Raw genomic sequence first — 144179 nt, 5'->3', positions numbered from 1 at the left:
CAATGAGAAAGGGAAATGAGAAAGCACAATTGAATACATGGTACTGGTACAGAAATTGCCATTAATAATTTAGCTAAAATAATGTCATTTCAATCAAGATGTTTCATGTAAATTTCCTATCCTATTACAGGGCTGTCGCAGGGATGTCATTATTGTTCTTGCCAAATGTTAGCCACACTCAATGGATCCTCAATTTTAGTCCTCAGTATTTTATTACACTTAACTCCAATGTGTGCTGGAATGAAGCAACGAGACTGGCATATTCTCCCCTTATATTTGCTTGTAATGAGTAGATAGAGTCACAGAGCCAAAGGGAAATACAGCACAGAAACAGGCCCTTTGGCCCACTGGTCCACACCAAACACCAACAACCCATTTACGCAAATCTTACATTGATCCCATTTGTTTTTACTCTCCCCACATTCTCATTAACTCCCCCGACCACTCACTTTTCCACTAGGGGCAATTTATAGTGGCCAATTATTCTACCAACCTATTCGTCTTTGGGACATGGGAGAAAACCAGAGCACCCAAAAGAAACCCACACAGGGGGAAAATGCAAACTCCACAAAGATAGCACTGAAGTCGGGATTGAACCTAGCTCTCTAGCATTTCATGGCAGCGGCTCTACTAGCTGTGTCATTGTGCTGCCCATGAATGGGATGGCACAAACTGGATAGAATGCAGATATTTTGCCAGTGCTTTCAATTACAACATATCTAAAGGTATTCCTTAGCTAAGGTTCTTAATATTTACAATTGGCACAGGAAATTTGTTCCTGTTAAAGTTCATTTAAAAGTTAAATAACTACACTTGTATTTGCTAATATTAACATTGATGGTGATTTGAATGGCTCATCTTTTAACAAATTTATGTATCTTGTAGGAACTGACTGCCTCACACAACAAAGGTCAATACTTTACAAACCAGTTCCCTAAAGATCTTAGCAGAAAACATCATGGAAGTTATTAGAAGATAGTGTCCTACTGTGAGCCAAAAAATAACTAGAGCTACACATGCATACATCAAAATCTTCAGTTGACAACACTGGTAAAGGAACAACCATTTCCAGTTTTAGACAGTAAACAATTTTCTGATCAAGCAACATACTCCTCCAGGCCTTTTGGAGAAAGCATCCAATAAAACAAGGCCCAGGCTATTAAAGAAAATGGGTTTTGGATGTTTAGAACTAAAACCACATTAGAGTTTTTGGAGTTTTTGGTATTGAGAGAGAGAACAAACACATTTTTGATTTAAACTTTGATGCCTTGGCCTATAAATCCCTTTTCAAAATATGTAATGGCCCAAACTTTTTGCTTCACAGGCTAAAGTTAGCATTACATTTACATTATTCGAGGGAAAAAAAATGGATTCACACAAATAAATGGGGAGGGGTCAATTATCAAATCTAAGGAATCCAATATTAAAGTTTTCAATAAAACTTCAATATGATGCTTTGTAAAATCAATTTGGTGAAATATTGTAGTTGAAAATAATATAGTGGTATAGGATTTCAGAAATGGGATTCTTCTGCTAAGTTTGACTAGAAATATTTGAATGAAGTCTAGAGCAGGAAACATTGCTGTATGTTGTAATTAAGCATTCAAATAAAGGAACCAGAAGTCCAAATTATTGTTGTTTGGAATCCATTCACAAATTAAACTTTGCAAAGAATCAAATTACAGGAACATGAACTGACTATAAAGAGGACTTAAATACTACTTTGCTGGATTGTTTTATTTTCGTGTTGAGGTGCAATTGAATGGAAGATATTTTAATGCATTCAAGAAATAGAACTTTTGTTCAAAGGTATTAAAATCACTTTTCCACATTCAAACTAGTTAATGGAAAATGCAAGGTAATATTATACATCATTTGAAAGCATTCTACACCTTCCTTCTGCTGTTCTGTAGAACAAACATTCCTTGCTCCAGACGTTGATGATTATTTTTATGTTCTACCCTTACAAATGGTCTCAGAGAAATCTCTACCCTATCCTGGTAAATATATTCCAAAATATTGCCTTCTCCCCCACCCCCACCAACCCCACACCCCCACCACTGCTCCATTTAACGTATTGATAAGGTGAAATGAAATGATTAATAAATGTTGGATAGTTTTTATTTCTTCTGGTTTCACTAAAGCAGACATTAGCAAGCTATAAATCAATGAATAGAAGATCAAAACCCGAAGGTTGAACAAAAAGCCATTTCTGTGAGCCACAGCCAGTGAGTAGTTATTTAACTAAGTGTAAAATTTTGTTTTCATTTTACTTAGTTTAGACAAATCTTATATTCCTAAAATGGTAGCTTAAGGTTGTTTCAGAGATTAAAACATAAAATCACCAAAGGTAACTTCAATTGATCACTTCTAATTTCAACAACAGTGAGACAAAGGTCAAGCAACAGATCTGTTCAAGTTAACAGAGCCAGTTATTTAAATATTAAGATGCAGGAGGTGGTCCCATTACAACAATTAATGCATTATCATCCATGGGCAATCAGGTTTCCCAGGTCTGAGGAAATTCAGCATCTGAAAGACTCCAAGGACTGAATCAATGCAGTGAGTGCTGCTTACAGCATCAACTGGACAATGATTATTTCTTTCAAGCCCAACAAGCTATACAGTAAACATGCTTCTCCTCCTCCCTCTGCATTCTGTTTGCTTTCATCCCACCTCCCAGTCTTCACTCCTCCTTCCACTCCACCAACACCAACCCCCATCACTGGGTATCGGATCATTCATCTCGTTCACCTCGCCAAGAAGCTAAGTCATTTCTGAAGGCTTCAGCCATCACATGCAAATGCACAAACATGTGCAAAGTTCTTCAACCCCTCCACTTTTTGCAAATACAGACATATTTCAGTGCAAGAAGATTTTTTATGCAGAGCAAGGTCAATTTATGTATATGAAAATTCATTAATTTAAATTTGTCTTTCTTCTAAACACTCATATCCCAAACTTAATAAAACTTGAATGTAAAGTTATATACCCTATAGTGGTATAATGCTTATGGAACTGGACTAACAAAACAGAGGACAAATTTACGCTTCCAGTTTATCATTGCAGCAGTTCCACTCACCCTGCATTACCATCATGTGAGGGCTATTAGAACTTAGGATGTCTCATCAGAAGCCAGAGATCAAAGCAACACACGTCTAAAGTTGCATGGTGGTTGTTATTGGATTAACAGCCAAAGTTCCGGACCACTGATCCAGAGACGCTAGTTCAAATCCCAGTAAGGAGTTTAAAATCAAGTAACCAAATAAAACAGAAATTTAATTCTAAAGATAGGTGATTTCAGTAACACTCAGCACAAATGTATTGGATTATATTAAAAACCCATCTGGAAATCTGCCTTCTTTACTTGCTCTTGCTTCTAAGTGTCTCCAGATCCACCATGTGGCTGATTCTTGGGGCTAATTAGGGACAGACAATAAATGCTGGCATTGGCAGCAGCATCCACATCCTGATTACGAATAAATAAATATCCCGCCATTCTGTTTTCTCCCCCAAATCATTTTCTTCTCCACTTCAAAAAAATCACATTTCTGGCCAATACAAAGAAAAATGATGAAGAGCATTGCCCATGATTTCTCTGGATGAACTCTAGATTGGAATTTGTCCATAATCGTAGCACAAGAGCTCTGCCCTATGTATGCAGGTCCATCAATACCACCACCCCATCACCACAACCTGTACACAATGCTACATGGTACGCACATATTGTGTACTATTTTCCATTCTGTGAAGTAATTGAACTTTATCTAATGAGTGCTACCTTGCTCATTGTTGATCATTTATACAGGGTTTAATTTATTTAGCCCACAAGTCGCTGCTGAAATTTTATCATTCAATTATCTGAAAAAAATAAGCTTGGATACCTTGTGGTTTTGCCGTTTAGTCAGTTTTCTACATTCTGCTCCTCTGTAAATCTATAGATATGTATCCTGATATTTTACATTCTGCTGAAGGAAATCATAACATTCTGAACAGCTTACCAGGATATATTGTTCTTTCAGGGAAGTCAGAATTTCCTTTAATGTTTCTCAAGTGTTCCTTTCCTGATTTATGATTATTAGATTTCTATCTAAGCAGCAGTTAATGTGGTCTAGTTGCAGAATCTGCCCTACAACCTGCTGGAAGATTGCAGGGAGTAGATAGGCAAAGTGGAATTGATCAATCCTCTAAGGATACCAATTGTCAGTTATTATCTCAATTTATTAACCAACTCCTAAGTCTGTGACAAGTACAACATAATAAAAATCTGTCAGTTGTGTGAACAAGTCTCATGAATTGAATAGGGATTTTTTTGTTTCAACATACCCTTTAAATATTTTGCACCTAAGTTAATTAGAACAAAGTTTTCATTAGCTGCCAAATGCTCTGCACATGTGATGTTATCCAGATACCAGAGCCAGGCTTGGAAAAACTGAGTTTTGTCCTTTATAACAATAACAATTTTGCAATTTGCTTAAACATTCTGGCTGTACTGCCTCTTCTCCAGGCTCAGTCAGCACTAGTTTTACATGCTAGCTTTATTATAAAATAATTTTGCATGTTATCTAGAAATGTTACATAGGATTCTTTCTATGGCATGGCCTTCATTCACCCACTTTTCTAATACAGACCTCACTTTATTCATTTTGGTAAAAATGACCCATCAATCCCTTGTACTTTGTCAATAATCTCAAGTGTGAAATTAATTTAATGAGTTCATTTTTGTATTCTGGCCTCTCACTGCTGTTTTGATAATTCAAAAATCTATGGTCTGGTTATCAACAAAGCACTCTCAAATCATTAAAAACATACCTTAATTGAACGATCCTCCCTTGGCTCTAAATGCTTGGAATATCTTCCAATTTACACTACAATCCTGGTACCTGTTCCTATGACAACTACACAGAGTGTCAAATTATTTAAATCTTGTCCTCAGCAGCAATTTGCCATTCATTGAGGATCACTAACAATGAGTACACAGCCCAAAGGTATGCACCAAACTTACAGTTCATGCTCCAGTGTATGTACTAACATGAACCAACTGTGCAGAAGAACCAATTAAACACTGATGTCATTGTTGGCTTTTACAATGCCTCTGTTTCTACAGTCAGCATGCATTCACTAAATAGAACCTTGCTATGGAATTACAGGAATTATACTTCAAAATGATTTCAGTTTGCCTCAGATGCTCACTGACTTTCCCATTACAAATTTGGCTATCAAACCACACATTGCCTGAATAAGTGCTACTTTATAATAAACAAAAAAAAGGGTGTAAAGTGGCTATTTAAAATAGATGTTATCCTAAAAAAAAGGGATTTCCTTTGTTGTTAAGGCAGACACTTGTTAAAACAACAAAATTCATTTCAATGCTTTGGGTCAGCTAAAAATGTACCTGCTGAATGGGTGTAATGCCAGTGCAACATGACTGATTCATAGTAAATATATGAAAATTACAAGATATTCAGTGTTACCAGTTTTGTGAAGTTACAAGAGATTTAGTTATTATTAGGTCTTTTTCCTATCTCATGTAAAACTTTCAGTCTAATGAAAACAAAATGCTGAAAACACTAGGAGTGCTCAGGTCAGGCAGCATCAGTGCAAAAAGAAACAGTTTCAAGAAGATGACCTTTCACTCGGACTTTATTTCAGATTTGTAGCATTTGTGGAATTTTGATGTTGCATTCGGAAATGGATTTCAGCAGATATGTGGTGACCCACAGGAGTCTCGGACTTACTGTCAGATTTGGGAGGGCTGAGTCTGTCAGTTGGTCCAAAAACAAGGCCCAGTCTTGCTGGGATTCCCTAGCCACTCAGATCTTGCACTTGTCAGACCTGGCACAGGATCTGAGGTTCCCTTAATTTCAATATGGGGTCGAAGGACACAGATTTAGGAGGCAAAGAAGATAAGTAACGTTTCTTTAAAAAGGGAAATGTTTTTAAAAAGTTTTTTTATTTTAATTTTTTACAACAGTTTACTTCAATTTTAACAATTTTTTTCTTGATATCAGGGACATCTGTGACAGAGGACAGAGTTCCACATTCCATCAAAGACAGTGAAACACATATCTCGAACACTGCCCAAGGCCCCAATGGTCTCTATATCCAGTTCAGGTATATGCTGATTGTAGAAGCCACAGGCTGCAATTTCAGGCAGCAGGCTCATTCCAGCATGATCCAGTCCATTAGTAAATACTGTTCAGATGTAGTAGATAAATGAATGTTACAAATGCAGAATTAAATCAGTTTTAACATGGGAATCAATATTAATACTATTCCAATAGATCTGTATGAGTGGTATACAAGACAAGTTTTTCACTGTACCTCAGTACATCTGACAATAATAAACCAATTCCAATTCACTGAGTTAATTTATTGATATTTACCTGGAAATGTAACCATAATGTTCCACAATCTTGCCACTGTCCAACAACCAGTTCTTGATAGGTCAGGGTTTCCTCAGAGTAATGTCTGGAAAGTCCAAAACCATTGCCTATGGTCCCTCGACAAAACCCATTCCCTCACCAGTGGTTTATTCCTTTCTCTGGACACTGATGCAACTTGTTCAAAACCCCTTGGTACATTGGTGGTGCAGCAAGTGCCCAGATGAACAGTCCAGATGTATTATTTCAGCTCTCATCATTGTACTACTTTAAAACAAAACCACTTCAGTAATTGGAACTACCATAAACACTGCTGTCCTTATCTGATCTATATGAGACCCTGGACCCACAGTAATATGATTGAGCGTTGACCACTCTTCAAAGACCTAACAAGCCATTCAGATGCATCAAATCGCCATGTTAAAGTAGGAGAATTGTGGTTTAGTACCACTTTCTCAAGGATAATTGGGGATGACAATAAGTGTTCATCTTTCTATTAATGCCCGTTGATCCTGATAGATAACAAGTAATGGAAAATATGATGATTACTTAAACGTATATAGAACATGACATAGTCAGAGGCCTGGGGTTAGGTATGATCCAAGAGCAAGGTTTTTTTTGAAAGGAGGCATTATATGTAGCATTCTAATTCCAGATTTCTTTTGGTTTTATTATTTCTGCAGTTCCTGAAAATTCACATTATGGATTCCTGCCTTCTCAGGTATAGAACTGAGAGCAGCTGAAAGAAAAGAAATGAAACTGGAGATCTCCATTGTTTTCATTAAGTACAACATGTAACCCTTTTTGCAATGAATTCAGTAATTGTTGAATGCACTTAATCCTAACAGTATTTCCTTCCAACGGTGATAAAGCAAGACTGAAATTTTGTTCAATCAAGCAAATTTTGTTTTGAGGGAGTAAATTATATTTTTAGAAGAAATATGGAATTGATACCCTTAAAGCAGAATTTTATTGTCTGGCTTTTTCTATCTTCTCCACGGAATAAGCTGTCACGTTAGGCTATAATAATACCTTTGCACAATGGTAGGAAAGAATAAATATCTAATTGGTATTGTGATTTGGGTTTTCTACAGTAATTGATTATGGCATTGAATGTGCAGTCCCAATGTGTTCATTCTATTCACACATCATGGCCCATACTGGACATCCAGAAGGCAGCACAGAAGATGAAAAATATGATCTTTTAATTAACATATTAAAATGTTAAAATTTATGACAAATTGTTAATCTGTTTTGATTGACAGCTTAAACTTTATATTTCAGCTCTAATCTCATTTCCGGGATCCTGAATATAGTTGCAAGAATTGAGCAGCAAATTTTATTACCGTGCCTGATCCTATTTCTAATTTTCTCTTCATCTACATTTTCCTAATTCTCACGGTTTCTCAATTTTTAGACCACATAATCAAACCATTGGGCAATATCGGTACCTGATCTGAACCAGTGGGACCAGCATTGCAAAGTTTATGGAAACATTCTTTATGAAGTGAATTACAGTGACAGTTCCAGACTTTTCTTTAAAAAAATCAACAATCAACGCCATCATTCAAGGAATAACAATTTGTTTAACTGTCTTGGCTCACAGTCCATTAACTTTCGAATGAGGAACCAGGATGCTATAAAAGGCCTGAAAGATAAGCAAGATACGAAGGAAGCAAGACAGCAAGTGAGCATGTGTGTTTTGTTGATACGGAGCAAACACTTGTTGCTTAATGAGTTGTATCATTCCAAGCAGAAAAAGCATGGTTACAGCTAGAAATTTAACACTCAGTGCTCCACACAGCCAAGCAGAAACTCACAGGATAGAATTGATGAATACTATAAACAGACAGATGGCAAATCTAAACATTGTTCCCTTAAATAAACAAGAACACAGTGGTGATGCTTGAACAATGGGTTAATTATTATGCAGTGAAAATACAAATACTTCCCTAGATTGTTTTTTTGTCCAATTTATCTGCCACAATTTTCAGATAATTTTATGCAAGGTTGCACTTTGATTCACAGGAGATGGGCTCATTTATGGGAATGGTTCTTGGCAGTGAGCATGAGAAAAGAATCAGCCTAGAAATTCAAGCGGCTGGAGTTAATCCCTGCACTAGAATGGCAAGGCACACTCAATGTTGGGGCCATTATCATGGAATAGATGAACTGTGGTCAGCCTCGGGCATTCTCATGTAGTTTGTCAGCAAAGACAAATTGAAGATTGGGTCACGGAAAAGCCAGCTGAAAAGCCAACAGGTGTAGGAAGATGAGCTGATCCCTTCTCCACCCCCCACCACCCCCCAAACCCAAGGGGCACCAATTCACCTTTGGCGTTGCTTCTGCCCTTCAACGAGGTTTAACTACAGAGAAAGATTCCAGGCCTGCTCAAGTCAGCTACTGATTGTATATACCTAATGAATAACTGAGGTGGATTATATTCAGACTCAACTACTAGGAGGTGTGAGATAGAAACATTGAGAACTTCAATGAGATTGAGATTTTTGAGACTGAGAAACATTGAGATTTTCTCTACACTCTATTTCAACTACATCCAAACTTTATTTGTCATGAAGCACATTCAAATCACGACTAGCTTTGAGAAAACTTCCACAGGTCAGATCTAGCACTGCTGTGAACAGGTTCAATTATTCATAAAATCAAACAAAACTACAAGGCGGACAGTCAACACTTCAGATGGAGGCCTTTCATCTGGACTGAAACATAAGGGGAGACGGCCAGTATAAAGAGGTGAGGGGAAGGGGTGAAACAAGAGCCGGCAAGCATTAGGTGGATCCAGCTGAGGAGGGGTGAGAGGGAGATGTAGAAGGGAAGAGTGGAAATAGCGACACAGGCTGTGTGGTGATAGGTGGAGACAACAAAGGGCTACTGATGACAGAATCTGATAGCAAAGGAAGGTGAACCAAATCAGGGAGGTGGAGTGGGTAGATGACATGAGGGGGAGGGGACCATATTTAAAGGATATCGTGACAAAATGAAAGGGTCAAAATAGACAAAAATGGAGGGGTTGATTACCCCATTTTGTACCCATAGATTTTAACTTGTTTTTGTTTCTACTTTACTGAATACTTCCCATGTACCAAAACACACAAAACAGCCTGTAGGGAAAACAAATGTTTACTCTGCAGATTACTCAAGGCTAAGGCTAACATTCCCTGGGAGGGCTGAAGTCTTGCCTTATCAGCTTCACTCATCATTATACCAAGCCCCAAATTTGCTTAAAATTCCATTTCAGTTAGATTCAATTATAGCTGCACTTGCTGCTACAGTTCACTTACTAATATTTAACCTTTTTACATGAATGAGATTTACATTGACAACCCTTCATATAGCATTGGGGAAACATAGCTTTACATCCCTTCATTCAAGGTAAGAATTACTTCACTTTTATTTATCTTGGAAATGCCCCTTCACATAGGAGACATTTCAAGGATGCATAGCTCATTGCTCCATCTGGCTGATTATCCGGTCTGGTCACAGTGCTGGCAGATTACCACATTGCATGCAAGGGCACAGAAAACTGATCTGTATAACTGTGAGGTCAATTCTTTTTAATAATAATCATATGCACCCTGCACAGATGTCTTGATGTGCAGGAAATGTGCTACATACTGCAGCAAATACAGTGAATGAGTGTATAACAGTCTGCATCAGGGCTCAATGTAGGAATGCTGGAAAAGTGATAATAGAAGCATTTGTGTTTCCCAAATATACAGTCACATTAATGGGTGCAAAATACATGATCTGTGTAGAGGACTACGAATGTAGTCATAGATTCATAGAGTCCAAGAGTTTTACCACGCATAAACAGGCCCTTCAGCCCAACTTGTCCAGGCCAATCAAGGTGCCTTCCTGAGCTATTTGCATTTGCCTGCATTTGGCCCATGTCCCGCTCAACTTTTCCTACCCATGAACCGGTCCAAATGTATTTTAAATGTTGTAATTGAACCTGCCTCTACCACTTCCTCTTGCAGCTCCTTCCAATATACCCACTACTCTCTGTAAGTGTGAAAAACTTACCCCTCAGGTCCTCTTTAAATCTTTCCCCTCTCACCTCTGCCCTCTGGTTTTAGAATCCCTCCAATCCTGGTAACATCCTTTGTGAATCTTTTCTACATTTAATCACATCTTTCTTATGGCAATCAGAACAGCACACAATATTCCAGGTGCAGTTTCACCAGCATCTTGTACAGCTGTAGCATGACATTCCCACTCTCTTACTCATTGCCCCATGAAGGTAAGCATGCCATATGACTTCTTCACCCCACTGTCCGCCTGTGTCACCACTTTCAGAGAACTCTGCACTTGTACCCCAAGGTCTTTCTGTTCTACAACACTACCCAGAGCCCTGTTATTTACTGTGGAACTCCTGCCCTGACTTAACTTCCCAAAATGCATCTCTTCACACTTGTCTAAGTTAAATTACATCTGCAACTCCTTTGCACACTTTCCCAGTTGATCTAGATCCTTTTGTAACCTTGGACAACTTTCTTTACTGTCCACTACACTACCAATTCTAAAGTTATCCACAAACTTAATCAGAAAGCCATCTACCTTCTCATCCAAATAAATAATGTATATATGAACTACTATAGTGTAACCACAATCTGCTTACCCTTAAAAGGTGATCCTGCAGCGAAAGCCAACAAATCTCAATTTGTTACAGCTTTACTGAACGAGAACCAGAATTCAGACCATTTCAGGCATCCTTTCAGCTCTGACACATGTGCCCACATGCCCACGTTGCTGCAGGGCAAACCTTGTTCCTGAAATATATTTGTACTGATGACAATAAACCTAACCCATTCAAAGAAAACAGAACATAGAACATTACAGCACAGTACAGGCCCTTCAGCCCACAATGTTGTGCCAACATTTTATCCTGCCCTAACCCTTCTCTCCCACAGAGCCCTCCAGTTTTATATCGTTCATGTGGCTAAAATAACAGAAATTTCATGGGATATGTTGATGGACTCACTGGGCTTATATTTTTTTTCCACCATCTCAGATGGGCTTTGCACCTGTTCTTGAAGACATTCAGAATAGTTATAGCCAAAATCAAGAATTACATCGGAATAGCATTCTTTTCACATTAAAATATGACATTTTCTATAAAAATATTCTTCAGATATTTGACTTTAGTTTAGAGATTTTAATTGATTATTCAAACATATGCCCAATTAACTTGTTTGCTGCCAAGCTATTGATAATTTTATGTAAACAGTGTGATATTTAGTGTCTTGACATGGCCCGTTTCAATTTTACTGCAATTACAGACCTATGCTTTCCTGTTAATCTTGTTGAATACACTGCGCAAGTCAAAGCATAAACATGGGTTTCATGGAAACACAAAAAAACTGCAGATGCTCGGATCTGAAGCAAAAACAAACTGCTGAAGCAACTCAGTGGGTCAGGCAGCATCTGTAGAGGTAAACCATAGAACCATAGAACAATACAGCACAATACAGGCTCTTCAGCCCACCATGTTGTGCCGACCTTCAAACCACACCTAAGACTATCGAACTCCTTCCTCCCACATATCCCTCTATCTTAAATTCCTCCATATGCCTACCTAACAATCTCTTGAACTTGACCAACGTATTAGCCTCCACCACCACCCCAGGCAGCGCATTCCATGCACCAACCACTCTCAAGGTGAAAAACCTCCCTCTGACATCTCCCTTGAACTTCCCACCCATTACCTTAAAGCCATGCCCTCTTGTATTGAGCATTGGTGCCCTGGGAAAGAGGCGCTGGCTGTCCACTCTATCTATTCCTCTTAATATTTTGTACACCTCTGTCATGTCTCCTCTCATACTCCTTCTCTCCAATGAGTAAAGCCCTAGCTCCTTTAGTCTCTCCTCATAATCCATACTCTCTAATCCAAGCAGCATCCTGGTAAATCTCCTCTGCACCCTTTCCAATGCCTCCACATCCTTCCAATAATGAGGCGACCAGAACTGGACACAGTACTCTGAGTGTGGCCTAACCAGAGTTTTGTAAAACTGCATCATTACTTCATGGCTCTTAAACTCGATCTCACGACTTATAAAAGCTAACATCCCATAAGCTTTCTTAACTACCCTAGCCACCTGTGAGGCAACTTTCAGTGAACTGTGGATATGAACCCCCAGATCCCTCTGCTCCTCTACACTGCCCAGAATCCTACCATTTACCTTGTACTCCGCCTTGGAGTTTGTCCTTCCAAAGTGTACTACCTCACATTTCTCCGGATTGAACTCCATCTGCCACTTGTCAGCCCAGCTCAGTGCCCTATCAATATCCCTCTGTACACTTCGACAGCCCTCCACACTATCCACAACACCACCAATCTTTGTGTCATCTGCAAACTTGCTAATCCATCCTTCTACCCCGTCATCTAAGTCATTAATAAATATCACAAAAAGTAGAGGTCCCAGAACCAATCCCTGTGGGACACCACTAGTCACAGCCCTCCAATCTGAATGCACTCCCTCCACCACAACCCTCTGCTTTCTACAGGTAAGCCAATTCTGAATCCACACGGCCAAGCCTCCCTGGATGCCATACCCTCTGACCTTCTGAAGAAGCCTATCATGCGGAACCTTGTCAAATGCCTTACTAAAATCCATGTAGACCACATCTACTGCACTACCCTCATCAATCTTCCTGGTCACCTCCTCAAAGAACCCTATCAGGCTTGTGAGGCAAAATCTTCCCTTCACAAATCCATGCTGGCTCTCCCTAATCAGTCCATGATTCTCGAAATGCTCATAGATCCTATCTCTTAGAATCCTTTCTAACAGCTTACCCACCACAGATGTAAGGCTCACTGGTCTGTAATTCCCTGGACTATCCCTACCACCTTTTTTGAATAAGAGGACAACATTCGCCACCCTCCAATCCTCCGGTGCCATTCCCGTGGACAACTAGGACTCAAAGATCCTAGCCAACGGTTCAGCAATCTCCTCCCTCGCCTCACGAAGCAGCCTGGGGAATATTCCGTCAGGCCCCGGGGACTTATCTGTCCTAATATTTTCTAACAACTCCAACACATCCTCCCTCTTGATATCTACATACTCTAGAACATTACCCTTACCAATACTGTCCTCAGCGTCATCAAGACCCCTCTCCTTGGTGAATGCTGAAGAGAAGTATTCATTGAGAACCTCACCCACTTCCACAGCTTCCAGGCACATCCTCCCACCTTTGTCTCTAATCGGTCCTACCTTTACTCTATCCATCCTTCTGCTCTTCGCATACGAGAAAAAAGCCTTGGGATTCTCCTTAACCCTACTCACCAAAGCCTTTTCACGTCCCCTTCTTGCTCTCCTCAGCCCCTTCTTAAGTTCCTTCCTTGCTACTGTGTATTCCTCACAAGCCCTGTCTGATCCCTGCTGCTTACACCTTATGTATGCTGCCTTCTTCTTCCTAACTAGTTGTTCCACCTCTCGTCACCCATGGTTCCTTCACCCTGCCATTCCTTCTCTGCCTCACCGGGACAAATTTATCCCTAACATCCTGCAAGAGATCCCTGAACATCAACCACATCTCCATAGTATATTTCCCTTCAAAAATGTCTTCCCAATTTACACTCTCAAGTTCTTGCCTTATAGCCTCATAATTCACCTTCCCCCAATTAAATATCTTCCCGTCCTCTTTGCTCCTATCCCTGTCCATGACAATGCTAAAGGTTAGGGAGCAGTGGTCGCTGTCCCCCAAATGCTCACCCACCGATAGATCTGTCACCTGACCCGGTTCATTACCTAAAACTAGATCTAATATGGCATCCCCTCTAGTTGGCCTGTCAACATACTGTGACAGGAATCCGTCCTGGACACATTTCAAAAACTCCACCCCGTCTAATCCTCTGGCACTGAGCAGGTGCCAATCAATATCTGGGAAGTTGAAGTCTCCCACGATAATAACCCTGTTATTTTTGCATCTTTCCAAAATCTGTATCCCAATCTGCTCTTCAGTATCCCTACTGCTACCGGGGGGCCGATAGAATACTCCCAGTCCAGTAACTGCTCCTTTCTTGTTCCTAACTTCCACCTATATTGACTCTAGAGAGGATCTTTCTACATTATCCACCCTTCCTGCAGCTGCAATAGTGTCCCCGACCAGTATCGCCACCCCTCCTCCTCTTGTCCCCCACTCCCTATCCCTTTTAAAACACTGAAAACCAGGAATATTCAATACCCATTCCTGCCCCGATGTCAGCCATGTCTCTGTAATAACCACAATATCATAGTCCCATGTACTTATCCAAGCTCTCAGTTCATCTCCCTTATTCCTGATTCTTCTTGCATTTAGGTAAATGCACTTTAGCCCATCCACCTTACTACTTTTATAGCCTGTACTCTGATTTTCCTTCCTCAAAGTCTCTCTACCTGTTAGATCTGACTTTTCCCCATCCCCTTCTTCCTCTGACCTAGTCCTCTGGTTCCCATCCCCCTCACAAACTAGTTTAAACCCTCCCGAACCACCCTAGCAAACCTGGCTGCAAGGACATTGGCCCCCCTTGGGTTCAGGTATAACCCGTCCTCTCTGTACAGGTCCTACCTTCCCCAGAAGAGATCCCAATGATCCAAAAATCTAAAACCTTCCCTCCTGCACCAACTTCTCAGCCACGCCTTTATTTGCCATCTCCTCCTATTCCTACCTTCACTATCACGTGGCACTAGCAGCAATCCTGAGATTGCTACCCTTGAGGTCTTGTTCTTCTGCCCAGCTCCCTAAACTCACTTTTCAGGACCTCATCCCTCTTCCAACCTATGTCGTTGGTACCAACATGAACCATGACTTCTGGCTGTTCTCCTTCCTGCTCAAGAATCCTGTGGACCCGATCAGAGACATCCTGGACCCTGGCACCTGGGAGGCAACGTACCATCTGGGATTCATGCTCACTGCCACAGAACCTCCTATCTGTTTCCCTGGCTATCGAGTCCGCTATCAGTACCACCTTCCTCTTCTCCTCCCTTCCCTTCTGAGCAACAGGACTGGTCCCAGTGCCAGAGACCTGGCTACTGCTGCTTGATCCCTGCAAGTCATCCCCCTTAACAGCCTCCAAAGCGGAAAACCTGTTATTGAGGGGAACGGCTTCCCGGATCCTCTGCACTACCTGCCTGTTCCTTTCTTTTTCCTTTTCTCTCCCCTGACAGTCACCCTTCTATCTACTTCCTGGACCCCAGAAGTACCTGGTCTAAGGGGGGTGACTGTCTCCTGATGTACAGTATCTACATAACTCTCTCCCTCCCTGATGCGCCGCAGTGTTTGAAGCTGCAACTCCAGCTCATCAATTTTGAGATAGATGTTTTGAAAGAGATAGTCGACACTTCAGGTCAAAATCCTGCATCAGAATCCTGTAACACTTGTTTCAGATTTTCCAAATCAAGGTGTGTGATATAAATAAACTTTTCGCTAAACAGAAGCTGAGGATGTTGTGTAAACCTTCTATCCAATTACCAAGAGGAACCTGATTGCTGCCCTCCAACTTCTCAGTCTCCTGTGTGCTCTTCATCTTTTGTGTGGCAGCCAATTCCAACCATTTCTTCATCTGGTTGTACAAGTGAGTCCCTTTCACAAGAAATGTCAAGATTTAGACTCATTTATTATGCCTTTTCACCAAAATGACTGTGCATATTTGCTTGTGGGCATGCTTTCATGTACAAGAGTAGAAAATCTGTAGTTCTTATGGTCAAACAGTTGAGAAAATGTGACTTGGAACACTGGAATGGTAGGAGTGGTGATGTACGTGAGAAGGTAAATGTGTTCTTATTTTGTCTGAAAATGGCCATATTCATTCCTTTGTCTACAGTGTGATCCTGGACAGAATGGAAGTGAATCACAGTTCTAACACAAGTCTTAAGAGTCTGCTAGGGTTCTTGTGTCTTCAGTTACCTTGACCAGTTTGGTGAAGGTGGTAAAATATTTGTAATGTCTACAGGGCTGTAGATATAGAGTTCCCTCCATCTGTTGTATGCATCTATTTTCTGGAAGATAAATGCTGATTGCCAAATACCCTTTGTGCTTAAAAACTGAAACGATGCAATAAACCATTGGGGTTCACAGTAGACCAAAGAAAATTTGTTTCAGGACCTGTCACTGGGAGCTTCATTAGCACATGAGCCCAAAGGCGCTGTGCATTACTGAACATGTCTTATGTTGGGGGATCGTGGAGGCTGCAAGAGAAATCAGATGTCAAGAACCTGCTTATTCAGGGGTAGCTAGAGGGACTGGCAGAAAAGTAGGGTATGAGTTGACTGGCCAGTGGTTGTGAAATTGGAAAGGAAGTGAAAATTGCTACTGGGGTGGGGATTCCACAAGAGAGAGTCAGATAATTATATTACTTGCTTCCAGGGAACCCAATGTAATGCGTTCATGATTTCAAGGAGATACAAAATACACATATACTCCTGCAGCAGACTGAATGTCTGTGAAATTGATACATTGTTGAAAAGTAAGCACGTGATTCTGCTGTCCAACAGGAGTACAACATGAACAACATACAGGCACAAAGAAGGCAGTGATGCCCTGTGCTTAAAGCTACATTACAGCCAACCCAAGGTAGATTTACAGCATTGTTGCTCATGGTTGGGATCCGTTTATTTGGGTCTCCTTTAACTAACGCTGAAATAAACCTCTGAAGGCTTGCTTCAGCACAAGTGCCCCACACTTGGTGTGTGAATGGATGAAAATCCCAGCAAATGGCACCTAGGTAGGATGTTGCACACCACTGGATGCCAACAAGCAGGAACAGATTCATTTATGTATCAGCACATCAAACACATGGAGGACCATAGTGGAGCATCATGGATTTCATGCAACTCACAACCAGTCACCAAATCTTCATTCTTGTTTACCTTTGAAATTGTGTAGTGCTTAGAAAGTGGTGCTATGCAATCCAATTTCTAGCCATTTGTCTTTTGTCCTGTATTCCTATTATCATTATTTGTAAAATTTCTGTGATGTTGACTCATTGATCATTACAAACTTCCAATTTTTATGTCTTGCACTGTACTGTTGCCACAGAACAACAAATTTCATGATATATGTCAGTGATAATAAACCTGATTCCGATCCTGATTCTGAAATGGATACAAAGTTAAAAGAGCAATGGAGTGATGACGAGAAACAGATGGAAGTAAGATGGGCGGTGAGGCCATGAGGTTTCAAGATTATCACAACTGCTGCAGGCATCTCTGATATTCCCTTCTTCCAGCAAGGGAAGAAGCATCCTGCTTCAGGAGCATCCCAGGTTGCGATTTTTAACAGAATTTCATTTGGCACCTCCAACCCCAAACAGCCCAAGGCAAGTGTGGTCAGAAATCAGGGGGAATTGATGGTTGGAATTTTGCACTTTACGTAAAGGGAATTCAGCAGTTATCCTATAAGACCTTTCATCAGACAAGACTTTCAATTTGTATTCACCTTAAATTTTCAAATAATTTTTCATCAAAATCACTGGAGTTATCATAATTAGCCCTGAAGAATTTCAGACAGAATACCTTTTTCAAGCAATACTAACCAAAAAGATATTTTCATGTTACTCATGAGGAGGAATTTGCCACGTTAGTAAATTTTGTTTTACGAAGTAGATCAGCGGGAGATAGAGTCCAGATTTTAAAACATGGTGAATTTTTCTGATTGGATGTTTTCAATGTATGATTTTCAGGGCTTTCCATCTCTTTTGCACTCTGCAAAGCCCAAGAGAGTTACCAAGTAAATGGACAGTATAGAGCAGTAATGATTTCTGGTAAGTTTGTCTATCTCTCATACAGCAAGAGTGGGAATTTAAAATTGCCACAGGAATCCCAGAGAGGAGGGGAAGGAGAGCAAGTCAGACTGGCCTCTCAGTATTATTGTTTAGTCTCGTTCTTTCAGAAGTGTGCCTGTGTGAACGTTGGATGAATGAATAGACCACGTGGTCATGAAATAATCTGCCGAGTTTTGCTTGTGAAGAGTGATTTATTGTGTACGGCTGTCACAGATCACCACTATGGTAGAAAAGGAAGGGGAAATGAAAGAAGATGTACACATGTGCAATTTCTTTACATATGTTTGAATAAAACATGTAGCGTGAAGTGGAATTTTCCTCAATCTCCCTCCTCAAAAAATACATGCTACAGATCCAAAGTGACCTATCATAGTCCCAACACAAGTACCTTAGCTATGGCTTTTCACAGAATTGTCCTGCGCAAGAGCTTCCTGGTGAAAAATCCATCTTTGGCTTCCATTGATCGTTCTAGATAGGCTTGTGATAGGCAAAGGAATCAGGATGGATAGATGGTGAAAGCAGAGCCAATTATTACTTCAAAAGGGAACTGGATAAATACTTGAATGAGTAAAATTTTCAGTGCTAGGGGAGGGAAAGAAAAAGCTGTAGAGTGGACAATTTAAATGGCTCTTTCAAAGAACTACCACAGGCACAATGGGACAAAAAGACTCCTTCTATGTTGAATCACTATGAAAAAGTAGGCCCGTATTTCACAATGGTTTTCATGTTTCAGTGATATTTAAAAACAAGCATATGAAAATCCCCAGAGGTTTAATCCTTTGTTAACCTTTAGCTAAAAGAAGAGTATGAATGTTATTTAAAGTCATTGAGCTACTTTGCAAGTCTTAATAAAAACAAGATGTATTCTTTTCATTAGCCTTAGGGCACTGTCTGTACAGATAACAACCCAAGACATCAAAATCATCTATAAATAATTAGCTACAGTAAGACCCAAATGCCACAAATCTTCATGACAACTTAAACCATAGAACATTATGCTGAACAAATACAAAGAGTGGAGTCAAAAACTGATATGCTGCATTACATAGTCAAGGAAGGGGTGGGACACTATCTTGTTCCCCAGGGTATTATATTAGCATTACGAAGTCTATTCAAGACTTTGTAGTGCACACCTACACGGTTGACAGATGAACTGTGTGCTGTCCAACCAGAGATTGAAGGTCTAATTTCAACGCAATTCTTGTACATTTAAAAGCATCAGTCATTGTATATACTGTATGCTTTTCTTACTGTATTGAATATAGTGTATGCTGCAAGGAATTTGGCATGTCTGGATTTTTAGAACAAAAGAAAGACTTGCACTGACAAAGTGTATTCCTTTCATGACATCCTAATGAGCTTTAGGGTGAATGGAGCAGTAGGTATAGTAACTGTTGAACCATGCCAAATGCAGCAATCAAGTAATGGACAACAACAACATTTTAGTAATAATTTTTGAGGGAAAAAGAATGGCTAGAGCCCCAAGAGTAACTTCAGTTCTTCAAAGGAATTTCTGTTGAATATTCTTGCATTGTATAGTCAGAGGATTATTGCTGGATTCCTGCCCTCACCTGGGAAAACAGTTGGGCCTTAACTTATCATCTCAGCCAGGAAACAGCATCACTGCAGTACAGCACTTGATCAGTACCACACTGAAGGATCAGTGTAGATCTTTGCTTTCAAGTCTGCAGTCATACTTAAACCTACAATCTGACAACACAAAGACAATGGTGTTCCCAACTGAGCCACAGGAACAGAAATCATCCGTGTATGCTTTGAAGGGTACCGATTTCCAGAATCTTCTCCAAGTAACATCTCATGATAGACCTAATACTGAATTTAACCCCTTTAATAATTCAGTTAAAATTCTACCTCATATCACCTTCACCACCAGCCTACCTAGTTAACCATTCAACACCAGTCTGTGTCTCCTTCATGTACAAGGTACAAAACTGTAAACTGTACACCAAGTATGGTGAGACCACACTTAAGTCCTATATAAATGCAGAAGAATTCACTTACCCTGACATTGCAGCATATTGCAGTCAGAGTTAACATAAAATTTGCTTTCTTAATTCCGTACCTGCATGTTAACTTCTGAATACCAATTTTAAAAAGATACTAGTTTTTCCACTTTTCTTCTCAAAGAGAATAATTTTACACTTCTCTATATTACATTCCATCTAATACCTTCTTTCCCACTAAACCAAGCTATATCCTTTACCAAGACTTACAGCTTAACTTTCCCACCTCGTTTTGTACTAATGGAAAAATGGTACATAAATTGTTTTTATACTGCGTCTCCTTATCCAAATCACTGGTATAGACTTTCAATAGTTCAGATTCAAACACTAATCCTCATGGTTGCCATTCCAAAAAATATTAACTTAATCCTACTCTCTTTGCATTCATTAACTAACCCTTCGATCCTGCTAATATATTCCCTCCATTTGTCTTTATTTTAGGACTAAGCTAGGAGTTGCTTCTAACTATGTGATCTACGGTGACAAGGGAGAAAGCTCTGGAGGATGCTGTAAATACTGGTGGAGCAAAGGATTTGGCACATCAGTTTCTGTTGCTCCTCAAACCTCTTGCTTAAAACCACAACACTGATAACCTCACATGGTGCAGCAACGAAGCCAACAAACACAGATTGCAGAAAGACATTCTCTTTTGTCGCCAGTGTATAATTAAATGACATCGCATTTCTTCTTTGAACATGCTTAAAATCATACTGCATTGTAGCAGAGAAAGCAGAAAACTTGGAAGAGTGATGCCTATTACCACCTGCAGCAACACACACAAAATGCTGGAGGAAATCCACAGGTTAGGCAGCATCTCTGGAGGAAAATAAACAGTCGACGTTTCAGGCCGAGACCCTTCATCAGGACCCCTGTGTGTGCCTATCATCACCTTCCTGTCCCAATGTTGCACCTGCTCCTATCAAGTCCACTCCTCTTAAGACCAGTCTGGTCTCCTTTACTTCTCTTTCCCACTCGTTTCACAGTTGGCCTTCCAAACTCAAAGAGTTTGCAAATTTATGTCAACTTACCTCCTACTTTCTAAAGCTTATTTTCTCTTCAGACTAACGATAGGAAATCCTCTCAGTAAAAGCAGAACAATTTATCCAGAAAAATACAAAGAGTGAAGGATAGTTATATCAAAAATGCAGAAAATTAATCTCAGGCAGTTATCACAGTGTCACAAAGTCTAATTGACATGGGGAATCACCCAATCATTGCCACTTTGCCTGGCTGCAGCATTGTCACAGAACCCAGTCTCTACTCTTCAACTGCTCTTTTAGCTCATTTCCCTAATCCTTCATAATCTTAAAATAATTGTCCCATTCTTTCTCGCAAAACAACTGCCAGATTTTTTCTTTCCTACTCGTGATCATTTTCTTCTCTTAGTAAAGTGCTTGGGGATAACCTTTCAAAATGAAAAAGCTATGGGCAACAGATAAAAGGACACAAACATAAGCTGTAAATTACTGAATAAATACAATCATTTTCATCACATCCTAATGCAATTTCATTCACAGTACGTCAGGTTAGATTCATCAATTCAATTATGATGAAGATATTGATACAAAGAAGCTGAAGCTCAATTTCCAATTGATGGCAAATGCCAAAACTTGAATACCTCTGACTAATCTTAAATTCTCATCCAGGAACTAAAACAGCATTGTACAGTACTCATTGCTTGAGTACCCAGTTAGTCTATAAATAAACCAATATTCTTTGTTATACACAGACTTTGGACACAAGGTGTATGAATGTGGTGTAGAATCTCATTAAAAGCCAACTTCATCCAGGTCACACTCAAACAAATTCATGCTTAGAAACATTCTTTCAATATATGCGATTATTCATGCCATTGCATGTCACATATTGCTGAAGAATTTTGATGCCACTGTTGACATTTCCAAATTTGATTTTCTTTGAAATGCATTTCTGACTTAAGGGCGGCACGGTAGCATAGCGGTTAGCACAACGCTATTAAAGCGCCAGCGATCGGGGTTTGATTCCTATTGCTGTTTGTAAGGAGTTTGTACATTCTCCCGTGTCTGCGTGGGTTTCCTCCGGGTGCTCCGGTTTCCTCCCACATTCCAAAGACATACAGGTAGATTAATATGGATTTAAAATGGGCAGCGCGGACTTGTTGGGCCAGAAGGGCCTGTTACCACGTTGTAAGTAAAATTTTAAAAAATTTAAATTTAAATTTAAGAGTATTTGTTGATGGTAGGAATCCACAATTCATAAAAAAAAACAGAGCACTGGTATTTATCTTCATGAAATTAACTTAATGCCAATTTTATTTCTAAATACTTTTTCAGTGATGATTAAACAAAAGTAAGTGTGGAGGGAATCAAACTTTTTAAGTGCAGCAGTACAAGTCAAATCATAGGCAGTTCTAAATAATGCTGGGAACCAATGGGTATATGAGAACTCTGTGAAGTGCTTTTATTAAAGAATGTAGAACGTTTTTTTTAAATATTACTGCTACTAAAACAGTGGAGACATAAGGATATTGATGTCCCTGAAGCTGAGACTGGATCTCAATTACTACCCACAGCACAGATTCAATAACTCGAGATTTCATCAGCAACTAAAGTCACAAAAAGTGGTTAAAAACCTAAGAGCTACTCAGCATACTGTTAAAGTAAAGGGTAGGACTGCTTTCAGGCAAGATTGCAGTGTAGTCATAGTTATGGCACAATTGAGCCCCGTTGCAAAGGTAGATCCTGATTTGCTGCATCACAAAGCCAGGGGGAACATTATGAAGATGGGTCAACGGCTTGCAGTCATCTGCAAGGAGGAGCATTAATGTCAATTGTGATCAAAAGAATCCCTCTGATCGACTGCCAGTTAGTGATTTGTTTGCTGCCCTCTTAATATCCATGATGACATCCTTGGGGTCTGGAGAGTGAGTTGGCAGCTGATCCAGTGAGCTTTGAAAAATCTACATGCATAAAAATACAACAAAAGCATACATGAAATTGAAGGAAAAATTGCCATTTGGTCCCTCGTGTGAATTTCTTGGTAGCTTATATTTGCCCTTACATGTGGTGACAGATTTCTGCATGTGTCTTAAACCCCATTAGTTAAAAAGGAATCATGAAATTGAACAAAGGTACAGTTTCAGATCTGCCATGAATTTAATGTCAATGGGCTCTGCCATATGTAGATCCTATTACTCCTGTGCTCTGGAGTTACCTCATGCTCCATAATGTTTACTTATAAGATAGAGTAACCTAGGGAATTTAACAGTAAGGATATCTCACTCTATATCCTTCACATATGCCTTTCTACAATCATCCAGCAGCAGAGCTGATACATACCTAGGTGAAATAAGGTCAATGTAAAATCAAGAAGCTGGCTTACTTCTTAGGATAGAGCAAGATAGTATTTCCAGAATTTGTAAAAACACTTCCATGACATAACTACTTTTGAATGACAGGGTAGAAGGTTTGTTGTTTTTGCCTTTCTGGCCAGTCTCCAAATGCAAAGAACTGACCCACTTTACTTCAGCTTCTAGCTCAGTGTAAAAAAAACCAAGTGGCACATTCTTTGATGAAGAGACTGCCAATGCATTTTATTTTTCCAAGCACAGTAAGTGGGGCTTGGTTCCTGTTCACTGCCCCTACTCTAGGCTTGTTAATCAGAACTGCCAAATCAAGTCCAATAGCCTGCTCAGGAAGAGCAGATTTTCAACATGCTGCCTAGGCAACTGACTCTCCCAAATAGAGTCATCTCAACAATCCTGGTGTGGATATTTACTGAAGGATTTGACTTGAGATAACAACTGCCGCTATTGTCCCATCTGTAAGAAATCTAGGTCCAATTGTTTTGGCTTAATTACAATTTCTTTAGTCTTTAGAGGCAAGCTAGACTTTAACCCTTTAACATAATCATTTCAATTCAACTTATTTTTCAGTTCTTTCCATATAGAAAAATAGTCAAACACTTTTGTATGATAGATACCAATCACAGATTTTCTGCACCCAAGGCATTCTTCACATCCTTAGTTCATGAAGCAATTGTTCATCCGATGCTCTCTGTACCAGAGGCAACTTAAAAATCAAATAGGGTTCTGTGACTGTGGTTCTTTTCCTGTCATTTTCAAGAGACTTGGGATGAAAAATGCTGAAGAGATATTGATAGGCTTGGAGGCACCTGGATTTGTGTTCTGACGAGAAGTGAAATAACCCCTTTTAGCTAAGTGTTTTTTGAAATTATGCATGGTAAGATCCCACTCACAAGAAACACTGAATTCTTCTCTTTGCTTTAGTTTTTGCAACAGAATTAAAACAGGGAAATAGAGAAGTGTTTCAGATAGAAGATCAGACATTGGGCTTTTATTACAATGCGATTGCAATCTCTGTATACATTTATGCATAACCTGTTCATCACTGCAACAACTGTAACCAGTTAAATATTTTTAATCTGCAGGAGACCTTCTCAGGACTTAATTAATAGAAACAAGCTTGATACTTGTAAGTTGGAAATGTATTTCCATAATGACATAACCAGTAATGAATCATGTATGATCACACTCTAAGTCACCAATTGTTCACAAATTTGCAAGATATAAAGAAAGAGACCATTGAGACAAGAAATATTATTTCCTCTCTTCCTTTATACCACAGGATCCAGTTAAGAATAACTTTCTCATTGAAAAAATATCCTAATTATCTGTACTGATTGTCTAATAAAGAGCTGGTATTTCAGGTTCCACTCGTACAAGTGAATAACTCAAACGACGCATTGTCTTCAATTGCATCAGAAAACAGCCCCACAAGAAAATCACTATTGAAAACAGTCATGAACTCAGTAAGGCAGATTAAGGGAACATTGACTGAACCCTCCTTTGTTACAGACTTCACAATAAATATCCAGACTGGTCCTGGATCCAATTTTCAACATTCACTATGGCACAACTTTCTGATGCAGTGGTAACTTATTTTACCAAAGAACTTCTTGGATGAAAGAACTTAGTAGTCACTGACCTCCAAGGTGAAGGACAATGTCAAAGGTTTTGACATCTTCTGCAGATGGATAGATTTCTACTCGTACTTTAAAATAGTGAGAAAACTTGTCTTGTATAACTCTACCTCTTTATTCAACCAAATAATTTAATTTTAAATCCATTTTCATGATTGTATCACCAGCCAGCTTAAAAAATGTCTGCCACACTTGGGTAATTTATCCTAAAAATTGAATCGTATGATGCTGAAGTACCATCCAATCCACTATCAATTTTACTCTGAGTAAATTGCATTAATGATGATTTCCAGGGGAAAATGCACCAATTGTGAAACTGGATTGGTCACTTGTGGTCAAGATCCAAGTTGGCATACCTGATCTTTTCCTATGATCAGCTACACATCCAATGACATAATTGATTACACTATCCATGGTGTCATAAATTGAGTTCAAAGCAGTCTCAGAAGACCAGTACTTTGAGAGATGAGCAAAACAGTTTTGAAGTGTGTCATGGAGAGATACACCAGGCAGTAGTGGACTGCTGCCTGGAACGAGGTGTAAGAAATTTTGCTCATCTCTGAAAACATACTGGTCTCTGAGGTGGTACTATGAGGGCTCAGGCATAATAACACACTGTGTGTATCATCATCATCATCTCCTCCTGCCCAATCATTCTCCTTTTGTGCTTCTCCATCTCTCCCCATGCTCCTTGTCCAATTCATGCTGCTCTGGTGATAGTGAAAATAGTGGAACTTTCCTTACATTTGGCAAAGGCAAAACAAGGTGATTTACCTGATAAGGTGCACTCCAAACACCTTTGTAGTTAACACATAGTAATGAAGATATTTACCACAGATTATTCCAAAGGGAATGCTGTAATCACCATGAAACACTGGGCTTGATTGTGTTTGGCAAAAAATATGCCTCCTGATTGCTCCTGCACAATCCCTATTGCTAAATTATCCTTCCACAGCCCAGTGTGTCCAACTGAGTTGCAGGCATTACAGCCACAGCCATCCCAGGAAGCAAGTGGTCTTTGAGCAGCACCTAGCTCAGCTGGTGTTGCTTGAGACCCAACCCTGGGCAACCCTGATTGTCTGTTGACAGCTCCTGCTTTTCAACTGTTCCCAACATTTAAAAACAGCTGAAACACATTCAAATAATTTTAGCAGTTACTAAAATAATTTAAAAATTACCAATACATTTATGAAAAACATTTGACTGATATAAAATACTTAAAACAATAATATTGATCAATATAAAGAGAATACCAAACCACTTCCCTCTCCATCCCAGTTGGTGACCACATTCGTGTGAGTGCATTGGATTCTCCAGCTATGGCTGACATAAAGCTGAGGGACCAGAGATGAGGAACACCTAGTTCCTCAGCTCAGCATAACCAAGCTCTGCCCTGGACTCAGTGCTGAGTCCAGTAATGAAGCAGATCTGATGTAGCTACATCTGACTGCCAACATGTTCTGTCCTTCTGCACAGCACAGAAGTCATGAGTGTGCAGTACAAAGCTGCATAGTTAACCAGTGGTTCTCTCCAGAATACATGGTAGATATCAAACTGCATCTGCTCATGAGGTCATTTGCACTTCTGTGGCGCAAGTGCCTCCGAGGAGAAGGATGGTCTCTCCAGTTAGTGAGACACTGGACCTAAGAGGGGCTCCTTTTGTTTTGGCAGCCTGCTTCCTAATACTTTATGCTTGCCTTAAATGGAGAAAATCGATGGACATTAAGTGATTGTTTCCTTACCTGACCTTAGGACCCTTGAAATCTGACTGGGGAATGGAGGGGGCAGAATGTCAGTGGTGGATTGGGATGAGCATTGTATAGGAGAGGAAGGGTTGCAGACTGAGTATAGAGTTGTGTGATTAACAGTTGGTGCAAGGGTGAGTATGTCTGTATTTACCATGTTATTAAGCTCATCTTATCTTGCAAGATTATAATTTTTTTTGGCATCAGTCAATTTTCCAGGAAGTTTTGCTCATTTTGTACATAACAATGACCCTTGTGTAAATCTGGGATCTTTCCCCTTCTCCCCTGGAGTCATTCTCTCCTCCACGTTGGCCAACAGGTCTGTTGCTGTTTTGTACTGCCTTGGGAGCATGCATTTAAGGACCGGCACCCTTCTCGGTTTGCTGCACAGCAAATAGGCAGCAGCTGCGCTGAATTGAATGCGGTCCTGTTAAAACCACACAGGCCCTGTTTTAACATTTCTTTCTGGGTGTAAAACATCCTAATGTTGTTGCAAGCTTCAGGATTTTCTTGAGGAGGAACATGCTTACATGCAAGCACTAAACAAGTGAATGGGATCACACCAGAAATAGGTGCAATCCAATATCTAGGCTTATTGTACCTCAAGTTCACAAGCCAAAGCTAATACGAGATTTCAGCTAAAATTTTAAGCATTGGGTGGCACTCGGCCGGAAGTACAATTCAGCTTGTTCCAAATTGGCTAATTACACCAGTGTTCGTATTATGCAAGACTTCAAGCAGCATGACTCACATTAGGAATTGTCAGGACAATGTTTTTATACTTAGTTGAAGCATAACTCTGATTAAAACAACTTTTGTTCCATTTATTTAAGCTATTCATCATGAATATTTAATCTGCACAGTCCTTATTAATTCATTTTACCCAAGGATAATTGGTGTGACAACCAATTTTAGACAGAAAGAATGCTGCCTTGATTAAATTTTGTAATCATTTTAAACCAGGGCTGCCTAATATGTACTGTTTGTGAGCTGAAGCCCTAACCCTAGGAACCACTGGGATATGGAACCTTTCATGCAGAATCCTGATGTTGTGGTTTCCTGGTCCCTTGGGGAAAGCACAAACCAGAAATAAAGTTTGAGAGAGGGGAAGGGAGTGGAGTACAGATGGCATTAAAATTCAAGATTGGATTATGACTCACATAAATTTCAGGATTTTTTTTCGATTGCTAGGTGAATTGAAGACAGGTTATGATCTCAGGATGAGGACAAGAAACATAAAAGAAGAGATTAGAAAATTTATATTTTGCAGGGTTATTGAAATGTGAAATGCCTGGCCAAAAGTCATTGATAGATACTGAATTAATTACAGCATTCATTAAAGTGCTTTAAGAAGAACATAAAAGAAAGACAAGAAAGCTTCTATCTGCACAAAATCAAACCACAGATGAACCCAAATGCCATTTGTAGTATATTTGCATTCTATTTACACTGTACAATGGAATATTATATAACTCACTTGGGCCTGGAGAATCAAGGGGAACATGTCTATTTATTGCAGTCAATGTTCAACAGAACTTAGAGTATGGTAAATGCAATGTTGTAATAGTTGACCATGTGATACAACCAATATTTAAACTTCACACTCATATACATGTACCTTACGTTCAGGTAAAACAGAAGGATTGTCATAGGTGGGTAATGCCAACATCTACAGTCGCCTTCCTTTGTGCCAGTTTTGCCTTCAGCAGTGGAGAGTTCCCCCCACCCTATTCCCAATGACTTCAGTTTCACTGGGCCACCCTGATACTACACTTGACAAACACTGTCTTGATGTTTAGGGCGTTCAATTCCAACTTGCCTCTGAAATTCAATCCACGCTTGGACCAGGCAGAAATGAGGTCTGGACCCAAGTGCTTCTGGTGAAATGTCAGCAAAACATTGCTAAGCAAATTATTGTGAGTTTTATTAAGTGCTGTTTGGTCACTGCAATGACTCTTTCTGTCACTTCACTGAAGTGTGCCAATAAACTGAAGGATGATTGGGATATGGCTGGTTTGAACTGGTTCTACTTTTTTTTTGGACAGGACATACTTGAGCCAATTTACGCATTGGTGAGGAGAGGTTAGTTGTGTCCAGGCACTGCTTAATTTGGAGTGTAGCTAGCCCTAGAGCACTGTCCTTCAGCAATCACAGGACCAATGTTTCTAGCTTCCTTGGGCTTTGCCATATCGAATGTACACAGTCATTTTTTTTAAATGGCACATGAAGCAAACCAAATTGGTTGAATACTGGCATCTATGATGATGGAGACCTCAAGGGGAGACAGAGGAGTCATCCTCTTGGAGTGTGGGCAGACACGGTAGTGTAGCGGTTAGCGTAACGCTATTACTGTGCCAGCGACCCGGGTTCAATTCTGGCCGCTGTCTGTAAGGAGATTGTACGTTCTCCCTGTGTCTGCGTGGGTTTCTTCCGGGTGCTCTGGTTACCTCCCACATTCCAAAGACAAACGGGTTAGGAAATTGTGCGCCATGCTATGTTGGCGCCGGAAGCATGGCGACAATTGCAGGCTGCCCCCCAGAACAATCTACGCAAAAGATGCATTTCACTATGTGTTTCAATGTATGTGTAACTAATAAAGATCTCTTAAAAAATGATGGTGCTTGGCCTGGCACTTATAACTGGCTCTGCCATCATTGAAGGTGGGGATGTTTATGGATCCTCCTCCTCTTATTAACTGCTTAATTATCTACCACTGTTATAGAGTCAGATAGCATGGAAACGGCCATTCAGCCCAGCTCATCCATGCCGACCAGTGGGCACTGTTCAATATTTATCCCATCACCCAGCACTTTGTCCCCAGTCCTCTGTGCCTAAGCAATTCAAGTGCTCATCTAGACACTTCTTAAATGTTGTTAGATCCCAGCTTGGCAACTTTGTTTATTAAAATCAGAAACTGTACCATAGTTTGCTCTGTCCAAAATGCTATACTGTTTTGCAGTAATTTCTTGAATGTTATTCTACTGTCCTGTGTTACAATCTAGTATCGATAAAAATGTTTCACATTACAATGAGCATGAAAGAACATAAGATTAAAACTTAAAAGCTCACAAAATGTGAGCATAGACTTAAATAATTGATTGTTATTGGATGAACTTATTATTTTTACACATGATTAAGCTTAGTTTCCAAAATTCCTTAAAAAAATAACAAAATCAAAGATTGTTTTTTGCAAAGTAAACATTTGAGGAGTATAACTTCATATTTTTGGAAGTGTGTGTAGCAGGCAAATTAAGATCTTCAAAATAGCAGAAAATCATTATTTCTTGCAAAGAGCAAATGGTCAGTTGACTTCTCTGAAATTCAAGTGCAGCATTGTGCAATTTAATTTTGAATAGAGGCTGTATTTATACAAAGCTTATAAATAAAACAAAACTGTTCCATTTGCAATAATTAATTCATCTGATAAATCTAATCTTTGGGAAAAATGAATCATAATTCAGTGGAGATGTCAAATTAGATTAAATGCACAAGCTGCAAATTCATTTAAAAAGGGGGATTAAAAAAGTAAACAGTTAAACTGTTAAGTTTTCATGTTTAGGTGTGACAGAGGCTGCAAAGAAAACTACTGAAATAACAGAATAGATTGCCAATGTACAAAATCATGATTAACATAATTGCTTATGCATTTGTCTATTTAAAAAAGATTTGGATACCAACAGCATGGAAACTATTTTCAGTATTTCTCAAACAAAAAATCTTCCCATTAAGTTACCAAGAGTTAATCAAATTTCATTATTTCTCTTAGCATTGTCTTTGGATTTTAATCTGAACATTTCATAAAAAGCATTAAACATTTCATGGGATCGAAATCAGCATCAGTTTCTAGAATGTTACCACATTATGTTACCACATTCAGAATACCCTTGTATCTAAAATAAGAGCTACTCAACAGAATTAGTCCAACAAACACCAGTCATGGGACATCATGGGATTGCTATTAATTTACAAAATAACTTTTCAGTGTCCCATACAGAGACCTTTTTAAATTTAAACTCATTCCAAAAAGGAGTTTAACTGGATATTTGCAGCTGATTTTCTGGATGTTTTAACACTCTTCTCAAGGAAATGTCAATGCATGTAAGAATACATTTCAACATATGAAATCTTAAACTCACAAATACCTCAGCACCTCACTTGAGTGGTTATGGCCTACCTTTTCCAAAACAAATCTGTGCAAAATCAGACGCCATAGAGGCAGTCTAAAAAAATAATATGGCAGAGTCATCTCCAACAATACCCTGCTGCAAAAAGTGGCTACTCCAGTTCTCCTTTTATGACTGTCTGACCCTGCCATAACTTGGCTTTACGATCCTGAGTTTACCCTGATGTATACATTAAAAGTGGAGACAACTATTTTGTAATTTTGTGTTTGATTGGATATGTCTGCCCCAGTTAATACTGACTCTATTAAAGGGACAACCTTGGCACTTGTACAAAGATCCAAAGGTGGCAAGATTTTGTGAAGGCCAACGTTCACCAAAAACAACAGGATTGACTTTCTGTTTATGGTACTATTGGCAGCCTGGGTGGAAATTGCACTAGTTTTCCAAAGCGAAGTTATGGTTCAGGTTTCTACTCAAACTCAATTACAAACATAACATTTTCCATGATCCACAAGAATTGGTCAGCTTTTTAGAAGGTAACTGTGTGTATCTATTCCTTTTACATTTAAAGGATATTGCTTGATGCATTTAGAAGACTAATCAGGTTCAGTTATGTTAATATAATTGAAAATGGGTTTAATAAAAAGATATGTTTAAACGTGCAGCCACTCACTTCTGATTAACCAATTGTGCCTATGTCAGCTTGTAAGTACAACAATCCAACAGGTCCTCAAAGTCTCTCTTTCCTTATAGCACACCATTTTTTTCCCTGCAAATACTTAACTGTTACTTTTCTTAACTAATAAATCTGCTTCCATCATTTTTGTTTCAAGCAGGACATTCCAGATCACAATAACTTGCTATCTTTTCCCAAATTATCTCAAATCTATGTCCCTTGGTCACCAATGATCTGGTGCTGGAAATAGTTTTTCCTTGCTTACTCAACCAAAACTATTTATGACCTCGAACACCTCTATCAAATCTCAACCTTTTCATCACTAAGGAGTAGAGCATCTGCTTTTCATGTCTCCATTACCCTTGGTCCACTTCTAGTAAATCTCTTCTGCACCTTGATATTCTACCTAAACTGTGGTGCCCAGAAATGAACAGTTCAAAAAGGTTCTGTATAAATTCCCAGCTTTTAATTTTATGCTTACCTTAAGAAAAACTAGTACACACGTTTTTAAAATGTCATAACACTTTCGAGTATTTGTATACAAACACAGACACATGCACAGGTTTGTTTGTTATGTATCACCTTTAAAATTTTATTATTTAGTTTACATTACTTCTCCTTATTCCTTGTACCAAGATATATTACTAGCCATTTGTTTGCTAGTTGCACCACAGTGCCCCTGTGTTCCTGAATCCTCTCACTATCCACCCTTTTTTAATACAATTATGAATTTTGTATCATCTGCAGATTTTAACGTGTTGTCCTGGATGACAAAGTTCAGATCACAAAATGTATTAACGAGAGCAGATCATGGAAGTTAGATCTGTTCTTAGTATAATGTGAACCTAAAATGTTTTGGCCTTAGGCAATGATTTAACTGATTTTGAATGAATTTACAAATTTTGCCCCAATCAGAAATCACCGTCTATGTGGTCAGAACTACTGAGTTGTTAAAAATAAAGAGAGCTGGTGATACTTGCAAATAAAATTCAGCGCATGCATTCCTCAGAGCATAGAAAACCCTTCAGTGGGGTATTTCAATTCAACGATGCTTCCAACACTTCCACCAAGTTTACTCAGTTTTCAGGCTCCATGCAATTCCAATAGCGAGGAATGGCCACTGGCCTGTTTTACATATGTCATAGTGAGAACTCTTGTCATGGCAGTTACGTGTGACCTGGATTTGTAATGCTTTCTAAGTTACAGGCTGACATTTATGAGGAGCAGTTGCTATTTGATACAGAGGGAAATGAAGAGTTCCTGACACTGAATAATCCAGACATTTTTCAATGCAGATTTTTGCTGACCTGAAAGATTTTAATTTAAACTGGCGTTTTTCCCATTCTACCTAACCTGGTAGATTTTTAACTTGTAACTATGGTTTAAATTGATTTTGTAGACTGGAGAAATATCTTGGTATTTTTTGTACTGTAAGTCTGTCTATCCTTGACACTGTTAGAAAACCTTCTTCTCTCCCATTTTCAAAGAAAGGGACATTATCTCAATCAATAAAATATATCACTACATGACAACTCATCAGATCATTGACTGCTATGACTACATGCTTATTGCAGCCAAGACTGCAAATACATTCAGGAATTTAGAGCATGACCAGATTTAGTAACTGATCACGGTGAAGGTCAGTAAAAGTCTTTCAGTCAAAATGTCAACCAGCTTGACAACAGAAATAACATTTGGGAAAGGAGGATGTGAGAGTACAAAAGATTCATACAAGCAGAGTGGAGCAAAGTGGTCTGGCTCTCTGGGCTATGTGGCTACTTGCTGAATTTGGGAATAGATCTAAAAGCAGGTCATTCACTGAAGACTAAGAACTAAAATGATGACTAAGTCCCTGGAACGTGCTGCCAGGGGTGTGGTGGAAGCAGAGATGATAGTGACGTCTAAGAGGCATTTAGATAGGCACACGAACGTGCAGGGAATGGAGGGATACGGATCGCATGCAGGCAGATGGGATTAGCTATTTTGGCATCATGGTCGGCACAGATATTATGGACTGAAGGGCCTTTTCCTGTGCTGTACTGTTCTATGTTTCATGTTTAAGAAACGATCCAATGGATCTTCATTAAAAAACCTAAAAAATGAGGTTTATTTGAAAAGCTATTCTAAAACTTACTGAAATGGAATTTTTAATGGGTATCCAGCAGACAAATCTTGGAACATATTTGAATGGTGAGCCTCTGAGTGATCTGTCCAGGGGAAATCAGCAAGTAGATTCCTGATTTCCATCTTTGGCCATGCATCTGAGGAGGCCAGAATTTACTCTTCCAATTCACTCCATGTTGGTGACCCTTCACACATGCACTATTATTCCCACCACAAAACTGTATGCTTTGGTTGGACTAAGTTGTAGCTGAATATTATGAAAAAGTGCCAGAAATGCTCAGGTCAGGCACCACCTGTGGAGAGAGAAATAAATTTAACGTATCATGTCAATGATCTTTCACCATTTCAACGTGAAACATTAACTCTGTTTATTATCCCACAATGCTGCTTGATCTACTGAGTGTTTCAGCACTTTTGTTTTTATTTCAGATATCCAGCCTCTGTTGATTTGACTTCCTCCGTAAAAGCACAGTGATCAGATATGCATGTGTAAACCAAGTGGCCGATAGCATCTGAATCCTAACACATGTATTAAAGAGCACAAATCTCCTAAATAAATGTCAAGATTTAAGAAAATGAACAATGTAGCTGCAGGGTTTTATTCTTTGGCTGTGGGACTTACTATTATGTCATTTTTTTAACCTCTACTTTCAGCTCCCAAATGCCAGAGCCAGTTTCAATAATTGCACAATAATCCACAGTCATTAGTTCTTCGCTTATAGTTTTTCAGAGAATATTGGTAGAAATACTGAAAATGGAATAGAATCCACATAAAATGATTGTAAAAGGTATGAATGCAAACTGATTATTTATCTCCAATTTGATATTCAGGAACTTCATAAATTTCCTGTCATAGTTAAAAAGTATATTTAATGGGAATTAAAACATTTCCAGCCAATGATGAGGAATTTCCTCTGTAAGTTTGTATAGAAACACCCTTGCTTCTCTAATATTGAGTCTGTTAATAATTTTAGGTTATAACCTCCAGTCACTGTTCTTCTGAGAATGTATGACTTCACCAGGATAATTCTCAAGTAGCAGTGCTTGCCCAAAGTGGCTGGCTTTTGAGGCATGTGCCTCATTTCCACAGTGATCAGGTTGAGCTACAAATACTAAGTGTACTTAGCAGTTTACCATTTGGTTGTCGGGGGGAGGTGGGGGTGGAAATTGGTGAGGTTTCTGCGACTGAATGGCAGTCTGCACCTCTTCAGGAGTTGGTGTCTTTGGTCAGTGGTGAATATCAGAGCAGCCACTATGGCAAGGAAAACATTTGACACTCTGCTACTCCCCCATGTCACCTTTTCTTTCATATGTTGTTGTGGAGTGTGACCCAGTAGGAGCGACGTCATCCCTGGCTCATAGAATGCCCTGCTGGGTAACAATGGGCAGGAGTATGTGCATGTCTCTGGCTGAGGGCAGAGAGTGGATAGGTCTGATGCCAATGTAAGAAGAAATTCAATGACTTGAGTAGAATGGCTAAGTTAAGACTTTCATTCATATCATTCTTACAACCTGAGTAGCCGTGCAAGTTTACTAGTTAACAGTGACATACTAACTTTCCATCTCTCTTTGGAAGTCACAGAAAAACAACATTAATGTATTTCCCTTCCTCTTTCACTCTGATCTAATTGAATGGCGGAACAGACTTGAGGGCTGTGTGGTTTATTCTATTGCAGTAGTCACACAAGTTAGACACAAGAAATTCTGCAGATTCTGGAATCTGGAGCAATACACAATAAGTGCTGAAGGAACTCAGCAGGTCAGGCAGCATCTATGGAAGGAAATAAACAGTTGATGTTTTGGGATGAGACCCTTCACCAGGACTGGAAAGGAAGAGGGCAGAAACCAGAATAAGAAGATGGGGGGAGGGGGAGAAGACACGCAGGCAGGTGATAGGTGAGTCCAGGTGATAGGTGAGTCCAGGTGAAAGGGGGTTGGTAGGTGGGTGGGAGAGCGGGAGAAGATGTAATAAGCCGAGAGGTGATAGGTAGAAGAGGCAAAGGGCTGAAAAAGAAGGAGTCTGGTCGGAGAGGGTAGTGGACCATGGAATAAAGGATGGGGGAGGGGAGGAGAAGAGATGGGCCGGTCATCAAGGTGGGGGAAAGGGAGCCACAGGAATAAGGGAAGTCAAAGGACTGGGGGGGGGGGGGGAGGAAACGAAAGGGTAAAAGGAATAGTTAGAATTATTTCTCTTGGACATATTTTCAAATCCTTTTTCTGCAAATAGAAGATCAAACAGGTCTCACCACAAACTGATGAAACACACCACTGTCTTCATTTAAATAATGCCTCAAATTCTTTATATATGTTTCAGTCCTATAAATACAAAACTCATACCTCAATTATTCATCTTTGTTTCCTGCTCTACGTTCAACAAATTAAGCTCTTGCTACCAACACCAACAATGTTTTTCTTTCACTTCTCATGCAAACTGCATGCTTCACTCGAGATGGTTAAAAACGTAGATGAAGCATTTTGAGCAGCAGGTGAAAGAGAGCAGTTTTGCCAGCATGAAACCAATCTTTCACTGATTTGGCTTTTAAAGAACCAGACTAACTTTTTTGTGCAGTAGATCTACAGCAAATTCACAGTATGTTTCTCATTGAAGATTTTTACATCAAATAAACATCAATCTAATAAAAAATTCTTTCCTACTGACTCTGTATCTTGGAATATATAAGAAATAACTAACCATTCTTCTTGCTTTGGCATAAAATTAGATTATTTTCAGAACAGGCATTTGGATCCTTTTTTAATGTTGCTCTTTGTAAAGGAAAAGCAGACTTAGTAAATCTTAATGAACAGCCTTGTTTTCACGCACTAAAACCCCACACAGATGGTATTAATAAACCATTTCCTATGGGTTTACCTGTAAATGTCTGCACTGGACTACATCCCAGTGCTCCCTTGGAGAAAAGCCCAGGGGAAAGCACAGTAAATTGTGAATAAGCTGGCAATGTAATTCGTGATTAAATTTGAACAACAGCGTATTTAAATCTGTGATCGAATGGAGTAGGTCACTGAAGGTGGGACGCCTGGATGAATCACAGCTAACCATAGCAAGTATTTGTCTCTTATAAGCATCCTGCAGGGATCAAAGAGGAAAGCACCTGGTGACTGTTAGTATTTTATTTCTCTCACTTTATTGCCCAAAATGTAATTTCAATGATACATTCAGTTGTCAGTTGTACACCAATCTCTGAATTGACTGAGTACTGAGAACATAGGCAAAGACATTTAATTAAAGTGCAAGAATTGATTATTGTTGAGGTACTCCAGACAAAGTGAAGTCACCAGCATTACAATAGTTTTAGTAAGCATGTTAAATCCTTCCTAATTTTATATTTTGATCATTTTTCATTTGGTTTATTTTCTTCTGAATTATTTTTATTAATTTTGCAATGTTTAAAAATTAAGGATAGTCTCCTTAAAGGCATTTTTTGTTTCATTTGAGTTCTGTTTTTATTTTCTCTATCCTCTTATGAGAAAATACACTGCTGCTATGCACAAAAAATGGTGAGTTTAATCAAATCCTTTATTAAAATCCAAGCCAATAAGGGGACCTGCTGTACCCCTCTGAAAGAGGAGGTATAATAAAACATGAATGGTGGTTTTGGCAAGTGGAGAGTTCTACACCCTCAGTGTCGGGGAGGCCGACAGAGCATTTGATTCTTCTACCATGGCAGGTATGACCACTCATTCACAGAGTATCCTTCCTTGACTCAGGCATTGCAGGGTTCTTTGACCAGCTGTAACATAGATAATTAACATCATTCAGCTGAGGTCTTCTCGTGCCTTGCAACAGGTAATCGCCATTTCTCCCATCAGTGACCATGCATCCACCTCAATCACAGTGTAAAAAGGAATTAAGTCTAACAAGTGTTATTACACCATTAGCAAGCTCCACGGGACAATTAGAATCCTTGAGGGTTCCACTGATAATGTATCAGGCACTAAACTTGCAAATTTTCAAATAAAGGAAAGCACTTTAGCCAAATTTTGATCAATTAGCACCCTATTTGAATGCCCAAATCTAACCAAAATACAATAAAATGTGGATTACAATCTATTAGTGATCATGAAGTTGACCCATACACACCTAATAAAGAAAGTACGCCAGATTGATTCCTGGGATAGTGTGTTTGTTGTAAGAGTAGAGATTAAGCAGACTGCACCTGTAGTCTCTGGAGTTTAGAAAGATGAGAGGTAATCTCATAGACACATATGAAATTCTTACAAGGCTTGACAGTGTAGGTGCAAGCATAATGTTTTGTCTGGCTGGGGTGTTTAGAATCAAGGCAAAACAGACTCAAAATAAAGGGTCAGCCATTCAAGACGGAAATGAGACAAGAAATTTCACGCAGAGGGTGGTGAGTCTTTCGAATTCTCCACTCAAAGGAGTTGGGGGCTGTTACGAAGTCTGTTCAAGGCAGGGATCAGTAGATTTTTAGATATTAAAGGAATCAAGGGACATGGGGTTAGAGCAGGAAGGTGGCATTGAGGTGAGGAGAGAATGACTGCATTTGATCTTGATATCAAAGCATCATAAGACCAAGCGTGGCACCAAGGAACCCTGGTAAAATTGAAGTCAATGGGTATCAAGATAATGGTTGGAATCATACCCCACGCAAAGGTAAAGGGTTGTGGTTGTTGGAGTCTGTCACGCCAACACAAGACGTCACTGCAGGAATTTCTCAGGGCAGAGTCCTGTCATCTTCAGCTGCTTCATCAATGACCTTCCTCCCATCGTAAAGTCAGAAGTGGAGATGTTCACTGGTGATTGTGAAATATTCAAATCTATTCACATAAGTGAACCAGACCACACATCTATTCATTGATACACAGACAACATTCACACATAGGATGGTAGGTGACAAGCAGCATGTAACAAAAGTTCCAGGTAATGTGCATATCAACAAGTGATAGTCTAACCACCTGCCCATGATATTCAATGGCAGGTGGTCACCTTGACCAGAAACTCAGTTGAACCAGCCAGAAAAGTACTGTGGCTGTTAGAGCAGATCAGAGGCTGGATATCCTGGACCAAATAACACCTCACATCCAGAGCCTTTTCACCATCTACAAGACACAAGTAAGAAATACTTTTCACTTGCCTAGATGAGCCCCAACAATTCTCAGGAATCTTGGTGCCATCCAGGAACAACTACCCCATTTCATTGGTGCCCAGTCTATCATCTTAAACATTAATTTACTCCATGGCTGGTGCATGGTGGCTGGAGAGTGACCATCTAAATATTGCACTGCAGTTACTCCCTTTGGCTACTTTGACAGCACCTCCTAAACAATGACCTCTACCACCAAGACAGACAATGAAAGTGGGTACATTGGAACAGCACCACCTGCAGGTTGCCCTCCAAGTCAGACATCATCCTGACTTGGAAACATATTGCTGTTCATTCATCACTGCGGGGTCCAAATCCTGGAACTCCCTCCCCAACAGCATTGTGAGAGCACCTTTATGAGAAAGACTGCAGCAGTTCAAGATGGTGGTTCATCATTGCCTTTACAAGTGCATTTAGGCAATGGCAATAAATTCTGGCCTTCCTGGTAATGCCCATAAACCAAAAAATGAATAAACTAAAAGGTTACCATTCACTTCCCTGGCTCCTCATAGCAACGTGTAAAAGATCAGCTATAATCTTATTGATTGGCACAGCACAGGAAGAATTGAATTACTACTCTTGCTCCTGTTTCTTTGAACCTGTGCTAGGCATGGTAGTGTAGCGGTTAGCGTAACGCTTTACAGCGCCAGTGACCTGGGTTGAATTCCCGCTTCTGTCTGTAAGGAGTTTGTACATTCTCCCCGTGTCTGCGTGGGTTTCCTCCGGGTTCTCCGGTTTCCTCCCACATTCCAAAGACATATGGGTTAAGAAGTTGTGGGCATGCTATATTGGCACTGGAAGTGTGGCGGCACTTGTGGGCTGCCCCCAGAACACTCTACGCAAAAGATACATTTCACTGTGTGTTTTGATGTACATGTGACTAATAAAGATACTTTATCTTATCTTATCTTATCTGTGTTCTAATCACATCACCATTCACACAAACCTCATTTCCACTTTTACTGGATAGATTTGTGTTTGGTGCAACCTGCAGCTTTCACTGAATTGTCAGTGCATTGCTCTAACTTGTTGCTCTTCTCATAACTTACAGGGACACTCTGCTGACAGTGGCAGACGTGTGGGCAGCAACAGAAGTATCTGTATACTTCAGCATGTACCTGAGTAGTGTCCTGTTCAGCAGGTGCCTGAGCAGGACACTACTCAGGTACCCGCTGAAGTATACAGATATGCTACAACTACCAGGGTGTGTTCTTACAGCATTTATCCCCTATAATTTTCATTCAATGGGCACCTCAGTGACACAACTGGCAGCCATCCGCTGCTGAAGGCTTCATTATGGCTGGGGCCGACCATGCAGAAAAGGTGAGTAACCTCAGGCTAGGAAGTACTGACACACTTATGTGCAAAGAAGCTTCTCTGACGAAGTCTTCAGAGATATCACATCCCACTTGGACTTCTAATGAAAAATGGTTTTGTAAGCCTTGGTTTTCTGGGGTTGAGATATGTGAAGTGCTCTTGGAAGTTCACCAGCTAAGCTTTCATTCCTGGACTACTCTCTCTGTGGAAATCCAGGTTGACTCTCTACTTCCTACCAAAGGATCTTTCCAAGTGCCACATCTCCCAATGTACTGTTCCCAGGCATTGTATGTAAAAATAAATTATTTTGTATATTTTCAGTGACCACCAGGTGACATCTCAAGCACTAGCAGTTGCCAACTTTGTTGCCTTTCTATGAGCACAGACAGCCCCTGATTGCACTCATCTCCCAGCAGGGGCTCTGGACTTTTCCTCAACAGCAAGTTTCAATATTCAAATTGTTCTGGGTCTTCAGAAGAACATCCTGATCGTCAATGCTGTGTTTCCAGACAGCACCACTAATGATGCCTTATCTCCTGGGGAAAAAGGTTACCATTAACTTCCCTGGCTCCTCACATCAACGTGAAAACCAGAGGTCACCTCTTATGTACACAGCACTCATGCTTTGCTTCAGTCTCTGTCCTGGGATGGAGGAATGGTGTCATCACCAGTGACTGGACAGTTACCTCTGGTCTCCAATCAGCCATATTGCATGTTATTCTGACTATGCAGTGAAGAAATTGTGGATTACCTAAGAATAATTAAATCTTAGGAGCTTTGTGTGTACTTTGTCTTGAGATACAAAGCAAGGAGGTTGGTTTCATTCACAGATTCAGTAAATTAAACCATATTCAGTTGATGAAACTCATAACACAATCAAAGAGCACTGATGTAACCCCATTCATGGCATCAACAATAGTTTGCTTTGGGAGGAATTTAGCTAATTGAAAAAACTTGTTTGTCATTGATCTCGGTCTCTTTCTCCCTATGTTCCTCCCAACCCTTTCTCTCCCATGGCATTTGCAGGCACGCTGATTGACTAATATGCTGAAGTTCACTGGAATTCACTAAGAAATCTCAAGATGTGGAAACAGTTAGTTCTGTTTTCACCTTTAGACACCCTGACCAAGATGTTCCCTGGCAAAAAGGGGCTGCAGGTGAAGTTCCAATTTGCACATTTTACTTCATAAGTGTAGCCTTCTCAGAGATGTATCAGAACAAAATACAAATAAAACTTTAGTCTGTGAGGATGTGCTCCCAAATATTATGCTCACTGGAGAGACAAGGGAATGCAGATGCTGGAATATGGAACAACACACAGACCCCCAGAGGAACTCAAAGGGTCAGACAGCATCTGTGGAGGGAAATGGACCAGATGAAGGGTCTCGACCTGAAACGTCGACTGTCCATTTTCCTCCATGGATGCTGCCTGATCCACCGAGATCCTCCGGAGCTTTGTGTGTTACTTCCATTTTTCTTCCAAGTTGTTATTCTCCTCAAAGCACAGGAGCAATGGAATTTTTTTTGATATTACACGGTGGAATAATCAATTGTTCAGTAAAAGCAGAAAGTGTGAAAGCAACGAGGAGAAACAAAGGAGTGTGAGAAACAGGACGAGAACAGCAGAGCACAGGAACAGGCCCTTTGGTCCACAATGTCTGCACTGAGCATCATGCTGAATTAAACTAATTCTCTTCTGTCTGTACATGATCCATATCCCTCCATTTCCTGCATAGTCATGTGTCTAACAACCTCTTAAGTGCCATGATTATATCAAGGTGAGTTTCTAAGGGAGTGCGTGAAGCAGAGCCCCAGTTAGTTTAAAGGGAGTGCAGGAACAGGGGTCCCAGTGTGCAAAGTGTGCGCCAGAACCCTAACCTGGTGTGTTAAAGGGACCAGGGGAATCAGAAACTAGCAAGCCAGATGATGAACTAATGGGATTTTTGAAGAGTCAGACTGTGAATTACTGCAGTATGTAAGTATATTTAGCTATCCCACAACCTCTTCAAGTTTAAAAGTGACCTTTCTGTTAGCAGTGCAGTCTCTTACTTTCTCTGGCTTACCAGTCAATGGCAAATTCATTGATCTGCTGACAGTCTCATAAGAAGGGTGTGCCTTCCGCTGTTTCACAACATAGGGAAATGCATCTTGATGTGCTCTAAGTGCCAGTACTGGTTCCACAGCTTGTCTTAATTACACTTTGGTGTACAGGGCACAATTTCTGAATTTGTCATTTACACAAAGCTTGGAAGGATAGTGGGTTGTGAAGAGGACAATGATGGACTTCAGAAGGGAAAAGTCAAACTAGTGGTTTGAGTGGACTTGTGGCAGATGATATTTAACGCAGAAAGTACAGAGTCATATATTTTGGTAGAGGGAAGAGCAAAGGCAATATAAATAGAAGGACACAATTCTTACAACTGTCATGGGAACGGAGATCATATAGGTAATTCATTGTAACCCTGATTAGAGAGACAGGCTGTGAAACAGGTTGAGGAAGCTTTAGAAATAGAGGCATTTTCCCTGAACTTCCACCTCTCCAGGTTTCCAGGCTGACTATTGCAAAGGCCTTTGAGGAGGTGCAGAGAAGACTGAAAAGCAAAAAAAAAGGAAATCAGAAATAAAACAGAAAATGCTTGAACCAACTTTCATCAACCTGAAACATTAACTTTGTTTTTCTCTCCCAATGCTACCACTGGGAATTTCTACCTTTTACTGCTTTCAGTGCTGAGGAGATTTACTGGAAGAGTACCAGACTGAGTCTTGTGCTCACCACTCATCAGTCTGATTTCAGAGCTGGAGGCTGACACAATGGTCGAAGCATGTCTATCACTCTGTGCTCCTTTGTTCAAACTCGGTCAAACACTTAGTTACAGCCATTCCACTGCTGCTCTGTGACCTCTCTTGGACATTGTTCACCAGCTTCATCTGAAAGTTGCACAAAGAGCAGGACGTGCATTTGTTGCATATGAGTACTGAGCTGCATTATTTGCACGAGTATGTACAAACTCTGCCCACATCATCTCACTGAACTTCTTGTTTAAGTGGCGCTTGGGGTGGTCAAATTCCCAGTGATCACTGTGACCATTTTCTTCCAGACTTTGCAGCTTCTGTTGCAAGGAATTATTTTTATAAATTCCCTGCTGAAACTCCGATTAAAGACATAATAGCATACAAATACAGGAATACAAATGAAAAATAGTAGTCACAAAACTGATAACACTTTCCTGAGTTGCAACATGAGCAAGCAGAAGAAGAGCAAGCAAGTGGAAATAATTCACATAGTAATGAATTTCAACATCAAGTTTTGGATGCTGTGCCTTTAAGGCTGATGTTATCAGTGTGCCAGTGAAACCAGTGTATCGCAGGATTCACCAAAGCAATGGACTGCTGAACTCCATCGGAGGTTAAGCAAGGTCTGTGAGGGTTCTTCCAATGGTGTATGAAGCAGACATAACTGCAGGAAAAAAAGCCAGCAGGTGAAGAGTTGGGAGATCTGGCCCAATGGATTTATGCCAAAAGATAAATATTTCTCACTTTGGTAGCCCACCATGCATCTGAACACTCTTCTTCTTAAAGGAAACTGATGGCATCGATATGTGACCACTTCACCAATAGTGAGTTGAATACTTCCTTGGGACACGCAGACTGGAGTCTGCCCAACTTTCTGTAAAGAACGATCTGCCAGATAAATCAACCGCTGGTAAAACTGCTCACTAAGGTACAACTTTTGCACACAACTAGTGATGATAGTGGGAAGCTAACTTTGGATCTGGGTCAGGAGAAAGATCTGCCATCTGCTGCTGGACATCTGGTCCTACCTCATAAACAGGATTGACAACTCTATGAGTTTTTATCAGCCTCCATCTCTTTGCAGTTATGTTGTAATGTTAACCGATAGAAATCATTCATTGAGGGCAACTCTTCTTGTAATCATCTGATGGAACGCTATCCCCATTTCAACAAATATTATGCAAAGACTAAGGTGTTGAGATGCAACTCCACTTTGCTGAGGAATCATGATTATGTACTGAATTTCAATTCCATTTGGTACATTTACTTCTTACTGCTCTTAATATGGGTTTCTGAAACGTCATCTGTTTATTTCCCTCCAGAGATGCTGCCTGACTTGCTGAGTTCCTCCAGCACTTTTTGTGTATTGCTCCAGATTCCAGCATCTGCAGAATTTCTTGTGTCATGAGTTTCTGAAAGGTTGCTTAGTCAGTGAGCCTTTCTAAAGGCTTTTATTTTTCTATCATTCTGCCACTTTGCTTTAACTTTTCCCATTTCCTTCAGCCACAATTGTACACAATGTGCCAACTCTTGTTCTCTATTCATACGTCCAAATTTGTACTCGAAGCAATAATAATGAGTAACCTCTGAAAACTGAATATAAGCGCTTCCATTTAAGACTATCACAAACTGTTCTTAGGTAATTTATTCTTAGAAGCTAGACTTCCTAATTGCAGTGATGTTGTGATAATATGATATTCTTTTCTTGTCAGTGACCTGGATCTGATGGTTTATGTTTTCTGATATTTTATTAACAAAGATAACCCATTGATGGCTTTCTGCCAAGTGTAAAAATAAAGCTGGTCAAAACATCTACTTTGGAATGCCCAAACACATTTTGCTCAGACTCTGTGCAATCCACCAAAGAGCCCGTCGATGTTGCATAGAACAACTCCAGATGTTGGTGAGATAACGATGTGCTACAGCACCATCCCAGAGAAGCAGCTCAGATAGAAGTTGGTTGGACTCCACGTAAAGCTCACACATTGGATTGGCTCCATTCTTGTTGCATTGAATTTGTTCATTATGGAGAATTAAGCAGCCAAATTTAGTAACAAAACGCTGTATAAACAGCATGCAATTGGTTAACAAAAAAACCCACTTTGAAATGAAAACAAGAATTTGTCTTTCAAAATTCAAGCAGTTTTCCATAGAGGTAATAAAAGATGAATAAATACAAGGCTGAAAGCATGTTAAGTGGGTGCAGTGCACCAACAATAGCTCTGAGTAATTAAGTTTGCGGAATACTTTGAATAACCTGCCCAAGATTTATGAGCAGAAACTAGACACAGCTTTTAAGTCTGCAAAGGAAATTTCCTTCTATGACTGTGACATGGTAAAACTAACCATTTATAGAGAACCGAAGGCGCACACAAGCATTCAGTGGACATTACTATAATTCATCAAGGGATGATATTAACAAAATAGTATTAAAGCCTACTATTGAAACCGGCAACATCCAATACATACTTCACAATTTGTGACACCTTTACAATAAATAACCATCCAGCTGTCAGTATTTTATCTTCTCGCTCATATGGATGCTGATACTTCTGTCAAGACTTGCTGTTCATCTGATGTAAGAATTTCTTTACCCTGCCATGCAAGCCATCAAGAAGGAACTGAGCAGAGGGAAGCTACTGTAAATATAGCAACAGAGAAACCAGAAGTTACATTATCTCTTTGTGATCTACATGGACTGAAGACAGTGGTTGCTCAACTTTCTCTTGAAACTTTTTTATACACCTCATGCAATGCCACTGATGATTCGCGACTTTCAGTTGGTGGCAATTATAAGGGAGTAAAGCATTGGAATATTTTAACTGTGATTTTGTTACTGCGGCTGCAGTAAAAATAAGATTCCAACTTTATTTCACTTTACCTATGGTTTTGAAAAGCTGCAAATCTGAAAGGGGTACGTTATAAAATACCAGGCAGAGGAAGCAACAAAAATGTAAAACAAGTGGCTCCTAAACTGTGTCGAGTGGACTGGGACGTGGTGGATATTGCTTCACATGAAATATGCACCTAGTTTATTAGGTCCAAAAGTCAACACTACTGTGCAATCTCTTATGGGGGTAAAGGGAGAGGGGAATCAGTTAATGACAGCTGTTGATTGAGAACTTAGCAAACTTTTTTTTAATTAATTGACAGAATATGGAATGCCAGCATTTATGGTACATCTGTAATTTCCCCTGACTAAGAAGGCAGTTATGAGTAAACCACTTCAGTAGGTCTGGGTAAGTATGACGGATTTCCTTCCCTGAAGGGCATGAGTGAACTAGATGGATTCTCATGGCAATCAAATGGTTTCATAATTACTGTTCCTCAAAGAAATTTATCTTAAAGGTCCAGATTGATTTAATTCCTTTAATGTAAAATCTCCAGTTGCCATGGTAGGATTCAGGTTTCTGGATCTATGTGGCAAAACTCTAGCTGCTAATCCACCAACATAGCCACTATACCACCCCAATGCATTGTGCAATGGCCATTTTAGTGCTCATGTCCAATCCAATTAACACTGGGGAGCAGCCAGTGATACCAACACAGTTCATGGCAGCTTTTTGAGTAGGGAAGCAGGGAAGCAGGAAATCAGATGTCATAGATATAATTTAAAGTCACTGCGCCACACGAAGGAATGGTACAGGTTAGCTTTAGTGCATTGCTCTGAAGGTGCTGATAGGGCATGGAGATCCTTTTTTCAAGAAGAGGCAAAAACCTTTCCAGTCAAACTTCCAGGCACCAGCACCATAAGAGAAGGTGGAGGAAACAAATATGATAGCAATGTTTAAGAGGCATTTAGACAGGGACATGAACAGGCAGAGGTCTGAGGGACATAGACCATGTGCAGGCAGATGTACAGTTTAAATTGGCATCATAGTCAGCACAGACAATGTGGGCTGAAGAGCCTGTTCCTGTGCTGTATGTTCTAAGGTCAATGGAAGATTTGTTGCTGGCTGGCTGCAAAACAGAGTGTAGTTCAATGATCTCACAAGGACTCCTAAGGTTGGAATCCTAAAATTCCAAATGTGTATCTCTTATTATTCTGTGCATAACCCTTCATTGCTTGTAGTCCTGCTGCAGGTTGTCTCAACTGCCCACTGTGAATGATCAGCTTCCCTGCAGGAATCACTGGGGAACCACCTTACAAAACCATTAGGAGAGCTAACTTAGCAAAGAAACCAGGCTCAAGGGGTTGCACAGGACTTACTTTAGGATGGCACGGTAGCATAGCAGTTAGCGTAATGCTATTATGGTGCCAGCGACCTGGGTTCAATTCCGACCGCTGCCTGTAAGAAGTTTGTACGTTCTCCCATGTCTGCGTGGGTATCCTCCGGGTGCTCCGGTTTCCTCCCACATTCCAAAGATGTGGGTGTTTCAATGTACATGTGACTAATAAATAAATATCTTATCTTAGTTCCATCTGCAATGCAAGTCAAAAGAAGGATGATGAAGTGTTTTGGAGAGCAAATCTTTTGTTTGAATTGATATTCAGCTTAACATTCCTCACAAAATAAGTGCTGCATGCAAATGATATACCACATGCCTAATGATGAAAGGTTATTTTTTTACCCCACCTATTGACAAACAGCACACTCACATTAATAGACCTTCAATAAAAGCATGACTATCAAATATGGTTCCATTCTACAGTCTCTCTATTGGCCATAGCTTCTATGTTTCTCTCTTCCTCCTCTCAATGTGGTTTTATTTGCTTTTTTCTAGCAGGTTCCACCAATATTATCATTGTGAAACATGCAAAGCACCTTCACTGGCCTTAAAATCCTTTCTGGAAATATTTTGCTCGGGCTCTCCTGCAACCCTAAAGCAAATTAGGCGATTGAGACATTGTTTCAAGACCATAAAAATCTACTAAGACCCTTAATAGTCATATATGTCTTTGTTTGAAGGACACAAAGTTACCAGTTTCTGAGGCTAGTTTCCAATCAATTCTCTCCTTGAGAAAGTTGAGGCATAAATATCTTTTCAAAGATTGCCAGGAAAGCATCAGCTTGATTTTGCAGTGTTTTCCCACAGCATACACGCAGTTATAAATTGGATGATCTTTCTTTGTGTTAATGTTCAAATAACAATTCATGCACAGTTCATTGCAACTTGAACTGAGTCATAAAGAGGAGCAGAACAGAAACAGGCCCTTCGGCCCAGCAAGTCTGCATTGACCGTCAAGCACCCATTTTGACACTAATCCTACCCTAACCGATTTTATTTTCTCCATATTCCCATTAATTCTCCTCACATTCTACCAATCATCTACACACTAGGGGAAATTTACAGTGGCCAAATAACCTACCAACCTACAAGTTTTGAGGATATGGGAGAAAATCAGAGCACCTGGAGGAAACTAACCTGGTCACAGGGAGAGCTTGCAAACTCTACACAGACAGCACTGGAGGTCAGGAATCGAACACAAGTTACTGGAGCTGGGAGGCAGCAGCTCTACTAGTTGCACCACTGTGCTGCCTACATTGCAGATGTCACCAAAACCATGAACATGAATACTGTATTTGGGTGAAAGAAGTTTCAAAGAGAGCACCTGCAACCTTCCTAATGCAAAGTCTGACAGTAAACCAGTTGTTACCCAGCATCCTACGTGGGTATCCAGAAAGATGCAGACACATGAGCAGAATGCAATGGTTGTCCAGCTACAATGACAATGCCTCTGAATCAAAGGAACTATAGGATATGATGTACATAATCTAGAGATTAGGTTGGAGGTGTTCTCCTTTAGATATGATGTTGGACCAAAACTCTTATGTCCAGCCCTCAATAGTGTTCTACCATATCATGTAACACCAAGGCTTCTATGTCCTATACCTCCTTGTCAGTGGAAATGCTGAATGTTAACTAACCATTTAATGAGCCATTTAAAATTCAACTCTGTATAAAGGATTTAATAAAGATCAATACCAAAGTGAAAAAGAAACCAGTTTCTATAAAAGTGCCCTGAGCAATGAAGCTGAAATATGTACCATGGTATTAAACCATAAAAATTTATGGACTACAGCTGCCTCTAAATTTCCATGAGCATAAGAATATTAACTGTCTTCACCTCACTCAATATGTTTACAGGGTCAGAACTTTAAATTCAACATCGAACATTCCAGAGTATTAAATTCAGTTTCCTGTCAGCAAGAATGAAAAGAAACAAATGAAATGCATTTTCTCATTAAGGTACAGACCAGAACTTGCCTTTATACTTAACTATTTTGGGTAACTTCAGGCAAAACTTGACTGCAAACACCTATTCCAATTGAAAGCAGCCTGAATGCTTTAGCTGAATTGGAGGGTGATGTGTGAACTGAGTAGACCTTTGCGCCACCTCTCAGTAAAAATCACCTTTTGGAAAATTAGTCAAATGCACTGAGTTGTTTAAAAACTGAAGTAATAAGTTAGTGCCCTGAGACACTCATATTGAAAAAAAAATAGGTCAAAGGAATAAAATCTCTTCACACTGAACACAGTAACTGACTTCTTGATGGAAGGAGAAAGTTAAAGCAATACAGATTGAAATCAAAATGTCAAAATTCCTGGCATAAGCATAATAGCTTCCAATTATGCAAGCTTAATCCAAACTGTTTTCACGGAGTGAAAGGAAATCATTAATAGAGAATGGCATGGAATCCATTGCACAAAATAATTAACAGAGGACCCTGCAAGTAGCAGTAGGAAGGCAGTTTGGAGGTCATACATTTAAGTTCAAGAGTTGGGAATGCTTGAATTCATCAACGTCACTTGAGGTTAGTTTTGCCAATTAAAGTCTTAAGCTATGAGGACTCCTAGTTCAATTGGAGCATTCCATTTCTTCAGCCGGGGGAGGGGGGGAGGTGGTGTGATTGTACTTTGTTCAATGACCCACTGTCGTAACACCTCTAGTTGACCAGTCATTGATCAGGCAATGGTTTAAAAAGTAGAGAATCTACAAAATGGTCTTAGCTGCTCTACAAATCACAGGAAGGCCAAGAAAAATAAGATCTCCGAAGCCAAAGGATACTGCATATGCTGGAATCTAGAAGAAAAACAGAATGCTGGAAGAACTCAGCAGGGAGGGCAAATTGGAAGAACAACATCTGATATTCTGCTTGGGTAGTTTATAACACAGTGGTGTGAATGTTGGGTTTTCCAATTTCGGGTAACCCCCACACACTCATCTGTGCACCTAGTTATTTTCTTCCTTTGTACATTGCTATTTCCTCTTTGCCACTGGATTCTATTTGCTCATCATACCCTCCCCATATCACCCACCAGCCTCTGTTCCACCCCCTCTCTCCCCCCACTTGGTCCCTTCTACCCATCATCCCCTCCCTATTTGGTTCCAATACCCAATGGCAACTATCCCACCTCCTCCCCCACTTTGTTTCATCTGTGCATCAATTCCTTCCCATTTAGTTCCACCTATCACCTATCAGTTTCAATCCCACACACCACCACCGCACCCCCCCCCCCCCCCCCCCCACCACCACCACGTACTCCAATATACTGATAATCTTTCCTGGTTCCCTTTCTGTCCTGATGCAGGTTCTCTATTCCAAAAAGTTGATTTACATCTTTTGCCTTCACAGATGCTGCTTGATCTGTTGACTTCATCCAGCATTCTGTCTTTGTTGTAGAAGAACTCTGTGGTTGATAATGCCTCATTAAATTGGAGACTTAGGCATGCTACAAATAGGGCTTACCAATTTCAGGACAAGTCAGGCACACTGAAGATATGTTATCAGGTCTTCAGTCTTAGATATGTATTTACTGCTATTCTGTTTCTTATCATAAGGTTAGGACATTTTGAAAGATGTCTGCCTTTCAGAGATAGCCTCAGTTCAGCACATTTGTCAATCAGCTGTCACTATTAAACTAGCAAGTGTGGGTACCTAGTTGTCCTGCAACCAGTAGAAGAATATGAAATTTAAATTTTGGTAAGAAACTTTATTTTTCATTAGGAAAGAACTTTGCTTGTCATTTTACAGTATTACATTACTGCTCTAGGCCAGCGTGGTATGTTCTAATATAGGTATTTAAAATGATCTGCATTGCCAAGAAACACTCTTCAAAAACAAACACTACTCTCAATTGAGGGTGTTTCCAACAAATTGCTGTAAATAATCACCATCATAAAACATTATATTATTGATTGCCAACTATGAGTACTGGCAATGACACTGAATTTGATGCATAAAACAAAAGAAGCAAGCACAAAGTAATACCATAAACTTCTTAAATAATTTAATTGCAAAAGTGTTTTTTAAAAATATTTCTACAAATGCAAGAATGCATCATTTTTCACCATTAAATACATCTCAATATTTTAAAAAGTTTGCAAAATACTATACAGGTATGTTTCCAAAGTGACTGGAAGACAGCCATTAGATCTTTCTACAAAAGATTAGCCACTGTAAGGCTATTACAGAAGTACTAAGGGGAAAGATTACTCAAGAGGAAATGGTGGGCAATGGTTATTAAATCTTGAACCAAATTCACAGCAACAATAACTGAATGTTTTACCTTGATCACAGATGTCCCACAGACACTGTGAACTACTATGAATAACCTATCACAACATTTTTTTTACAACATAGTGTTATTTTATAGTACAAGTTGGGGTTAAGGGTCAAATTTTGTGATTTAGGATCGCAGAACATTCAAATTTTAACTGTTGCATTCTGCACATTTTTGCCTTGTCTATATACAATACAGGCATGTCCCATCTAGAGTGGCAAAATATACAGTCTGTATTTACTGTTTGAAGCCCACACATTAACAAAGGAAAATATCTGATAGTATGTACAAATGTACAGTCTCCTCTGCCACATTTTCTAAGTAAGAGAAGTTTTGCAGATGAACTAAGGATGATTTACTGCAACATTAGCTAAATTAAAAATGCTTATTGCCTTTCCATATTTTTGTTTCTCTATTACAGACTCTTCACTCAGTCGTTTACAAAGGTTTTATCTGTCTTTAGAAAAAATAAAGTTTCCTGTCTTTTGGCAATGACAACAAAATTTAACAGCACTTGATTAAACAGATGGCCATGAAGTTTTTCAGTCATGTACAGTCTCTCACTTTGCTTGACAGCTCTCACGGTTAAAGGTTCTAAATCATTTTGGCGGCTTAGGGTCTGCTTGCACAGTTCAAAAAGATCTGTTCCATTCTTCTCTCACAGGTGACGATTTCATAAATTCAGGTGGAAGTCAAGGAAATCCCAATAATAAAGTCCAGAAGAAAGACTCTGCCCTACATTACAGCAGTTCTGAATCAATCATGATCGCTTCATTGTTGAGGTTCTTGTTATCCATCTTTGCCCAGACATTTCTGACTGATCTTTGTCAGAGCTGTTTCTTGGCACAGTATATCCTTCACTTGCCACTGCACAGGTAGACCCAATACATCGAGTAATCTGTTTACTTAGAGTAACCATAAATTATAAGAACACCTGGGAAAACCAAGTGAAATCTTATATGCATAATAGCTGGGCATGTGTACTTTCATTTCCTCTTAAGGTATAATTATCTTGATGCCAGTATTCAATGTTCAAGTGCCACACAAGTTGTGAAGGAAGGTCATTTTGGACCAAAAGGTGCGAGCACACCTTGAAGGCATTCATAGTTAGCTATTCCAATCTGGCTTTATTGCAAATTGAGAATTAGGGATTAGCTCAGGATTTAGCTATAAGGTTGCCACGCTATATACAGCATTGTTCAATTTCTTTATTATTTTCTCACAGGTGGTACTTTGAAGGAAAGCAACGCACAAGCTGAATATCAAATCTGTGATCCAATATTCCATGTGGCATCTTTACACATCAATTTAAATAAGACATCTTCAATATGAAGACTTAATAGGTACTAGCTTCTGGGCAGAACCTGCCTCCCTTGGCAATGCACAATAGTCTTTGATAATGTCACAGGTTTGATGCAATAGGAGTAAAATTCCATGAAACAAACCAACTGCCCAAAAAAACATAACTATTTTCAGACTGCATTCCTTTTTGGAGCCCTTTCAGACATTTTTCAATTCATGCTACAATTATCCTTGAACTGAGGGTTGACTTGAAACAATAGTTTTAGGTGCTCCACACAGGAAAAACTGGAAACCAGGCACTGCACGCAATTATTCTATTTGACTTCAAACTTAATCAGTTCCAGAGTTCCTTGCTGTCAGACCTGCACTGGAAGTGTCTGGTTCATCTGTAACCTCATGTCCTGAATGCTGCCGAGAATCTTCTTCTGGTGCCCGGCCAATGTGACTCCTATCCTCAGCAAGTCCCTGCAACAGAATGTACATTAGTTACATTTTCTTTGGCAAGATACTTTGGCTCTGATCCAATAAAAGAAAACAAAGAATGTTTAATAATTCAATGCTGATGTCCTCAAAATGTTCTTTTTTGTCTCCAAAGCCATTCGTAAAGTACAGTTTTCAAAATTTATGAGGAATGTAAAAGCAACATTTCACAAATGTCCTTCATGCATGAAATTGCTGACTTTGGTTTACTAAACCATATTTGTTTTGTGCCACGTAGCTCCATTATCCAAAATTACTCTCATTGAACATAAACGGATGACTTTTGTATTATTTGTTTAATGAAAAGAATATGGCCAGGATTGCACTATGAAGCCTTTAAATACATTGGATCCAACTGATTTAACATGTCTAAAGAATACTGGAAGCTATGTTTAGTTTGGAAAAGGCACCTAGCTGATCTTCTCAATATTTCTCAATACCAATTGCCCATTTATAGACATTATGTGTTAAATTCCTGCTCTACAAGTTAATTTTGAGGTGCAGGGGTTGGAAAATACTGATCATTATTTAGTACTTTAAAACTCAAGTATGAAGCCAGAGGCTTCCACCTGGTATGCTTGGGACAGTCTACATTTTGGGATAAAGGCATATCCTGACTGAAATAGCTTCTCCAGTTGTACTGATTTTGCCTCAGCCAAAGTTCATAACGAATTCCATGAACTGGCTGATGAAAGTGAGGAGGGTTAATACTTACTCTGCTGTCATCTGAGCAACCAAGTCGAAAGAGGTGAACCCAGCATTAATAAAATTCTCCTTGTACCGACCCATTTTAATTGCATCTAGCCAGTCTCCCACTGTGGTGAATGTGGTGTAGTCAGGAACAGTACGATCCAAAAGAGGCTGGGAAGGGCTGTGGAGAAGATAAGACAAAATCAGTCCACATCTTAAGCCCTGCTTACATCAGTATCCAGAGTGAGTCTGGAACAAGTCACTTCAGGTACTGAGGATGATAAGGATCACAGAAGCCCCACTTAGACGACTTAAAGCAGTTCAGGTCTGATCCTTGATAGCTGACTGAGCATATCTGTACTGCTTTAAGATGTAATGCTGATGAAAGGGTGACAACAGCTACCACTGATGCTTCCTGTGTGCCTTCTACATTGCTATGTAACCATGCAGTAAATGTGCCAAAGCTTTTGTTGTCAGTGTCCTCACTCTGAATCAGTGATCACAATATATTTACATTAATCACTTCTTGACCAAAGAGGCTTTTTTTATTTATGTTGCTCATCTATGTCGACCATCATGCCTATCTATACTTTTCCCACTTGCCTGATTTAATTCCACATCCTTTCAGCCCTGTTCACGCAAGTACCTGACTGGATTCCTCTTACATGTTGTTACTGTTCCTGCCTCCACCACCTCCTCTGGCAGCTCATTTCAGATACCAGCTACTCTTTGCGTGAAAAAATCTACCCCTCAGATCCCCTTGAAACCTCCTTCTCCCTCTCACCTTGAACTTATGCCCTCTAGTTTTAGACACTCCTATCATGGGAAATAGACAATCGGTATCTACCCCATCTACACCTCTCATAATTTTATATATCTCTATTATGTCACCCCTAAACCTCCTTTGCTTGAGGGAAAACGGACCTCGTCTTGAGCCATAGAGTTATACAGCACAGAAACAGGGCCTTTGACCCATCTCATCCATGCCAAACAAGTTGCCGACCTGAGCTGCACCCATTTGCCTGCATTTGGATCACAGCCCTCTAAACCTTTCCCATCCATGTACCTGTCTAGATGCCTTTTAAACATTGTAATCCTATCTCTCCTGATAACTCAAGCCCTCCAATCCTTGTGAATATTTTCTACACCTCTCCAGCTTACTTATGTCCTTCCTATAGTGCGGTGACCGGAACTGCACACAATACTCCAGGTCCGGCTTAACCAGAATTGTGTACAACCATAACATGACATCCCAACTCCTCTACTCAATGCTTCGGCCAATGACGGCAGGCATACCATGCACCTTACACTACCCTGTCAAACTGTATTCGCATTTTCAGGGAATTATGTACTTGTACCCCAAGGTTTCTCTGTTCATCAGCACTCCCCAGGGCCTGTCACTCACTGTGTATGCCCTGCTCTGGTTTAACTTCCTAAAATGCATCACATCGCACTTGTCTGAGTTAAATTCCAACAGCCATTCCCTTGCCCACTTTCCACATTGATCTACATCCTGTTGTAACCTTAGGCAACCTTCTTCACTGTCCACTATATCATCAAGTTTAGTGTCATCTGAAGATTTACAAATCATGCCACCTACATTTTCATCCAAATCACTAATAAGTACGACAACCAACCTGTGGCACGCCACTGGTCACAGGCCTCAATCTGACAAACAACCCTCCACTACCACCCTCTGCCTCCTACCACCAAGCCAATTTTGTATCTAATTTTCTGACTCACCCTGTGTTCTAACCTTCCAGACCAATCTACCATGAGGGACCTTGTCTAAGCCCTTGCTAAAGTCCACGTAGACAAGATATGCTACATTGCCCTCATCAATTCTCTTGGTCACCTCTTCAGAAAACTCAATCAAATTCATGAGACATGATTTCCCATGCAAAAAGCCATGCTGAGTATCCTTAATTGGTCCTTGCCCTTCGAAATGCAAATAAATCCTGTCCCTTAGAATCCCTTCCAATAACTTTCCCAGCACTGTTGTGAAATAAAAAGGAACAAAACAATCCTCGAGTACCAATGTAAAGTCAATAAGAAACGTGAAGTAGTCATAGGCTATAAGGCTCCACCATTTAAGAAGATCATGGCTGATCCATACATTAAATCCACATTACCATCTGACTTCTGATTCCCTTAATCAATTCCAAAAAAATGATGACCTCATTGAGCATGCACCACTCTCTGAGCTGCAGATTAAGATTCATAACCTTTTGAGTAAATAAATCTCTCCTCATCTCAGTCTTAAATGCCTAACCCTTAATCTTGAAACTTTTGTTCTTAACTCTTCAGCTCTAGAAAACAAAACTGCCACTATTTTATGTCAATACCTCACAGAATCTTCTGTGTCTCAATGAGATCAACCCTCATTTCTCCAAACATAGGCGATATAGTCCCACTTTATCCAATCTCTCCTGAAGGAAAAACAGCCTCTCCATCTCAGGAATCAATCTTCCATCAACTCCAAGGCAAAAACTTTCTCTCTTAGGAACAGGGAGCAAGACAACATGTAGAACCCCAGGTGTGGTCTCACCAATGCCTCCACATCTACAACAAGACTTCTTTCTCCAATTCCCTTGCAACCAAGGCCAATATCCCATTTGATTTCATGTGTTTGCCATACCTACATGTTCAATCATGTACCAGCACTCCCAAACTTTCAGTGAACTAACATCTACTAGTATCTTTTTATTCTTCCTCACCATGTGAATAATCTCAAATCTCCTCACATTTCACATTGCCATTGTCATACCCACCCACTTAACCTTTCCATGTACCTTGGTGGATTCTTCGTATCCTTCTCACAGCTCACTTTCCCAACTATATTTGTGACTAAGTCAATGGAGGAAGAAAATTAGTATTTTATTTTGTTCAAGACTGAAAGCATTTCAGTCCTGACCAGTTGGCAAGTGAAATTTTCCAGCTCTATGTTTATGTTATAACCTGCACCCAGGGAGTAGAGTTTCTGTCTTGGCTGACTGTGTGTGCAGTCTGGCTTGGTTAATTCTGGAAATGAGTCTGGGCTGGAGAGACAATGTTACTCAATTCTAAATAAATATTGGTCACTAGCATTTTGAACTCCCTAAAAAATTACTATTTTAAAATAGTTTTGGTTGTTCAGTTTCACCACAAGATAATTTAGTTTTATTCTTTACTCTTTGACTAATTATCTACAGAAGAGACCAAAGTCACCTTATGAAAAACAATAAAATAATGGGCAGCTGTACTGTATTAAAACACTAGGATATAAAATTCAGTAGCTAAAAAGAAAATATATTAAAACGTAGATATAACATTTTTGCCAATGGGCATGAAACTAAACTAGACTATATTGCTGATATTTATGACATACACTGAAAAATGTAGAAGATAAAATAATTAAAGATTTTCAGTTGAATTGTGTGAGAACAATTGGTGATGAGGACATCAGGAAAGAATTTGATACACAGTATCATTGAACATTATACAAAGGTTAGTTTGCTTTGGACACACAAAGTGTTTTATGAGTGAAAATTGCCAAAATATTCCAACCAAGGCGTCCATAGGAAAGAATCAAAGATAATGTAAAACAGACTGCAGAGGAAAAGGATGAGAGTTCTTGAGGAAACAAATCATGTCATGATTAGAAATCTTTGCTTCATAAATCAACCTGCCACATAGGCCAAGATTGAAATTAGTCTGTTAATTAATGATGCCACTCATAATACACATGTGATAAAAAGCAAAAAAATTAATAAGGCCCTTTGGATATTTGGGAATGCAGGCCATATCACTACCAGCTGAACACTTAGAGCCAGGAAAAGGATATGGAACAAATCAAGGTTGTAGCAGATGTACTGTTACTTAAAAAAAAACTTGAGGATTTGTTTCTCTGCACATCCTTGCAGGGGCTAGAAACATTTTCTCATGGGCAACATCTCTTCTGCCTTGGTTAAAGGAACAAACAAAAAGGCCCCATCTCTTCCAGACCACTAATCCTCTTAAGTTGCCATTTCATTTCTCCCCGTTAATCTTTTACAGTGAGGGAAGTAATGCCTGTCTGACATTTTACAGATCAGTCCACAGCATATGCTAAAGCTGACATGGTCATTCAGGGCATGTGTTTCATTTATTTCCACCTCCAGCAGTGTTTGTATCAAAATTAGGCTTGTATGAATTTAACTCGTTACATCTTTTCTACTTACACATGAGGGTAGAGGGAAAAGAGCAGATGTCTTTGATCTTTCAGTGAACAAGTACTGAACAGAAATAAAGAATCATCATTTCCATTCCATCTACCAGTACTTCCTATCGTTCTAACAATGTTGTAGTTTCATGGGCATTTGCAAGCTCTGTTCTCCAACTCTGCTCCCCCTCCCCCCCTTCACCCCATTCCCCTACCCCTGCCCATTGCAGAGGTAGCTAGTATTCAAGTGTGAACCTAATACGTTCCAGCAGGCAATTCAATGATGGAGAATCACACCAAATCCACAATTCCCACACACCTGCGAACAGAAGCGCATGAACTTTTCAGCATGGTGAAGACATCACGAACACAAGCTGCTCTTTGTACTTCTGTACTTCAAAAACAACCGACTCACCGAGGATTCATGGTTAGACACGAGGACCCTTTGGAATTGAGCTACACTCAGTTTTGGATACACAGTGAAAATATTTTGTACTGCCTCATATCCTAATAGCACTAAAGAAATTCTCTGGTGGTCAGCCTTTGTTGGTGTTCAGAGAGGGTGGCGTGAGAGGCATACTTTGGAAAGAGATCTGACCAGCATTAGGATTGGGAGTGACAGGGACAGGGCAGTTTGGTTTAGCTGTGATAGTGATGAAGTGGGCTTGAGGGGAATGGTACTTTATAGAGTCTGAGTTGTCAATGAGTTCTTTCAATGTGGAGCTCATGGTTGTCCCACAGCTTCCCTACAGCCAACCCACAAAGAAACTGGCTGATTCGGGGCAAACCATCCTTGAAGGTAGGACCCTTAAAATGGTGTTAGCCCCCTTACTTACTCATGTAAAGGGCTTAACACCATGGTATAAATTATCAGTTGAGTGACCTAAACCTTGTACATGAATTTAAAAAAACAAATGAAGCCAGTAAGAACTCACCATCAATGAGAGCAAAAATGTGCTAAGCTCCTAGCTCTCTTCCCACAATAAAGGAGAGCACAGGAATGGGTATGAAGTCCTATTGTCTCCCCTCACACCATACAGTCAGCGTACACTTCTCAGTAGAGACATATGCACATCCACCCGTCCATATTGGTACCTTAGTAATCTCAGTCACACAGAGAGAACAGACCATGGCTGCATGGACCACCTCCCAAACTAATATCATTGCCTCCAACTTTGCATTCACCAGCTGAGTCATCTACTGTGCTCTAAGTTCAACTTATTAAACTTAAATACCTCATGCATTAAATTTTCCAAGATATACATTTTAAAAATGTGTACTTATACTTAATGAAAATGCAGAGAAATGTGAAATAATTAATTATGGCAGGAAGAATGAAGTGAGGAAATATAAACTATGTGGTGCAGTTTTATAGGGGGTGCAGGAAAACAGGGAATTGTGGATATATGCATGTAAATATTTCAAGATGGTGGGACAAGCTGAATAGGCTACTAGAAAGGCATCCAAGACCTTTAGCTTCCGTACACAGAGCAAAAGGAGTATAAAAGCATAAAACTTTCACAAAATCCTGGTTAGGCACAGCTGGAGTGCTGTGGTAAATTTCAGGCATCATATTTTGGGATGGATGCTAAGTTCTTGGAATGCAGAGGAGATTTCCAGGAATCGTATCAGAAATGATATTTCAGTTGTGTGGAGAGACTTAGACTGTTCTTTTTTAAGCAAAGAACATTTTGGGGAAGATTTGATCAAGATGTTCAAAATTATATATATTTTTTAGAAGTAGTATCTGTTTCCATTGGCAAAAGGATCATTAACCAGAAATCACAGATTGAAAATAATTGGTAAAAGGACTGGAGGTAACCTGAGGCAAAATAGTTTCTCCATCAAGTTGTTGTGGTTGGAAAGGGTGATGGATTTCTTTATTCAATAATAAGGAAATTGGATGAATATCTGAAGAAAAAATTGCAGTGTTATGGCAAAAGAGACTAATCTCATTAAATCTATCCAAAGAGCTGATACTGGGTCAATGGGCCAATGTATGCCTTCTGTACTATTCGGTCATTCTGTGATAATAGGAGTGACAATCCTATGTGGTGACAAAGAGCATTCCCCCATTGCAAGATGCTGCAATGACACTAATGAACTTCATCTTCCTTGTCTGCTCAATTTTATCTTATGCCAGTAAATGCTAGCAAGTCAAAAACAAGCTGCTGGAGGAACACAGTGGGTCAAGGTAGCATCTGAAAGCAAAGGGATAGTCAATGTTTTGGGCTGAGACCCTGTATCAGGACAATGCTGTAAAGTGCTGCTGTTTGTGCCCAAGCTGAAGATTCAGTCTCAAAGAATAGCCCATTAATGTTATCTATGGACCTGATATCAATCCTGTCATCAAAGTTCCTCTTGTGTCTTTCCTAAGCTTCCTCCTTCCTGCTATGCGTGGTGAAGGGATCTTCTTTTAAAAAAAACCTCACTGCTTCAATGATCGTTAAATTAATTACCTCAAATTTCTTTGGATTCCTTAATCATTCTGCCATGAAAGTTTAATTTGAGTTTTGACATGTGATTCAGGTAAGATTAGCAGATGGTTTCAGTTGAAGGATTCATATTACTTGAAGGAGACTTAATCTAAAATTATTTACTTTTATATTTATTTAAAATGTGCCACCCAAACTTTCTGACAGTTCATTGTTTATTCCCAGTAGCATTTTTTTTTCAATTTTGTGTCTCCACTGAGCTAATCAGTGCACCTTGTTTGTATCCCTCTTTCATTCTTCAGCTGGGTCTCTCATCTTTCTTATCAACTAAGGGTCACCTGACCTTTTAACCTTTAGTTCAAAACAAAAAGGTCACATTATTATTGCTTCCTGTCTTTCACTCATCAGGAAGGAACTGGATGCATAGGCAGAAAGAAAGGCTCCAAATCAGTATCTCTCCATTTACTGAAGAGAACATTTTGTTTTCTGTGGTCCCACAGGTTGACTTACATGACTGACATTTATACCAAGGCCCATAAGATAAGCAGGGTCATGACCTGTACAGACTCCCTGCTTGAACAGCAGGCGCCAAAGATCAAGATATTAAAGTTGGTCACTTAACATGAAAGTATTTCTGTATGCTTGTGAATGAAATGCCTCTTGATCAAATTAAGTTCCTTTCAATGGCATCTTTAAAATGAATAAACAATGATTATATTATCTATTAAAGGTGATTAAAAGCTGGGAAATTTGTCAATATCCAAAGTTGCATAATGTGGTCTTCGACCTTGCAATAAGACTTACCCTGGATTTGCAACAGAGACAATCTTCAGGCTAGCTGCATTCCTAATGAGCTTATCCAGTGTGTTTACAATCTGGGCAAACTTGGGCCTGTTGTTACGATCTTTCACCCAGCAGTCCAACATCAACTGATGGAGAGCAGTTGGACAGTCCATCGGAGGGGGCAAACGGTAGTCTTGTTCCACGGCATTGATAACCTGCAAGGGAATGCAGAGCATATATGATATTGGCTGTCGGGGCTAGGTTGGGGAATGTGCACACACAAAATAACACCCTTCTTGTGTCAGTGAACACCAGCAGCTCACCAGTGGGTCTATTCTATTGCTAGGAATAATTTTTGTAAACTGAGTGCTCTTCTGGATTTTCCTGGGCACACAGTTACTCATTGGGAGACTGTGAAGTAAAATATATAGCTGAGTCTGTAATATAGGGTCAGTGATTTTTACTGATAACTTCACTCAGAATTAAATTCCTGCTGGATTTAATTTGGTGTCAACATGGTAATCAGTATTTGGATTTGGATATTAAAATATACATTCAAACTAATATTGAGCCAAAATGGGGTGGAGGGGTGTGTGTGGAATCCCTTTACTGAAACGATTGCCCAAGCCAGTCCAAATCCGAGATGCCAGAATGAACGCAAAGTAATCCAATCTGGATTGAGGAAAATGTGAACAATAACATTAGAAAATGCTGGAAAACTCAGCAGGTCAGGCAGCGTCTGTGGAAAGAGAACTGATGAAGGGTCTCCAACCTGCAATGGGATCAGCTTCTCTTAACTTGCTGAATGGTTTCAGCAATTTCTGTTTGATTTCAGATTTACAGTGACTGCAGTTTTTTTTTTAATTTTCAAGCCTATAACAATTTTTGTCTAATATTACAAGTGAATTTGTCACAGAATATATGTTTACCTGCTTGTCAACTCAAATACTTACATCTTGGTTGGACATGTCCCAGTAGGGTCTCTCCCCATATGACATTACTTCCCACATGACAATTCCATAACTCCACACATCACTAGCTGAGGTGAATTTGCGATACGCTATTGCTTCAGGGGCCGTCCATCTGATTGGGATTTTTCCACCCTGGTAAGAGTGTAGAGAGCTCTGTTGATCCTCTGTGCACTTTTAACATATTAATATCAAGCTCAATGCAACATTAAATAAATGACCCCTCCAAGTGAGGAGCAAGCCTTTTCAGCACAATCCGCCACCTTATTGCATCCCGTTACCATGTATCAGAAGATGTCAGGGTGTGAGTATGATTCCCATTCACAAAGAAAAACTGAGTCAGTTCTAAGTCAATAGCTGCAAAACAGGAGATTATCAGAGGAAAAATGAATGGGTATTTTGGACATCCCTATGATAAAGGCCTCTCATATTCAATTCTCAGACAGACCATTAAATGGATTTCCAGCAAGCAGGGCCTAAAGTACCCAGGAAGCTATTTCAATAGGTCTGATATTTTCACATAAAAATGTATGAAACATGTGCTGTTCACACCTGCTGTCACAGGTCCAAAGACAGTTTGAAGAAACACAGGAGCAGTCCTAATCCTGCATGTCCTAAAAAAATTCTCCTCAAAATCTTCCCAAGCTGTTCTCAGTGTCTTCCCACCTCCCTCCAATTAAATCTGCTGCATTCAGCACAAGTCTGCATGTCACCTGTCTGGCGGAAATTGTGTTGGGAAGTGCAGCTCATGCAGGGAAGAAATGGTTGTTACTGCTTCTCACTCCAACAACCAACATGCACTTCTAATCATGTGGGTCAGAAAAAAACTGATCCAAATTTCTTTCAAGTTCCATAGAAATACAACACAAGAAGCAACAGCACACAGCAGCTTTAACAGTAGATTGGAATGCTTCCAAAGTGTGCCAGTAATTAAAAAAATAAATTTAAATGGTACTTGAACTGAAAGTTAAAATACAGGATACAATAAATAGTTCTATCACTTGAATTTTTTAATGATTCACATCCAACCAATATAAAGTTTACAACATAACTATCTCATTTCACTGAAATTTCTCAAGTATTTTCAAAACTTGACAAAGAAATGCACACAACTTAACCCAATCTGGCCCTCACCAGTGAACTTGTGTAGGTTGGATCAGCTGCATCATCCTCCAGGAACCTTGACAAGCCAAAATCAGACACTTTACACACAAGGTTACTGTTGACAAGAATGTTCCTGGCTGCCAGATCTCTGTGCACATAGTTCATTTCTGACAAATACTTCATCCCAGCTGCAATCCCTCTCAACATGCCAACCAGCTGGATTACTGTGAACTGTCCATCATTCATCTGCAAAGCAAGCAAAACAACAACCGAGGTCAGAAATTCAACAAATAAAACATATTAGAGATTCTGTTTCCATAAAAGCAGCAGAAAAGAAGCTCAAATTTCCTGGGAAATTCCTGAGGTAACCTTGATGAAAAAAAAATGAAATTCCTTGAAGCAGGTGACCATGCAGAGCACACCTGCAGAGTATCACACAAAGAAATGTGACAAATATGATACATTAAACCCCAACAGGACATTCCACTTCAGTTTGGCACATCTATGCCAATTAATAGTATATATTGCTGTGTCATATTTAGCCTAACGTTAGAATGAAGTTGCTAGCTAAAAAAAATCATCATACATGATCATAGAGCCAACTAAAAACAGAGAATGCTGAAAACACTCAGCAGATCAAGCAGCATGCATGGAGAGAGAAACAGCATTCGTGCTTCAGGGCAAAAACCTTTCATGTGAACCATTTCGTGGGGACAATGTTCAACAGTGAATTGTGCATAAGTGTGTTGTCATGTACTGGTGCTTATTAGCTACCTTGTCTAATTATGTTCAACAACTGCAAAGAAACAGAAAGCATTAAGCTACTTACCCTGAGGAAGGAGTCCAAGGCACCATTCTCCATAAACTCAGTAACAATCATGACAGGGCGGCTTTTAGTGACCACTCCCTCCAAGTGGATGATATTTGGATGATCAAATTGTCCCATAATACTGGCTTCGCTGAGGAAATCTCTTCGTTGCCTTTCTGTGTAGCCAGCTTTAAGTGTCTTTATTGCTACAAAAATTTCCCTACGTCCTGGAAGTTTAAGGCGCCCTCTGCATACTTCCCCAAATTCACCTGCATTAAAAAATACACAAATTAAATTTCAGATTAAGCACTAAGTAAAAATTGATTAATGTAAGTATATTTTAGTATAAGAGAATGTCAATGCCTTTTAGTCTACCTGCTCCAATCACTTCTTCAATTTTTACACAGGATACGTCGATTTCCTTCGCAAATTCTCTGACAGCTTCATTTGGATCTTCATAGGTGAAAGGATCAATATACACCTTCATTCCTGGTGTGACTGTGAGTGTATAAAGAAAAGTGGTAAACATCATTGACAGGATAACACATTTATATTTTCTAGATTAATGATCAGCTCAAATATGTTAATGTGCCAGAAATTGGACCTAGTTGTGTCTTGTTTTACAGACATTAAACATAAGTAAAGAAAGCTAATTTTGGTGACACATTTGGCCAATAAAACATGTGGAAATGAGGGCCCTTATATTTGTTTCTAGGCTGTTGGGGTGAATTGAAATGTGGGGAGAGCAAGTTCATCCTGCTACAATTATAATTCTTCAGAATACACTGCTGCCACTGTTGTTTTGAAAAATGACTAACATAAAATTGCTGTTGTGGAACTAAGAGTAGCAGAGATACACTAATGCTTCTTCTTCCCAACAAGTTATACCCTTCCTTCAGCACCTAGCAGAGGGCATGACTATTGAGGTAAACACCCTGAAATTTAAAACACACTGCCTGTGGATGTACAACAGATCAGGCAAATTTACTGAAATCAGTGCTGAAACTAATTTTGGCTTGGTCTAAAGCCTTTTAATGACACCTGCACAGCACTGATTTGGACTAATTTCTACCCCAATGTACTTCTCATGGAAAGATTTAAAGAAGGAACTTACTGTGACCAGTGCTATATTGCTGGAGTTTCTCTGTGTACTCGGATTCTGAACCACCTCCACGTTTTCTTAATACAAAGCAAAAAAAAATGAAGCTTTATTGTGGTTCTCAAACAAATTACACACAATAAGAATTTTTTATGCATGATTTTTTATGAATAAATTAAAATATTATGTTACCTGATACAAACAAAAGCAACGACCAGCACAGCTACAATGAAAACCAGGCCTGCAGTAGCAGAACCTACAATCAAGGGGAGTTGTTCCTGGATGCTTTTACTATTCTCATCTAAATAGGAAAAAATATAGGTTTTAATCAGAGCCCAACCAGTGGTTTCACAAACACTATGACAATTAATGAAATGCAGAGCCTTTAACAATTTGTGTATTATTTCATATCTACAATCCTCTTCAACAAAGGTTTAATCATCTCAAACACCCTCCCATGGTTCTGCACCACTCAAGAATTTATTATGTTAATATTTATGTATTTATGTAATATGTATATTTATTGACAAATATCACCAATGAAGAATAAATATGTAAAAATATAAGAGACTTTGATTATTCTCACTTTTGCAAAAATGATCATTTACTTTTAATAATGTTATAATTCATAGCAACTAATTTCATTTCACATCTGGAAATACTTTTGTTGAGTACTATTGGCCAAGCTCTAAATAAAATGGACGTACTTTCCGTCAGTGTCTGGAAGTCAACAGTTTCACTGTACTTCCCATATCCAGCCACAGTCCTGGCTCGCACCTGAACTCCATAAAAAGCAGTTGGTTTTAACCCATCAATACGAATAGTGTTTTTCTGACTTGTAATAGTCGATGCTGTTGACTCATCTTGATCCTGGAATGAAACAGATGTATCGAGGAAGGTAAATGTTAGTTTGGGAACCCTGGAGACTTTCCATCCCACAACACAATATCCACTTAATATGGAAATGTGACTTTGTGATGGAGTTCATTTTTGTGAAGAAAATGTTTGATGCATTATTGAACAGGCAATGCAAAATGCTTTGGGTATTATTCTACACCTAATCTTTGAAAAATGTTCATTTTCTTTTTAAAAAACTAGTACAAAAATACATTGCTGTTTGCAAAATTTAAACAATTCTACAATCAGTTTTTTCTCCCTGGCAATCAACTAGACTGCACTCGATGCATTTAAAAGAATTATTGGCAAGACAATGCTCCAGCAGTCCAGGATTGGCAAAACCAAAATGACATCATGCCAAAGCAAGGCTCTGACAATTATCCATGGAGTAACTGTACCTTTTCACGATATTTCAGCTCATAGTCCAGAATTATACCATTAGGTTTTTCAGGAGCAAGCCACGAGAGAGTCATGCTATCTGAAGTGGCACTCAGCAAATGCACCATAAGAACAGGAGAAGGAGCTGCAAAGAAAACATCAACATTAAACATTCCCAACCTTTTGTTTTGAATTCATGTCACCAAGCACTGGAAAGATTGCAGTTCAGAAAAAGCTTTTTACCCCAATGTTTCTGTATTGTCTTTTTACTATATCTATTCAAAACAAATTCCACTGTACTGCTCTGTCTCCATGACATTCTTACTTTCTCTGTTTCAATTGTGAGGCAAATTTTCCAGTCTGAAGATACACTGGACACTGGCTCAATCATAGCAAAACATTCACAACTCCAATAATTTTAAATTTAGAAAAAAATCTCTAATCGATCACCTCACTCTATTAATTGTCATTTTACCTAGGAAATCTGTCGACTTCTCCACCAGAAGAATTAGTTTCTTGCTGTGTAAATCTTTCATAAATTTAAAAACCTCTATTAAGTCCCTTAAACTCTACTCCTTAAACATATTTCCTCGGTGAAAAATAATTAGACAGCATTTTAAATGCTTCCTAACTATTCCACTTTAAAGTGCAGATCCTGTTCTCTGTTTAAAACCACAATTCTAAGAAGCATTACATTTGTTCAATCATAGGGAGAGACACTCATTCAAAAGTATGTCCGGAGCAGCTGCGTATTTTCATGAGTGAATGATGAAAATGATGTAGTCTATCATGAGGTATGTTCTGTCTCGTGAGTGTAGTTATTCATCACATCTCATTGCACTCACAGCATATTCTATTTATAACACAAGCATTTTGCTCACAACTAAAAAAAGTTCTTGTTTTGCACCCGTAATATATATAAAAGATATTAATTATATTCTGAACACCATAAAAAATAAAGAAATTAATTAATCTTTCTTTAATTTGCAATGGAATAGTTAGGAAGCATTTAAAATGCTGGCTAACTATTTTTCACTGAGGAAATATGTTTAAGTAGTGAGTTGACTTGCTTTTTGATTTATTGATTTGATACTGTAATCCACTTTAAGTGATAAAACTTCATGTTTCTTTACGAGGTTTTAAGTGGAACTGTGAGCACACAGAGCAGGTTCCATCATCCTGTTTAAACCCAAGCTATTTTAAAGTTTTCACCCTAGGAAAAGAAGACTTGAGAGATTTCCTCCTGCTGCCCAATTCCTCTAATCCAGTCACACAACAATAGAAGCTAATACCATCAATTAAACACCAATCAAAGGACAAATTACATACATACTGCCGAGAGCTAAGATTCCCCTAAAGGCCTAGCCCAGAACACAGCCATCTCCCAGGGCATAATTACAGCTACGCCATCCAGCACCTGGACTGCCAGTGTGAATTCCTGAATGACAAAGCCTGATGGCATCCCACCAGCTGCTTCAGGCGGCGACTTAGCAAGTCCCCTAACACCGTTTCATTGTGTCCGACTTATAATATTAAAAAGTGCCAAATGAATGAATATTCAGGCACTAATCACTGGACGATAAGCTACAATACAAAAGGGGGGCTTAACGTGAAAGGCAGGCAAGCCCTAACCCTAAGGATGGCCACCCTCAAATAAATCCTCTCTTCTCAAGGGTTGAGAACTTCCAATAATTGGAGTCAGAGTTTAAGAATCTCCGGCAGTGTTGCCCTTGCAACATATACCCTTTCTGTAGTGGCAGACTCAAAAAATATAGCATGACCCAATATATAATGTCTGTGTGTGTCTGTGTTGGTGTGTGTGGTGTGCATGTGTGTGAAAAAAGACAAAAACTAAGACTTTACAGATATTATAAACTTATCAAAAATAAAAGTTCTTCGTTATTAGTATGCAGACCAGTGTCAATGTTTTTTTTCTGAATTTGCATGTTTTCTTTGTAGAATATTTCAGTATACTTTCTTTTTTAACAATTTAATGTAATTATATTTCAGGTCATATTGCAACAAATGATGGCATGGTAATGGCACCTGTAGGAGTAGAATTTAACTCCCCTTTCCTGCATTAGCTTCAGAAAATATAACAGTGTGCTTCTAAGGTGGAGTGTAAGGAGAAATTAGAATAGAACAGAGACAGGGGAGAATCCACTTTCAAATATTTGTGCTTGTGAGTTCTGATGTAGACAAGATCACTTCAGAGATCTCCAGGTGCAACACCTTGACTTTCACCATGCTAGAAACCATTCATGTTTTGAACATGAACTGCTTCCGAGGAAGAAAAACACAAATTCATTATCATATTCTTTTGAGATTAAAAAAAGTTCATCAAACATTTAAGTGGGTTAGGAGCGACTCAGCATTCAAGACAATCTTTCCAGTGCTTTACCCAAAAGGTTTACTGAGCTGGCTGGGAGCGATTTCTAACACATGCAAATTAAGTTTTAACACCAGCTCTTCAGCACACACAAGTTATTTTAGAGTTTGACTTTAGTCAGCATAATTTTGTTTCAAAGGCAAGAAAAATGACCTGAATAGATAAAACACAGTGGTTTAAAAAGTAAAGATTAGTTTGTGAAAGAGGTACTTGGTGCCAATTGTCTTTTCTTTCAGAAAGAAAATAGGAGGGGTGATTTTGCCTTTACCACCTGGTTGGTGGGATGGCAGAGTGTATTGTCAGCCTACTGGAGACTTTGGCTGTGCATCACTGCAGCACAGCGGGAGAGAAGGATCATGGAATTCTGATGATGTTGACTTCTCACTGAACAAAATAGATGCCCCATTTATTTTGGCAGAATCAAGCTCTACTACTTCCCTTTGGATAAATATCTCTTGTCTCTAAACGTGAGGTATGTATTGAAACTGAAGTTAATTAAGGAAATTGTTTAGTCTCAACTAGCCAGTGACTATATGTCTCAGGCAATGATTCTAACTCCCTCTTCTTCTTAATAATCTTCCCATCCAGCTCATTCCCCTCTGGTTAATCTTTCTAATCATTCTATTGTTCTTCTACTGGGGCTCCTCAGTGACACATTAAAGTCCAGCCAGCTGTGCAATGTCCTGCCCTATCAATCACTCCCTTATGAACAAGATGCCACAAAACCAGAATCTCTTTGTGGAACTGGCTGCAATTTGGCTCTTGAATCGTGATTCTCCTTTCCTTACGAAGCTATTCAATTCAGCTACATATTCTTCCACATTCTCATATCCAAAAACAGCAAGTGGTTATGGAGCAGCATGACCAAATCCTTTCTAAACTTAACCCTAATCCTTGGATCTTTTCCAAGGCCATTCATATCATCCTCCTCCATCACTGTGGACTCTCCTTTCAAATCCTTGTCACTCATACCTTCTCATGTCAGGATGACTTTTCTTATTGCCAGAATCTTCTTTCTAAGCCATAATGTCTTATTTGCCTTTTTCACAACATTTTGAATAAAGCATTTCCTTTCCTGCTCTCCAATCTCTTCCACATCAACATGGGATGGAGTCCAGCCCTCTCCTCTTCCTAACTTCTTCCTACAGCTGCAGAAATGTACTAGAAAAATATCAAATGTAGGAATCATGGACCTTACACCTTCCAACTATTGCTGCTTGTCCATGAACAATTAGTTCAGTGTACCATGGACTGTACCTTAAACCTTGCTAGCCTACTGCTCTGCAGACCATATGGACGTATTCTATGGATTAATCCTTTAATATTTGGTGAGCTGAAGTCCAGGAATGTTTATGTTTTATACACACATCACCTGAAATGTTAAAATGTCTCTCTACTTACCAGCCTGATTTGTAGTGATGTTAACAGCTGTAAATTGGGGAGGATGTGGACTCTTGCTGGAAACACCATTTACTGCTTGGATTTCAAATGTATAACGTGTGTGAGCCAAAAGGTTGCTGATAAACACCCGCCTTTCCGTAAGACCCAGCTGCCGTGGAACAAACTCAACGTTGTCATCGCATCTGGAGCAGATTTTGCCCTCAACACTGCACTTCTTGCAGATGATGTTATAGAGCTGATCATCCCGACCACCAGTATCCCGTGGCTCACTCCACTCCAAGCTCAGAGAGGTCTCATTCACACTCGAAATAACATTACGTACAGCTGAAGGCACACCTTAATGAAAATCAAATTGAAAAGGGAAGTTTGAATATATGTTGAACACCCAATACACATATTACTAACTTGTAAATACTGAATCGAGACACATAAAAATCTGCTTACATTAAATTTTACAGCTATCAATCTTTTCAAATGATTAATCCAACAAATTCAAATAAGCTAACAGGTTGCATACCACTACGTTCACCTGTCTTTTTTATTGTTCGATAAGAATAGATATTTTAGAATTGCTGCCTCACAGCCATAGAGACCCAGGTTCAATTCTGAGCTCCAGTGGTGTCTGCGTGAAGTTTGCACATTCTTCCTGTGATTGGATATGGTTTCCTCCCACATCCCAAATACATGCAATTAATTGGCAATTGTAAATCGCCCCAGTCAGTAGGTGAGTGGTAGAATCTGGAGGGAATTGATAAAAACGTAGAGAGAATAAAAATGGTATCAGTGTGGATTAGTGCAAATTATGGGTTGATGGTCGGTGTGGACTTGCTGGGCCAAGGGCCCGTTTCCATGCTGTATGTCTCTGTGACTATATTATCATTTTGAGACACCTCGGGTATTGTGCACAGCATGTAGAAAAGATGCAGCATTTATCATCTTTTAAAAATAGTCCACAAAGGTCACTGGAAAAGCAAATTATCTTTTAAAAAGTTATAAAATGAAATTAAAGTTTGTTCAAAGACATGGCACCTGGGGTCGGGGTTCTGCTTTTACTGATAAGCAGCCACGAAACATCTGAGATCCTAATTTTCTAGAAGAAAAAGAGAGCAACTTCAGATGCACCTTTAACAACCAGTCTGTTGCCTGCAATGTGCTGATAAAAGAAATAGAAGGCATTGGAGATAAGTGACAATCCCTTAAATACCAGGTGGAAGTTGTAAAGTGCTTTTTTTTTCCACCTGATGCATTTGTGGGAAACTATTTGTAGAAAACCTTTTTCTAAGAAAGATAACATGCAGTCTGAAACAGAAGAGAAGTAAAACAAATTGTCTTTCTATTTATTCAACTCTAAGGTCACTATCAAACAGTGATGACACATAGAGATGCTACAGAAGAGAAACCTAAATTGTAATCCAAACCAGATTTTCCTGCTTTGTTTTCCTATCACCTTAGTTTGTTCTCATTTATTTGATCTCAAGCATCTACAAATAACGAACACTTAAAGGAGCAACACAGATTAATATGACAATCCAAGGATGAATTTCTGGGTATTTGCATCTAAGTTTATCATTACCTTAGCTAGTTTCTAAACTTCTTTTAAAATACCACTCCAACCTTTCATCATAACACACACCCTTGGTGAGAGCAACCAGAATCAGGGCCTTATCTGCACTATTACCATGTTTGAATCTCTCATTTGTCACTTGTTGACAGAAATGGGTGCAATATTCAAGCAGTGCTATGGCCAATGCACTGGTTAGTTTTAATGTTGCTCTTCATTAACTGAATATTTTTACTGTTAGGAATCTTTCAGATACATTTTTAGTTACTTCAATACCAGTTATTATGTGTGTCAACTACTTTTCATTTCTCCATACCATACTTTATAATTGATTTTGCATAGATATAATTTTATATGTACCTTGATCTCCCATTAATCTACCTATACACACACGATGTCTGATGCAATATAATTCCTAAAATGCCATTTTCAATAGCATAATTGCTTGTGTGATATTATCTGCCTCGTTAACTATTTTATTTTTGATGACTGAATCTCGACCTTTATAAATGAGGAACAGTAGTGGTCCCAACAGCTTGTCCAATGGCTCCTCAAACAGTTCTACACCCAGTTGAAGATTCCAATAATCACCCAGAGATGAAATGTTGTATCTCATCACCTGACAACAGCAGTCCCAGTTGATTTTGGTCCCATCACTGGCAACCTTGCAACGTCTTCCCTGACCACAAACCGTGATTTGAGTCTGTACATTGGATGTTGATAAAAAATTTGATCTGTTTCTCATATGAAATTTAAATATTTATTTTAAACATTTATTATTGCATAGCTATTGGGACCTGGCCTTATTTTCCATTATAACTCATGAATCTTAATAACCTATTACTGCCTTGGCAGAGTGAAATCAGCAAATTTGAGGTCTTCTTTCTATAACTTAGTCACTTAATGCAAGACAGTGATCTGCCAAAAGAATTCATTTCCTCAAAACTCTTATTGAGATACATCAAAGAATGCCCAATTTATGACAATGGACATGTAATTTAGTACAGTAATGAACATCATTCAACCTTGAAGTGTAACTTTGAAAATATTGAACAGACATTAACTCAAAGATTGACAGTAACTACTTCAAAAATATAAATAGGAGTTGGCCATTCAGTTCATCACACGTCCTCCATCACTCAAGAAGATCATTGCTGATCTTTTACCTCAGTAGCATTTTCCTTCCTAACCCCATATCCCTTGGTTTCCTTAATATCCAAATATCTATCAATCTTTGTCTTGAATATACGCAGTGACTGAACTTCTGCAAGCTGCTTCGGTAGAGAATTCCAAAGATTCACGGCTCAAATAGAACAAATTTCTTCTCATCTCAGTCCTGCATGGCCAATACCTTATTTTAAAACCATGATTCTTTGTGCTAGATGTGCCAACATCAAGCCCTGCAACAATTTTGTACAATTTAATGAGATCACCTCTCATTCTTCTAAATTCAAGAGAGTATTGGCCCAGTCTACTTAATCTCTCCTTATAGGACTATACCCCCATCACAGGAATCATTCTGGTAAGCTTTCATTGCACTTCTCTCTTGTATGTCTATGTTTCCTTAGGTAGGTAGACTTGACTTGTCTGTAATATTCCATTTTTACTCTCATTGATTCTTGCTAGAACTTCATTAAGACTCTGTATTCAAATCTACTTGCAATAAAGACCAAAATACCGCTTGCCTTCTGGATTACTTGTTATGAGTGATGTAGGGATAGAAATTCATCTTCAGTCACTGGCATCAAGCGCACAACATGATAATGGCTCTGAAGTCAATGGAACAAAATTGAGATATGGTGTGGTATTATGGTTAGGTTACCGGACTAAGAGCCAAAGTTCTGGGCATTGAGATCTCACCATTGTCAGCTGGGAATTTACACTGCATTAATTAGATTAATATGGAATTTAAAATTAAAAGCTATTCTCAGTGATGGTCACAATGAATCCATTGGATTGTCATAAAAATTCATCTGGTTCACTAATGTCCTTCAGAGAAGGGATCTGCCATCCTTAGCCTGTTCAGCTTATTCATGACTCCAAACCCACCAATGTGGCTGACGATTAAAGATGAACATTAATCTTAGCATTGCTAGTGACATCCACATACCGTGAATGAATAAACAAAAAATAAGTTCAGAGCAAGGACAAGTGGACAAATTTCAAACAATCAATACCTATAAATTCAGCTCTCGTCAAGATTGCTGAGCATGCTGAAGTGAATGGAATTGTACAAGTTACTAAAGCTGCTATATTGTGTTATCAGCAGGGATAAATTTCTAGGTAAATGTTTCAATTTGATTGTTTAACAACATTTTTAATCTCACAAGAGATTTTGGAAGATAACCGTCTTTGAAAGTTTAATTTTTTTGTTCAGTATTTGCAACCAGGTAGATGAATTAACGGCATTTTTTTAAAAATGGCTTCGATTTAATGGTCATTACAGATGTATGGTTGCAAAGTGACCAAGATTAACATTCACAAGAGATAGGCAGAATGGAAAAGAAGAAGGGATAGCCTTGATAATAAAAAGTAGGATAATAGCAGTAAGAGAAAGGATTTCAGTTTGGAACTAATGTGCTTAGACCTTAGAAACTACATGGGACAGAAAACATTGTTGGTAGTTGTTCGTAGGTCCCTGTAGATTTGTGGTAATATCAGGCATGGTATAGTCAGGAAATTAGGGGCATATGTATCAGGAATAACAAATAATCATGTTGGACTTTAATCTACATATAGACTGCACAAGTCAACAGTAGTGGTGTGGAAGGTGAATTCATGGAGCATATTCATGGAGATTTTTTCTTCTTTCAATACATTGAGGAACCAACAAGGGACCAGGCTATTTTATATCTAATACTGGAGAACGAGAAAGGGTTAATTAATAATTTGGTAATTAAGGGGCTTTCAACAAAGAGTGATTATAATATGATGGAATTTTACAGGAACGTTAAAAGTGAGTTAATTCAATTGAAACCAAGTTCCTAAATATCAAAAAATAGTAAGATATAAAACATGAGCCTGGGAAACCACACTAAGATTATAACAGTACATGAACAAAGGTTAACATTTCAAGAATTAATATATAATTTACAGCAAATATATCTCTTTTTTATGGCACAAAACCCATCAGGAATACTGATCCAGCTGTGTCTAACAAGACAAGTTACAGGTAATATTACATCAAAGGAAATAGCTTTTAATGTTGCAAAAAAAATCCTAAAGTTTAGGATGATTTCTGAATTCGATAAATGAAGGACCAAGACACTCATAAGAGAAAGCAGTATATAAGAGTAATCCAACAGGAAACAAAAACATACTGTGAAAGCTTTTATAAAGTTATAAAAAGGAAAAGATTAGAAAAAAGTTACGGTGAGATCCTACAGATGGAGACAGGAGTAATTATATTGGGGTTTGTGGAAGCAGCAGAGAAATCAACAAATACTTTGTGTCTGTCTCCATAAAAGATACAGAAAACCACCCAGAAAAAGTGAAGAACAAAAGGTCCAAAGTAAACAAGAAACTGAAAGACATCAGATTTAATAAAAATAGAAAAATTACTGGGGCTGAAAACCGATGAATCTCAGGACCTGATCCCAGATTTTGAAAGAGGTACCTATGAAGATAGTGGATGCAAAGTTCCTACAAACTGAAGGTAGCAAACGTATTCCCACTTGTTAAAAATTTCAGTCTTGCAGGTCACTGTATGTGTACTTAAGTATTTACTTCAATAAATATAGCTCTCAACTAGATAAAGAATAGGTGCAGAAGGATACACTTCAGAAAAGGTGATTGAGCACCCAGTGCCATGCTAAGATAGTGTATTCAAAAAATCCTCAGTTTTTGGCTGAAAGATTACATATAGGCACTAAAGCTCAAAACATGGACAAAGTACACATATCCACGCTTTGAATAGTGCTCAGGTTTACAATTAGTGTTGAGTAGCTACACACAGACGTGGTTGCTTAAGATTTACAGACTAGCAGCATGGCCATTAATGTGTCGGAGGTGCTTTTACTATTCTAGATAATTAAACTGCAAATATCCCAATGGCACTATAAAAATATCTGTCCCAGACATGTTCCCTCTACTGCCATAAAAAGCAGAAACTAATGGGTTTGGGATCACAGAGAAAACAGAAAGAAGATTATAAAAGCCTTGGAAGTGATTTAAAAACGGCTGTCTTTGTTCTTGTAAGTCATTGTCTGCCTTAAAGTCCTTCTCTTGACAAACTGTTACTTAGGACTACAAACTGTTCAAAGCAAGAAAGATTATGCCCCATATTAGGCAGCTAACATTTGCAGTTACAGTAAGCATGCTATGAAAACTGGACTTGATTAATGCTTTAAAAAATGTGGAAGTTGGTTGTAGCTAGCATAATTTTATTCAGTTGTCCCAAGTTAATGGTCCAGTCCATTTGGCTGAGTTTCTGGCTTGATGCTTAATGTCGATGGAATGAAAATTTGTTGCTAAAAGTTGTTCAATTTACAGAAAAATAATGGCAGAGAAAGGCTGCTTTTCATCATTGTTACCTTCAGTATTTGGACCGACTTTGATAAAGATCATCAATTTTTGTCTTTTTTTAATGGACTGATAGTTCACGACTGATTGATAGTGAGAAACTCAAAGGATCCACACTCATTTTCATATAAGTAGAGAAGTAAACACAGAAGTGACTGAAATTAAGTTAAAATATGATTAATGCATTGAACAAGGTTAAAATTGACCACAATATCAGAAGTGTTGTCTATGTGAAATGGTAACTTTGTATTACATTCTGCAGATGCTGCCTGATCTGCTGAGTGATTCCAACATTTTCTAGTTTTGTCTCAGATTTCCAGCATCTGCAGCTTATTCATTTCCATTTTATTGATCACAATGAGATCTGCGTAATTTAGCAGTGGATGGAGTACGTGCAGCTTCACATGGTCAAACTCTGGTCTGACTTCCATTATCATAACATTTATAATAGTGGAAAAATGAATTTATACATAATAATCAAATGGAAAAATAAACTCTATTGGAATAAAAAGTTAAATCTGAATATCATTTCTGGGCATCATTAATGTTGGCAAAGGATTTGGCAATGATAAGTTGCTAAGTCATTTTTTAACAGCATAACTGGAGTTCTAACAGTAGAGAAAACAAAAGATGTCCACAGTACTCTGGGATGTTATAACACATCCATGGATATTAGAACCATATACTGAGACCAGAGTCAATTCTGGGGAGACATCATCTTTGGTTTGAAAACCGCAAAACTTGATACACATGGCATGCTGTCCTAAAAAAGTGCTACATTGACTTTTAATAAGTAAGAGCCAGTGACTAACTTGTGCATCCCATCTCAGGCTGATCACTGTCTGCTCGATAGAATCCAGTTTTACAGGGACAGATGGTGGCTCCTTCTGAGCTGATCCGGCTGTTCGATGGGCAAAGAGAGCAGGGTTCCTCCCCCTGCCGGGATTTGAATGTTCCTTGCTGACAAGCTAAAAACCAAGAAAAAAGAGCAATTAGGAACACATTTTTAGCATATTTAGATATTGCAAGTAAGTCAATTATAATAAAAAATAAATGATTTGGAGAAGAAATTTTTCTTCAGAGACAAAACCACATTTGGAAAGAACATCAATACATTATACTTGGGAAGGAAGTGACTGCGCCAAGGATGAACCTAAAAATGTCCGATCGTCAAGCACCAGCAACAGTAGAAGTGGTTACTGTTCCAATCAAACAATGTGAGAAAGACATGCCCAGAAATTTGTCCTTGTGGGCAGCACTAAAACTATTATACACAGTAGCTACGTGTTCTGAAATTTGGTTTCATTGACTTCAACAAGGAGAAAGGAGAAGTATGAAAACCATTTTAAAATTTGAAATTTGCCATTTTTTTAAATTGCCTGAAACGTTCAAAACCTGAGGGTATGTAATCCACAGATGCAATTGTGTCAGAGAGGTTGACTGACAATAAATAATATTATCATGTTGTTAAAATGATACTTATATTACCAACTACAAGCCCCAAATATCTGTTGTGAGTTTTGTTCTTTCTTTGCATGCACATGCAGTAACTTTAAGGCATTCAAGTCATGGCATTGGTCAGGCAATGCCATTTCTGTGAAGCCAAATGCAGGACAGCGTGACTCAGACAGCAACTTTTGCATATTCATATTTAACTGCACATCTGTCCCTTGTGATATAATTTACTCATAAATAATGACGAATGCCATACATGTCACAGCGGTTCTGAGATCAAATTTTGGCTCATTCATTTTAACATGAAATTAAAAGGATCTGCTCACTGTATCTATTTTTACAATTTTTCCTCTTCATTTTCTGTATAAGACGAAATTCAACTTGAAAGGATTCTGTTCCTCACAATATCACTGAGACTGCTTAAAGCCAATGCAAAGTAATGGAGAAGTACAATTCTCAACTATAAGAATAAGGATATAGACAAGGGACAACAAGTATGGGCACAGGCTACTTGGCTGTGCTTTGTAAGGCTGCTTTTCATCATTGTGACTTTCACTGTTTGGACCAACTTTGAGTTTTTTGTAAGTTTCCTACAAAGAATAAGAGGTATTGGAGACACATGCTCATTTCTACTGTGTTACTTTAAGGACACACCTGCATGTCCCTTCAAAAGCCAGAAAGCTGCTTGCGCCTGCTGTAAAGAATGGAAAACACAAGTCTGTCAAAGATCCCCTGCACACAAAGCACTTTCTGCCAATTTGGACGAAGTAATTTTCTGGCAATGTACTGGTGACAAAAGCACTTAGCTGGCTGCTGGCATGTATTGGAAAATCACAGTTAGCACTGCCACAATTTTTCGATGCTCTCTGGCAACAGACATAATCTCCTCTTGCCAGGGTTTCCTGAAAAATTATTACTCATATTTTAAATTTCATAAGGTTAATCTCAGGACACAGGTTGAACAAGTTGACCCAGAGGATCAAATGCCATTTTTGGAGGAGCGCTTTCTTTTTATTGAACCTGAAATATACTGAAAGCCTTTTAAAAGCTCTACTCCTGACCTGATTCCAATTAGTCTTCCATCTCTGACTGCAACTCAACCCAGGCCCTGTTTCAACTAACAACATTCTTTCCCCCACTTCTAAATCCAAATATGCTTTGACTCCCGTAAAAACAGTTGAGGTTCCAGAATAATCAGAAATGAATGCAGCCTTACATTAAATCAAAATATAAGTTTGAAGCAAAACTATTTTCCACTTAAAAGAATTGAATGCTTCTTCCACAATGCAGCCAATTTTCCATGGTTTCGCTATCAACTCAGAGCCATGCATACAGCGAGAGGAAATTGTAAAATTGTGCCCGTGTGCCCAGGGCACCGCAGCTACGTTTGTGGCAAAGAAATCTGGGAATGTTCCAGAGGCTGCACTTCTGCCAAACATATGCTACATTACAGGCTGTGAGCACAACTTATATAGACCCACTACATTTCCTTGGCTGCGTCCCGCCAGCCTCCAGCACTCCACTCACCTTATAAAATGAGTACATAACTAACTATTTGCTCCAGCCTACTGAAGTTGGATTAAAGTAACAAAAACAAACGGATTAGGCAAAGCCTCGCTGATTTTTTTTTCCAGTTTCTGATGCAGCAGTGTGCCACTTTTAGCAATTTTGCATTACTTTTCTCCAGCTTTATTGCCTTGCTACTACAATTCATCAAAAAAGCGTTGAAGGGAGTGGACGTTTTCTGCTTCCAGCAGCACTGTGTCATCTAAATGAGGACAACAAATTCAGCAAATTTAACAGTTAATGAACTGGCCAAAAGAGTAATTTCTGCTCTTCTCAAAGGAGGCCAGGCTTATTACCTCTGCTTCACTGGGGGCCACCATAGTTGAGGCCAACTCGCAGACAACCTATGCAATAACTTTTTCTGTGTGTTAAATTTTTATGGCACCGATTACTATATATATTGAATTGATTAGTTTTCTGGCCACAGATTCCTCACGAGTTACCAAGCCTTGCTGTAAAAGGCCAATGCTTTCACGATTTTCCATGTGAAGAGGAACTAGCAGCTTACTAAGGCACAATGATATTCCCAGAATTTAGAGTTCCCAGGAGTCCTAGATATAGTGAACAATACCCTTGAATGGTACAAACTAGACCTTACTCAACATCGTCTGAGATACAGTGCTGCCTTTTACAAAGTGTGGCCTTCAGTGCTAAGCTCGACACCACTCACACGTGTGCAAATGCTTGCTCACTATTAATCATGGGAAACTTAGATGCTGCATCAATTTGCTTAAAGGTTCCTGACAAGAAACTGGTTTCATGTTGAAAATGTGGCACTGAATGTGCAGCATATCTGCAGTACTTGACTAAAGCTCGAGACCTGGGATCTGCTGGAATTTGGGCCTTGGTGATCATCTATGAAACAGGGAAAGCAACAAATTGCAACAGCAGATCCTTATGCAATATGCGGTCTGGGAGTCTAACTCTGATAGAAAATCTGCCACAGGTAAGTCCATCAAGTCCAGTGTGTTTTTAACACTGAGGTAAAGAAGAAGTGTGCCTGTTATTCAGTGACCCTGGAATACTTCCTTTAAATTCCACTGATCAACCTACTGTAGGTTCAAAAATCCTAAGCAGATCATGCTCTATTTTTGTTAAATGTGAAAAATTCCTAAAATAGGCAATAGTTTATTCAAAAGGGCTTTTTTTTAGGCAGGTACCCCTGATGTTTAAAAGATGCTTGGCACTACTTTGTCAACCAATGCCTTGAAGGAGATGCTGGGCACTAGAGATGGCACCCAGGATCTGGTGACCTCAACTTGTTTTAGGCTAGAAATTGAGTACAATGGATACCAATTCCTCTCCCTCCTTTTGGTGCCTCATTTTGTGTTTTTTTTCACTTCATATCTTCTTGGCTCTTTTGTTCTCAGTCCCCCCTACAATCCTGTAAAAACGACTAATAATTTAAAATAGTTTTACAGCTTCATGAATGCGTGGCTGTTTTTATGTGGCATAACCCTTTATACTTTAGCAGGGTCCTGATGCAGGGTTTTGTCCCGAACCGTCGACAATTCCTTCCCCCCCACAGATGCTGGTTGATCCGCTGAGTTCCTCCAGCAGTTTGTTTGTTGCTTTAAACTTTAGATGTTGGTCATATCTTGTATGTTCCCCTTTTAGATTACCTGCTAGTCAAAGCTTTGTTGGCAATAGCTCAACTGATCCAACCCCGCAAAGCGAGGTGGAGCAACAGAGAGCATTGTGAGATATTAAAATTAGATATTTATTTATTAGTCACATGTACATCGAAACACACAGTGAAATGCATTTTTTGCGTTACTGAGAATGTGCTGTATTCAGTGATAATATTTTTATTATCCATGTTTTACTTAGACAGTGAAAGCTTAATGAGTGCTTTGCTATGATATCAGACAGACTTTGACTATCATCACAGCAATGAAAATAGAAACTATCTACAAAGGGTATCTTAGCAAGCAGGACCCAACAGGAAACTCATTCCTTTCTAATCTGACTAATGTCAACACTGATCTTTTGCAGCAAACTGCTTGCAGACTCCTCCAAGGCACCAAAGGGACTGTATGTCAAGGTACTTTAACCAACATCTTCAGCTGTATGGCCAAAAGGCTGCCTGCCTTTGGTTACCGAGTGAATTTACTATATCTGAGGTTAAAAACACTTTTAGACAATGAGTATTTATGTGGTTTTTAAAATAATAAGGCAAAAGGGAATGTGGAGAAAGCATAATACCACTTATCTATTAAACCTTGGGAGATGATCAATTGTTGAGTTTAATAAAATAGATTGCTTCTAAGTTAAGCTGAGATCTCCCAGAGAATGCTTCAAAGGAACAATATTCTTCTGCAACAAGAAATTATACTTCTATCATTTGGTTTAATGCAAGACAATGACAATATCTGGAACATTTACAAGACAATCACATCTGAGGTTTTTGGAATTGTACATGTCATCATTGGTGGGCATTTATAAACGTAAGCTACTTTGCTGGGGTAAAATAACCTCCCTTACCAAAGGGAGACCATGGATAAGTTTACCATATGTTTCATTACACAATTCACAGATAAAATAAAAGCAGAAAATGCTGAAGACACTCAACAGGTCAGGCAGCATCTGTTGAAAGAGAAACAGTTAACATTTCAGGTCCAGGATCCTTTGTCAGCACAGATGAAACCTCTCCATAGGAATACAACCCATAGTTTTGAAGAGAGACTTGAGATATTTTGAGTATCTTTGTGGATGCACAAATGTGTGAGATGGTATTTGATAGAAGTGTTTAAAATTAGAAAAGATTTTGACAAAGTGGATAGGGACCAATTATTTCCCTCAGGTTACAGTCAACCCGCTGAGTTCCTCAGAAAAAAAGGGTGCAGAATTTCACGAAAAGAACACCTCTCCAACTGTTAAGCACAGGGGTGGATCGATCATGCTTTGGGCTTGTGTTGCAGCCAGTGGCACGGGGAACACCTTTCACTGGTAGAGAGAAGAACGAATTCAATTAAATACCAGCAAATTCTGGAAGCAAACATCACACCGTCTGCAAAAAAGCTGAAGATGAAAAGAGGATGGCTTCTACAACAGGATAACAATCCTAAACACACCTCAAAATCCACAATGGACTACTTCAAGAGGCACAAGCTGAAGGTTTTTCCATGGCCCTCAACAGTTGCCTGACCTAAACATCATCGAAAATCTGTGGATAGATCTCAAAAGAGCAGCGCATGCAAGATGGCCCAAGAATCTCACAGGACTAGAAGCCTTTTGCAAGGAACAATGGGTGAAAATCCCTCAAACAAGAATTGAAAGACTCTTAGCTGGCTACAGAGAGCATTTACAAGCTGTGATACTTGCCAAAGGGGGTGTTACTAAGTACTGACCATGCAGGGTGCCCAAACTTTTGCTTCAGACCCTTTTCCTTTTTTATTTTGAAACTGTAAAAGATGGAAATAAAAAAGTAATCTTGCTTAAAATATTAAAGAAATGTGTCATTTTTAACTTTATGCCTTTTGGAAATCAGGTTATCTTTTACTCGCTTAGCTATTCACAGTAACAGAAATTTTGACCAGGTGTGCCCAAACTTTTGCATGCCACTGTATGTTCCTACCTGTCACATTGAAACCAATTATGAAATCCCAGGTACACATCACCTTGAATGGTGCAGTTGCCTGATTGCTGAGTTCACACCACAGTGTAAGAACATAATCTAATGATATTCCCAACATGTAGTCCAATGCCCATTTGGACAGCAAGTAGAAGTTTGTCTACCAGCAATCAGTCAAAAACATGCTGACTGCCCTTTGAACATGTGTATCATTTTGAGGGACGGGGCAGTGGGACAGGTGATGTGAGAACGGAATTAGTTCAATGTCAAGACTTGCATGGTCTTCAAATGGGTCTACCTGCTGAATGAATAGATGAGCGGTCTTCTAATCCAGAGCAGGTACCTCCTCATGTTCCGTGCAATTATGGATCTGGTGATGTATTAGGTAATAACTCGACTCCTGAGAGAGAGCTCCATCATTCAGTAGCCTCAACAAACCTAAGAGAATTGTTAATCCAGTAAACTGAATGGCCTTCTGTGAGCTGGGCTGCACATTAGCACTGGTGAAGAGCAGATGTGGACATGATAGTAGATCAGCATCATTTGTCTATTTGAACCAGAAACTAACCTGTGAAGAATTTCAATGCGAATGGACAACTGATAAAGTGGTGAATGTGTAAGAAAGTTTAATCAAGGCCCCTTCATCTTCCTTACAGAAACTCACAGAAATTCTATGACAGAAAGATAGCCATGGTAATATATCCAGTCCACAGAATGTTATGAGCCTTCTTATGGAGCTTTGTGGCATTTTATGTATTTGTTTCAGACACCTTAATTTAATTATTCACAGTAGACATTAAAGGCATTAGAAGACAAGTATTTCTTTCACCTACTTTATGCCTCATGTTTGCAATATTACAATATCTTGGTCCACTGACTCCCTTCAGTGAGTATGTATATTTATACTAAGCAGTGAACGTATCTCAACAGAAGCTGGCTGGCTCCTGGGACCTGCTTGAGGCTGAGGTTACTCCTCATGCAGAGATGCATAGCTCAGGTTAGAAGCTGTAATCTCCATACCTCCATGTAAAATGGGCACACAGTGAGCAATAAAAAGCACTGAAAAGTTACGTGTTTGCTTTGTATGCAGAAAAAGCAATGGTATGTCCAAATTGAGAAGTTACTCTTCACTATTTGCATATTTAGGACACAAAGCTAATGTCTGATACCCTTGAATCAGTCTATCTTGACAGCTCACTCCGAGTGTTAGATACTGGCAAACCTCTGACACCAGCTGTTGCTCTTTTTCTAAGGTGAGCAACAATGCTGCCATCTAGAAAGGTTGGGCCAAAGTGCCCAAAACTGATAGGCTTCATTGCAAACATTTCATGGAAAAACACCTTCATTTTCTGGACTGGGATCTTGCAGTATTTCACAAATTGCTCCAAGATTTCCTTTGTGAATACAAAGCTGTTCATCTAAAAGGTCAGTTCTCCTAAATGGCTATGTAACCCCTTCAACCAGAATTGCAGTGTAAGTGTACGTTATCACATTATACCTGATACATCACGTAGCCTTTTTCTGTGAAATTGGACTTACATCTTTAATATGTCTGTCTCAAACAAGCCAAAAAATGCATTGTACAATATCACAGGTGCACTTTACCTACACTTAAACTCTTGAATGATTAAGCAGGCCTTTCTGTACTTAAATATATTTCCAAATTTGTAAAAATTCAGACAGAACTTCGACTTATGGAGTAATATCTATTTTTGTCTTTGCATAAAGGATGCTAAGGAATGATAAATATCTCGTCAATATGTTTCACTGAAAGATGTTCCTGGACATAACCTGTCCACCCTGCAGTTTAATAAGGACATATAGTTGTTTTAATAAATAGCAGATGTTTTTGAAATATGCCCAAAAGCATAGCATTTGAATACTGCACTGTAATAAAAATATCTCAACAGCTCCCATGGTCTTTTTAATACAAATAAAGGTAATAAAATGATTTAATGAATATATGTACGGCACATTGAGAATAAATTGCCTTAGGCAGTGCATCTTGTTGTAATGAATTTGTGGTCTACACTCATAAGTTGAATTAACAAAAAACAGAGGGACTGTAGACGTTATCAACTATTTTAAATCAGCAGGAAATTAATTCATCAACAAACCTTAAATTAAACATAAAACAGTAATAAATTGTCAAACTTCTGAAATGAACCATGGGTTTATTTATGTGGCTTCATTTTGAAGCTGTTTTTATCAATGCTATGTAGCTAAGAATGCAGAGCTGGTAAAGTGGCATCATGCATGTGACATCTTATTAACTGAAAACTCTACTCCCCAAGTTATATTCACACTAACCAAGCCTGTCCCTTAACTGTTAATTGCAACATTCTCTACAAAAATTGTAAATTAGCAGTTCCTTTAATGATTTCACTTTTGTGAAAGATATTATTAAACATTTCACATAGGATTCCTCATTTTCTGTATAGTTACATTTTGACATAACTTTTAAATAGACTTGCTCACAACATGGAAAATCAAAGTATGTTACATTCAACACACGTAAAAATTCCCTTTCTTTGGCTAGACAGATCATATATTGTCTATTATTAAATATCTAATTCAATGGCATACAAAGTAAGTTCTTTGGACCTAAAAATGTCCATGAGTATTTGTCAGATTTCTTTAAGATGTTGACTTCCTTCCATTATGGCCCTGATATTTGCAGGGAAGTAGAGCAGATGAGGCTAAGAATCAGGTCAAGATCAAAAAGCTCCAGCCCAAGAGTACAACTCTTTAACATTTTGTTGGTCTATCTCACACAAAAATGCTTGGAAAATCATCTACTTGGATAGCCAGTGTGGTGCTTTGGCTTTGTGTTAATCATCCTGTGCTACTCGTTCTGATAAATTAAACAGCAAGAGATCCTTAATTTTACTTAAATGTGAAAGTAATTCCAAATAGAAAGTAAAAATCTTGATTCAACCCAACACACTCAGTGGAAGACCAACCAGCTTTACACTACCCAACTTTCCTTTTCATTCACTTCAAAGGCGAGTATATGAAGGTAAGACAATCACATCCTGTCCCTTTCCTGTTGTGCAGTTTAGGTCAAAATTAATCCCAGCTGCAAATGTACCTGATTTCTGAAACACAGAAGTCTAAACAGTGGGTTTGTGCTTTAAGATCTGGTGCAGGAGGGGTTAAATTTTACAACTACAAGGTCTGGTAGAGGAGGGGTTAAACTTTACAGCTCCAAGCCTCTACTAAAGAGCACTGAGATTAAAGAACAAGAAGTGTAATGGGAAGGCACAAAAAAGGGATCATGTAACGCTCCTTTTTTTTTAACATTCTATTTCTTTCCTGGATTGTGTCCCAGTTTTAATTAGCTTTATTTGAAAAGGATTATGGTATGTTTCTGCTGTTTTATACCAGTATGTGTTTTTAAGTGCAGTATGAAGGAGCACTTTATCCCACTGATTCACCGGTTCTGCCTACTCTATTCAGCAAGAATTCTTTGACCAATTCCTTTCATTTAACTTGTTGTATTATTCAGTAAATGAGCCCCAGGCTTTGCAGATATTTAACCTGATGACCAGTACTCCTGCAACATATAAAGTCCTGCCAGTACAATGTTTAGCTAACTGCTGTGCTTTTCCTATATTAGGTTAGTAAGTTGCAAGCAGCAGTATAGCTACTTAGTGCTAACGTAAGAATACATTGCAAAGTGCCTCATATATTTAGTGTTGGAAAGCAATTAGATGGCAAAATACTCATACTAACATATGTTACCAGTAGTAACCGCAAAATAAAAGATTTAGTGCAATCTTTAAGTTCCTCCAGGACATGACAAGCCTCCAGCAGGTGAACAGCAGAACATTTCAGTGATCCAATTGGGCCCGGTTTTCTCTGATATCCACAACCACACAAGATAATTGGGTGGTATGGGGTTGGTTGGGGTGGGGTGGGGTGGGGTGGGGAATGTGGGTAGAGGTAGTACTGGCGTAGGTGCCTAGCAAGGGGCACTTCCAATGTCAGGAATCTCCATCTTCTAAGTTTATTTGAGTTCTGGATTCTGCTAGATCCTAGTTTTCCACAAGCAATGAGACGTAACAGCATTCAGCTCACAGCACTTGGAACAACAGACAATATGCTGGAAAAATCCAGTGGTTCATTAAATATATTTAAAACACAGTTAGATAGATTTTTGCATAGTAGGAGAATTAAGGGTTATGGGGAAAAGGCAGGTAGGTGGATCTGAGTCCACGGCCAGATCAGCCATGATCTTATTGAGTGGCGGAGCAGACTCGATGGGCCAGATGGCCTATTCCTGCTCCTATTTCTTGTGTTCTTATGATGTTCATGTGTGATCTGTGTGAGGAAAGAAAATGTCGACGTTTCAGCTCAAAACACTGCATCAGGACTGAGAATGGAGAGGCAAGATGGCCAGCATAGAGAGAAGGAGGGGAGTGGCGAGAAACAATTCTGAGGCAGCTGGTGGACTGAGGAGGGTGGGAGTTGGACCCAGGAAGAGTGGCCAATTAAGAAAAAACTTGCTGAACTGGGGTCATGGAGGTCATGCTCAGGTGAGGCCAAACCATTCTTGACCTCCAAAGCCAGATATTCCTGTTCTGTGCCATGCGCCAGAGATGTCTCCTCATGCACATTTGGTGCCTTCCTATTGAGCCTGCAATTCTGGTGGGTTCACCATTGGAGGGCAAAGGCAACGTAATCCCTCCTTAACCACTATGTTGTGGGATCTACTTGAAGACTTGATCTAAGGTTGTAAACAAGGCAAATAGAGGACATTGGAAGAAGCAAAATAAATTGAAAATATAAAGTGCAAAGCAGGAAACCAGAGATCATATAAACAGCAAGCTGGAGTGTAGTTTCTATTGTCCACATTTTAGAAATGAGTTGCATGGACAAGGATCACATGTTAGAAGTGGGCGTGAAATGCGAAGGCAGTTACAATTTTCAGGCCATAAGTGGATGGAAAATTGTGAGGGATATGAAAATGAAACTCCAATGTGTGTGTATACAGTGTGGAGGGCTGTACCAAGTGCCCTGCAGATGAAAATTTATGAGCTGGTTAATACTGTTATAAGGATATGAGATTATCTGGTAGTTACATTAATAATGTCTTGAATTATAGAAGGAGCTTCCAAAAGTATTTTAGACCATTGTCTTACATTAGGGATCCTCTCAATGCTGCACTGAATATGTAATCCCAATCTATGACTATACTAATTCTTAGGGTTGGCAAACTTTACCAATGACTTAAAAATGAATTTAAAAATGAGCATCTACTTCAAAATACTAATGTTTTTATTTAGTACTCTGAAGACGAGTCCACTTAATTTCCATTCATTATCATGCTTAAGTGAAAGGGTGAGGATATAAATTGATTCTTCCATGTCTGTAAACCAATTCATTTAATGACTCAATTTCAAAAGAAATTAATTGCCTGTAGAGTGCTTTCAGATATACGAGGATGTGAAAAATGGCATATTAATGCAAGTTCTTTGTATTTTTGGAGGGAATTTTGAGATCCATTGAGCAACTGCCACTTTCTAGGTCAGCTTTCAATTGTTGACCAAATATTATGCTTAAGAATGATGGCAAATTAATGTTGTTCTGAGTAATATGCGGATAATCCATTTAATTTTCAGGAGTTTCATTTATGTGAGGGAACTCGGGTATAATCTGACTATAATCTTTTTTGGACACTTAACCAATCATGTACCAGAATGAGGAATTACCTTCAGGACAGCTCGCATTTTGAAAAGATGAATTTGGCATCATTTGTCTCATTGGCATGTGTGGTTGCTGTCTTAGGCAACTGCCAAAGACACCTGTAAAATCACTGACCATGCTTCAGGCTGGACATTGTTTTAAACATCCTTGATCTTTGAAAGAAACTCTCAATGCATCCATTCAAAATCTATAAAACCAATGTAAAGCAGTCCAATTCCTACTCCAAAACTAGTTCAGAAGAGTAAAATTCATGACCAATTTGTTAAAATTGATTGTATGAATCCTTTGTGTTTGATATCCTATTTCTTGCATAAATGCATGTTTCTTGAAAACTTTGCTGGCCCATAAAAAATGACATTGCTTGTTTTGAAGTTCTGAACTTACAGCCTGGCACAACACATAGTTAATTTGGGCACAGCAGGTCAGCAACAACAACAAATCTTCACAAGGGGGCAAGGAAAAAAATGATCTATGTTCTGCTTAATTTAGATTTCCAGAGGAGGTTGGTAACATTCATTTACAAAATAAAATGTTATGATCATTGCAGAAATGATTTAGGCACTTTGACTTCATGACTTACTGAGTTATCCAGCATATAATTGACAATGGCACCATGTAGGATACCAATGTGAATCTTACGTCACTCCCTTTTCAATAGGAATCTTTTCATCCATGATCAACAACAGATGCTGATGGAAAATTGATTGCAATACTTTGTGATCAAGGGAACCTATTTCACTACCTGTTTTCCTTCGCTAATGACGTACCCATTCTCAAGATGATGTTTGACCTTTGCAGAAATTCTTGATTATTCTGAAGAAGCTTTAAATATGGTATTTGATTCTGGCTAAGAGCACCCATTCATAGTTCCATGATACTCTACAATATTCAGTTACATATAATTTAGATTAGGCACTCTAAACTTATTGTTGAAACATAAGATATATTTATAACACGACAAAAGATTTCAGAGGCAGGAATAATGGGCATAATCATTTATGTGCTTTAGAGTTTAGAAGAATGAAAAGTGATCTCACTGAAACATAAAATTCTTACAGGGATTGAAAGAGTAGATGCAGGAATGATATTTTCCCTGGTTGGGATGTCTGGAACCAGGGGTCACAGTCTCAGAATAATGGGTCAGCCGGTCAGGACTAAGAGGAGGAAACATTTTTTCCCCCCAGAGGTATCTAATCTTTGAAATTCTCCTCAGGGCTGTGGAGGCTCATTTACAGGGCATATTCAAGACAGAAAACAGCAGATATTTGAATATTAAGGGAATCAAGGGGTATGGGGTCCATTCATCCGTAAAACAGATGTAATGTGCTGATAATGCAATCATAAAACTTTTTCAAAGAAGGAAAAATTGTCTACCAATTTATTAAAAAAAACTGTTGCATGAGTTCAATGCAAGTAGCACAGAGGTAAATGATCAGCCATGATCTGACTGAATGGTAAAGCAGGCACAAGAAGCTAAATTGTCCACTCCTGCTTCTACTTCTTGTGTTCTAATGAAATTTCTTTCCTAAAGAGATCAATCATTAAAGCCAAAAGCCCTGGAATTGGTTACTGGCTGTGGTAGCCAGGTTTATTGAAACGCCTTCAGTGTGAAGTGATCATAATTTGAAAACATTTAGTCACCAATAAAAGAGTTCGATTAACAAAGATAATTATTAAATAAGACTTTTTCCTTCTTTAGTATTCCATTTCTGTATAAAGCAGCTAGTGAAGTGGTACCCATATTGCAGAGCATGCCATCGACGATATTGCTTAACCATTCAGGTTAAGTACCAAGAATCAGGTGGATCATCTGAAAATATTAAATGCTTCGTGTTAGAAGTAATTCTTTGAATGGGCAGTTTGTAAGTCAATCTTTTATCAAAATTGGTGGAATGAACTGTGCAGAAAGGTGGTGGGTTAAAATGAAGAACATTTTAAAATTAAATTTATTCTGACTGGAAGGAAGCATTTTACAGGTTCAGTTGCTTGTGATGAATGCCCCTGAAATTAATGTGGAGGATAACCTTCCAAATGTCACTTCCTTTGACTTTGTGCCACCTTTAACACAAAGCACTATGCTTTATCCCTCTCATATTTGATCACTTTATGCAATCTTTCGGAGTGAACATCCTATTTTATTGATGTCTATTTCCAGCAGACTTCTATACCTCAGCAATGACTTGAGAAACTCCACCACAGCTACTTTTGGTCAAAGCAACAAGACACTGAAAGGGCCCTGTACAAACAAAAGTTAATTTCTTATTCAACCTGAGCTCTTAATCATTTCTTCTTTGGAAAGAACTCAATCTTAAAACTAATGATTAAAATGTTGCATGGAATATGTTTTTAATCATCACTTCCTGAGCAAGAAAGGGACAGTCTATGATCAATACTGCACCATTATTTGTGTGATTTATGCTGCTCATTTCTATACCAGGATTTTAAAATATCCTCTTAATAACAGCCTGGAAGAATTTAATTTTGATTGAACCAAATCAATATTGCCTTGCTAAAAAAAACAAGATGATTAATCTGACCAGATGATAAGTCTGAGCAAGGCAATAAAACATGATTTTGAATATAGCTGGTTGAAGGACAAACCTGAAAGCTAAGACACTGCATGTATTTGGACCCTAATCTAATTTCTGGCCTCTCTACATACATTTGTAGGAGTGACTCAAATTCAGCTGGTATAAGTATTAGTGTCACAAATTCATAGTACATGTCAGGAAAATTATACTTTGATACAAACGTGAGGTACCCTTAAATCAGTGATAACACTATCATCTTGGTAGATAGTGATTTCATATCCCACTTTGGAGAACTGAAGAGAAATAAGATAATAGAGGTTGTAACCTCAATGCAAAACCATGGCAGTGTTGCACTTCCTGGTTTCAGATGAAGCCCCCCCTCCTTCCCCCCACACACACCCTCCTCCCCTGTTATCCCAGATGTACAACGAAAGATCACATGGAACAAATGAATAAGAAATGTCCTCCTAGTGCCGTGGTCAACATTAGCTTCCAACCAAGACCTAGTAACTGTGACAGCACTTCAGTAAGTATTCACTGTAAATCACAATTAGGATGCAGTGCATTTACTGCATTCATTTCAAAGAGCTCATGACTTTTGCAGCCACTAATATTTAAAAAAAACAATAGTCATTTAATTTCAAAAGGAAACTCGCTACATTCATTAAGTAGAATGATTTTTTCCACGTTAAATTCCATTCACAATTTTGCTATTATTGAATATAGAAGCTAGCCTGCTTTGTGCCTCTAGTTTAAAATCCACTTTCAGTTTTGCGTTTCTGTTCAATGCCAGGCTAATGTAATAATAACGGCACTGGGAGAACATTCCTTACTCAATAGCGCCTTGTCATCTTTCATAGTGCATCTGAGATGATAGGGGGTAATTCATCTGAAATTAGAACATCTACAGTGCAACGCTGCCACTGTTTTGCGGGATAGTCCAGTCCGATCCATCTCAGTGTGCTGTCAGGGCTCCCCACTCCCCAACCTGCACTCACCTGCAGCAGCTAAAATTGGTCGTCAAAATGGAGTCCCAGCAAGGTTGTCCCACCAGCATCACTCCCAGAAATGCTCTCACAGACAGTTAAGTTATGCCCCAAGGCTTAACTACTGTCAGAAGGTTTTAAGTGCCTGCAAATGTTTTTGACCACCTCCTTCCTCATTTAATTAAAAAATAATTAAAGAGTTGGAGGAGCTTTTTTTTTCATTCAAGGGGTATTAAAAGTCTGGACTCACTGCCTGAGAAGATGGTAGAGGCAGAAACCCACAAAACATTTAAAGAGTACCTGTGTGAACACTGAAATGCCTGAACCTACAAGGCTGCAGACCACAAGTTGGGAATTCTTATAAGCCTAAGTAGCTCTCTTGGGCCAGCACAGACACGTTGGGATGAACAGCCTCTTTCTGTTCTGTGCAATTCTATACATGATAATCCATTAGCAATATCACTCTCTTAAAAATTGCCATACACCTTTACCTGTATGACTGATGATTCTGTACACTGCAGCAAACTGATTGGAAAATTCTCTTCCTGGACTCTCCCCACCCTACTTAGGAAATCTTCCTCAGCCATCTGCATCCTCAGCTCTTCTAACTTTGGATTACTCCTCGATCTCTGTCCTTTCTGCTCCACCACTGAAGACTGATTCCTTCTCCCCAGTCCTGCAGGGCATCTCTTCTAGAATCATTTCCCCTTGTTACCACACCCTCTGCTTTGCAAAGGCATCAAACAACCTGACCTTCAGTTTTGCCTTCTGTAACCACCTCATTTTCTGCTCAGCATCCATCTCTCTTCTGTCGTGAGAATCTCTCTTACATGAAAAGTGCTTTACAAAGGTGCTTTACAAATGTAAAATGTTAGGTCAAATTTTGAATACTGATATACTAAACATTAAAGCTGCTCAAAATCACTTGCTACCTTTTTCCCAATTAAAATAGAATGGGAAAAGAATGTCAAAACTTCCTGCAATTAATAGACGGAAATTTCTTTATTCCTTTCATTCCTCACTTTCCTATTCAAGTCTCTTGCTGTGTTACGGTTGTATCATTTGTTAGCTTTAGCTTGCTTCCTAATTTGTCAGGAACAATTCTTCTGTTATCCCTTACAATGCTGACACCTGCAAGAATTCCCTAGTAACAGATGATTGCAATTAGTCACAAGTTACTGTTGATGTGGAAAGGATTCTTCTGCCTGAAGTAGTTTGCGTGAGAAATAGCCATCTGTGCCACGTCTTCACCACAGGCTGCTATAGTTATTGAATAAATGTGTTGTCCAAAGTCCGAGGACATTCAGCTGAGTGTTACCTTCTTGGTATGAAATGCCATCAAAGATACAAAACCAACAGGCTGCTGAAGACTTCAGAAAAAACCAGTTCCCATGCCTAAGTGACTCGAGCTTTACAAATTATTTACGGCTGATGATGGAGTCTCAGCATGGTTCTTGCTAGACCACATCACACAGGCTGTTGCCAAAGGCATAAGGCTCAATGGTCAGGTCTAGCACATGTATGTAATTCTAACACACTTCCAAAACTACTGGAACCTTGTACAAATGTGATTCTGCATCAAATGGTGGAGGATATCATATTTGATATACTTTAAAGGGTAGAGCGTCAACCTAAAGGGACTGTAGCTTTATAAAGGAAAGGCCATACTGGGAGAAAAATATCCTTTTCAGTTCTGATGAAGGGACTTCAACCTGAAATGCTAACTCTGTTTCTCTTCCCACAGATGTGGCCTGACCTGCTGACCTCTTCCAGGATTTTCAGTTTTTGTTTTCGATTTCCATCATCTGCAGTTTTTCTTTGATTTAATAATTAAAAAACCACTGCAATCTTTAAAAGATGCCTGGACGGCAGAAAATGATAGGCAATACCAAAAAAAACTATGCAGCAGAGTGATGATGTAATATTGTTCCTACTTGATGATGACTGGGAATCAAGGAGTGTATCTGCAAGTTGGGCACATGGAGGGCTTTTTATGAGGAGAGCTGCGTCATGGAGACCTGGATGCATGGAGGGCTGCATGTGTGAGGGCTGTGTGGAGAGACCTGGATGTATGGGGAGCTGGGTGCACAAAGGGCTGGGTGAAGTGCGCTGGATGCACAGAAGGTTGAATACATTAGGGACCAGGCTGGATTCATAGTGGGTAGGGTACATGGACACCTGGATTTGTTTAAAAGTAGTTTAATAACTAAAGTGTGACTTCCCTCCATTTAATAACAAAATATCATGTTTTAAAAATAATGAATTATTGTATTTTAAAATTATCATATTCCATCCTCCACCTCTATACCATGTTTATACCCTAGACTTTAATCTATTCTTTTGTAAAATGACTAAAAATATAATTAAAACCAACATTCTTCCTGTTAGTAGGTTGTCAGATTTATTCAATCTGATTGGCTGCTCAATGACAATGCAGTGTGGAGGATCAGAGGGATCTTGGGGTCCGAGTGCATAGGACGCTCAAAGCGGCTGTGCAGGTTGACTCTGCGGTTAAGAAGGTATATGGTGTATTGTCCTTCATCAATCGGGGAATTGAATTTAGGAGCCGTGAGGTATTGTTGCAGCTATATAGGTCCCTGGTCAGACCCCACTTGGAGTATTGTGCTCAGTTCTGGTCACCTCACTACAGGAAAGATGTGGAGGCCATAGAGAGGGTGCAGAGGAGATTTACAAGGATGCTGCCTGGAATGCGGAGCATGCCTTATGAAAGCAGGTTGAGGGAACTCGGCCTTTTCTCCTTGGAGAGACGGAGGATGAGGGGGGACCTGATTGAGGTGTATAAGATGATGAGAGGTATTGATAGGGTAGATAGTCAGAGGCTTTTCCCCAGGGCTGAATTGGTGGCCACAAGAGGACATAGGTTTAAGGTGCTGGGGCGTAGATATAGAGGAGATGTCAGAGGTAAGTTTTTTACTCAGAGAGTGGTGAGTGCGTGGAATGGGCTGCCAGAAACGGTGGTGGAGGCTGATACGATAGGGTCTTTAGAGAGGCTGTTAGATAGGTACATGGAGCTGAGTAAAATAGAGAGCTACGGGTAAGCCTAGTAATTTCTAGGGTAGGGACATGTTAGGCACAGCTTTGTGGGCCGAAGGGCCTGAATTGTGCTATAATTGTTCTATGTTCTATGTTCTAATATTCCTGTATGCCACACATTCCCTGCAGATGGTGCAGGCTCAAAGTCATGTCATAATTGGGGAAAGCAAAGTCACGAAGTCTGTTAAATCTTTGTGGACAGTTTTCTTCAAGGTCAATGGTCCCTCTGCTGCTGACTGCAAAATCTGAGCCATTATATTTTCATTGCTTGCCACTGACAAACTTTGACAGAATCTTACAACTATTTCATTGCACCTCATGCATATCAATACCATAGCAGGACACACTTCAGCATGTGAATTACAATGAGAACATCTTCTGCTGTTATCCTACCCCGCCAATACTATTCTGCACTAACCACAAATTATGAGCTGAAAATTGCCAGCAGGTAAAATGGAAAGAGCTGCAAACAATAAGTTCAAAGTCTTATTGCAGAATATGGCAAAATCCAGGCAGTCATCTTTACAGTACTTTGGCTTAAGTGGAATAGGGCTATGAAATGAGAAACAAAAATGAAATGAAACCAAAATGTCGGCATAAGTCTGGAGAGAAGTGACAATAGCCCCAATTTACCCCCTTTTGGATGACTACTGAAGGGCACAACATGACTCTATGACTTGAAGGGAAATTAGGTGGGTTTAAGCCCTCAGTACTCATTGGTGCTGTCACACTATACTGCATGTTCTTACAGCACATGAGACATAAGTCTGATCCATATCCTCTGCTCAGCCAGAACCTGTGAAGTACCCAGAGATATGGTTGGTGGCGCTTCAGTGGAACTAGTCAGTCAGGCTATGGCCATTGCTTTTTCTCGTATTCCTTTCATCTAGTCCCACTTTATGCATTGTATCCTGTGATTAGGCTGCTTCTGCAGAGGTGTCCTACTCATAATGGTTAGCAAGGACTTCACATATCTCTGAAAAAGTCATAGAGGAAGACAGCACGGAAATAGGCCCTTGGCCCAACTCATCCATGCCAACCAAGTTGCCTATCTGAATTTGACCCATATCCCTCTAAACCTTTCCTATCCATGTACCAGTCCAAATGTCTTTTAAACATTGTAGTTGTACCCACCTCTGGCAGATTGTTCCATGTACCCACCACCCTCTGTGTGAAAAAGCTGCCCTCAGGTCCCCTTTAGTCTGTGCCCTCTAGTTTTAGACTCCCTTATCCTGGGAAAAAGACTATGACCATTCACCTTCTCTATGTTCCTCATGATTTTCTATACCTTTGTAAGGTCACCCCTCAGCCTCCTATGCTCCAGGGAAAAAAGCCACAGCTTATCCAATCTCTCCTTATAACTCAAGCCCTCCAGTCCCAGTAACATCCTTGTGAATCTTTTCTGCACCATTTCCAGCTTAATGGCATCCTTCCTATGGCTGAGCAACCAAAACTCTACACAGTACTTCAAGTATGGTCTCACCAATGTCTTATATAGTTGCAACATGACATCCTGATTCTTGTGTTATGGACTCAGTGAAAGTCCCTTTAAGATAGAGAGTGTGTGTGTATGTGTGTGTGGGGCGTGCTTACGTCAATAGAAGATAAAGGACGTAATGACGTGGTTGAAGAAGTTAGAAGGAGAGAGAGAGAGAGAGAAGGGAGAGAGACACCAGCCTGCTTGTTTTCTCTATCGATGGATGAGAAACAATAACTGTGTTTGCCACTGAAATCCATGTATGGAAGTTGGAAGTAATCCGGTGGAGTTCACTTTGTTGCTGACCTGTAGAAGGAAACAGGTATTTGTGTGTGGACGACCACGATTCGGATGCTTTTCGGGGTGAGGAAGTCACTACCGAGTAAACACTGAAGTGTCGTTTGGGTTCCATCATGGAACATTTGGATTTTGTATGTACTCTCTCTATGTTTTTCTACATCTACGTCTTATCTTCAGACAACAGTGGTTGTTGAAGAAGCCCTTGCTCATGTTTCACCTTATGGCTTGCAGAACTGAACTTTAAGAACCATTCCGGAACTGGGAGTTTTGGACTTTGTCACACACACACACGACGAGTTTAGTTTTGAGGTTAACGTTCAAGGTTTAACATTTTTGAATTCTAACATACTAACATTTTTACTTTTATTTTACGTATTATCATAAGTAGTGATTAATAAAATAGTTTTTAACACTAAATCATGCTCAGTGTGTTTCTTTTGTTGCTGGTTTGTGGACACTTGTATTCAATGGCCTGACCAATGAAGGCAAGCATGCCCAAATGCCTTCTTCACCTGTGTCGCCACTTTCAGAAAATTATGTACTTGTACCCAAAGGTCTCTCTGCTCTACAACACTCTCCAGGGCCCTGCCATTTACTGTGTAAGTCCCACCCTGGTTTAACTCACCAAAATGCAACGCTTTGCACATGTCCAAGTTAAATTGCATCTGCCATTCCTTGATCCACTTTCCCAGATGATCTAGATGCTGTGGTAATCTTCGATAACTTTCTTCACTGTCCACTATACCCCCAATTTTGGTGTCACCTGCAAACTTACTAGCCATGCCAACTACGTTTTCATCCAAATCATTGATTTCAATGAAAAATAACAGAGAACCCAGCATTGATCCTGTGGCATATGATGGTCATAGGCCTCTAATCTGAATAAACAACCAGAGACACAATGCACACATCAGATTTGTCCAGTCTACAGCTTGGTCAAAAAAATAAAAGTATGTATCTAACTTTGTGCTTTCATGGTAGTGCAAAGGGCAGAGTAGGGCTGAGATCATTTCATTCCACCTTCACAGCAATGATGCAGATTATAAAAGAACACAGATATCAATTCCACTTCATCATAAGCCTAACCAGACTGCATTTCCTCCACATCTGACCTGTCTGCTGAGGATTCACTTTCTACTCTGGGAGGAAGGGGGCAAAGCTCACCTCTGCTCTAATGCTTGTGGGAGTTGTAATGATAAAACAGCCCAAAAATAATAGCCAGGGGGCCTCAGCCCCTCCCTAATCCCAGTACAACTCCTAAAAACCAAAAGCATTTACCCCGTTTCTGGCCTTCATATGAGACTTGCCAACTCCCAGTTCTCTGATCTGAATGGGGTGGGGGGGGGGGGGGGGGTGCAGGTCTTGAGTGCCCCTCCAAATGAGCACCACTTGCCACTTTCTAAACCAAATGAATGCAGAAGTTTTTCTGCTAAATATGCATAGGATTTCCATACCTGCACTGGCATTGGTGCCTGCATTCAGGCTCCCTCTGGGGACCAGCCTCTCCCTGCCCTGATGACTTCTAGGTGTTTCCATGCAATATGCAACATCTGTATATTGCATGGTAGTACCTAGAAGGCATCAGAATACAAAATCAGATTGGAAAAGACCTATGGTGCAGGCTGCCTTCAAAGCCTGATGTAAGAAGAGATTATACAATTTACATTCCTTCTACTTCTGCTCTGCTGTTTGGGACCACAAGTTACAAAATGATGATTCCCAACAGAGTCACCAAAAAGACATCCTCTTTATTGAAAACCAGTTTAATGAGTAAGTAAGTGACAAGCAATGCAGTATCTTTCTCTATCCAACGTTCCACCTTGCCCGACCCTGAATAAAAACCTTCATTCTCCAGCTGCGAAGGACTTTAAGCTGTTACCTTCCTCACTCCTTGCCTCTCCATTCTCAGAACTAACTCTGGCTTCTTTTCACTTACCTAGAAGTAACCGTTGCTTTTCTTTCTTCATGGGTAGAAAAATCTCCCTTGAGTAAAGGCTTCCCTACTTTCACTGGGAAAGAATTGGGCCCAATATCCACTGCATTAATAAGAGAACTGACCTTCGAATTCTTTCCCTTCCCACCATCACTCCACCACCACCACCCCCCCCACTAACTCCACTGAGAAGAAAACCAATGTAGTTTTCTAACCACCCTCCCACCCCCACCAAACCCCACAATGATACAACCAGATACGCCTGGGTAGGTAAAACCCCTTCACCCACATTATTAGAAAATTAACTCAGTTTCAATGCGCACTCCCACACTCAGAAATTAACCATTGCTTCCCCTGCTGCAACCTTTGACCCATGTCCTATTACCATCATCTTTCTTCTTCTTTTCGCTCCTCTCTTCCCCCGCTTGAAGTCTCTATCGCCACCCACTATGAAGGATGGCCATTGTACAATACCGCCAACTATTGGGGGTAGTGATGTCCCCCCAACATCACTACCCCCATTATCCCAAATTTTCTCCTTTGCTTTCACCCTTTCTCTGCCTGATTATCTCCCTTATCCGTTCCACTTTCCTCATTTTCTCTCTCCATCTACGTTCTTATGTCTGGGTCTCATAATCTCCACTGCCTTTTGATGCCGCTTGGCCCAATGCTAAAACTAGTGGCAGGTTTCATTGTGCTTTGCTGCAGTGTGTAATCACAAAAGGTCACATCTGTACATTACCCAGTTAATCCAATGTTACTGCTGTGATAAAGTGGTGGTTCTATCTTGTACCAGAGTTTACATTTTAGCATACTATCCTGGATCGATAATTATATGACAGCAGCATTTTGTCTCTAATGCACCCAACTCAGACTTAGCAGAGTGCAGGCAGCAGTAATTAATTTCTTTTGCAGTCCAGTAAACAATTCATCAGTCTCTGTGGGTGATCAAAGTTATGTTCAGCCAAACAAGAACTCAGTCAATATTTTATCAATGAGAATGTGGAGAGACTGTTATCTATCAAGGCAACAGGGGGCATAAAACTGCTTTGCTATAGAGCATGCTTGTTATATGTAATTAGGTAGTGGGATGTCCAACGCACCCACAGGACCAGTAAGATCAATATTCGGGCAAAACAGTGTCCATTATGGGACATTGCTTCTGCTGCAATTAAGCGTATTCCACCATTGGGAGAGGATGATATATGACTAAAGCCAGATGTTGATGCCATAAGGGTTACAGCAGCCGCCTAACAAAACATAAGGTGATTTTTTTCCAACAGCTATATTTATCATAGTGTATTCCTTCAAGATAAAAAGGTGCAAATTTACATAAAAAGAAATTGTTTTAAATAGAATAGCAGGGCAGTAAGTGGGGCAACATTACACACAGAAAATCATTCACAGGGCAGGCTTAGTGATGCATATTGGAGTGACTCCTTTAAGTATATATCTGGCCTTGTGTTATGGAATAAGAGTGAATGACAAAAACAATGAATCTTATAAAGTCAATGAAATGCTCTGGTTTCGTATTCAGATAAAATAAGGAAACCTGGCTGTATGACAAATAAACTTTTCAAAGTCAACCATTGAGTAATCATCGCAATAGTTTGAATTGTTTATTAGCCTTGAATTCAGCAGCTGGAAAAAAAAACACAAACTTGGTCAAGTGAGCAAGACATTTCAACTGATTTTCGAACATAGTTGATCTCTCATGACATTTTACAAGTGGTTGAACGTTTGTCCTATGATAAAACAAAGCTTCTGTTTTTATGTTTTCACAATATCCATTTTAAAAGGCATTGTCAATGAAGTAAATCCTGCTGTGTTTTAACGTCATTTGCATTGTGCAGCAGAAACTGAGCCAAGAAAGCATGTGATTCATATTTCGATACCTTCATCTGCATGAACCAGTGGCTTTGGTTGGCAAAATGTAGAATTATATACAATTTAAATGAGGACATTAAGTTCATTGGGGTCTTTTGTGTGGCAAAGCAAATAGAAATCCACCAATGCTGTTAATAGACAAATAGAAATGCATTGTATAATTCCACACAAAAAAGCTGGTGTGACAGGTAGGATCCTGAGAAAGATTTCCTGTTATTGTTCCTTGGTTGGAACTGTCTTGCCAAGAAGTTTTTTTTTCAAAGCAACATAAAATATGCAGATTGACATCTGTGGCAACCTGTCAAAATTTATTACGCAATGCAGCAAACTATTTTCTTATATTTTCTTTCCCTGCAACATGCCAAAGACAGTGTACTTGTGCCGACTATTCCCCGTCAAAGACACACAAGATCAGACCGTATTCACTCTCTCATGAAACACTTCCTGCCCTTCCAGCCTCTCACAACTACAGTTGTGGTCTTGGTAATTCTGCTGAGTGGTGCTCCTGGGCTATTTTGCTTTCACCACTGAACGGACAGGGGTTCTGTGATGGTGTGGTCACAGTGAATGGTACTTTATGGTGCTTGTCTGGCTTCATTTCATCCAAGTCAATGGAATGAAAATTGTTTCTCTATGAAATCATCGGGATAATTTTTTGGTGAAAATTGGATGTGTCCTCACCTAAATGAGAGAGGGGTGAAATGCCAGCACAATGTGGTTTAGCACAAACATCCTGTGTCACATATCTGCGTAGGTTGCCCCACATGAGAAGGACTTTAAAATGCACGCCTGGCCGATCACTCCTTGTAACTGCCTGCACTTGCTGAAAGCCTCCAGCACAGTCTGATTGTTTTACTTATTCCATTATCTAACAAGACGCACTTGCAAAGATGGTCTGTGAAATTAAATGTCGGTTGTGCAAATCATATTCGCCTAGGCAAAACAGTCTCCCTCAAAAATTGGATTTTGTGCAAATATTTAAAGCACCAAAGAAAAATTCTTTAAAAGTTATTCAAGTAAATGTTTGGATATTAGTTGCAGATTCAGATGTACTGGAAGTAATCTTACAAATGTCTGTTGTAAAGAAATTAGCTGCTGTTTTTCTATTGCTTAACTACCTTGCATATCCAAAAGTTTTATGCATAAAACAATTAGTTATATGCTCTAGGAATTTAATCAGCTATTTGATTATATGATTTGATGCCCGCTCAGTGACTGCCAGAAGTTATTCTTTCTTTTTAGTGGACTATTAATGAAATTCTACATTCTACATTCGAGAATAATAACATTAATATGTAGAAGGAAACAAATGTGAGGGTCAAAACTTCCTCAGAGACCCATTCTGAGAAGAGTAACTTTGTCAAAAACGCATTACAAAACTATCTCTATGCATAGATAGTGTTTCTACTGTACTTGGAATGAAGTTAGAGGTGAAGGAACAGAAATAACAATGAGAAAATTTCAAAGGTTAAACAAATTTAACCTGGAATATTCATTTGTGTTCTGATTCAACAGTGTTCCATAAAGACATTTTATGATGGAATGGCTGTAAATATTCACTGATGGTGGAGGTGAGCAGGAAACCTGAATCTATTCAAAAGAAGGCAACCAATGGAATCAAGAATAATGGATTTAAAAATAAATATACATATCACGAGTGTAAAATGAGTTAATTGAGCTTCCGCAATTCACTTAATGTAGCAAGACCATGTTAAGCCTGAAATCCTGAAATTAAATTATGGGATACATTGAAAGGACCTACAACATAAATTAAAACAGATTAGTTAACCACGTGAGACTAAGTATTGTGGCCAAACTTGGAAATATTGTACCCAGTTTAGAACCAAAAATTCTTTAGGAGTTTTGCTTAATTATCTTCAAGAATCAGGGAATATTTAAAACATTTTTTTCCAACCCTTAATTTTGTTTAGTTGCCCTCCTCAGGAGACTGAATGGCTGGGGTAAAGTTCAAGTGAGAGTGACTTTAACACAACTCTGGAAGAAATGAGCTTAATGGGGTCTCAAGCTTTTATCATTCATATTATGAAAACTGGCAGGAAAAAATAGCTCCCAACCAAAAACAATAACATGTCTTTAATTCCGAGTAATATATCACTTTCTGTGGAGTGAGGTGTTCTGAATGCAAAACTTGGCATAACCTTTTGTAGGTTATAGAGCCTGCATACATCAGATAGATACACTGAACCAGACTCATTAATCACCTGCAGAGTTCTATCCAAAGTAGGGCAGTCTCAATTCCCAACATAATCTTGGTTCAAAGACAGTTTATATCTTTCCAATACGGTCTAAATCTATATCTGACAGAATGCCCTCCATCAGTATTTCATTAGTAGTTTCTTTTGAATCCATTTGTGGTCAAGGTATAACCAGGTTTGATAAAGGAAGCATGAGGAAGCCCAGAATGGGAAAACATAATGCCATCAATCTATTTTATTTGACCAAGAAGATTTTGCCTTGTGATGAACAAAGCTAATCCATTTAGAACCGAAGGGAAAAGTTTCACCATCACGAATAAAACTATATTGATAGAACTGCAAAATAGTGATATAATCATGCACACCTTAAATTCACTTTTAAACTCCATGGTCTCAATCATTTAGGGACCAGTACAATTCATGAACAAATTCTCCACTGTACTTGTTGACCTGGACAGAGCCTTACAAATAACTTAACCCCGTACATCATCATCTGGATCACTCATACTCAGCCTTGCACGTCACCGCTCAATCAACTAGGAAGCTGAGAAATTAATGAAGATACAGAGATGAATGTATGAAAAATGGGAAATAAAATTGATGTAGAAATTATGTTATGCCTTTTGCATACCACTGGCAGAGATCATTCAAGTAAAGAATAGGAGTATAATTTGCAGTAAATAGAATGATCAGCATCACTTTTGCCTGACATGATGGACAATCCATGATCATCTCCTACCAAGAACCAAAATGTACATAGCATAAGAAACCCTTGCACAACTTTATAGCTAGTCCACAATTTCTAGTTATTCCTTTAGGTGAATCCTGGAGAGAAACAATTTTTCCATCCATTTACTCCCAGAGAGTGAAATGAGCAGGAGCCCGCATGCAGCAGCTTAGCCCTCCCCTTATCCTTCATTAAACTCACTGAGGATATGTGCACATATGCATATTATATGCGCTTAATCATTCTCCTCCAAAGTAGTCAAATTCCGACACGTAGCCCTGCCATCAAATGATTAAATTGTTTCATTTTTCCCCTCAAAGATTCTTTTGTGTTAAGATTGGAAAAGAGTAAAATATAACGTGTTCCAAAAATTAGATTTAAGTGCTTAAAGTTTACAGGACATGGAAAAATTCTAGTACAGTGGAGTGGGCACAATCAGAAATACCAGACATAATAAATAATTTTCCTACCTTGACAAGCAGTCTCCTTTTCAGCAGGTTCATATCCAGCAGAGCATGTACAAGCTCCAACAGGTACCATCCATTCACCATCCCCATTGCAATAAAGCTTCAAGGGGACAGATACTTCATTAGCATTATTGAGACAGGTACCAGGAGCAATGACAAGTGATGTAGGTTCTGCTCCAGTAACTGTTTCTGGAAAAACTGCAAAATTTGCTATCACAGATGGGCATTTCTTGTAGAAAACACGGAGAGAAATTATTGACATGCATGATCCCAGATCCTGAAATGCCAAGTAGAATCCACTCTTGGACAGGGGACCAAAACTTTTGATCTTCGTGTTAACTCTGCCAGACTCCAGTTTGGAAAAACTCTCATCAGGAGCAATAGTGTCCACTTTCACATAAGGGTTCTCCATCCAGAATGGAGTAGTTGCTGTTGCTGAATCCGTATCAGACTCATAGTAAAATAAATTAAAAGTCTCCTTACAAGAACCTGGGATATTTGGTATACTGTTGCAGTCCCGCACAGTGAACTTCATCTCCACATATACCCTCTGAACGTCTTTACGCCCTATGTAAGTAGTTCGAAGCCAGTTATTCTGGTTTGCTTCCATCACATTACAGACCTGGTATGTACGAATGGGATTCATTCCATCATCATATCCACTTACTTCTTCCCACTGAATAAAGCAAATAGAGAATATTCGTTGTAACAGTTAAAGAAGTTGCTAACATTTTGTTAATAATGTTACTAAAATTATCCATATATTTACAATTAAATGGCTCTCTCCACAGATTAACATTTCCATCAATTAGATTTATGTCGTCAAAGTTTATATTTCATGTAAAGAAAAATATTTTGTAGATGTTTTGATGACTGTTCTTCCAAAACTATTCATCTGTCTATTGTCATTATTTTTGACACAGATTTTAGAGATATCCACTTTATTAATGATTTAACAAATACCCACATAATATTTCACTTACTTTTTTTAATCAGCTTTTGAAATGCTCTATATAAAACAACCTTTCATGAGCTAAACTGTCGTTGCATACAGGGAAACCAATACTCCAAATTTATATAATGTTTGAGGACTGACTTCCCAGAACAAAGATTGACATTGGAGTCTACTGCTTTAGGCAAACAAAAATCAACTATGAAGATATATTTTCTAAAATGTGACTGTCAAGGTTGAGCTGCTAGATTTACTAAGTTGCTAATAGCTGCTAAAGGTCACAGGTCCAATTTGGGTTTGGTCACATCAATGTAGTGCCCAAGGCTGCTGTTTTATTTGAAGTATCCTGAACTCTCTTAGGAGCCCAGTAAAAGAGCAAATGCTTTTGAAATGTGCTGGTAATATTAATGGAAAGCAAAATGAATGTGATTTGTGCCCATATTTTGGTGCAATTAACATTAATAAACTTATCTATAATTATTTTCTGGTTTGTGAAATAATTTAAATGATCAACAAAAGAGTGTGGTTATACTGTGCAGTTAGTAATGTCCTTCTAAAGAGGAAGTTGTATTGGGGTAGAGCCGCAGGGTGATAATTAATATAGTCATCCGCTTTGGGTAAGGAAACTGAAGGGGGAATGGTATGGTATGCAATACTATTAAAACAATTAAAACTGAATTAAACTGACTATTTTTTTGCCATACAGTCTATTTTATCTTTTGAGATTTAACTGGTAGATACAGTGCATCTTATTTAAATACTTGGCAACCACAATCCAATTCAAAACAAATCATTATAATATGTATACTTAAATTGAAGAGTTTCCCTACTAATTTATGAATATAAATTACACTAAGATAAATAAAATTACGGAAGATCCTTTCCAGATTTATCTCATCCATCCACTCTCCACTTGCAACTTTTATATAAACAGTGTACTTTTAACACAGTAAATATTTATTGAATACAAAAATCAAGTCAAACTCAGATTTTGCTTCTGGTGTGGAAAAGCCCTACATTGACCAAGTACATTCAAAATAAAAGGGTTGTATGATGAATACTAAGGGGTAAAATATACTTGACACACAGATGTGAAATCTGTCCACATTTTTTGTCATATTAAATCATGAAATACAGATTAATGTATGTTCAAAGGCCAACTATTTTCTTCTATATAGAAGCTTCACAGTTGTTCAAATACTAGTCTGGCAAAGATAAAATGTTCCATAATATGTCCCATTAAACAGCTGGGTAAGTCTGAAATATGTAGTTTTTTTGCAATGTAGTATTTTAATTTTTTTAATGGACATGGTAAATATTTCAGTGTTTGCTTCAACCAAATAAGAAAAATTCATGCAAAATGATGAGTTGTAAAACTATGAAACTTCAAGTTCAGCAGAATTCTGTGCTTGGTATATTCTGAGAATAATAGTTCACACAACAATTTTTCTATCACCTGAAGATAGTTTACCTCTGTAGGTTAAAAGTCACATTTTAATTTCTGGTTGAGACATTTATTGGCTTTCTTATTCTTTCCATCTGTTACTCAAGGGCTTTGATATGTCAGTGGTTTCAATGGAAAAAAAATCTGGAGGTATGTGAAGTCAGCTTCCGTTTTGCCACTACTTTTTAAGTGCTACTAGTACCCAAGACCAATTTCACACCCAACTAGCAGATGCAGATTAAAGTGTGTTGTAAACTGGAAAAAGATTGCAGAGGAAAACAGATTCTCTCATGTTTGCACGAACAGTGTGCAGAATCCACACACACGGTCAGAATTTTTCAGATTCACCTCTTCAACACATGACATAAATAGGGAATACAATAAATGAGAATTGATCGTAAATCTAAACCTTTTGTCTCATATTGAAATGATACCCATGGATAATCAAAACATGAATATTATGTTAAATATTTGTTATCAATTCTGTCACACGTCAGTTATTGGATAACTTAAGATAAATATTATGTATTAGATATAGCATAATGTGTACCTATGTATTAATCTTTCTAATCTGGGAAAAAGAATCAAAGCACTTCTGATCCAAAAATCTCTTTCCAGTCGGTCTAATCACAGATTACACAGACCTCCAGATCTAAACACAGGTCTGTTAAACACTAACAACACATATTCAGTGAACTGCTCCAGTCTCATGTTTCAGACATTGTAGCCAACTGTGGACATTGAGAAACGTCTGTCTTATCATCCCTGAGTTAAGTTTGTGATTTTTTTGAATACTTGAAACAGCTAACGATGAGCACATATTATCAAGATTTCCCATCTGATTAGTTTTACTTGAGGTTCAATGTAACTTTATTTTAGACAGAATCTGTATCACGGCAAGCTAGTTGTGCACGTGTCAGAATTTGAGTGCCCTTAATATTCCATCCAATTAATTTCAGCACAAAGTTTCTGGGGTTTTTAAACTGTGTTGTCAGGTTCACTCATGCTGTTTAAATTAGCTCTACAAAGTTATAAAATTGTGTTGGGCTGCCTCCGGTAACTTCACTGCATTTCAGAAACATTGAGCTCAAATCTTATTTCTCCCATCTGCCCACATCTTGACACACAGCTGAGAGCTCATCAGTCAGTCATTAAAAGTAGAAGCACACAACACCATCAGCACACTTCCAGCTGTTGGAATATGCTGTTCCTTTCACTATGGTAGCACCAATGGCCTGATGGCAGGAAGCACATTCCCAATGTTCCCAGGTTTACTTGACAGGGACTTCAGGAGGCTCATGTCATTCATATGTCCTTTGTTTGGGGAAGGTGGGAAGAGAGGTGGGGGGGGGGGGGCGCGCGTGGTGCAGGGGGACACAGAGACCAGAGTCGCCAATGTTGTCTTTCAAAAATAAGGGCTTTTACTTCCATCCCTCTTCCCAGGGCAACTGTTGAAAAAATAATTAGCAGTGTTCCTGACACAAACCTTCCAGGGCTATATCCTGATGCTCCAGCCAGGACCTTGCCAGGGAGGTCCCTGTAAATCACGGAACGCCTACACTTTTAGGAAGCCTCCACACCAGAGAAATGCCCGTGGGTCTATCCGCCTGCATTTGTGGGCTGACGGATGAAATCTGGCCATGTGTGGTAGAGAGAATCAATGACCATCCAGCTATGTCATGTGGCCTGTACCTGCAGATACAGCCTGGGATGATCCTGATATTAGAAAGGGTGATCTGGAATTTGACTGTGATGGCAGTGCAGGCACGTGTGAGCTTGGACTTCTGAGGTCATAGATTTGAGCCCTTCTGGGAGCATAGCCTGTGTAGATATTGTTCCTCTGAGAAGTATAGAATGGAGTGTGGCTCCAGCTGAGGTCTAGCTGGGTAAGGTGTTGGTTACTGTGCCCTTGTATGCTTCCTGTTACATGGGAGCCTGGGAAGTGACTTTTGTACACTCAAAGAATCAACAAGGAGGAGTGTAATTTTTAGACTGAAGGCTATTGGAAGGCTGTTTGGTAGCAGCAAAGTATCTGAGGATGCAAGGAAGGGTCAGCACTCAGCATGTGCAATGTGTGGAGCAAGTTGTGATTGTGGCATGCTGCAGTTCAACTATAACTGCAGGTTTAAAAAGTGTAAATAGTGTTTTTTTTCCTGAACCTTCAGGGGTAGTAGGAACTAGTTCCTCTGTAAGTGAACAGCCTCTCTTGTTTTTAGACCAAAGTGGTTGAAAATCTCACAGATGATGAATTTTGGGTCCCGTGCTGTTTTAGTTATCATTTGGATAAATTTAATGCTGGAAGAATGGCACTTGCAGGATCTCACATATAAGTGAGGAAGCAATGTTCATAATTTATGCCAGAAAGACTGGAAACTCAATATTTCTGATACTTTCTTACAACATGGAAGGCTATTCAGCCCATCAAGTCTATGCCAGCCCTCAGAGAAATTCTATTCCTCCAGCTACTTCACTGTAAGCTATTCTCTCTTCACCACCCTGATTCTCCAACACTCACCTACACTAAGGATAAGTTACACTATTCTACTAACCTTCCAACAAGCACACTGTGTGACGGAACTAAAGCACCCAGTGGAAATCCATGAGGTCCCGGAAAGCATGTGCTATCTCCACACAGGTCAGGCTCAAACCCTGGATCTGTGAGGGGGACAGCACTAGCTTCTGTACCACCGTACTGGCCAAAACGTGCAAGATTGTTTCACTCTGTGTTAACCCACTTTTGAATTTTGACTTTTGTTTTGCTGAGACCCTCAGCGTAACAGAGTTTTCAAAAGGCAGTAACTCCGTCAATGCCCAGTACTCTCAGCAATGTCCTGGAAAGTTAGTCTACAATACTAATTCAAAGCCCGCTGGGATCTGCTAGAATCTCTTTTTCATTATCAGTTCAATTGTGTGAGCTTGTGGTAAATTGTGTAAATTGTCCTCACCCCTGTTTCTGGGTGTGCAGTCCATCCCAGCTCGGCAGTCGCCCATCTTGAATCCATCAGGGTCTCTGTGGATCAGAATAAAGGCAAAATCACTATGTGGTGTTTAAAAAAAAAGCGACACAAATGCAAAGCAGTGTTCACAATTGCTTACACATTCACACAGAATCAAAAGGATGAAACGCAGCAAAATTGCATAATTGGCTCCTTGCACCCATTCTTTAGAAATATAACGGCTGCATGCTATCTGAAGTATGTTTGGTCTTCTTCCTTTATAAACCCACTATGCTTTTCAATCACAGAGAAGGAACTGTGCAAAAGGTGCACTTACTCCTTTGGAAACAAATGTTTTGTATTTCAGCCACAGAATTTTTTGATTTATGCCGAATACAACCTGGGGGTCTCGGCACATAAATCAGCACTTTAAAAGGCAAAGGTTAAGGAAACCAGAGGCACAAATTGCTTGGGAGGGAGGACAGGGTCAAAAGCATAGAGGGGTTTAAAATGGATCGGGGTAATTCACATTAAACATGCCCTACAGCAGAGAAGAACTGTTACAAATCAGTGAAACAGGGGGCCGTTTCTGTAGCCACATGTGAGGAAAACAGCTGCTCACCGGCCTGACCATCATAAAGGGCTACCACCAGATCAAACCTGCACAGAGGTGCACATTCCCCAATATAATCTTCCAAGCATAAATTGCTAGTATGTAGAGCAAGTGGATGGAATAATGACTAATGAACAAAACGTTAGAAATAAAAGCCATTTCAATGAACACTGGACAATGGGAAGATCTTGCGTTGCCCCAAAATCATTACCCCTGTCCTCAGCTCATGCTGTGTGTTCCAGCACAGCCCCATCAACGACTACAGCTCCCAGCTCTTCAGCGTGGTCCAAGGCAGTGAAAGGACTGTTTCAGTACAGGTAGCCAGCTGCACTCACATAACAGCTTTGACAGCTGGTGAAGCCCTGCCCCCAGACTTGGGAGCTGCCAAAACTGTCAGCGTAACATATTTGATATTCACAAATATTTAGCAATACTGAATATTTTTTTAAAAAGGACTGAAAGTATTTATTTTAGCTGAAGTGCAAAAAAAGCACATCCACACACTAAAACTATTTAAATTAAAAGATAAAATCAGAACTACTTGCCTTTTGCCCGGGAGCTGATGGCTCCCTTTATTTGAAAGGGGAGTGCGATACCCATGCTGTGTTTAATCCAGCACAGGCTCTGAGAGCTGAGAGAATTGTGGACTCCATGAGGATCCACTGGAGCAACAACAGCCAATGGGGGCCAGATGAAAGTAACACCACAGAGGATAAGCCAGCATCACCACTGGACATCAGAACTGTGCAGTATTAGCGATGGCATCAGTGCGGAAGGTCTATCCAATCTTTCACACAGCCCTTTATTGAAGCTGCTGTTATTTACTATGTTAATTTAATTGAATTTTGCAAAGAAGTTAAGGATACGATCTCAAAATTTGCTGATGGTAAAAAAAATTGTGATTATTGGAAATAAGAAGATATCTTTATTAGTCACATGTACATCAAAACACACAGTGAAATGCACCTTTTGCGTAGAGTGTTCTGGGGGCAGCCCGCAAGCGTCACCACGCTTCCGGTGCCAACACTGCATGCCGTACGTCTTTGAAATGTGGGAGGAAACCAGAGCACCTGGTGGAAACCCACGCAGACACATGGAGAGAACGTACAAACTCCCTACAGTCAGCAGCCGGAATTGAACCCGGGTCACTGGCGCTGTAATAGCATTACACTAACCGCTATGCTACCATGCCTGCCCCTACACTACCGTGCCTGCCATGTCAGTTTAGGACCACAGGGTGAACTATCAGGATGAACTGATAGGTAGCAAGTGCATTTTAATTGGCAAAATACTTAATTATACCTTTGCAAAGTTAGACTAGAAGGGAAGAAAGTCTTCCCTTGATTATAAGATTTAAAGTGAATAAAAAGCTTTAGTGCACAGAGGTGCCAACACAAATAAGCATATTAAAAGTCCCTTTTTTAACTATTTATTTATTTCTGTTATTTATCGTAATTTTATGTCTTTGCATTGTACTGGTGCCACAAAACAACAAATTCCTCCTCATATAAGTCAGAGATAATAAATCTGGTTCTGAAGACTTTTGAAAATATCACGATTTGATCAAGCAGGTTACAATAAAAAGTAGCAATAAGTGTTTAACATGACACTTATTTACATTTCAGTTGAAAATATTTGTCACCTCTTTCCCTGAAATGTCACCAGGATTAGGGTTCACAATTACGAGGAGAAACTTGAGAACTTAGGATTTGTTGAGTGAAAACAAAATGTTTCAAAATATTGACCCAAAATTTTCACAAATAAAAAGGCAATACCACATGGAACTTCCACCATCATCTCCATAACTGTGATGACGTTAGGTAGAACTATACAAGCATGTGCAAACACAAAAATTTAAACTTCCTCACAACTGATCATCACTCTCATTCTATCTAGGTGTGGAGGCTGAAATACAGATAGAGTACCATTAGCAAATTTTCAAACTTTTTCCTTAACTTCTTTTCAAAGTTCATTTAAACTTACAAAGACAAACAGCAGCAGCTTCAAAAAAGAGCTGTGTGAAATATTGGGAATTGGGAGACGTCATTGGCAAGATTTTGGTTGTGAGAGAAAGAAGCTTTGTATTTTTTTTTAAATTTCATCGTGTTATTTTAAATATATTTAATTGTTTTTTAAAAGTTTTATAGAGTTATTAAGTGCTTTATTTTTACTAGTTTTTGAATATTGGCGAATATCAGAGAGATTCATATGCATTCAAGCTGTTTGACAGCCCGTGCTGCTTAGCTTCATCATCTGTCAAAGCATTTCTACGGGATTTATGATTGGAAAGCCTTGTGATGTACTTGGTCATACTGATCAGATCAGGGACAACCTTGTTGAAGAAGTTCTTGCTCTTAATCTGCTCAGGATAAGAGGAGGCTCAGCAGGTAGACAAGTGGCAAGTGCACATAGTTTGCTACTACAAGGAAATCCGAGGCTATCAAAGAATTAACACTGAGACTCAACAAGAGAAGCAAGTTTGACATTAAAAAATGACTCACAGAGACCAGTCAGAACATAGAGCTTTTTGACACAACATTCAAAAGTTTCTAATAAAGGAAATTAGCTTGTTAATTGGAAGCAATAAGCCTTGTGTTTTACATCCTCAGGAAGTCTATAAGTAATTTATATCCAATGATATTTTTGAAGGTCATGGATCTGTATGGATAAATGTGGCAGCCAATTTGCACACAGATTTCACACAAAAATAATTTGTTCAGCTGTTTTTGACGATGTTCATTAAGGGAGGAACATAGGCAGAATACCAAGAAAATTTCCTGCTCTACCTTCAAATTTCAACACATTTGCATTCTCCATTGCATGTGAATGGGACATCAGATTGACTCCTTAACGAAAGATGAAACCTCTAATGATAGAATATTGGTCTAAATTCTCTGCTCAAAACTCTAGTGGGTTTGAATCTTTGATTTTCTGATTCAGAGGTCAGAGCATAACAATTGAATCGGGTTGAAAATGAAATATTGAAGGGTGTAAGGAATGAGTAGGTGACTCATGGATAAGAAATACCAGAATAAACGGCTCAACTACTCTTTTCTTCTGTTTTACAACAATGAATGACTCAGTGATGTCCTGCTCTAGTATCCAGGAACAATGTTCATATCTCCAAATATTTATCAATTTTGATTTAAGATAAAATATACATGATTAAGTATTTTCCAATTTCAACTTTCCTCTCCCTCTCTCTCTCTCTCACTACCTATCTATATATATTTAAGCCAAATGTATCTCCCTCACACTTTAATGAAGAAATTAGGTTTAAATATTTTGCAGATAAATTAATTTCATATAGTGAAATGAATCATGAAAATAAATCATTTCAAGATACTATTTTACAAGATACTAAGTTAGAAATGCAGCACACTCAAGTTATAAATAAAAGCTCCAGCTCTGAGAGGAGGCACACCTTCATTACAGAATCAAACATTTTCTTTTCCGATGCTCTTTTATTTTAAACAAAACAAAAATTACTGAACAGCTCCTAGATGTGAGACAGGTTAAGGTGACAATTGTATCAATATTTTTGAGCTGAATACTAAGGAACAGAAATGGCAGAGTTCAAATATTAACAAATGCCCTGTCTAATTAATTATGGATGGTAACCCATGAAAAGCTCTTGCCAAATTTGTTTGTTGCCTAAACAAATCAATTAGTGCCATAATGAGATGTAAATCGACAGGAGCTCCTGGTCAGTGGGATCAAGTGATATGCTAGTATAAGCAAATTTGAGTAGATCGGACTGCTGCTGCCTTGTTTGCTCAGCATTTGCTCAAATAATGCAGATAATACAAAGCATAGATGATTGAAGATAAATGACTGCTTTGTTCTAGTGAATTTAAAGTACAAAATGGAATTTTCAGGAAAAATAATATTGTCATTAAAGTGTGACGGCATCTGCATTTTTCAAAGCTTGTAAACATCAGGCTGTTTCTGTGGGAGTGCATAATGTGTTGTTTAGTACAAAGCATGATGTTCCTAACAAAGGAATCTCCTGCAGGCTTTTTTTTTGATGTTCTGAAATTTGCTTTTGATTTCATTCCCCCTCATGGAAGCAAATGAGGGGGAATCAAACCAATTAGCAGCAGTGCTCTTAAAACATGCAATGCTAACCTGTGAGAGAGCAAAAGGTCAGCTGTACTATATTCTCAATAACTTAAGCAATTATTGAAATAAAATGCAAACATTCATCATGTTCAGACATTCGGGTATAAAAATGTATTAAATAATTTGCCTCTGTTGGCTTTCATGTGGCAGTAACCAACATGTTATTGCTACAGCACACTTCCCGATTTAAAATTTATTCCAAAGCATATCCATTCCACTGCCTTAGCCTCTTTATACATCACCCCTGTTCCACAAATCACATGCAAGGCATTAAACATGTGATCAAATCTAATACTAACAATCCATGCAGATTCTTTCAGCCACCATCTTCTTCAGATACTTATATCAAATTGATCGCCAGAGTTTAAAGATGCATGCCTAACAATTTGTTCAGTGTGAATCAATAGCCCTCACCCTCAAGGGAAGTGGTTGCTGCACAGTTCACAATTCAACACCATTTACTTCTTGAAATATTGAACTGGAATGTTAGCTGAATTGAATTTAAAGTGATCAATTTTTATTTTTATTCTACAGAAGTCCAACTTGTCAATCACAAAGTCATCATACTATATTGGAGGATCAGAACAAATATCAATTATTTTAAAAATGAATAAAGGTCACAGCTGTAAGAATTCCTTGGGGCCTTCTCTGCATACTATGAAATTTAAGCAACCAATGAGGATGTTTTTTTTCCACCAAAAAGGAATATGCTATATCCAATTATCTTAAACATTCCCTGAACTAATGAAAGCATTTTCTTCAGTTAATCACACTTTTGGATAATCTTCAGTAATGGAATTCATCACAACTAGAATCTGCAGCTTTTGGAATAAATTTAACTTGAAAAGTCAGTGAGAACCATCTAAATAAGACTCCAATAAAAATAAAGGATGCTGGAAATATTCTGCAGGTCAGTCAGCAGCCCAGGAGCAATAAACAGAGTTAACATTTTGAGTGGATGACCTTCCACTGGAACCTGAAAAAGTTAGACATCAAACATGCTATAAGTTGCAGAGAAGGGGGAAGGAAGCAGAGAACAAAGGGAATGTCTGTAATTGGATGGTGACTGAATGATACAAATTGTGGTTGGTGCTGCTCTCTGAGGGAAGTTGGTAAAGGCTAATTAATAGAAGCTGATCTGTCTGGAGGAGATGTAACTAAAGAGAGATAAATTAAGAACAGAGATAAAAAAAATAATGAGAGAGAGAGGGGGGGGAAATAACACCATAACTGTGATGTAATAAACACTGCTATCTTAAATAAAAGAGAATATTGGGAATACATAGCAAGTTAGGCAGCATCTTTCAAGAGGCAAAAATAAATTAGGATTATGCATTGACCTTACATCAAAACTGGCCAGTTCAGACACAAACTGAAAAGGCTGGTTATCTGAAAGTGTTGAATTTAATGTTGAGTTCTGAAGCCTGTAATGTGCCTGATCGGGAAATGAGAAATTGTTCCTCAAGCTTTACTGGGCATGGCTGGAACGGCGTAACAGGCAAAATACATAACAGTCAGAGTGGGAGTGGGATGGAAAATTGAAGTGATGAGCAGCTAGGAGCTCATCTTATCCTGGCGGATTGAACAGAAGTGTTCTCCAAAGGAGTCGTCCAATCTGTCTTCAGTTTCTCCAATATAGGGAAGACCTTACTGTGCACCGAATGCTGTGTGATAAATTGAAAGAAGTACAAATGAATCGTTGCTTCATTTGGAAGAAGTGTTTGGGCCCTTGGAGATTGGGAAGGGAAGAGGTAAAAGGGCAGGCATTACATCTCCTGTGTTTAAATAGGTAGGTGTCATGAGAAGGTGTACATTAGGGTCATTGATAATGAAGAGCGATCAATGGAGTTGTGAAAGGAATGATCCCCTTGGAATGCCTGAAGGTAAGAAGGTAAGAAGGAAAGGGGAAGCTGTAACTGGCAGTGGCATCACATTGAACATAGCAGAAAATACAGAAGGTAATTCATTGAATGTTTAGGTTGGTAGGGTCAAGGGGAAACCTAACCTTGCTCTGGTTAAGAGAATGGAGGTAAGAACAAAAATACACGAAATGGAACACATGCAGTTGATATTTTTGTCAACTCTGGTGGAGGGGCAACCACAGGGAAGGAAAATGGAAGGCACCTTGATAGTACAAGTATGGAAGGGTCATCATCAGAACAGATACGACCGCAGCCAGAAGAATGGAATGTAGTCCCTACAGTTAGGTGAGTCTGACAGATGGTGAGTCTGTGGGCTTGTAATGGATGTGGTTTACTACACCATCTCCTAGAGCTGGAGACAAAGAGGAAGAGACAGGATCCATAAAGCATGCAACGTTTGCCCTTTTATCTCTTCCCTGCCCACCATCAAGGGTCCCAAACACTTCAAGTAAGTTAGTGTATTACTGCTCCAAGCAAGGTGAAGCAGTAATACACTAACACTTCTTCCAATTTAGTGTACCGCATCTGGTCCTCATGTGCTCTCCTCTACACTTCAAAGATAAATGCAGGATGTCTCCATTTATTCTGCAAGTGTGGCCCTGAGTTCCCAGTTGCCTGTCACTTTAATTTTCCACCCCACTCTCACTCTGTCCGCTCTATCTTTAGCCTCTTCCACTGTTCCAATGAAGGCCAATGTAAGCTCAAGGAACAGATCTCTTTTTCCAATTAAGCATGTTACAGCTTTCAAGACTCAACAGTGAATTGCAAAATTTCAGATCAGTGGTTTGTATCAGAACTGGCCATCAACTCGTAACATTAACTGTATTTTTCTATCTTCACATTTGCTGCCTGCCTTTCCATCACTGTGGTGTTTGGTACTGTTATGGACTTGGTGAATGCCCCTTTAAGATAGAGTTAGTAGTGTGTGTGTGTGTGTGTGTGTGTGTGTGTGTGTGTGTGTGTTTGTGTGTGTGTGGCGTGTTTACGTCAACCAAAATAAAGGACGTAATGACGTTGTTGAAGAAGGCAGTCGAAGTCAGTCAGAGAGAGAGAGAGAGAGAGAGAGAGAGAAAAGGGAAAGAGACACCAGCCTGCTAGTTTCACTATCGATGGACGAGAAACAATAACTGTGTCTGTCACTGCAATCCACGTATGGAAGTTGGAAGTAATCCGGTGGGGTTCACTTTGTTGCTGACCTGTAGAAGGAAACAGGTATTTGTGTGGACGGCCACGATTCGGATGCTCTTCGGGGTGAGGAAGTCACTACCGAGTAAACACTGAGGTGTCGTTTGGGTTCCATCGTGGAACATTTGGATTTTGTAATTACTCTCTCTAGGTTCTCTACATCTACGTCTTACCTTCAGACAACGGAGGTTGTTGAAGAAGCCCTTGCTCATGTTTCACCTTATGGCTTGCGGAACTGAACTTTAAGATTCTTGGACTTGGAGTTTGGGACTTTGCCACACACACACAGAGTTTAGTTTTTGGGGTGAATGTTCAAGGTTTAACATTTTTACTTCTAACATCCTAACATTTTTACTTTTATTTTTCTTATTATCATAAGTAGTGATTAATAAAATAGTTTTTAACACTGAATCATGACTCAGTGTTTCATTTGTTGCCGGTTCGTGACAGTACTCACCCTTCCAACATCTTGTTTCTTTCCTGTCCTCATTCCTCACTCATTTACCTCTCCAGCAAACAGATCAGCTACAATAAACCAACCATCACCAGCAGCACCACCATTTGTCTCATTCAATCACTCTTGGTCTCCAACCAATGACATCTCCACCCCTCCCCTTCTCTGGAACTAAAAACATGTGATTTCTAACCTTTCCCAGTCACTAGTGAAAATGTTAACCCTGTGTCATCATTGATAGATGCTGTCTGACCTGTTGAGTATTTCCAGAATTTTCTACCTTTATTTCAAATTTCCAGCAGATCTTTGCTTTAAAAAATGTCTCCATTTTTGAATGTTTACGTTGGTCTTACAGACTACACTGGTTAAGGGAGATATGGAGGTGGATGTAGTTTCCCATTTTGATAACAGGCTGAAAATGTATGACACAAGGTTACATTCTCCTTTAGATGACTCTGTTACAAGGCAGATCATCTGATACACTTCATGCTTTCATGAAGTGTTTTGGCTACACCTCTGACTGTCTCCCTTCCTTTCACTTCTTACTCTTTCTCTAGCTTCTGAGATCTAGATCAAATTTTTCTGTTGCTTTTTTTTTGTCTTTATCTTTTTTTGTCGGTATTCGATTTAATTCATTTAGGATTTTGTGAACAGTTTGCTTTTGCTCTCCAAACCTTCTCTGAGATATCTTTTCTCTGAATCTGCTCTGCATAATTTTCAAATTTATCTTTAACTTTATCATGCTACGCTACATACCTTGCACAGCACACCAAGGTAGGTTCAAAGCACATACTGTTACATAGTGCACAGCAGCCTATTCAAGGGGTAAACCAGAGAGAACGTATTTTAAAATGCTAAGATTATAGTCGAAACAACTTTACAAGTAGTTTTTTCAACAGCAGACATTTCAACTAAACTAGGCCTTTACCAATATACCAAAATCAGTAAAAGCGATTTAAAAACAGCAAGCTATGCATGTCCTGCAAGGGGTTGTCCTGTGGTTTTCATCTTATTCCCCACAGATTTATGTAAAGCCCAAGTGTGCCATTTTGTGCAAATGGTTTGTGACAAGGTTCAGTTCCTGTACTGGAAGTCATTTATCTTCATCAGAGGTGATGAAATGATCCCTGACTCTTGATTATACTTACCATGTGTCTCCAAAGGCGTCAGAAGGTTGAAAATACAAGGAAAAATATAATGAGACTTGTGTAACAGATATCTAACAGCTATGCATTCTAATTTAGGAAGAGCTTGACAAATATTCTCTGCAGAACAGCTGCTGATATAATTAAAACAGATTTCTACCTGTATGCCATGATAGATTTCGGTGAAATTTTACACCTTGTACCTAAATAATTTGAAGGCCAGTCATTTAAAATGCAGATAAATAACATTAATTCTGTTGTTTGGCACTCACTTTACACGTAAAGCTAGAATCATATTGAAGACATAGACCAGATATTTTGTAAATCTCAGCAACATCTCCGATATATTAATAAACAAAATTAGGTGGTCACTTAAGAGAATTATCAAATCCACAGTAAACTAGTGTTAAGTTCCAGTAACATATGATAATTGGGTGTGTTTTGTTAATTAATTCTTGCAATACCAGTAAGAATAATTACCTGGATATTGATGCAAAGTAGCATTCTAAGCAACCTAATGAAACAACTGGGCTGTATAATTAGACTGCAATGACAATGACATGCTTACAAACATGAAACTGGGATTATATCACTAAAGTTACAAACAAATACATCGAGAAACTGAATGGGCAAATTTCAGTAAGATGTTTACCAGGCATGATGATTAAAAATAAACTGCTTCTCAATTCAATATGAATATCATGATTATCGTAGACTAACTAACTAGGCAAAGGTATCAACTGCCATCTGGCTGAGGAATAACTGACAAGGTTATTCAGCATCTGTGCAAAGAACAGTCAACCTTTTGGGTCTTATTCATAATCAGATCTATGACAGTATTAATCAAAAAGGTTGATTGCTTACTGACTGTCCTATTGTGCATTACCAGCATTTTTCTTTGTTCAGATTTCCAGCGTTTGCTCTTTGTATTTATGGAGTGCCTCGCTTTTAATTTTCCATCTCCTTTTGCAGGGTGAGGCAGGAAAGGGGTGGGGCGGAGGAAATCGAACCGCTTCTATCCAGGTGGTCCAAAGAGATTGGAAATACACATGCACCATGTTTCAGTTTGAACTTGTACCCAACCTCTGCCTTTCTGTTTTCAGCCAGCTGTGGCAACAAGCTGATTCAAATCCACAGGGCTAAATTCTCTTCTGCAGCATGCCTGGCAGATTGTCATCTCCTGAGGGTATATTTTGGGAATTGGGGCACATATTTATCCATCATCATGTTTCAAACTCTTTAGTTCTGGAAATAGCTGTTGCCAATATTAATAGAATGCAATTCAGACACCTTTAAAACCACCTTAATCTGCCATTTTAACAGAAGCACTTACATATTTAAAATTTAGTAGGTCAAAGCTACTAGTGAACCCCTATATTAAACTAAGAAGAATACCATATATTTATTTGCTGATAATGCCAATACTAATTCAGGTCTTGCTCTTGTCACAACAGGTCTGAAAACCTGTCCTTTAAAACCCCAAGGGTAGTAAGAACCTTTTTGACAGCAGGGAACAGCATGGAGCTCATTCCTCCAGCTTTTCCTTTTACAAAATTATTGGGCCCTAACGTTCCTGGGTCAAAGTGATGCATCCTGATGCAAGTTGCACTTCTAAGGAGAAATTCCAGCATTTTCACATGGAAGTGCCAGCAATCCCAGCAAATCCTGACTTTTCAATTATGAAAAACTTGAAGTGGAGGCATACTAATGAGACCTTTGGCTTGAAAATATAAGAGCAAAATTAAACCACATCTCTCCTTCCAGGTGTCGGTACAGGTGTCCTTCTGAACCGCCACCACTCATTCCTTCAAAGTCAGCAGAACTAGGACAGGGCCTTTGGCTCAGTTATGAAGAGCACTTCTCTGCTGCCCACTTCCACTGTGGTCCATGACTGATAGTAAAACTTCCCCTTTCAATAGGGTACTGAATTTCCTCATAGAGGCATCCACAGTGTCAGTGTATTTACATAATTAAGGATTACCTTTATTTCCCTTGTGTATGAGTGATCAGGGTCGAGGCCATAACCTGGGCTGAATCCCATGGCTAAACTCACTACAGCCATCTGCTGGACTGGTAGGCTATATTGTCACAGGTATGTCCAACCTCTCCAACATCACTGACCCCGGTTAGGGCTCTTTCCCCACTACCAGAGAAAAACTCCATAGCAATACAGTGAGTTTAAATCTAAGTCAGAGCCATTTTGTCACATTCCACCCAGAGTCATGCAGCAGTGCGTCAGAAGTGCCATGAATATTCAGCCCCGTATGGTGCACCATCTTTAAAACATTGTTGATGTAAACCCCAATGTTCCACAGGTGGGTCCTATTAGAGCACCTGGAAGGAGAGATGTGGTTTAATCTTGGTCTTATTTTATCTGTGTTTTACACAATCAAGAAAGAATGCTGGCATTTTGGGTGGAACCACTGGAATTTTTCCTCATAAATGCAACTAACTGCATGATTTTCACAAGAACTTGGAAGTCCAAAACTTGTGCACTTTTCCCTAGTGACTTTTGCACTTCAATGTTGGGCTTTGCATAGAATCCCACCCATACTTGTGGCATTTGCCTAGTATCATGTGCAAGGGGATCTCTCTACTGAAACTATGCCAGATTAGACCTTGCACAGGAGCAGCAGATCTATTCATTTTAATGGGACCAAGGCAAATAATAGGTAATTCACATTGTTTTGAATTAATCACATTTACTTAAATGTTTTTAATATTTTTCAGTGTTTCACTTTGTTTTTACTTTTTGATTTCTACAACTTAATTTACTTTAATTGTTTTGTTGTTTTTATTAGTTGTTGAATGTCTCTGAAACATCAAGGACATTTAAAAACATTTGAAGTTTTTGACAGGTGTGGCAGCCTGCTAATCTGTGGGCACAGCTCAGCCAGCTAAGAAGTTTCTTCAGCTGTTTCATGGGCAGGACTTGTTCTGGCCCATAGGAGGTATTTTGCAGCACAACACTGCGCAGAGCTCTGTCACTGAGGATTGAGCTGGTATTTAGCAAAAAGCTGACAATGGTCTACAAAGTATATGCTTACTACATGGTTCACAGTGAACAAACGAGGCTCACTACTGGCAACAACGTTGTGTTGATCAACAATTTCATATAATCAATTTATAAAAGGTTATATTTAAGAATACTAAATGCCACTGATGGCATGTTCAGTTGGCTGGCGTAAAAATTGACTATAAAATACCAGCTATGGCTCTGTTCTTCTCTATTTGTAACTAAAGCAAAATGAATTGCAGTGAGTTTTTAATCTGGACATATTATTGTATTGTACTGTATTACTGGGCCATCATTATAGCATCTACATTTGAGATATACATTTCGTTGCTGGACCTGAAACAAAATACCAACATTATTCAGGCAGAATCTGAACAAAAAATAACTGCAACTTAGCAATTCTCATCATTGCTCTTTCATACAAGGAATAAAATCCATCACTTTTAAAATCCATCACTGGCATAGAATCATAGAGAAATACAGCACACAAACAGGCCTACCAGCCCACCAAGTCCACACCCAGCATCAAGTAGCTTAATGTGCTGATCACTGTCCTCATTACGCCATTACAAACCATCCTTTCATAATCACTCCCTTTGTTTCACATATCCCTTCCCCACCTTCCCTCCAACTGAAAACCTGCTTGCATCTCTCTCTTTCCCCAATTCTTAAGAAGGGTCTCAGACTTGAAACATTGCTTGTTTCTCTTTCCACAGAAGCTGCCTGACTGGCTGAGTTTTTCCAGCATTTTTTATTTTTGTGCTAGTAAAAGGAGTTTTATTTTCAATTAATTTGTGCAGTAGTTTAATTATTTCTGGTTCATGTGCCATTATCTCCACGCTTCAAATTGTGATCAGATATAGGTGCCGAAGTAGCTGCATCTTGTAATGTCTAAAATCAGATGAGCAAGTGGCCATGATCTGATGGTCGTGAGTCAACATTGTCCCCACATTCATTACAGCACTGACACACAGATCAGTGACATAAGATTCAGGACCTGAATTTTGCCACATTAGTCTTTACAAATCAAACTTTGTGAATTAGCTTGACAGAAACTGAACATGGTCCTGACTAATCCACATTTCAAACACCAGGTTTCAGATCCAATGTACAATTAACTTAAATATTTGAAAAACTTAGTGGTATTATAATTTTGCTGAGTTACTTTTAATCATGATTATAAATTCTGAAAATACATTGTGGTCTTCATTTCTAGAAGACTGCACACAGTACTTTCATTTTTTTTCTGTTTGAATGCATTAAGTTGGTTACTTTACTCACGTTAAGTGTCTCTATAAATGTTGGCTTGTTAAAATAATTGAAAGCAGGGCCAATTTCAAATTCAGTAGAAGTGACAACTGTACCCTCAGATTCACACTTCAGCATGTTTCCATGGTACTTTGAAATATTTCAAAAGTACATAAAACTATTCAGTTTCAAAGTATCTGAGGGTGGGCATGGAGAGAGTGTGTAGTAAGCAATATTCTGTGTGTGGCCTCTGCTACTCTAACGTCTTCCTTGTATCGTAACAGAATACAATAAGGCATGAACTTCTATGAAGGCTAAAGAGAACTATGGGCCAGGGAAAATAATTGTGCATTGACTTCTGAGAATGGACTCAGGCATGCAATGGCCTGGAACAAAAGGATCTGACGGGGGTTAACAATGATGGCATCATCCACCCCCTAAAGAAAGTTGGTAGTTAATTGCACAAGACAGAATTTTTTTCACCCACTGCAGCCTCTTGCTTCAGTTGCTGCATGCAGAGTGCAGTCAGTTATACAAAACTCTTCTTAGGGAATAATTATACCAGGGGAAAAAAAATCTGTGAAAATGGTAATTTTGCCAGCTAATGAGCTACAGGCTGCCCTGCTTGTCTCTCGCCTACCAATCTGCAGTGAGCCTTGACTCAAATGAAAGAAAATGCCGCAGAGTTCAGGAGAACTTGAGCAACATCTCAGCAGGCAGTAATTCAATTGAGAAGAATGAAAATCACAGCACAGTCCAGCCATGCAGTGGGTCTTAGCATGTTAACGGGAGCAAATGAGAGACCTCCACATCCCTGTTGGGTGTTTCCAAGAGATACTAAACAGAGTATTTTCTAAAATATATTTAGAATTCCTTTTCAAAGATGTGCATTTTACTAAATATTGTTTAGCTATATCCTGTACTGTAAGAATAATGCATGTATGAAGACACCATGTTGGAACATGGCTTTGTAACACTGAAGCACAAGTGAATCCTAAACAAATTGGTTTTGTTTGTGCACACAATAAGTTTAATTATCTGGCACTAATTTATGCAAACTAGTTTCACTTGGTTTAAAATGTTAATGTCTTCAGTACCATAAATTTTAAATGCTACAATATATTTAGGGACTGGGTGGTCCCATACGGTAGAACACTAGACTTTTCCCTGGAACACAGAATGAAAGCCAGCTCCAATATCAGTCACTCTCTGATTATCATTAAGATCTAAAATGAAAGAAATCTGGACGATCTTAACCAAGTTCACAATTCATTCACTGTCTCACTCAGAAAAGCCCTGAGGTGGCTGGCATTGAAAGTAAAAAATTCAAACTGATGCAAAAAGGAAGTGGTTGTTTGAGAATGGTGTTAACATACATTGCTGCAAATAGCACACTGGAAAGTTTGCTATCCGTCTCTTATGTGCCTCACATAACATAGGAATGCAGATGCTAAAGTCAGTTGTTAAGTATAGAAAAGGAATTCCAGTCAACTTTGCTTAACTCCATGAATATAACAAATGTTCAAATCAAAAGATTTGGGAAACTTTTAGTAATGTCTCAATTTCCACTAACTTTAAAACATAATATAAATATTTGGTTGAAAATAGCCAGTTATTTTTCCCAAGTGAGGCACAATTAGCTCTCTCTATCTACAACTGGCCAATAACCTGAATAGTATCTTTGCCTTTTCGTAATGAGATCCTATTTCCTGGGCTACATCCTGTCATAGTCATAGACCATGTAAAGCATTCATTCATAAACCTTAAAGCACTGGAGTCAGTGCACATATAGTCAACTGTCCTCCAAAAGTCATTGCATAAGTGCAAATAATTAAACAGACAATGAACAATTTACAAACCAAGGCTTTACTCATATCAAATGACACAAATCTACTTAAGACTTATTTCACTAGTTGTTTCTTGCCTCTGTTTCTTTTCACAGACATTAAAATATGGTTACCAATGGTATAATGGGATTTTTTTCCTAAATGGCACAACTGTGAGTTTATCACCTAGAATCAAACATAAGTCTTTTCCAACATTTTTACCCACCAATATTGTAACATTAGGCAAGGTTAAAATCCTAATATATCAGCAATCACTTTCTGGGTCTTGCTGAGACAAAATTATAACATACAACTAAGTGTTTCTTATCCATATTAACAGGTCTAAAAGTTTGCTTTTAGAATAAATAAACTGGTGGATTTGCTGTAAACCAATATAACTGACATATAATTATCCTGTAAATCTGTAAAATGACTTCAGTGTTTGAGTATGCAGCCTAAAAAGTTAAAAATTGTAAAGGGATGAGTTGACTTAATTTGGTTAGGTATGGGTGATGGTGTGGATGGTGTAACAAAGAGACTACTGTGTAAGTTTGGCATTGGCTTTCTGAAATGCACAATTACTAACCAGTTCCTGACCATGGAGGAGCCTCAGGCAAAAACAAAATTGTACTGTGAAACCTTTTCTCACGCTTTGCACTGTTTTATTAATGCACACGTCTTACCTTTTACTTTGCATGGCTTCTTTTTATGTACCCGAGTTCAATACCCATGGTATGTAAAAACAATGGAAGAATCTTTTGTTTTGAGTAATATGAGTTACATTTTCTGAATGTATTTTTGTTTTCTTTATAACATTTGTAGAGACCATTTGCACTTTTTAGCCCAGGGACCAGGGGACAGCTGTGTTTGTTGTTACCTGGACAATTTACAAGAGTTTTGTAATTTTCTTCTATTATCTTTATTCACTGCTCTTATCTTCCGTCTCTTCCATAAAAATTATAGTCCTGTGGTTTAACAGGAGTCTACTACCACTGTTATAATTGGTTTTACCTCATGGGTTGTTCTCTGTTCTCGGCAAAGTGCACTCAACACATTAATGTTTAACTTCTTAGTAAATCCCAGATAGGATCAGTTCCTGAAAGATGACATTCTATTTAGTAAACTATCTTGCAAATCAGTTTAGTCAGCTCACTATCACTTATGTTGGTGAAATTGTATCAGAATGCACAAACCTCACAAAAAAATGTAAAGCATGTATAGTAATGTGGAAATGGCATTTTAAAATTCCTTAGCTGAAATAAATAGAGCAGCTGGTGTGATAGTTTCAGCAGTGGGCTTACCTGTGGGCCACATGATGATATTGTAACAGTTTCCAATTTTTATGTAAGCCTAATTGAAGTTTTAGAGTCAATGATATGCCATTTATTAATTTTAAACTGCATTTACTACATGCTAGTTCCAATTTTTACTTAATAAGGAAATAACATGAAATTTAAGCAGTAATCAACAGATCCTATGAGTGTTGCACATATAGTTGTCTACATAAAATGGGTATTAGTCACATAACATAGCCAGCAGCTGCATTATAAAAATGATAATCAGGCAGGTTGTTGGTTTTGCTAATGTTTCCATAAGACTTCATTTCACATCCTATTTACAAAATATTTTAAACAGTCATTCGCAACTCCACACACAGACTGTATCAGCAAATACTATTTTTCCTTCTGAACACAGTGAGAAAATGAACAAAAACATTTTGGAATCCTATTCTAATCTCAACCAAAATCATAGCTTTAACTTAATTAATTAATTATTATTATAATATTATATTAACTGCACATACACATGAGATTCATGTAATTAGATATATTTTTCAGTTACCAACTTCCCTTAAAAAAAATCAGGTTTTGAAAAATTGAACCTGGAATACCAGTTACGTACATAGTCAACATTGAGATGTGAAGGTTATGTATATGCTTAACACTTATCAATGCAGACTCAGTGGGCAACATAATGAAGGGCAGGCTTCACAAAACCAGATTGATGTGATGCTTATTTTCTCAAAAATATGTAAATCATGACCATAAGGTGCAGGAACAATAGCCCTCTCCGACATAGTTCCTGCACTTCACTATTAATTAACGTTATTTTTGAAAAAGCTTCACATCAAGAAAACTCCTTCTGCATGGATTGAAATGAGGTTGCTCAATCAGCCTTTAAGTAGTAGCTCTGAGTAATGCTGTATTAAAATTTTAGTGTTTACATTTGCAGGAGAATAGTTTTTCAGTATGCAACATTAGCTACCAGGACCTTGATTGATTGTTACTTTTTGGGGGCTGCAGAGAAAGAAAGGTGAGAATGTCAAGTCAAGCAACAAAACATTATCCTGAAAAACCTCATTGTGGACAAGACTTAAAAGGCAGCCAGAGATTATTTCATGGGATAAGGCTCTTTATAAATAAAAGCATTTAACATTATAGTCAAAATTCAAGAATATTCCTTGGCTAGTTAGACAATTACTTTTTCTGAATAAACAAAAAAATTTCTAAATAAAAAATTTAAAACACTGGGCTTTTGAAGCAGATGTAGGTTTGGGTTCAACCCCTTTGAAAACTGCTGCTGTACTGCCATTTTGTCAGCTGCGATCAGATTGCACTTTAAAGTGAACTACATACACCAATAATATTTTTAAAGCTTAATTTTAAATAACTGTAGTTTGCAACCACAGTTGAAATTCTGAAATCAGGAACTGTAATTTACTTAATAACTGTGGTCACTGGGACTATAGTTGTACAAATGTTTTGCTGCCACATTCAAGGTACTGAATAAAACCTTCAAGAGTTTAAAAGATGCTTTGCAAGAAATGGTAAGTCTTTAGATTCCACTCATATATTAAAATCAAACTTTCAATTGACATAATATTTTCTTCTAACTTCATATTTAACATCATGCTTGTGATACAAGTAAGATGCCAGATAATTCATTGTATAACTTATTCCATTAATAACTTGTTACAGAATTAGTCTGAGATTTAAAGAGAATAAATCAATTTTAAATATTACTATGTTTACTACTGATCATCCTCCCTCCCAGCAACATTTTGGCACATTATCTTATACAAAAGTGCCAGTGCGCGCGCGCGCGCGCATACACACACACACACACACACACACACACACACAAGAAAGAAGGCAATACATGGGTATCAGACGCTGAGGTTAATAGGAGTCGAGTAGTAGTGTGGGAGTGAAGCCCAATGTCCTAGCACAACACACCACCATCCCACAGACGTAAAGCAAGCTGAAATGAAAATCAAAAAAAAGATCTGCAGGAAATACTCATCAGGTCAGGCAGCATTCTGTGATATGAGAAACAGAGTTAACATTTTAGGTCCACGGTCTTTCATTGGAACTGGGGAAGTGGGAGAAAACAAGCTATGTGACTGTTCCAACAACAGCTCATCCACACTTCAGTTGTGTGCAGCGAATCAATGTACATCGTAATTAGAATTGAACTTCAATATCTAATCTGTAGTCTGAGTGTTGAGCCACTTCTGTCAATAATTTTGGTAAACCACCTTTACACACACACACACACACACGCGTGCACGCACGCACGCACAAACCAAGGCCATACAAGAAAGAAGCATTTCACAACAAAAACGGGCTCTCACCACCAACTGTTGAGACAACTGAGTCTATCATTCAAAGATAAAACATTTGGTGAAGTTACTGTATGATTTGTTTTCTAACGTGGGCATTTGTCCCAATTGAGAATTACTGGCGGTTTCAGACTCACAGTGTTCATTCTTTAAATGGTTGTATTTATTGTGGTAATGTTTGAGGTTGGAAGATGGTGAGTGTTAGCAGGATTTTACCAGATCTCACTGTATGCACTGTCAATCACAAGGCTCAACAAACTGCCAGGATTTTATGGAGTAGGAGCAGGGGTATCACAAAGGAAGAAGGATATTCTAACAAAAAAAACCCTTATCCCCATCTAGAGAGTTTGGAATGCAAAGCACAAAATTAAACTGTAATAAAACAGATCCCATGCTGGGTTGCTAACCACGACAAATGGGTGCATTTGTAATTGTACTCCTACTTTCACTTTTATGACCCACACAAAGGTATTTTGCACAATTAAAAGCAAACTTGTATGCTAAATGGAACTACTGGTTTTCACTGTTATTAATGTTTACAATAATTAGATACCTCTCTTATTTTCCTTCCTGGCCTGCTTCCTATTATTTTTTTCCGTTTGATTTTTCATGTAGTAACATAAAACTGTATCAGTAGTGTACTTGTACTTCCATGGCACTTCTATCAGATGCTGTCATCCAGATCACCACTACTTCAGATCCCACTGTATCTGTCCCTCATTTTCCCTTTCAGTAAATCTCTTCCTGATTGTTCAGTGTTTTAAATCAAGCTATCACAATGTTCTGTTCATTTGCCCTGTGTAAACTTCAAACTCTTGCTGCTTAAAAATGTTTATCAAAAAGCAAGACAGACTGTAAAACATCTGGCCAGCTGCACACACCATCGATCACTAATTACTGCCCCGCAAAGGGAGGAATCAAAAGCTCCATTAGTGCTGTGGAGTGTCTCCCCTTCCCTAGTGAAGCACACTCATGCTCATTGTTGTCTAGAAGGGCCCTTGACAGAGGGAGTCATTGACTTTTTTCACAGGCTTGTCTGCAGAGCGGGCTGTGTGAAGTGCTATCAAGGCACTGGTTGTGCATGTGCATAGTTGATGTTTAAACATGATCCATTTGCCCACTCAAAAAAAATTATTTCACATCTAGCCTGGTACAATTTGCTTTCTCACAATCTTTCTTGCCTCTTCCAAGGTATTGTGTGGCCTAGTCTGTTCTGACATTTATCAGTTTATTACCTACTACGTTCTTGTATTCTGCACACACCAAAAAACAGCCCATCTCCATTTATGTGAAATGTCAATTTGAACAGACTATTTGAAAAAAAGTCAATTGCACAGGAAATTTTACCTAATGCAGTTCTTTTCACTTGGGTTTATTGACTTATAAAAGAAGCAATTAAAAATATGTTCATTGTCAACACAATACATCTGAAAAATATGCAGGGATCAGAACCAGGTACAGCTAGTCAACCTTAGTATGTGAGGGTTTAAATCAGAATTTATCTCATTATCACGGAACTTCCCTTCTAATCAAAGTGGAAATTCATTGCCTAGAAATCTATCCTTGGTCGATAACACTATGTAACAGCATCAGAACATTGTCCTCTGCCTCTGCTATCCATTCTATGGATGTTAAAAATATCTGGTCTATAATTCATAGAGTGCAAACATTTCTTTAATCGTCATTGCAGTCGGAATGCAGTTCAGTTTCAAACAAGGCTGTCTCTGACCAGCTAGTGGAAAGACACCAACCAGCATATTATTGAATAAAGGAATAGCCAACAAATGCAGTATTCATCTGGAATTTTAATGCCACCCTTTGCATCTTGATTGCATTTGAGGGTCAAAGTTTATATTACTATCATTTCATTAAAGAATGCTACTACTCAAAACTATCTTTGGTTTCAGTTAATGTCTGTACAGCCTGCAGCTACCTAACCTACAGCTCCCCCTCTCACCTGATGTAGAATACTCACTCTGCCATCCCACACACACTCTCCACAGTTCTTTTAATATGCACTTTTGCACCTATTTGATTATTCAGCCAAATTGTTGTTTTAATAAAGAATGTTTGGATTTGTTTTCCCTAGAGTGCTGAGGGGTGACTTGAAAGAGGTATATAAGGCATAGATAGGGTAGAAAGTCAGGATCTTTTCCCCACGGAAGGGTATCAAAAACAAGAGGGCACGGGTTTAAGGAGAGACGAAGGAGTTTTAAAGGGGATTTGAGGGGAAAGTTTTTTACACTGAGAGTGGTTAATAACTGCCAGATGAGGCAGTGGAGTCAGATACAATCACTATGTTTAAGAGACATTCAGACATGAACTTAAATAGGCCAAAGCATACTATGATACAGACCTATTGTGGGCACACAGGATTGGCAAAAAGGTTGGCATGGATGTGGTGGGCTGTAAGGCCATTCTCTGAGCTGTACAATTTTACAGTTCTCTGACTCTAATATATCGCTTGCAAAACTCATATAGTTATGCAAAACCTAGCATGACTTACTTTATATTTAAAAGGAACCAGAATTTGAGAAACTGGTTAAAAACCATTGGCACTAAAAATGAGAAAACAATTAAGAAAATTTGAGCCAATGATCCTCAAGATTTTAAAAATGTTGAAGGAAATGAATGCTAACTTTTGCAGTGCTGTATCCCCTGTCAGAGCTCGTCATACATTTCAAATGTAATCCAATTTATCTACCCCTTTCCCAATCAGTCTTTTCGGTATTGGGCCATGGCAATTCCTGATTTTCTATCAGCAAGTTCATGACCTCTCCTTGCCCTCTTGATGACAGTTCAGGCCTCAGGATTTAAAAACTGCAAGCTCTCAGTGCATTAATTCTGCAATTCATCATTCTGCTCCAAAGGACACTGTCTGTGCAAGGCTTCCTCTGTGTATATTTCAGAAATGGTTCTCAACACAACAGCCACACAATAAAAAATAATCAAAGTTAACATTGTCTGATAGCAAAAGAAACAAAGCATCCAAAACAAATTAAAATCAAGGAACTAAGAATGCATACGATTATTCAATCTTTAGTTATTTTGTTTAATAACAGCCCCCCCCCCCACCTTAAGCTGACACAGTTCTACCCTAGTATGCACCCAAGAATAGGTACAACTGTTGTTGCTGGTTTCAGCAATTCGATCAAGCAACTTAAAAGTGCATAATTTCCTTCAGGTTTTTTTTGTGTGGTAAGTCTCTACAGTGGCCCTGTTTTTCATTATCTGTCCACACACACAGCACCAGCCCAATCTAGCAACCCTGAAAGACTTGTTCCACTTCACTTGTGTGGCAATTTACAATGCAGGCATATCACACAGCTTGCACGCAGGAGAGGATATACCGTCAAGGAAGAATAAGATGCTTTCAACAGATCCAGTTGTTCCAGGATTTTTTTTAGTCATATAAAACATATCAAGTTGCAACCAAGGAACCACTTACTTTGTGGCACCCCATAATAAAAATATTATCAAAGGTCTGGATTAAGGATGAGCTGTTTATAAATAACTGGAGACTGCTTCGCACAGTACTCCCAAGAGCTGCAAACCTAACCACAGCCCTTTGCTTATAATGAAGCAAAAAAACAACCCTCAAAGAGGAAAACAGTGAAAGGCCGGTTCTTCTCATATTTTTTTATTTAATGTGCTGTCACAGTATCTGGGGGATTTGTTTCCTTTCCAACTGGAAGGTACATAATCTGTGCTGCAAACACCACAGCCAGCAAGCAGGCAAAAGCCCGATCAATGGAAGAGGGTTGCACCCCTCGCATTCTTTGCCGCCGTCTCCCTCACGGGGAGGAGGGGGGGGGGGCAGGTCACAGAACAGTGCGAAACTCCCCCTGAACACAAGGATCCCAGGGACAGAGCCAGACCGCGGGAGGGGGGAAGCTGCTCCCCTACACAGCACACAGTAGACTGAGACTGACCCGAGCCACAGCACCGGGCGCTCGGACCGACCACAACCAAGGACTCGGCACCGAGGTTGGGTGCATTGACAGAGTAAGTCTCATCGCCGCGCCATGTGCCCTGCGGCAGATGAGACCGGGGCTGTTGGGAGCAGCCCCGGCAAAGCAGGAAGCATTCATTTTCACTGTCTCATCTTATCCCAACTGAACAAAGGTGCGCCTTCCCTAGTGACGTTTTTTTTTGCTGCGGGAAAGGCACTATTACAGTAAAGCTGTTGTTGCTAGTCCGGCCCACGCTTACAAACCATTCACTGCGCCCTCACCTCTGCTACTGGGGGCAAAGCTTCATAAATGTGCGCTATCAGTGGGTGGAATTTCAGCAATTACCTACACTGCAGAAATACACAACTGTATCAATGCAGGAAATGCAGATGGGAAAACTAAAGTTGTTTATCAATTTCATTGGGGTACTTCACAGAGAAGATACGGTTCTAGAGTTAATATAAAAGCCCAATTATCACATAGGTTAACAATACATCCAACTTTAGTTCTTCACAATAATAGGGCGCCTTTCAGCAAAGCAGTGGGAGGAGAAAGTAATTATCAAAACCCCTGAAAAATATTTTAATAGCTGTTTTAAGATTTTACAACCAAATTCAATATAACATAAAAATTGCGATATGATTAAACATGCTTATATATTTAACGTTATATCTGCATGCATATCATTTTAATTCATAGTTATTGTTGAGTAATAATATTTCACAAGCTTGAATTCTTACTAATTTATGAAATGCAGATGCATTAGACTGTGCTGTCTGCCCAAACTTTAAAAGAGAAGTCAATGTTTTGGGGATGGACTTTCTCCAAGATGGGTCCCAATGCAAAAGTTGGCAATCCAAAGTGGTTGGCCCAATTTTGTAGGAACCAAAGTGTAAATTATATATTGGGTTTAACACTCAGACTATACATACTCTCTGTGAACCTCCTGGCAATTCTACACTAGAGATATCTAATTACACGATTCCGCCCAGGAAAGCCAGGCTTTTTTTGTGAAGTTTTGGAGAAGATCAAACAATAAAAATAAACGCTCCATCAATTTGCCATACCAATACACAACAGAAATGACGCTTAAACTGACACACGACGTATAATGAGAATATTTAGTGTGGGCTATGATTTAAAGTAAATCAATTTTCTCAAAGTGAGACAACGTCGCTTTGTTAACGCCGCTGCGAAACAACAGCTCGGTCCGCTCGCACCTCTCCCCACCACCCTAGGTAATGCATTCTTCGGGCTCTTGTATTCGAAACATGCTCCGAAGGCAGCAGAGGCGAATTTAGCGCAAGGAAGCGTTGTTCTATCCACTGTGGTTTTGTTCGTGGGGAGAATTTTAATTGCGCCCCTGTTAACCAATGGTCCAGCGCGCTTTGAGTATTGTTGCAGTGTAATCAAATATGAAATACAGAACTGTTTACAAGAGCGAGCCTGTACAGGAATTGGTTCGCCACTCGTTGACGTAAATGAAAATATGATATCGGATCTCCCGATTTCTATTCGACAGTCATCTATTACCTAAAGCTTTTTAATGCACTGAGTACGTAAAAAATAATTCCAATCCGTGCTGTGGCTCACATAGATGTGCACTACAAAGAAATCTAGAACCAGAAGAGCTAACGTTACCCCACAACTATAAATCCCACTATTTAATATGTCTTTGTTAAGTTCCATAGGCTGACTCAATTTTAAGTTTTATACATTGTCGAGTTAAAAACTTGAGACCAATTGAACAGTCACCGAAAGAAACCTGGGCGCCTCATCAATCCTGATTTCGGGGGCAAGATACAGTTCAAGGCAATGTTTGACCAGTTTGTCTGCGCGCACGGACAAAATGCAGATCCGCCTAACCAGAGAGCACAAGCTGCGGTATCTCTGCTTGCCCACAATGTCCCGTGAATTTTCCCTGCACACCGCGGCTCCAACAGAGGTTTGGCAGTCATCTGTATCCAGTGGATACAATTCCTGCCGAGTTTGTTTTGCAAAACAGGGCCGAGGGAGGCGAAACTTAATTTCTAACGATACTAAACAATGATTGACAATCATGGGTGGTCGGGAACACAATCAGTTAACGCACTCTCCACCTTGGGCACTGATATAAACAACTCGGATTTTTAAACATTAAATCTGTATGGGAAAGGAGAGAGTGAAGTTTTCAACTAATTCACAGATAAAACACCTCCAAACTTTCTTTCCGATCTACCGTCGCTAAAAGTTGATAATTGTTTGGTTTACCACGGCTTCTAACCACAGCAATAAACACAAATCGCGAACTACAAGATTCCAAAAATCCGGGTTTCCCTTTCAATCGCTATCTTATCTTGCTTAAAATTGCACCGAATGAACAATGGTGCAGTGTAGAGTACAGCTCGGCGGATCATGTAAATGTGGCGGTCCCTATTACTGCAAACAGGCGAGTGGCGTCGACAGGGAAGGCAAACTCCAGGGGGTGGCTTTTAACTGCCAGGTACAGGCAGGTTTGGCCGACCGAGGGATCCGATCGCAACTTCTTACACCCACAAGAAACAACGCTGGGGCACAGTCAAACCGCAATCCTCAAAATACATATTCCCGGAATGAGTGGCTGTACCCCGATCGCAGCACTCTAGCCTAAAAATCTGCTCTGCGTACTTGGAATTTCACCCTGATTTGTTTCATCCGAGTGTAAAATGCACAGTGCACAGCAAAATAAACGTTAACTACATGTATCATTCCTTGTACAACTCCTAAAAAAAAGATACGGGAAACCAGCAAATGCGAAGTAATGAATTCGAAGTTTATGGAGCAACTGTTTCCGTTTAAACTATACGTCCATAACAGGGTGCCTTGCTTTGCGTTGGTAGGATTACTCGTAAAGCGTAAGGAAAAATATCAGGATCGTTCTGTTTTCCTATCAGATGGGCTCAGAGACTTGCATGTAGCTGCCGCGATCTTGAAGCTTCTCCATCCCCTGCATGAATCCAATGGAAATTGCTGCGTTTCATCAAATGTTAAGGCTAACAGGATCGCTGAAAGAGACAGGCTGTCCTACCTTCAACAGCCATCGTTAGCGGGAAGAAGAAGTACAAAAGCACCGAGATATCCATAATGTTAACGTTGGCCACTTCCCCGCTCCTAGCCTCGTCTTATTCCAGTGCTGAGCTCACACTGCTCTCTCGATCGCTCTGGCACTCCGTCAGGAGTCAGGACTGAATGAGTGCGGCTGCTGGGAACGTCATTGGTCTGTCAATCAGAAAGCCCTCCGCCCACAAACTCAGGGAATTAGTGTTGGGCGCGAGTGGCCGATCCCGTGTCTGGAAAGCGTGCTCTGAGCGCCTCCTTCTGGCCGCCACCGCCGCCGGCACCCGGGCACCCCGCAAGCTCCATGAGAACTGGGCACGGACAGGAGCTCTTTAACAAAAAAACCTGCAGGGCTTCACCCGGGTTTATTGATTTACTATTCAAATCACTGAAGGTCACACAGATATTGCTGATTTCTTGACTGCAGCACAGTGTATAAAACGTATTGACAAATAGGTCATTACACAGGGATAGTGGTAATTTGTTTATCGATCTCGTCAGTCATGTTGGCACTTTACCAAGTTTGGAATCTCCAAAACCTATTAGTTGCTTCGCCAGATTGTCACATCGCATCTCTAAAGACCGTTTATTATTCGCAGAATATATATCTATAGAGCTCGAAACATTAAAATGAAGCCATATATATTTCTTATATATATAATATAATATAAAGAGATGTATATGTAATTGTATATATTGTTGACAACAATCAGACCTCAAAGCTAAAGGTTGTGATTACTGTAAAATACAAAAGTGCTCCTTAAACAAAGAACGCACATCTGTTCAGGTGTAAAACAGACTTTCGGGACTTTGACGCTCGGTTTAATTACAAGTCTTTAATAATGGAGACACCGCAAAAGAAAATCGAGCATGAACTGAAAACTAACTTTTTAAGCTGTTCAATGCTTTAGCCTCGCTGGAATATTTTGCGTCTGTTATTGATATCGAGTTGTCTTCATAATTGGCTGTACAAGTATTAAGAATATTATTTTCTCGGCGGAGCATTATTTTGACAGCTAAACTTCTTCCTTCCCGGGGAGGAAGTTTATTTTCGTAGAATTTAATGTTCATTAATCGATAGCAGTGATATTCCTGGGAATTATGTGATAAAATGCTAATTCATTAGCAGAAACAGTTGGAAACGTACACATCTCATTACTCTGACAACAATGACCCTTTCGGATTTCTGAAGCCGTACACTTGGTTTGAAACATTCAGGGTCCAGCGCCGGACTGCGGTTTACTTGTGCACAATGGCTCTGCGAAACTGAGGAACATGTCGATTCGCCTCGAAGTTCGCTCGCAGTAAGACTCCATATCGAGTTCCAGTTATCCGATTCAGCCGGTATTCCTTGCGTGTTGTGTGTGTGCGCGCGTATGCAGGACGAAGACAAACCAGTTCCACAAATGCCTTAATCACAATTTGGAGTTTCAATATTTTCCGATGTACCACATTCTTTGTAAATTGTCAGCAAGCTCTCTGCAAACGGACTGAAGGCTGTCGTTGAAGGCTAACTACATAAAGTCGCATTACTGAATATTCACAAAATTTAGAAGGATCTTTAATTGCGAACATCCAAACAATAAAATCGTCTGAGCAAATAAGGGATTCAGATTCATACAACGGGGACAGTACTGAACGTGTCTCCCGGAGTATGATACTGAGACTGAAGATTGACAGGTAGAAAAATACTTTTAACACATTAGAATTTAAAACAAATGTCAGAGCTGTCAGTAAAATGACATTTTAGCAGAAAGGAACATTTTATTCTGTAATTAACAAATGGGAGTTTATAGAAATAATAAAAATGGGGATTTGGGTTTAAAAGTGCTTGTTTAATGGCTCCGTACTTAAGTGCAGTCGGCTGAATAAACAACTTACAGTCTTCCACTTTATCAATTTATTGAGCATTGATATCACAGAATTGTCTCGTCCATCCCTATTATTTTACAGGTTTACGAAAAAATCGTGTTTTTCTCATCCCAATCTATTCCATCTAAACTTCGTATGCAATATTGTTCCACGCATCACTTCGGGAATGTTTTCCTCCCATGTTATCAATTCCTGAAACCAAGTTGAGTTTTAGAAGTCACGCAACTGATGCTCAATCTGAATGTAACAATCGTGAATTATGAAGAAATCCCCACAGGTTAGCCGCGTTTGGTTTCTTTTCTAGGATATTTCTGTCTTCAAAACATATCTTTACAGAACAGCTAGCAGAATTTTTTTTTATAAAGTCTGACTCCAACACCATGGCTGCGATGTTAGTATGAAGCCTTATATGTCAAAACTAATGTAGTTCTAAGTTTGTATTAAAAAGTCATTTCCTTTTTTTTAATCCCCCACATAAGGCAATGCAGTGCACGAATCTTTCCATTGGCCAAAACAGCATTTTACTGTACCTCTTCACAAGACTGAGAGAAGAAGAGTGGGCTCCCTCGTTCTTTCATTCCCTTTCTCTATTGTTACACGAGAATCAATACACAGAGAAGAATGTTCCCAGCTCAAAGCCTGAGAATGTCATGGCATTTCTAGAGATTATAAACATCTAAGGCCTGTATTTTTAGGTTTTGATTTAACCTGTTGAATTACCATTTTATGTTTTGGTGGAAATTATTGTTCCTCTAAATGATTAAAGCAGGAAATAAGAGTTTGCTACTGAGATAAAGTTTTAGACATTCAAGCAGCACACTTGAAAGTAAAATTAAAATAAAAAGCGCTGTGGAGTTTGTTTCCCCTCATCGCAGAACGATTCTCCTACGGGGGGGCGGGGGGGGTAGGAGGTGACAAAGCTTAAAGCAAAGTGACACTACAAAATGCTAAAAGATATTACATGGACATCAGGAAGTGTCCTGAATGCTATTTTCACAGAGAAAAGTAAGACAAGTAAGAAAAGTAAAAAGTAAATGGCTCCGTTACCATCAGAATTTATTTAACTCCATAAGGGATTGTTAATAGTATCGTTTTATTTCTCCGAGCACCTTGGATAGTGGACTATGTTGTTAGATTGTGTTATAGTATTATTAGTGGATATGTTTATAGTATTAGATGCGAGATTATGCAAATATTTTAGTGTTCTTTTTGCCTTTATCTTCAATGTGCATTGTTATAATTTATACGAAATTAATTCAGGACAGATTGTTTTTTCACATTTTAAAGTAAAACGTGCAACTCCATATAAAGGAGAGTTTTTGAAATGAAATTCAAGATCTAATGATCTTGTGCCTTTGGCAATTGCTGCTTTTCCTCTGATTCTGGGAATGAATCAGACAGGTGAGCAACAAACTGGTAACTGCTTTGTCACCTGGAAGTGCGTGAGTCATCTGAATGGTGCATCACTTCACCAACAAGGAGCTCATCAAATTGGTGCATTACTTCACCAAGGAGCTGCCCGTAACTAGCAATTCGCCTACATAAACGTTGGCAGGATTTCAAACGACCTTAAAGGTATCGAAAACAATGCCTGATAAACTTTACTGCTGAAAAGTGTATTAGCGTACAGGCTTCAAAGCTGAAACGAAATGTTTAAGTATGCTACGTATGTCAAATCTCACGTTATACTGATGAATAATGTTTGTAATACAGGTTCGTAATGGGTTTCTTTTGCTAATATTCACTTGTCAGTCCATTTCCATGTAACTTTATATTAGTTGTTATCAGTTGTAGTCCAGTATAAAGTATGGATAACACTGAACTTTGGCTAAAAATGTTATTATTGCAAACTAGTAGGGCACCTCTCTCTGCACCCCTCCCCCGCCCTTCGCCTGCTCTCTCTCTCTCTCTCTCTCTCTCTCTCTTTCTGCAAGCGCATATCTGTGCTTCAGAAAGAAGTCGCTAGCTGCTGTGAGAGAACTCAGACACAGTCATACATTCCACACTTCGAGTTTACAGGTGTTAACAACTTATGCGTAACGTGTTATTTGCATGGTAAGACGAACCATAACATAACTATTGTAACAAAGGTTATCATGCAAATACCCAAAACCTCAGCGCTTCAACCTGAACGGTGTGTTCATACGTAAACACACGGACAAATACGAATTCGGAGCAGGAAAGTAGGCCACTCGGGCTCTCCAGTTTGCTCCGCCTTTTAACAAGATCGTAGTTGATGTGATTGTAATCCAATTTTGCAGTCTTATTTGCCCACAGTAAACGTTCGCCCCCTTGTATATCCAATATCTATCTATCCCCGTCTTTCCAACCAAAAAATCAGATTTTCTTTCCATGGTCCTTGGAAGAAGGGAGTTGCAAAGAACCACAACCCTCCAAAAAACAAAAGCCTCATCTCTGTGAAAAATGGGCAATCCCTTATTTTTATACAATGATCATTAGGTCTTGATTCTTCCACAAAAGGCAACACCCTCCCCACATCCACCCTGTCAGGAACTCTCAGTATGTTCCAGTTAATTCCTTCTCTTTCTTCTAAACTCCCGCAAATGAAAACCCAGCCTGTCCAATCTTTCCTCATGAAACAATCTTCCCATTCCAGGAATAAACAGAAAATGATGGAAACACTCAGCCGGTCAGGCAAGATCTGTAAAAAGAGAAACAGTTAACATTTCAGGTCAAATACCCTTCATCAGAACTGAGAAAGAGAGAAAGCATGTTAGTCTAAATCGCAGAGAAGGTGGGGAAGGGCCTCGTTAATTTTTGACTGTTTCTCCACAGATGCTGCCTGACCTGCTGAGTTTTTCCAACATTTTCTCTTTTTATTTCAGGTTTCTGCAGTTTTATTTTTTGATTCCCAGTTCCAGGTATGAGTCCAGTAAACCCTTTCTAAACAGTTTCCAATGCATTAAACTTTCTCCTTAGATAAAGAGACCATTCTTGTACACAGTACTCCTGATATGGTCTGACAAATGCCATGCAAAACTGAAGTATAACCTCCAAGTTTTTGTATTCAATTCCCCTAACAGTAAACAAAAACTTTCTGCTGACTTCCCTGATTAATTTCTGTACCTGCAGTCCAAACTTTTGCAAATCCTGCTCTAAGACATGCAGATCCCTCTGCCTCTCAGAGCTCTACAATCTCTCATCATTTAGATAATATCACTTGTTTTTTTTCCTGGCAAAATGGACAATTTCCGATTTTCCCACATTATACCCCATTTGGCAGATCGTTGCCAGCTCACTAACCTCATCACAACCATTCGGTGGTTGCTTGAAATGGGGAGGTGACACATGTATTTTTATATGCTTGTGTTTTCGTTCTGTGTTCTATACGCCACATCCAGCAAGTAGGCCATTTATTATCAATGATTCATCTTGTCGAGCTGAAAGTCAATTCGTGGAGGAGAAAAATTGATGAATTGAGCAGTCAGAGATGGAGCAGAGGGATGTGAATTAAATCAGGTAATTTCCTTTGGTGAGAAAATCATTTCCCACTGAATCCGAGGACAAAGAGGCGTCAGCAACAACCTTTATAGCTTTAAAACTGAATACTCGACTTAATGGAAAGTGAAACGAAGGAATTGAAATACAACCCACTTCCAGCAAAGCGAGGTGTGCAGAGGCTGCCGAGGGAAGTTCTTTAACTGACTGTCTGATTTTCAGTTCAACCATTTCTGTACCCTTTAGCAACCAAAGAAAAAGTCTGGTCCCGAGCAAAGAAACCTCTTCATACCCACGATAATTTGCTCGCCAGGTATTCTCTGATCGGACGATGAGCAACAGGATTACAGTGACCAATTATTGATTAACTAGCTTCAGGGAGATTTAAATTTGCAGGTTTCAGCGAGAGGTTTGACATCAAAGCAACTTTGGGCTTGGTTATTTTCTTGGTACGAGGATCAGAAGGTTTCTGTGTAGAAAGTTCCTCTCAAACAACCCAAAACTACAAATACAAAACATTACAAAGAATAAGGATAGAAGGTGATCAAAACTGAAAGGTCAGGTTTGTTCAGCGTGTGGAATAAATGCAAAGTGTTGAACATCCGTAGTCATTTTTTTTGCCCCAGCCAACAATTTAATATAGGTCTTATTTCTTCTAGGCTGTACATAAGAAGACGTAATAAATCCATCATAAACAACTAATATTGTATTAACAACTAGATTTCACAATAATCATATTGTCCAAACATAGTAACATTTCCTCTCAATGCTGAGAGTTCAAATCATTGTTATAAGTGTACAGTATTTAAGTGAAAATGTGGTTGTGAAAAAAAATGTGGCATAAAAATCACTGCGAAGCTTTTAAAAAGCAAATATCCAGGTGTATTTCTAATGACACTGCGGGGGAGATGTGTACTCGACCATAGTTCCGATAGTTCACAGCTAAGTGGCTCTGAGCGATGAACACAGAATCTTCTCACTTTTGTGTGTACGGAAATCTAACTAGCAAACTGGATGATAACAGATGAGTCATCATTAGTAACTTGTACACTGTCGATGGAACAGGGACTACAGAATAAAAGAATCAGGAACACAGGGGAAGGTTGCATCCGGAGCATGTTGTCAACGTGTTTTTTCAGTCGTGTGTCCCGAAGCTAGTTCAGACAGGAAAGGAAAGGCCACTTCAATGCTGAGCCTCTTGCGCCACCTAACGTGTTGAATAATAACCGACGCACTGCAAAATAAAATGCTTGTTATGAAAATAAATAACACCAAAGTAGAGCAAACTATGGGTTATTGTTACTGCAAAGGACCGAGAACAAGAAGATTATTGATAGGATTGAACTTGGGCGCAGTTCTGCGGCCTCAGCCTCGTTCCGCAGCCGTTTCACAAACTTAACGAGTCAGCTGACTGCAGCGCTGTGAGGCCGCCTGCAGGAAATCAGCGTGTATTCCTGGGACTTGGCACTGTGTGGGGCAGAACTTCAGTACGATCTTACAGTGGGTTTAAAAGGACAATGTGTGTCCAGAGAGATGTGGGGAGGGGGGTTACACCAAAGGTTGTTTCCATCGTTTTCAGAATGCCAATGGTCTTATAGAACCATAGAACAATACAGCACAATACAGGCCCTTCGGCCCACCCTGTTGTGCCGCCCTTCAAACCACACCTAAGACTATCTCACCCCTTCCTCACACATATCCCTCTAACTTAAATTCCTCCATATGCTTACTTAACAACCTCTTGAACTTGACCGACGTATCGGCCTCCACCACCACCCCAGGGAGTGCATTCCATGCACCAACCACTCTCTGGGTGAAAAACATCCCTCTGACATCTCCCTTGAATTTCCCACCCATTACCTTAAAGCCACGTCCTCTTGTTTTGAGCATTGATGCCCTGGGAAAGAGGTGCTGGCTGTCCACTCTATCTATTCCTCTTAATATTTTGTATACCTCTATCATGTCTCCCCTCATCCTCCTTCTCTCCAATGAGTAAAGCCCTAGCTCCTTTAGTCTCTCCTCATAATCCATACTCTCTACTCCAGGCAGCATCCTGGTAAATCTCCTCTGCACCCTTTCCAATGCCTCCACATCCTTCCTATAATGAGGTGACCAGAACTGGACACAGTACTTACTCTAAGTGTGGCCTAACCAGAGTTTTGTAAAGCTGCATCATTACTTCGCGGCTCTTGAACTCGATCCCACAATTTATGAAAGCTAACGTCCCATAAGCTTTCTTAACTACCCTATCCACCTGTGAGGCGACTTTCAGTGATCTGTGGATATGAACCCCCAGATCCCTCTGCTCCTCTGCACTGCCCAGAATCCTGCCATTTACCTTGTACTCCGCCTTGGAGTTTGTCCTTCTGAAGTGTACTACCTCACACTTCTCTGGATTGAACTCCATCTGCCACTTGTCAGCCCAGCTCTGCATCCTATCAATATCCCTCTGTATGCTTCAACAGCCCTCCACACTATCCACAACACCACCGATCTTTGTGTCATCTGCAAACTTGGTAACCCACCCTTCCACCCCCTCATCTAAGTCATTAATAAATATCACAAAAAGTAGAGGTCCCAGAACCGATCCCTGTGGGACACCACTAGTCACAGCCCACCAATCCGAATGCACTCCCTTCACCACCACCCTCTGCTTTCTACAGGCAAGCCAATTCTGAATCCACACTGCCAAACCTCCCTGGATCCCTTGGCCTCTGACCTTCTGAAGAAGCCTACCATGTGGAACTTTATCAAACGCCTTATTAAAATCCATGTAGACCACACCCACTGCACTACCCTCATCAATCTTCCTGGTCACCTCCTCAAAGAACCCTATCAGGCTTGTGAGGCAAGATCTTCCCTTCACAAAGCCATGCTG

General features: G+C 39.2%; 1 protein-coding gene across 4 annotated transcripts; it reads right to left on the bottom strand.

Moving 5' to 3' along the window:
* Window positions 1-51188: 51188 nt before the first annotated feature.
* On the bottom strand, window positions 51189-136079 carry LOC127571191 (ephrin type-B receptor 3-like). 4 transcript variants are annotated; one of them, XM_052017331.1, is made up of 16 exons: window positions 135942-136079; window positions 109799-109863; window positions 104461-105133; window positions 77388-77543; window positions 70494-70829; window positions 66724-66848; window positions 66136-66298; window positions 65621-65729; window positions 65444-65508; window positions 64693-64827; window positions 64351-64598; window positions 63552-63767; window positions 62403-62552; window positions 61471-61664; window positions 54077-54232; window positions 51190-53346 (listed from the first exon to the last, which is right to left on the bottom strand). In XM_052017331.1, exons 1-16 carry the CDS (start codon window positions 135994-135996, stop codon window positions 53238-53240), a joined length of 2955 nt encoding a protein of 984 aa, XP_051873291.1. In that variant the 5' UTR covers window positions 135997-136079; the 3' UTR covers window positions 51190-53237. The 4 variants fall into 4 exon arrangements, with proteins under 4 accessions (XP_051873293.1, XP_051873291.1, XP_051873294.1 ...); XM_052017332.1 differs by having other exon boundaries at window positions 51191-53346; window positions 64705-64827; XM_052017333.1 differs by lacking the exon at window positions 54077-54232 and having other exon boundaries at window positions 51189-53346.
* Window positions 136080-144179: the final 8100 nt, after the last annotated feature.

The sequence above is a fragment of the Pristis pectinata genome, chromosome 6 (genome assembly GCF_009764475.1).
Source record: "Pristis pectinata isolate sPriPec2 chromosome 6, sPriPec2.1.pri, whole genome shotgun sequence".
Lineage (NCBI taxonomy): Eukaryota > Metazoa > Chordata > Chondrichthyes > Rhinopristiformes > Pristidae > Pristis > Pristis pectinata.
Note: the sequence above shows the minus strand (reverse complement) of the source record. Positions and strands in the feature narration are given on the sequence as shown.

What these genes read in the sequence shown, in the direction of transcription:
- LOC127571191 (XM_052017331.1), bottom strand. Translation starts at nt 135,996, where the DNA reads ATGGATATCTCGGTGCTTTTGTACTTCTTCTTCCCGCTAACGATGGCT. An exon ending in CATCACTACAAATCAGGCTG is followed by an intron (nt 66,849 to 70,493) that starts GTAAGTAGAGAG and finishes TTTTCTTTGCAG; the next exon opens with CTCCTTCTCCTGTTCTTATG. An exon ending in AGCTGAAATATCGTGAAAAG is followed by an intron (nt 66,299 to 66,723) that starts GTACAGTTACTC and finishes GTTTCATTCCAG; the next exon opens with GATCAAGATGAGTCAACAGC.